Source organism: Panthera leo, chromosome D1 (genome assembly GCF_018350215.1).
Source record: "Panthera leo isolate Ple1 chromosome D1, P.leo_Ple1_pat1.1, whole genome shotgun sequence".
Taxonomy (NCBI): domain Eukaryota; kingdom Metazoa; phylum Chordata; class Mammalia; order Carnivora; family Felidae; genus Panthera; species Panthera leo.
In genome coordinates, this window is record NC_056688.1 from 107,994,660 (window position 1) to 108,114,078 (window position 119,419).

The 119,419-nt window shown below is 51.5% G+C and overlaps 10 protein-coding genes and 2 long non-coding RNA genes across 25 annotated transcripts; 7 read left to right on the forward strand and 5 right to left on the reverse strand.

Annotated features, from left to right (window-relative positions):
* Window positions 1-4,313: 4,313 nt before the first annotated feature.
* CDCA5 (cell division cycle associated 5) lies at window positions 4,314-16,291 on the reverse strand. Of its 3 annotated transcripts, XM_042904588.1 has the most exons (10): window positions 16,134-16,289; window positions 15,825-15,919; window positions 15,681-15,746; window positions 15,566-15,601; window positions 11,781-12,215; window positions 6,389-6,502; window positions 6,082-6,179; window positions 5,782-5,880; window positions 4,884-4,950; window positions 4,314-4,734 (listed from the first exon to the last, which is right to left on the reverse strand). In XM_042904588.1, the coding sequence occupies exons 1-10, from the start codon at window positions 16,177-16,179 to the stop codon at window positions 4,555-4,557; spliced, it is 1,236 nt and encodes a 411-aa protein (XP_042760522.1). In that variant the 5' UTR covers window positions 16,180-16,289; the 3' UTR covers window positions 4,314-4,554. The 3 variants fall into 3 exon arrangements, with proteins under 3 accessions (XP_042760522.1, XP_042760523.1, XP_042760524.1); XM_042904589.1 differs by lacking the exon at window positions 11,781-12,215; XM_042904590.1 differs by lacking the exons at window positions 4,314-4,734; window positions 4,884-4,950; window positions 5,782-5,880; window positions 6,082-6,179; window positions 6,389-6,502 and adding an exon at window positions 10,002-11,589 and having other exon boundaries at window positions 16,134-16,291.
* A 113-nt stretch (window positions 16,292-16,404) lies between these two features.
* Window positions 16,405-20,723, forward strand: ZFPL1 (zinc finger protein like 1). 4 transcript variants are annotated; one of them, XM_042904592.1, is made up of 8 exons: window positions 16,405-16,566; window positions 16,883-16,992; window positions 17,285-17,396; window positions 18,786-18,979; window positions 19,088-19,160; window positions 19,234-19,380; window positions 19,638-19,761; window positions 20,269-20,723. In XM_042904592.1, exons 2-8 carry the CDS (start codon window positions 16,891-16,893, stop codon window positions 20,453-20,455), a joined length of 939 nt encoding a protein of 312 aa, XP_042760526.1. In that variant the 5' UTR covers window positions 16,405-16,566; window positions 16,883-16,890; the 3' UTR covers window positions 20,456-20,723. The 4 variants fall into 4 exon arrangements, with proteins under 4 accessions (XP_042760526.1, XP_042760527.1, XP_042760525.1 ...); XM_042904593.1 differs by having other exon boundaries at window positions 16,405-16,549; XM_042904591.1 differs by lacking the exon at window positions 16,405-16,566 and adding an exon at window positions 16,632-16,699.
* On the reverse strand, window positions 20,694-21,590 carry TMEM262 (transmembrane protein 262). 2 transcript variants are annotated; one of them, XM_042904596.1, is made up of 3 exons: window positions 21,173-21,590; window positions 20,954-21,053; window positions 20,694-20,846 (listed from the first exon to the last, which is right to left on the reverse strand). In XM_042904596.1, the coding sequence occupies exons 1-3, from the start codon at window positions 21,332-21,334 to the stop codon at window positions 20,770-20,772; spliced, it is 339 nt and encodes a 112-aa protein (XP_042760530.1). In that variant the 5' UTR covers window positions 21,335-21,590; the 3' UTR covers window positions 20,694-20,769. The 2 variants fall into 2 exon arrangements, with proteins under 2 accessions (XP_042760530.1, XP_042760529.1); XM_042904595.1 differs by having other exon boundaries at window positions 21,161-21,585.
* Window positions 21,591-25,487: 3,897 nt separating this feature from the next.
* On the forward strand, window positions 25,488-46,138 carry VPS51 (VPS51 subunit of GARP complex). 3 transcript variants are annotated; one of them, XM_042904584.1, is made up of 11 exons: window positions 25,488-25,531; window positions 25,822-26,140; window positions 26,604-26,733; window positions 41,638-41,784; window positions 41,865-42,084; window positions 42,217-42,934; window positions 43,331-43,546; window positions 43,736-43,954; window positions 44,624-44,745; window positions 44,835-44,922; window positions 45,754-46,138. In XM_042904584.1, the coding sequence occupies exons 1-11, from the start codon at window positions 25,503-25,505 to the stop codon at window positions 46,012-46,014; spliced, it is 2,469 nt and encodes an 822-aa protein (XP_042760518.1). In that variant the 5' UTR covers window positions 25,488-25,502; the 3' UTR covers window positions 46,015-46,138. The 3 variants fall into 3 exon arrangements, with proteins under 3 accessions (XP_042760518.1, XP_042760519.1, XP_042760520.1); XM_042904585.1 differs by lacking the exons at window positions 25,488-25,531; window positions 25,822-26,140 and adding an exon at window positions 36,661-36,790 and having other exon boundaries at window positions 26,645-26,733; XM_042904586.1 differs by lacking the exons at window positions 25,488-25,531; window positions 25,822-26,140; window positions 26,604-26,733 and adding exons at window positions 34,217-34,335; window positions 36,661-36,790.
* Window positions 46,139-46,289: 151 nt separating this feature from the next.
* TM7SF2 (transmembrane 7 superfamily member 2) lies at window positions 46,290-51,003 on the forward strand. Its single transcript, XM_042904857.1, has 10 exons — window positions 46,290-46,512; window positions 46,913-47,109; window positions 47,192-47,246; window positions 47,617-47,811; window positions 47,894-47,997; window positions 49,403-49,522; window positions 49,610-49,778; window positions 49,979-50,059; window positions 50,155-50,277; window positions 50,596-51,003. The coding sequence occupies exons 1-10, from the start codon at window positions 46,461-46,463 to the stop codon at window positions 50,754-50,756; spliced, it is 1,257 nt and encodes a 418-aa protein (XP_042760791.1). The 5' UTR covers window positions 46,290-46,460; the 3' UTR covers window positions 50,757-51,003.
* Window positions 51,004-51,119: 116 nt separating this feature from the next.
* Window positions 51,120-52,494, reverse strand: ZNHIT2 (zinc finger HIT-type containing 2). The gene has a single exon (XM_042905211.1). The coding sequence runs from the start codon at window positions 52,373-52,375 to the stop codon at window positions 51,179-51,181; it is 1,197 nt and encodes a 398-aa protein (XP_042761145.1). The 5' UTR covers window positions 52,376-52,494; the 3' UTR covers window positions 51,120-51,178.
* Window positions 52,495-54,834: 2,340 nt separating this feature from the next.
* Window positions 54,835-56,181, reverse strand: FAU (FAU ubiquitin like and ribosomal protein S30 fusion). The gene is made up of 5 exons (XM_042904855.1): window positions 56,084-56,181; window positions 55,743-55,825; window positions 55,493-55,637; window positions 55,172-55,227; window positions 54,835-55,006 (listed from the first exon to the last, which is right to left on the reverse strand). Exons 2-5 carry the CDS (start codon window positions 55,815-55,817, stop codon window positions 54,881-54,883), a joined length of 402 nt encoding a protein of 133 aa, XP_042760789.1. The 5' UTR covers window positions 55,818-55,825; window positions 56,084-56,181; the 3' UTR covers window positions 54,835-54,880.
* A 72-nt stretch (window positions 56,182-56,253) lies between these two features.
* MRPL49 (mitochondrial ribosomal protein L49) lies at window positions 56,254-59,920 on the forward strand. Its single transcript, XM_042904854.1, has 4 exons — window positions 56,254-56,431; window positions 57,615-57,765; window positions 58,571-58,695; window positions 58,808-59,920. Exons 1-4 carry the CDS (start codon window positions 56,354-56,356, stop codon window positions 58,952-58,954), a joined length of 501 nt encoding a protein of 166 aa, XP_042760788.1. The 5' UTR covers window positions 56,254-56,353; the 3' UTR covers window positions 58,955-59,920.
* An 85-nt stretch (window positions 59,921-60,005) lies between these two features.
* Window positions 60,006-67,529, reverse strand: SYVN1 (synoviolin 1). Of its 2 annotated transcripts, XM_042904852.1 has the most exons (17): window positions 67,213-67,529; window positions 67,018-67,102; window positions 66,210-66,358; window positions 65,889-65,981; window positions 65,645-65,797; window positions 65,454-65,502; window positions 64,940-65,043; window positions 64,193-64,319; window positions 63,993-64,092; window positions 63,838-63,903; window positions 63,626-63,742; window positions 63,368-63,531; window positions 62,961-63,089; window positions 62,707-62,865; window positions 62,434-62,620; window positions 61,278-61,426; window positions 60,006-61,198 (listed from the first exon to the last, which is right to left on the reverse strand). In XM_042904852.1, exons 3-17 carry the CDS (start codon window positions 66,339-66,341, stop codon window positions 61,092-61,094), a joined length of 1,836 nt encoding a protein of 611 aa, XP_042760786.1. In that variant the 5' UTR covers window positions 66,342-66,358; window positions 67,018-67,102; window positions 67,213-67,529; the 3' UTR covers window positions 60,006-61,091. The 2 variants fall into 2 exon arrangements, with proteins under 2 accessions (XP_042760786.1, XP_042760787.1); XM_042904853.1 differs by lacking the exon at window positions 67,018-67,102.
* A 19,509-nt stretch (window positions 67,530-87,038) lies between these two features.
* Window positions 87,039-91,644, forward strand: LOC122200848. Its single transcript, XR_006193952.1, has 3 exons — window positions 87,039-88,507; window positions 90,816-90,925; window positions 91,013-91,644. It is a non-coding gene; the product is annotated as an uncharacterized LOC122200848 (long non-coding RNA).
* Window positions 91,645-100,402: 8,758 nt separating this feature from the next.
* On the forward strand, window positions 100,403-105,694 carry LOC122199967. Its single transcript, XR_006193680.1, has 3 exons — window positions 100,403-100,508; window positions 103,893-104,015; window positions 105,654-105,694. It is a non-coding gene; the product is annotated as an uncharacterized LOC122199967 (long non-coding RNA).
* Window positions 105,695-109,884: 4,190 nt separating this feature from the next.
* Window positions 109,885-116,924, forward strand: SPDYC (speedy/RINGO cell cycle regulator family member C). 5 transcript variants are annotated; one of them, XM_042906742.1, is made up of 7 exons: window positions 109,885-110,542; window positions 111,393-111,578; window positions 111,837-111,895; window positions 112,361-112,446; window positions 112,548-112,719; window positions 112,802-113,144; window positions 116,454-116,924. In XM_042906742.1, exons 2-7 carry the CDS (start codon window positions 111,437-111,439, stop codon window positions 116,459-116,461), a joined length of 810 nt encoding a protein of 269 aa, XP_042762676.1. In that variant the 5' UTR covers window positions 109,885-110,542; window positions 111,393-111,436; the 3' UTR covers window positions 116,462-116,924. The 5 variants fall into 5 exon arrangements, with proteins under 5 accessions (XP_042762676.1, XP_042762679.1, XP_042762680.1 ...); XM_042906745.1 differs by lacking the exon at window positions 116,454-116,924 and adding an exon at window positions 113,313-113,573 and having other exon boundaries at window positions 113,049-113,144; XM_042906746.1 differs by lacking the exon at window positions 116,454-116,924 and adding an exon at window positions 113,337-113,573 and having other exon boundaries at window positions 113,049-113,144.
* Window positions 116,925-119,419: the final 2,495 nt, after the last annotated feature.

Consider the following 119,419-nt stretch of genomic DNA (forward strand, 5'->3'; position numbering starts at 1 on the left):
CCCCGCACCGTCCTGTGTCCATCCCCCCTGGTGCTGCTGGTCAGGAGGACAGCATGGGAGGGCCATGGGTGGGGTTTAGTGTGATCAGTGGTTCAGGGAGGCACACCAGGAAGCCACAGTTTTTGCAAGGTGGTTATCAGCACGCCAGATATGACCTTGGATCTTATCAGAAGCCTGTTAGTGTGGGGAGCGTACACATTCCTGAGGACCAGGAGGACTGTCACCACCTGGCAGGCAGTGGGAGGGACATCAAGATCGGCTGATAACTTGAGGAACAGACACGGTGATGACGGCATGAGGAACAGCCCCACGGTCCCACACCACCCCCTCCTGGAGGGATTAGCCGCTTGAACCTGTGAAATTACAGATGCGACACGTGGACAAGGGCGTGTGACATCTCTGTGTGCCATCTGAGAACCCCAGCTCAGGCTGTTGGAGTCAGCTGGTGTCTATGCTGCACTCTGCACCGGATGTAAACCTGGCCAATTTTCCTTTCCCCATCTTGGCTCGGTGGCTGGTGTGGCCCCTCTCTGAACATTTTGGATTGTGGTGTTAATGGAACCATTTAAGGTAGCTACCGGGTTCTCTTTTATTTTCCCTCCTCACTTGTTGATCCTGCTGCCTGCAGGAGTTCTCCTGTCCCTCCAGGACCCCTGATCCATTGGTGCCAAATCTTCCCACTTTCCCTCTCCTCCCTCCTGGCCTCGCCCAGCCCCTTACAAAGCCTCTCCACCGGCCTCCTCTTCTGCTTCCGTCACATTCGCTGGGGGAAAAAACCTGGCTCTCTGCCCACTCTGCACCTGTACCCTTGACCCTGAATGGGCCTGCAGAATCACGTGACCTGACTGGTCTTGCTTTACCTTTATGAGCCCAAACCTCAGGCAGGCTGTCAGCACTGCCCAGCGGTCCCGTTGTCTTTCCCTGGTCCTGGCCTGCTCACCCTTCCCCGCTCCCGGATGGAAGCTTCGCCCTCACTGAATCTCACTGAATCACCCTCGCTGAATCTCCGGAGCCCAGAACAGAGCCTGGTACGTAGGAGGCACTCAGCACATGCCTATCGAATGGATGGAAAGCCGCCTTGGACCAGCGCACCTCCTCAGCGTCGGGCATTCATGGCCCAGCTATCTGGGATTTAAGGAGCAGAACGCAGGGGGCCCGGGGCAACCCCAAGGGATACAAAAGGTGGGCTCAGAACCCCTGGGAAACAGACCCCATCTGAATGAGCCCCAGTGGGATCGCTGAGGTGGCCACGGGTGGGGGCCTGCATGACACAAGTGCCCTCGTGAGACGGGGATGTGGAATCTAACAGTCCTCCAGGGCGGGATGTTTCCAGAGGGTGCTGCTGCTGGGCCGCGGGATCGAGCCACCCTCACAGGCACGAATAGCAGCCCCTTCAGGTGGGGTGGGAGTTGGGAGCCTGCTGGGGTACCCCACTCCACCCTATTCCACGGGGCCCCCGAAGCCACGTCGGAGGCGTGGGTAGATGCACCGGAAGTAGGCTACTTGCCAACCCTCGCTGGATGCTAACAACTCCCCGAGCCCGCACTGGGTCACCAGTCCTCGCGGGGGCCTCTGAAGTGGGCATGTTGCAGATAACATGCAGTTAACTGCATGTTGCAGGTAAAGAAGCACGTGTGGTTACTCGGTCGAGGCCACACGGGCTGGCACGTGGCGGAGCTGAGATTAGAACCCGGGAGCAGGACCTCTTCTCTCCAAAGCTACACCACCTCTCAGGCTCCAGGCGGAGAGGGGCATCCCATTCTGCTCCTCACAAGGCGGAATCACGGGGACACAGGAGGCTGGTTTGCCAACCCAGTCTCAGTGCCTTGGACAGAGAGGCCTGGACGATCGGGGGGCACAGCTTGTGAATGGCACAGTAGTGTGTGTGTGTGTGTGTGTGTGTGTGTGTGTATTAAAAGACCTGGGAATGTCCCCGGGCCCACATGGCTGTGCTGTGGGACCCCCTCCTTGGGAAGGCCTCCCTGCCTTGCTGTGTCAACAGGAGCGGCTGTAGGGACGTAGCTCAGGGCAGGACAATGCTGGGGCCTCCGGGGCACCTGTCAGCTCTTCTGTGGTTCGGAGACAAATGGGCAGAGAGGGCTCTGTGACCGACTCCATTTCCTGCAGTGTTCACGTAGCCGCATACCTTTGCTTTCCCAGGCTGAAATGCTGGAGGCTTTCGGGGGAAGCAGGCTCAAAGGGGACCATGCTTCCGGTCCAACAGCCGTCTGAGCATCAGATGATTCCCTTCAGGAAAATGGCAGGATTGCTGTTTTGTAACAGCTGGGCCGCCTTCAAGAACTGGTCAGGAAGTTGGGGGGGGGGGGCGGGGGGGCGCCTCAGACTCCTAGAACCATCCAGGCCCTGAGGGTGGAGTCCTGGGGGAGGTGGCTGCTAGGTCAGAGCTCAGCTCAGCTCTGCCTGCAGCTGTGATCAAATCAAACCTTCACTAATCAAATCTGTCGGGAGTTACTGGCCTGGGTGTGATCCCGCCGGGGCTGGTGTAAGTCAAACTAGGTCTGAAGAGGGGCCGTAAACCTGAATTTCCATCCTCTTGGTTAGTGTTCCCTGCAGTGGGTATGAGGCAGAAAGACGGCCCCAGTCCTTTCGTGTCATACTAGAGAATTTCTGCCCAGTATATTTTATCACCCTTAGGGGTCATGGGGCTTTGAAAAACATTGCTCTTTTTTTTTTTTAATATTTATTTTTGGGAGAGAGAGACACACACAGAATCAGAAGCAGGCTCCAGGCTGTCGGCACAGAGGCCGACACGGGGCTCGAACTCACAAACTGTGAGATCATGACCTGAACCGAAGTCAGACGCCTAACTGACTGAACCCCCCTGGGTGCCCCCTGAAAAACACTGTTCTATAGGATATTGACCAATATTGATCTAATTTAGCAATAGCAGTCTTATTTCAGGATTCCTCCTGTTTCCCCCATTGACCACACACACACACACACACACACACACACACACACGTCGATTTCTTGTATCCTCCTTTAAACTGGTTTCGTCATCTTGATCAGGGAGTACGAGGCAAGCTGACAGGCCGCAAACACCCCCCTCCCCCCTCCAAGGTGGGACTTGTGTGACATTCCTTGGGCACTCCTGGCTGCCCGAGAACAAAGGAAAGGGGAAAAACAGATGGTTAACTGATAGAGTTCATAGTCCCGAAGGACCTAAAAGTCTCCATCACCCCTCCATAGTGAGGTGGGGAACAAAGGCAGAAAGAAATGGCAGCTAGAACTCAATTTCCTTCTAACCAGCAGCCCATCGACAAATACATACTTGAGGCAGGCAGAGTAAAACGTTTCTCCAGAAACTCCTTACAGTCTTAATGCTAATGCTTTGCTGGAGAGAAAACCACCTTAGCTTGACAATAGCTAGGCCTCCGGTATTCTTTGAGTCTTTAGCATATGAAAACCTCACTGGAAACTTCCCCTGGACTTGAACCAGTCTCTCTTCAGGGTTCCGGGGCAGCTCTTCCTGCCCGCGGGTCCTGTCTTTCTTGGTCGTCGGCTCCGGACCCCACGAGCCCCACAGTCACCCCAGAAACCTCATCAATCTTGCTGGCTCTGTCCTCTTCCTCCTTAAGGAGTTTTTTTTCTCTTTTTTAAAAATAAGTTTATTTATTTTTGAGAGAGACAGACAGCACGCAGGAGGGGCAGAGAGAGGGAGAGAGCATCCCAGGCAGGCTCGGCACTGCCAGCGCAGAGCCCGACTTCCGGGCTCGATCCCAGGAACTTGAGCTGAAATCAACCGACTGAGCCACCCAGGCGCCCCTCGTTAAGGAGTCTGAACACCAAACCAAACTGAACCATGCTCCTGTCACACAGGAAGGCAGCCAGCCGCAGCCAGGGCAGGAAGAGTCCCATGGGTGTAGGGCAAGAGGTCTCACGAGTGTCAGGTGTTGGACCCCTGTGGAGCTCCCACTACCAGCCCCCACCCCTGCCCATGATTGGACTTCTAAAGGAGAAGAGACTTATCCGAGGTCGCAAGGTGGGTAGTGGCTCTTCCAGCCCTTCCCTAGTCTCTTTCTGCCCTTTGGAGTTAGACCTGTGGCCTCCATCCTTGGGGGGGCGGGGGGGGGCTTCTAGTCCCACCCCAGTGCTTATCACGGGGACATTGCCCTTGAGGCTGACACCACCAGGCCTGGAACCTCTTCCGGGGTGATGGGAGTTCAGGGCCAGGGAACCAAGGCGGGGGGGCGGTGTCTCAGAGGCGGCCCAGGGACCAAGCTCATTTTGGAGCTGGTGACCTCCCACCCTACCTGATTCCCAGGGCCCACAAACACGCTGGGAGTGGCTGCTCAACTTCGGAGAAGTTTATTGCTGGGACCTGCAGAGGAGCTGCTGGAACGTCTTCCCGAGGAGACGACCAGTTTCCAGCCTCGGGCCCGGCCAGGGCTGACGCTGGTGTCTGTGGGTGGCGGGAGCACCAGGCCGCAGGACGAGTGCTGTCTCCTGGGAGCTGGGTTGCTACCGGCAAGGGGAGCTGAGTGAGCGGCTGGGAAGGCCTGCCCTTGCTCCCCACGTGCCACAGGGGGGCCGTCAGGGCAGCGGGGACAGCGCCACCCCCTGGACGGCCCGGGCATCCTCCGGGACAGCCTGGGCCTCCTCCGGATCGGCCTGGGCTCCCTCCTGGATGGCCTGGGCTCCCTCGTGGACGGCCTTCACCTCCTCCTGGAGGGCCTCTGCTTCCTCCTGGAGGCTCTTATATGACAAGTTCAGCTGGAACAAAAGGTTGCAGGGCCCAGAGGTGGGTACTGACCCCGGACAGGACTGTCTGAGGCCCGCTATGAGGCCCTCTAGCTGGGCCGGGAGGCAGGGAGGAGGGGGAGGCACAACGAAGAAAGGGGGTCCCGGGCTGAGGGGCTCACCAGCCTTTGCAGCTTCTCCCCCAGGGCCAGGTTGTCTGCTTGGATGGTGCTCAGTGACTCCCGAAGTCTAGAATGGAAAGAGACCCGCTTCAGCCCCCAGGCTCTTATCCTAAGCAGCTTCCCCACAGCGCCCAACACGCGTCTCCTGCCTGGGCTGTGTGACCTGGAAAGGCCACCTGGGAACGGGCTTTCACCAAGGGTCCAGTCTTGTCCTGGCAAAGCCATAGGTGGGGGCGGGGACCATGACAGAATTCTGCGTGGTTCCAGGCCAGCAAGAGGGTCGGCCCCGGAAGTAGCCCGGCTCGAGTGCTCTGGGTATGAATCAACGTGCCCACCCCTCCGATCTCTGCTACGGGAGCCCACGAGCAGCCCGGAGGGAATGTGTCCCCCTGCCCCACCCCCCAAACCTCTGTCTCCAGGCAGAGGTCTGACCCTGGCATCACCACGGGGGGCCAAGTGGCCGCGGAATTACACAGACTCCAGAGCCTGGCACCCAGAGAACAGAGCCCCACCCCCATTGCTCCACAGACCAAACTGCTCCCTCAAGTTCTTGGACAGTTAAAGGTGGGGGTCCCCTTGCAGGCAGCCTTGCTGACCAGGCATGCGGGCACCCAGTTGCCCGATGGGAAAGAGCGGTCGCCTCCTGCATCTGTGGGGCAGGTTCCGCTCACACAGAAGGAGGGCACCGATGCTGGGGAGGGAGGGGACCTGCTGGCCAGTGAGGAGGTCATCCAGTGCAGAACGGTGAGCAGGCAGAAGAGGGGAAGGAGGAGGGGCACGCGAGGGTGCAAACCCACCGCTGTCAAGCCCCAGGCCCTGAGCTCAGTGGGGCGGCGGGGGGGGGGGGGGGGGAAGCCCTGTCCCCCCACCCGCCCCCACCTGCCCCGGCCCAGCTCACCTCATGCAATCATTGTGCAAATAGCTGATTTCCTGTGAGGTCCGCCGGGCCCCCCAGTCTTCCTTGTCCAGGAACTGGTCCTCCTGGATCTCTGCGTCCCTGGGAAGAGTGCGCAGCAAGGGTTGGACCAGAGGGTCTAGAGGCTGGGGGAGGGTCTGGGGAGGGGGGCAGACCCAGGCCCAGGTCCTGGATGGGTCTCCCCTCTGCGCATCCCGGGGCCGAGTCCTGGCCCAGGTCTGAATGTTAACAGAGAGAAGCACCCTCTGCCTCCCTCCCCTGCACACACTCACTCAGCCTTACGCCTCAGGGTCTTTGGGCTCCGCTGTGCTCAGGAGTGTAAACAGGAATGTGACGGTAGGTTCTGGCCGCCAGTTCCGCGGTTGCTCTGAAGAAGACGGCTTTGGCAGAGAAGGTGCCATGGTGACTGAAGGGCAGAAGGCCGGCGGCCAGGGAGACTGGGTCCCCTCGCACCGTAGAGCAAGACAGCGGGGCTGGTGGCCGGCGGTCCAGAGCTCCTCTCCGGCGGGGGAAGAATTTCTCCAGCCACCTGCCACCCTTCCTGCCACCCCTGCCGTCTGCCTTGGGAGGCCCTGGTGCTTCCTGTCACCTCTAAGACTGGCTCCCCGGAGACCTGAGGGTCTTCTGGCTCCTGCTTCTCAACCGGCTGCACCTCTGGCTTCACCACGGGTGTAGAGCGGGCTCTTCGTCTGCCCCTGAGAGACTGAAGGAGACAGAAGCCCGGTTGGTGAGGCACATCCACCATCCTGCTGGTTTCCCCCTTTCCAGCCTTGTCTGATTTCCTTTTTTTAATTTGTTTATATATTTGTGAGAGAGACAGACAGGGGGCTGGGGAGGGACAGAGAGAGAGGGAGGCACAGAATCCGAAAGCAGGCTCCAGGCCCCGAGTTGTCAGCCCAGAGCCTGACGCGGGGCTCGAACCCACGAACCGCAAGCTCATGACCTGAGCCTAAATCGGACGCTTAACCGACGGAGCCACCCAGGCGCCCCTTGTCTGGTTTTCTTGACGCAGCCTCCGGTCTGGAGAGCCTCCACCACCAGTTCTGTCTAGCAAACCAGACCCCTCAAAGTTAGGATTCCCGCATTTAGCAAATAAAGCGCAAGGAAGGGTACCAGTGAAATTTGAATCTCAGATGAAACCGAATACTTTTAAAAGCGTAAGTATGGCCCACGCAGTGTTTGGGAAATACTTAGACTAAAAAATGATTCGTTGTTTATCTGAAATTCAAATTTTACTAGGTGACCCGCATTTTATCTGGCAACATGCTACATGCTGGTAATATTTTATAAACCGAACCCTTGCAAATGCAAGGTATAGGGGGTGGGGGCGTGACGGGCACCCTGTTGAAAGGAATCCTGTAGAAGCTTGTAAAAAAGTGGAGAATCCCTCCCATTTTGGGCATAGAAATCATCTATCAATGAGACACCGAGAAACAAATAGTGTGGCATTCAAGACCCTCTCTTATGTACTCCCCTGTTTCCAACCCCCTTAATACGCCACTGTCCCTGAACAGGTCTCTGCTCAGACCGGCCAGGAGCCTCACTTCCCAACACCAGCCTGAGCTGCCCCCACCGCCACTCTTGCCCGCGCTGTTCACCCCTCTCCTGTTCCCTCCCTGCTCTGTAATCTGAGCTGAACCCCACTCTTTTCTCTGCTGAGCAGATGTACCTCCCCGGGACCCCCGTGGGCGGGTTCACATCCCTGAGCCTAAATATGCATCTGTCTCTACGAAGTGATGTTACCAGCAGCTTCTCCCCAAGTGACAGGAAGTCTTTAAATATATATTTTTCAGTGTTTACTTTTGAGAGAGAGAGAGAGAGAATGCGATCGGGGGAGCACAGAGAGAGGGAGACGGGCTCTGTGCTGACAGCAGAGAGCCCGATGCGGGGCTCGAACTCACGAACCCTAAGATCATGATCTGAGCCGAAGTCGGATGCTCAACTGAATCACCCAGGCGGCCCCCGCCCCCAGGTGACAGAAAGTCTTCAGTCAATAGATGGAATTGTCGCCATTTTTCACTTTCAGATTTTCCAGAATCTTGCACATCGGCTGGCCTAGTGATAGAGGACAATCCAATGAGAAGGCAAATAGTGACCTCCCGTGTGTCCTTCATACCGAGCTCCGTCTGGGCTTTTGACAGGCCCATGGGTCGTGGCAGGGATCCTATGTGAAGTCCTCTCTGCAGTACATTGAGCCTTTCCGGGTGGCCTAAAATATTATAATTCCTGTCCACATGATGTAAACAGAAACTTCGTGGCTGGCAATATCCTGCAGGAGTTCCTGTAACTCTCCAAAGTAACACCAGCGCTCCCAAGCGGGTAGCTCTGTCACTGGGTTTGATTTGTGTCCTGGGGGAAGTTGGCAGCGTATAACAAGATCTACAAAACTAGCCGGGACCTTTGCCCCTGGTAAGGTTGCTTTGGTAATGAGGCTTCAAGACACGACTCCCATGGAAATAAAAAATAATTTACACCAAAGAGCAAAACTGGAAGCAGCCTCAAGGGCCCAAGTATAAGAAAAGGTCAGTAATCAGTGGCATGAACATGACGGAACGCAGCTCACTCTGCAGTTAGTGGTCCCCAGTAAACGTTGACCGGCTGCTTCCTGTGGGACAGGTCTCAGCAGGGTCCCGAGAGCACACAGATAGGTGATCGTGATCCGGTTCTGCCCAGGAGAAGCCCCCGGGGCTAGGGAAGGTCCCAGGTTCCCAGGTGAGCGCAGCACAGGGAGATGTGCCGTAACAGAAGCCTGTAGACAGCCCTGGCCACGAAAGAAGGGAGCCACACATTTGGTTCAAAGCTCCAGCTAGATTCCGCCGTGAATGTGATGCTTGATTGTCCATAGGAAATGGGGTGTCTTGGCACGGGGAGAGCAACCCAAAAGAGGGAGCAGCTTGGGCAGGCCGGTGCTGAAGGGCACTCCCACCAGGGCACAGTGTGAGCTGGCCTGGGCTGTGGCCCCCAGGTGACAAGGAGGCATGGAGAGACCTTTGTGTGTCTGTGGGTCGTCTGGGCCGTAAGTAGGAGTGTGGGGGGGGGGGCGCGAGGAGACATGGGGGGGGTGGCGGAAGCCAAGGGCCTTGGGAGTGGAGAGGCAGGCGCAACTGATCCCCCTGCCAAGTGTCTACACTGTGTGGATACCGGGGAACAAGTGCAGGAGACGCTGTGACACCACAAAAGCCAGCCTCTCAATGGTCTGTACGAATGATTATCTTTTATCCCTTCGAGACCCTACTTTCCATTCTTTTGGGTGTTACACTCAGAAGTGGAATTGTGTAAAGGGCTTTAAGCAAGGGAGAGACGGGCTATTTTTGTCTTCTAGGAAACTGAGTCTGGCCCCAGTGTGGAGTTTGGAAGTGAGAGGTTAAAAGGAACTAGACCTGCTAGGCCAGTGCTGTCCAATGGCCTTGGGACAGAGGGAGGCTGAGGTTAGGGCTGATGGGATGGGGCGAGGGCGAGCACAGAGTTGCAGATGACCCCCCGGGCCCCTTGACAGCAAAGAGCCCGACACGGGGCTTGAACTCACAGTGAGATCATGACCTGAGTTGAAGTCGGAGGCTTAACCAACTGAGCCACCCAGGCACCCTGAATTTAAGGAGTTAAAGCCCTTAATTTGTTCTAAGGGCCAGGAGGCAAGGACAAGTGTAAAGAGGAGCTGGGAGGGAGACTAGTTCGCGCCACAGGCCATCAAGCGGCACACGCGTCCCTGGGCGTCCTTGAGCCGGATGGGCGAACTGAACCTGTATCTTTGACTAGCCCCCAGGAGGCTCTGCCCCTACTGTCGTAGGGCACGGCGGCTGGGCCAATGTGAGAAGCTGGCTCCTTCGCAGGAGCCTCACAGGGGAACAGAGGCCGGCTTCTGTGAGGAGCGGGTCCCCAGGCACCGGGTGAAGCTCTTAGCAGCCCCACCTCTCTCCTCCTGGGACTGGAGGGGCTGGGGCTCCCTGGAGGCCCCCTTTCCAGGCAGTCCTGCCTTGAAGAAGCAAGTCCTGCCTTGAAGGGCCTGTTCTTGACTGGACAGAAAAAAACAAATGTGAGAGCAGAGCAGTGATCACGGGGCCACCAGAGGCCAGGCTGGCAGTCCCCTGCACAAGGGGACAACCCTGGTGACACAGGTCAAAGAAGGCTTGGCTTCCTGGGCCTCCCACCCTCGCCTCTGCCTCTATAAAAACAGCAGTCTACGAATGAGCAGAAACTTTGTAATCAAAAAAAAACTTTTTTATTAAAACGACAACACAATTTCCCCTTCAACTCTAGTCTTAGTTTTTCAGGGACAGCGAGAATTTGCAATGATGCCATCAGCACAGCACCTGGCTACTCTCGACTCTAAGACACTTCCCAAGTGTCCCACCCCACCAGCCAGTGAGGACAAGAATTCTTTAGCTGTCCAGCTCTGGAGCGTCCGGGCCCGTCCGAGCAAGGGGGCTTGCTTGCAGGGTCTGACGAAGCACAAAGTGTTGAGCAGGAAGCCCGGGATTCCCAGGCCTTTTGAGGGCTTTCACTGGTGCCCACTGGGCCCGCGCCGGATCATCAAGTACCCTAACCCAGCATGCGTGCATCTCCCCTCTACCTCCACGGCCCCGTAAACGTCAGAAGACGTATGGCAGAAATCGTGGGAGGGCAGCCTCTGAGAGCATGCTCTTTACCAGCACTGATCCAAGAGAAGCAGGGGAGCAGGGCTCCCCAGAAACAACGAGACAACACACTCACGCTCGCGCACCCCATCTGCTCCTAACATCTCGTCAGGCAGTATTCTCGTGTGAGCAGACACTAAGGAAACTAAAAGTTAAAACTGCCTCTGACCCCTGTCCCTTTCTGGCAGGTGAAAAGGCACCTCCTAGAACTTTATGGGTGTAGCTGCAAAACGCTAGCGGGACTAGGATTCGGATTGTTTGACCCTGTTTTCCCTCTACAGTGGAGTAGACTCTGCACTTTATTTTGTAAGAAATAGGCTAAGCGACGATAAGGGCACCTCCCACCACAGTCCCCTTCCCGGGCCTGTGCAGGCGTCCCCCAGAGGCCCGGGCCTCAGTTCCTGTGGCACCTAATGGCCACACCGAAAAACGCACCCTCCTGGCCCCCAGCAGCCTGGCATTTAACTGAACGATCTCAGCAGCAGAGCAGACCTACAGAACAGCTTTCATAGTAAGAGCTATGGTCTCAGACCCAACCAAGGCTTCCCTCCGTCCTTCACGATGTAAAACTCTACAGTGTCCAGCTTCTTCCTCAGAATTCTCTCCTGGACCATCTACAGAATCTGAGAGGGAGCCCAAGCTTCTTGACGCAGATGGGCTTGTGGCCAGGAACCAAGCCCCCAGGAGAAGATGATGCAGGGTGGGGGGGATGCCTGAGGCTCGGTGCGGCTGATGCAGAGCAGCCTCAATCCCCCACAGCGGCCCAGGTCCTCTCACCTGTAACCCCAGCCTTTCACCTCCTCTGGCTGTGCCAGCAATCCCTACTCCCTGGTGTGGAAACTGGCTGGACTCCCCTGGGAGGGAAGGAGAGGCCGGTGGGTCAGAACAGACATGGGACAGCAGTACGTTTCCTGAGATGCTGTCGCCACTGTACAAGCTTTCAGAGGAGGACAGGCTTTGTGTGGTGACGGCACATGCACAGGTAACAAGACCAGGGGAGGGGACCCCAAGTGTCTTCTCTGCAGGGAGGAGGAGCTATGTACAAGGGAGGGGAGAATAGGGCCCCCACAACATCTCATTCAACCAGGAGATCAAACTGCTCAGCAGCTTCGAACTCGGCATTCATGGCTGCAGCCCATTCATCCAGCTCTGATTTCTAGAGGAAGAGAAATGGGGCGGGGGGGGGGGGGGGGAGGGAGGGGACAGGTGAGTGAGGAAAGGGGCACGTTGGCCAGGGCATTTCTACCCATACCCTGCAGGTGCTGAGCCCCAGGCCAGCCTGAGTCCCGGCATGTCTCCCAGTGTGTCCCGTGTGCCAGCAGAGGAAATGCCCTGCCCCTCACTCACCAGGATCTCCGGAACCTTCTTTTTCTTTCGTTTCTCTTTCACAGCAGGTGGAGAGATTCCGGGCAGAGTGGTATCTGGGGCCCAGGGCTTCACAGGGACCCTGGGGACTTCGGTTAATTTTGAACACCTCACAGGTGAGACTCTGGCCAAGTCTTCTGACCCCAGCAGGCCCTCGAAGCCAAAGCAAGACCGGCGGCCTGGGGTGGAGGTGGAGGCAGAGCCGAGGGTCTCCAGCCGGCTGTAGGATCGCCTGACTTTCTTAGACATTTCCAAGTCTCTGGCGTCCAGGTCTTCCCTGGAGTTGGACTCGACATTCAGGGGGCACAGCACAGGAGTGGGGGTGGGGGTGATGGGGACACTGCTTGTCTTGAAGGGCTCCTCCCTAGCAGGCTCCTTGCTAGAAGGGTTGTTTTCCTTCTCCAAGAAAAAAGCAATCTGTACCAGGGCAGAAGAGAGAACAACTCCTCGTTACTTAGCTGTTATTACTTACTTCCAGAAAGGTCCGAGGAGATTCAGTGTGGAAAGACGCACAGAACACTTATAAAGGAAAAGACAGGACGAGCAACAAATCAGACCTTGAGACAAATTTGGGAAGGGGAAGAACAATCTGCCATCACTTCTGAGTCCACTTCTGTAACACAAGAGGACTTATCACCACTTGGCGTTGTCGGCTCTGTCTCCAAACAACACGTGACCAGAAGCTGGCCAACCTCTACTATGCAGGCGTCCATCACGGGTCGTCCTGACCAGTGCAGTAACCTCTTGACCTCTCTTCCTGCTTCTGCCTGTGCCCTCTGTGGTCCATATGTCACACAGCTGCCAAGAGTTTTCCTAAAATGTGCACCCAGTCAGTAAGTACCTATTGGTCACGGGCCCCGTTCCAGGCATCGGGAGAACAGGGAGTAGAACAGAGAAAACCTGGTCTCCATGGGGCTTCCGTTCCCGTGGGAGTAAGACAGAGCTAACGAACAGGGAAAAATCATGTAGCACGTCAGAGGCACTCAACGCTTTGGAAAAAAAAAACAGGACAAGATAGGACTGGGGGTGGGTTGGAATTTTAAGTAGGTGGAGCCTGCTTGGAATTCTCTCTCTGCCCCTCTCCTGCTTCAAAATAAAGAAATAAACTGAAAACAATCAAGAGAGAAAAAAAAGAGAGGTCCACACGTTGGCTCCTTAAAAATTCTATTCTCAGCTCAAATGCGGCTTCCTCAGAGAAGGTATTTCTTACCATAAAGCAGAGACCAGCCCCTCCTACCACTGCTATTTACTGCTGCGACCCTGACCTATCTCGTCCGGCAGCCACCACTCTCGGATTTTGGCTTGTTCACTGGTCAACCATCACCCCAACTGGAATATGAGGTTCTTGACAGCAAGGGGTCTTCATCCGTCTGGGTGACCCTGCCTACGTCCAGCACCTTCCGCAAAGCCCTGCGTGCAGCAGGCATTCCATAAATGCTCACTGAACAAATGTACACAAAATTCCACACTGAGCTTTCTGGCAGCCAACACAAGGTAGGAAACAGGACAAATTCCGTCACTCTTGTGGTCTAACAGAAGTATGTTGGTTATCAAGAGAGACACTTCCTGGCTACAAGCACTAGAAATCTGCCCCAGGAGTCTTAGTAAAGGAGATGCTGAATATGGGTGCCTGGGTGGCTCAGTCAGTTAAGCACTCGACTCTTATTTAATGTTTATCATTGAGAGAGAGAGAGAAAGAGAGAGAGAATGCATGAGCACACGAGTGGAGCCGAAGCAGGCTCCAGGCTGTCAGCACAGAGCCCAACGCTGGGCTTGAACCCACAAGCCATGAGATCATGACCTAAGGTGAAGTCAGACGCTCAACAGACTGGGCCACTCAGGCGCCCCGCATCCGACTCTTGATTTCGGCTCAGGTCATGATCTCATGGTTGGTGAGATCAAGCCCTGCTTTGGGCTCCACACTGTCAGCACAGAGCGTGCTTGAGATTCTTGTGCGTGTGTGCTCTCCCCCCTTCTCTCTCTGCCTCTCCCCCACTTGCATCGTCTCTCAAATGAACTGAAAAAAAAGGGGGGATGCCGAACAAAATGGGGGTCACCCTAGACTACTTCCTCCTCATCCCCTACAGCCAAACAGTCGTCCAAATCCTTGCAGTTTTGATCAGTATATCATCAACCTATCATTCAACCAACAAGAATGAGGGATTACCGCGGGGAGGCAGAAGTCCCCGCCCTCAAGACCACACGCAAATATTCTCAGGTATCTGTAAGGCCTAACGAGAACTACGAAGAGAAACACAACAGCGACAGGGTGCAAGTGGTCAGGGAAGGCTTCCAGGAGGGGTCCTTTAAGCCGAGTCCTGTGTGATGTGATGGTCACGTGGTGAGCCGAGGGGCAGAGCATCACTTTGCCCTTCCCTTCCTTCAGGCCCCCACCATGTCACTTCAGTCAAGTCCTCCTACCTGGCCTCGGGTCCCCAGCAGCAGGCTTTGTCCAACCCGGTCTCCACCCAGACCCAAGAGGGATTTTTCTGAAACACGCCAGCATGCCTCGGGGACTACCGACTCCCCAAAGGCTCCTGCGGTGCCAAGGATGGAGCCCAAGCTCCCGAGTGTGGCTTTCATGCTTCAGGAGCTGCTCTGTCTTAGCCTGTTCCATCCCCTAACAAGATGGCCAAAGGCACCCTGAGCGAGCTGCCCTTCTGCACGCCTCGGGATTTTGTGAATTAGAGGTCCCGGCAAACACAGCTTCCTGTGCCCAAACACTCCTGTCTTTAAAGACTCAGTTGAAACCTTCCTTCTTCTGTGACACAATCGCAGGGCCAGCTAGTCTGGGTTAGGTGCCTTCCTGACTTCTAGTACTTTTCTTAGTGCAGTTCTCAGCACACTAGGCTACTATTGCTTGTTCATCGGTCTTTCTCCCCACTTGACTGGGAGTTCCATGTGCTCCTAAAAGGCAGCTAGCGTTTTCCATTTATTGTATCCCCAGGCACAGGTTTTCTGTTAACGAAACACCCTTAGTAACTCCTGCTAAACCAGTACAAGTGCTGTACGTTTCTCTTACAACAACCAGTACTCACGAACAGAGCAGACAGACTGGAAAGGAGGAGGAAGAGTTGGGACACAGCTCAGTTCTTCAAGGAAAACAATATAGACTATTAGAATGCCACAAGACCACAATGTATTATTAAGTCCACACGGAGTGCGCAAAACGGGCGATGTATGTAGGTTTCCAAAGGCAACCTGTTTCCAAATACAGATGGTTCCCAACTTACTGATGGTCGGACTCAAAATTCTTCAACCTTATTACTGCGCAAAACTGATATACATTCAGCAGAGATCACATTTCAAATTTTGATCTTTTCCCAGGCTAGTGATATGTGGTAAGATACTCTCTCGTCAGGCAGTTCCCGATACGCGATCACGGAGGGTAAACAATGGATAGAACGTACAACCGTCCCGTTGTTCACTTTCATACAGAACTCCAGAAATTAAATGGTATCCAACTCTTTGTTATAAATAGGCTCTGTGTTAGATGGTTTACCCAAGGGCGCGCTAACGTAAGCGTTCTGAGCCCGTTTAAGGCAAGCTTCGCTAAACTATGATGTTCAAAGGATTACGTGTATGAAATGCATTTCTGGCTTAGGGTATTTTCGACTTACGATAGGTTTATTAGGATGTAATCCCGTCCTAACGGGAGGAAGATCTGTACCTCAAAACAGTTACCTGGGCAGATGGGAGCAGCCAGTATGCCCTGCCCCATTTCTAGAGTGCTCCCCACTCAACTAAGCAGATGAAAATGAACTCACCCTTGGGCTCCTTCGAGGCGTGTGCACAGATGGGGTCTGTGGAGACAGTAATAACTGATCACTTAGCCACCCCCAATTTTGGCTCCCAACCCACAACCCTTCTGTTAGCCCTCACCTTTACGGTATGGGCTACGATCTTCTTCAAAACGATGGGCTTTCTGACAGGAGCCGCATGGGATGCCTGGAAAAGAGGAGTGAACATGAACTACACATTACTCCACCGGCCTCCGAGGCAGAAACTGAGGAATCCCGGGCTCACCTTGGGCCAGATTTCAGGGAGGGTGCTGGGGAGATCAGGGCCTGATTTCCGCTGGGACCTCCGCGGAGACTGAGTAGAAGACGGGGTCCTGGGCCCTGGGAAGAGAAAAAAGTTAGGAGGTAGGGGAGGACTCTAAACCTCAGAGTCTAGAGAGCAAGTTCAGGAGAGAGCGAGAGAAAGTTCCCAAACAAGCCCTTTGGGGCTTTTTCCCGGGAAGGAGCCTCCTAGAGCGGTGGGGGGAGGGCCTTCCTCACGGGGCTCCGTCCCTCAAACGGCTCGGCCCCAGGCTCCCGCGCGCCTTCCGCTCACCGGAGCGTTGGGCGGCCCCTCCGGACCGCGTTCGCCTCTCGGACATATTAGCCTCGGTCTCGATCTCCGCCACGGTCTCCGCCGCCAGGGCTCGCGCCAACCCGGAGGGCCGACGGAGACAGAAACGTTCGAATTACCCGCCTGGCTGGGAGGAAGCGGAAGTGACGCAAGGGGGGGGAGGGCCGCCGTGCTCAGGTTTCACCTCTTCAGCCGTCTACACGTCCAGCGTCACAGGGGCGGGGCCAGTGGCACGCTAGCGTCATCAGAGCGCGCCGCACCCGGAAGAGACGTGGCAGCGGAGGGATAATCAGAGCGGTCCGGGGTAGAGAGCGCAGAGCTCGGCTGAGCGCGGTGTCTGTCCTTCCGCGCCTCGGGCCAGCTCTCGCGCCTGTCGGGACCGGTGTGGCGGTCGTTCGGTAACCCGAAGAGCGGGGTCTGTATTGAACGTGGGGGCGGGGCTTGGAGGGGGTGGGGCTCAGGCGGAGCCCCTGGGGGCGGGGCTGCTGGTATCGGAGAGACGCTGATGGAGGGACGTGGCGGGGGGCGGGATCCAGGAGGAATGGGGGGTCAGTAGAGGCGGGATTTGTTCAGGGGGCGTGGCCAGGGATGTAGGGGGGCAGTGGGCAGGAATTGGGGGTTGGGGCGATAATGAGAGGTGTCTAGAGGAGTTCAGAGTGGAAACCATCTGGGCTTGTGAGTTCGTAGTGGCGGACAACAGAATTCTCTGTTAACTCAGACTCCTTTCTCAGGGTCGAATATGGGACTTTGCAAGTGCCCCAAGAGGAAGGTGACCAATCTGTTCTGCTTCGAACACCGGGTCAACGTCTGCGAGCACTGCCTGGTAGCCAATCACGCCAAGGTGCGTCCTTCATGGGAGCGGCTGAGCAGGGCACTGGGTGGGCAGGCAGTATTGGTTTTCTCCAAATCTCTGAAGGGCCTGGGCTGGAATGGAAGCTCCAGGAGGGGAGGAACTTGGTTTATTTTGTTCTCGGCTCTATCCCCAGCCCTTAAGACAGACTCTAGCACACTGTGGGCTCAATAAATGTTTATTGATTGGACAAAAGAAAGGATGATTCTCCTTTGTGATGAGAGACCAGCAGCTGGGCCTTGAGAAGATGGGCCCCAGTTGTGACCTCTTTCTCCCTCTGCAGTGCATCGTCCAGTCCTATCTGCAGTGGCTCCAAGATAGCGACTACAATCCAAATTGCCGACTGTGCAACATACCCTTGGCCAACCGGGAGACCACCCGCCTCGTCTGTTATGGTGAGGCCTGAGCACCTTGGGAGGGATCAGGACAGGCCCAGCTTGGTGACCAGTTTCCAGGGCCTCTCTAAGCAGCAGGGCAATGGAAACCACCCCCTCCCAAGCTTGGGAGGCTGGAGCCCAAAATTCTAGCCCTGCTACATTATTTACCTGCTATGCGAGCTCAGACAAGTCATTTTCCCTTTGTAGACCTCAGTGTTTTGCCCTAAAAATTAAAGCTCCTAGGTTTTTTTTTTTGTTTCTCGTTTTTTAAGTTTATTCATTCTGAGAGAGAGAGCGCGCGCGAGAGTGGGGAAGCGACAGAGAGGGAGAGGAGAATCCCAGGCGGGCTTCACACTGATGTCCCCCAATTCGGGGCTCGAACTCACGAACCCGTGAGGTCATGATCTGAGCCAGGGTCAAGAGCTGGACGCTTAACCGACTGAGCCACCCAGGCGCCCCTAAAGCTCTTAGTTGCTTACCTGCCCGTTTTGAGGATTGAAGGAGAGTCGGTCAAACTTGTGGTTATCATCATGACTGTGGGCAGTAGCTGACTGGACCAACAGTGAGCTGAAGGGAGAGAGGAAGGGAGTTTCCCACAGTAAATCAGCAAAAAGAAGTCAGCAGTCACATGTGTCGTGACCTTGACCTGACTGCGGTGTAGGAGTCTTAGTTCCACTTTTTTGAAGGAGCGAGTGCAAGAGAGCTCCGTGTATGAATTTCTCGTTGTGTGTATCTGTGTATCTATATCCATGAATTTAACGTGGGTTATGTTTTTACATGTGTTAACGGGTTCCTTAGTACTTGGGGACGAGTAAACGGGTAAATCGTGTGAACATACGAACACAGGTGCGTTGTGGGGTGGCAGGAATATGTGTGGGTGACAGTGCTTGAATTTTAGCAAACGTGAATGTATAGATGTGTACGTGTGCGAGTTAGTGTGCCCACGAGTACAGATACAGGGGACAGTACTTGTGTTTGACTGTAGGTGTACAAGCGCGCGTACATTTGTGTCCGTGGGTGTGTACATGCATCCCTGTGCCTGTGTGTGTGTAGGAACTTTTTCTGAAACTGTTCTTGATTAGCTGTTAGCCCGAGGATCTTGTGTTCAGTGCAGGTTCAGAGAGGACTCACTTTAAGGGTCGCTGGCATCTTCCCACCCTGGTGGGCTTCTCCCTCCTAGTGGGCTGGGGATCTTGGTAGCATCTACCTTGACTGGGTCAGTGGTGACCAAGAAGGCTCAAGTCTTAGGGAACACTGCTGAAATGGACCTAAGTGAGGACAGGAAGGCTGCAGGCTTAGGTGTATGTGCGCCTATGTCCCTAGAGCAGGCTGGGGGCTGTTGCTGGGCTAGGGGTCCTAAGTGTCTTCTTCCTCTTGCCTCTCCTCCCCTATCTCATGGGCCCTAAGACCTCTTCCACTGGGCTTGCCTCAACGAACGTGCCGCCCAGCTACCCCGAAACACAGCGCCTGCTGGCTACCAGTGCCCCAGCTGCAGTGGCCCCATCTTCCCCCCGACCAACCTGGCTGGCCCTGTGGCTTCTGCACTGAGAGAGAAGCTGGCCACGGTCAACTGGGCCCGAGCAGGACTGGGCCTTCCTCTGGTGAGAATCTGTCTGTCTGTCTGACCATCTGCCCTGGGTGCCACCTGGGCCAGATGGGTGGGGAGGGACATAATTAGGCAGGCCGATGACACACGCTCCTTCCTCCAGATCGATGAAGTGGTGAGCCCGGAACCCGAGCCCGTCAACACCTCTGACTTCTCCGACTGGTCTAGTTTTAATGGTAAGCGGTGGCCTGCACTGCCTTTGGGGGCCCTCGCCTCCCCGCTCTGCTGACAGCTCTCTTCTTGCCATAGCCAGTGGTGCCCCTGAACGAGAGGAGATTGCCAGTGCTTCCGCCGCCCCAGCCTTCTACAGCCAAGTCCCCCGGCCCCCCGCTTCCCCGAGCCGGCCCGAGCAGCACACGGTGATCCACATGGGCAGCCCTGAGCCCTTGACTCACGGTGAGCCGGGGCACTGTCCAGTCTAGAGGAGGATAGAAAGGGAGTGGGCTGGTTTGTAAGGAGCTCAGGGTTCCAGGGTCCCCCCCCCCCCCCCGGGGGGGCCCTCCCCTCTCACTCTTACATGGCCATCAACTCCCCACGATTCTGAGACGTTCTGTCAGGCTGAGAGGGCAAGGAGCTCCTGCCCTCCCCACCCCCCACCCTGCTGCAGGCCAGTTTCTCTGAGCCTGTGGATACCGGTGGCTCTGCCCCTGCAGCCTCAGCCCCGAGGAAGGTGTATGACACGCGGGACGATGACCGCTCACCAGGCTTCCACGGGGATTGTGATGATGACAAGTACCGTCGCCGGCCTGCCCTGGGCTGGCTGGCCCAGCTGCTCAGGTACACAGGGTCAGGTGGGGCAGCATGGCAGGAAGGGGGAGGGGAGGAAGTGAGAGCCAGAGGCCCTGGGCGTGATGGTTTCATGACAAAAGGGGCCTGTTCTGGGCAGTGACCCCTCGTGTTGGGCTGTGCTGGGAGGCCGCAGCTTGGCAGTAGGAGTCTTGGGTCTGCTGTACTCGTGGGCTGTTTCCTTGCCCGTTAGGTATCTGGGGCTTGAACTTGGGCTCTTTGAGGCCCCTTCCTGCTCTGGCACCACCTGACCTTAGTGACTCTACCATGCCTGACACATTCCAGTTTCCAGAACAAGTTGTTGCCTCAGCTGGTTTGTGCTGCACAGTCACCTGTGTAATGGGCAGGTGCAGGGTTGACCCTGCACACGTGAAGAAACAAAGCTCAGGAATGGTGGCCCTAGGGCCAGAAGACGAGTGTCGTGACTGGGGTTCCTCTCCGGGCTGAGGGGCCGTCAGGGATTGGGAACCTGACCTGACTTTCCCCTCGTCCCCCTAGGAGCCGGGCTGGGTCTCGTAAGCGGCCGCTGACCCTGCTCCAGCGGGCAGGGCTGCTGCTGCTCCTGGGGCTTCTGGGCTTCCTGGCTCTCCTTGCCCTCATGTCTCGCCTGGGCCGAGCTGCAGCTGACAGCGATCCCAACTTGGACCCGCTCATGAACCCTCACATCCGTGTGGGACCCTCCTGAGCCCTTGCTTGGAGCTGGGCCAGCCTAGGACCTGGGGGCCTGAGGTGGGGAGGTCTGGGGGCTTTTTTTCCTCCGCTCCTCTCCTTCAAGCTTGAGACACTAAGATCCCAGGCCCGGCCAAGTCCACTAGAGTGGCTGCTGGCTGGGCTTGGGGCCCCTGCAGTTCAAACGTTTGTCTTGACCTGCTTACCCTGGGTCTCCAGCCTCCCACCCTCCTCCCCACGAAGGAGATGACAGGTGGAAATAAATGACAGACTTTATTAAAACACCGAAGCCTCCTTTTCCTTCCCCCTTCTCGGCCCGGTCCTCTGGCCTCAGTGACTCTCCTCCCGGTATTGGATGGCCAGAAACTCCAGAGACAGGCGGTTGAAGAACATGGCTCCATTTAGCACTGGGCAGAGGAGAGAGCCCCCATCAGCATTCTCTGCCTGCTCTTTGCCAGGTCTCGGGGATCCAAAGCGCCCCCTCCCCCTTAGCCCAGCCCCCACCCCCACTCACTCAGGATGGTCAGGGAAAAGCACCGAAGAAACTTGTTATCGGTCATCTCAGCGTAGAGTGACCCCATGGCGGCCCAGCAGATGCCGATCACCTGGGAGAACTGTAGGCCCCATCCGGTGGGAGAGTGGCCCCCTGAGACAACAGCGGGGTTTCCATCAGCCCCTGGACCTCCCCCAACCACGCCCTTGAGCCCCGGCCCCGGTCTACCATCAGGACAACCGTGTAGTGGAAGCTCATGCGGTCGTAGTGGTGGGTGACACAGAAGTTGTGCACGTCGCTGGCAAAGACGCTCAGGTGTATGAGGAAGAGCATCAGTGAGGCCACAGTGAGCATCATGCCTTCTGGAAAGAAGAGCACAGCCAGCCGGTCCCGCCACCGCATCCTGGCGGCAGCGGAGACTCCAGTCAGACGCGGAGTTGAGCAAGCCGACGCTGTCCAGGAGAAGCAGCTGGCCCTTCTCGTTCTAGAGTGCACGGTTTGGAATAGCGGTGGGGTTCCAGGGCCACAAGGACATTGGAGGGGACAAGATTCTAGAATCCAGGCTGGTTCCAGCCGATAGAGGAGTGGTTCATGAGGGGCCAGGGGAGCTCCCAAGTTAAGGGAGGTTGGAGGGTGACAGGTGCAGGCCAGCAGGAGCCTGTTGGCTTCATCGGGTTGATGAAGGGACAGCGTCCCGTATCCTCTTGCCCGCACACCGCGTACGCTTCCGCGTACCTTCTCGCTGAGTCCCCTCGACAGTGCCACGGAGGAGGCAGTGTGGGTACTTGTACAGAGCCGGGGCTCGGAACGGCAGAAGGGCATGTCGCAGGTCCACGGCAAGTCTTCGGCCAACAAGAGAGTAGGCCCCAGAAGGGTAGCTGGAGGGCATTGCAAGGTGAGGAGGCCTGGGCTGAATTGCAAGCCCCAAGTATCTGCTCCATCCCCTAATGGGGAGGAACGAAGGGAAGGGAAGAGGTGAAAGAGTGTCCGTAACTGTTCTGGCACCTTCCCCGGGCCTTCCGTAGGTCCAGAGAGCACCCGGCTCTTCCATCCTCTTCTTCAGGGGCCTGATGCTGACCAGCTTGTCCTTCTCTGCCACCTTCAAGCACGCGGCACTTTCACCCCCATCATCTCTGTCCTTTCCCGGAGTCCCAGGTGAGACTCGTGGCATAAATCCTGTTTTGTGCACAAGTTCGAGGCAGAGAGAGGGAGTGCCGGCTCAAGTGCTCACGGCCATGAGTGAAGGAGTCAGTACTGAGACTAAGATCCAGTACTGAGACTAAGTGGGCAGGGACACTTCCACGCAAGAAGAAAACATTTTCTCCATACGTGTAAGAGGTGAAAACTCCAGGACTCTCAACCACAGAATCCAGAAAAACGGGCAGAAATGGTGTGGAGGGACACGAACACTCCCAAGAACTAAAGTAGAAGGACAACATGAACTTGGCCACCCTCATGCCTCCTTCTCTGCCCCAGAAGTAAGGTTCAGGGTCTGGCCAAGACCCAAAGTCTCCTGCCACACCATACTTGCTGCCCAGTGTCCTTAATCACAACCGTCCCTGAGACCCCCGTTCTGACACATCACAGGGGGGACACCCAGGGCCCAGCCATGGGCCCACTGCTGAAACAATAGTTTGCATCTCGGTTCTCTGGTGAATACACATGAGCTTTTATGCATTAGGGTTTCTGGCTCCGTGTCATTAAAAAATTTTTTTAATGTTTATTTTAGAGAGAGAGAGCACGTACTAGTAGGGGAGGGGCAGGGTGGGGAGAGGATCTGAAGCAGGCTTTTCACTGACAGCAGCAAACCCGATGTGGGGCTTGAACTCATGAACCATGAGATCGTGACCTGGGCCGAAGCCAGCTGCTCAACTGACTGAGCCACCCAGGCGTCCCTGGCTCAGTGCCATTGAAGGAAGTATCCAAGTAGTGTGTGAACTTGTTCTTGTAAAAGATTTGCATGATGGGTGCCTGGGTGGCTCAGTCAGTTAAGCGTCTGACTCTTGGTTTCAGCTCAAGTCATGATCTCATGGTTCGTGAGTTTGAGCCCTGCTTCCAGTAAAAACAAACCCCACTTCAGATGAGCCCCACTTTCTCTCTCTCTCTCTCTCCTCTCTGCCCCTCGCTCACTTGCACCCTCTCTCTCTCTCTCTCAAAAAAAAAAAACAAAAAAAAAACACAGATTTGCATGATACACAAGCATACAGAGGAAAAGGCAAGAGCCTTCCACCTCCTACGTACCTAACAGGTAACCCCCTCGATAGTTTGGTGAGTGGGTATCTTTTGGGTCCCTTCTTCAAAAAAATTTTTTTTTCATGTTTATTTATTTTTGAGAGGGAGAAAAGACAGAGTGCGAGTAGCGGAGGGGCAGAGAGAGAGACTGCACAGAATACGAAGCAGGCTCCAGGCTCCGAGCTGTCCGCACAGAGCCCGATGCGGGGCTTGAACTCACAAACCGTGAGATCATGACCTGAGCTGAAGTCAGACGCGTAGCCACCTGAGCCACCCAGGCGCCCCTTTTGGGTCCCTTCTTGATGTAACTACATGTGCATACATGTGCATATACATGCATAATTTAAAAAATATGTAGAGAATCACAGCATATGTATTGTCAGAGTATAATCTTCAAAATGTTAAAAGTCCGATGCTAGATCTGGAATGAACATGTAACCAAGCTGTATTAACCCATCAGTGAGGGGTTCCCCCTCAGTAAGGTGGTAATACGTCTTGGGGAGCTGGATATTGATAGGCATTTAAAGAGGAGTGTTAGGGGCGCCTGGGTGGCTCAGTCGGTTGGGCGGCCGACTTTGGCTCGGGTCATGATCTCGCGGTCCGTGAGTTCGAGCCCCGCGTCGGGCTCTGTGCTGACAGTTCAGAGCCTGGAGCCTATTTCAGATTCTGTGTCTCCCTCTCTCTGACCCTCCCCTGTTCATGCTCTGTCTCTCTCTGTCTCAAAAATAAATAAACGTTAAAAAAATTAAAAAAAATAAAAAATAAAATAAATAAATAAAGAGGAGTGTTAGAGTATGATTCTAGGTTAGACACAAAACTAGTTCATGCCCTATAGGGCGATAAGAAATACAACTTTGGAAGTTTTTTTTCTACTGGATATAAATGTTCTGTATCTGCACAATATCTACTTGTAATATCTGCCTCTGAACACTTAGTGGTAAATAGCAAAATCAAATGTTCATCCCTATGGGTATTTAAATAGTCCTTGGATGGCTATGGCACTGGGAGGACATGTTGCATTTTGGGTCTTATTTCCAAATTTTGGGTAATTTTTCTCATCAGTGTTCTGCAACCTATTTTTTTTAAGTTTATAGACTTCTTGGAGTAGATCTAAATCTTTATACTCTTTTCTTCATTTTCTTAAGATTATAGCTTCATAGGCCGACACTGTATTTTTTAAAATATTTTTTAAATGTTTGTTTATTTTTGAGAGAGAGAGGGAAGGAGAGCGGGGGAGGAACAGAGAGAGAGGGAGACACAGAATCCGAAGCAGGCTCCAGGCTCTAAGCTCGGCACAGAGCCCCACGCGGGGCTCGAACTCACAGACCACGAGATCATGACCTGAGCCAAAGTCAGACGCTTAACCGACTGAGCCACCCAGGTGCCCCTGACACTGTGTTTTTTTAAACAGCCTCTGAACATCCTTCTGAATATAGATTTCAGGGGTCAGCAAACTTCCTTGAAAGGACCAGATGGTAAACGTTTTAGGTTTTGCCAGCCATATAGCCTCTGATGCAACTACTCAACTCTGCTGTTGTCGTGCAAAAGTGGGCATAAATAAAATGTAAACAAGTGGTCATGGCTGGTGTTGAAATAAAACTACAGACACTAGATGGGGCACCTGGGTGGCTCAGTTGGTTGAGTGACATCAGCTCAGGTCACCATCTTCCAGTTCTGAGTTTGAGCCCCACCCACATCAGGCTCTCTGCTCTTGGCCTGTCAGTGCAGAACCCACTTCGGATCCTCTGTCCCCCTCTCTTGCCCTCCCCCGCTTGTACTCTCCCCCAAATAAATGGATATTTAAAAAAAACTATAGACACTGGAATATTTCACATAACTTCATTAGTTTCGAGCGTACAACATAATGATTCGCTCTTTGTGTATATTTTCAAACGGATCACAGTGAAGTCTAGTTAACACCCGTCACATAGCGACACATTTTTTCTCATGACGAGAACTTTTAAGATCTAGTCTGATTATATGAACTTAAATAATTTTCACGTATCATCAACCATCAGTCTTAATTTTTTAAAACCAATGAAAACAAAAAACAACACTCTGAGCTCGCCGGCCATAGGAAAACACATGGTAGGATGCGTCGGGCCCGCAAGACCCCTGCAAGGTGACTTCCCTTCCAACACTTCCCCTGCCCTCTCCTCCCCGCCGCGAGCCCACCACAGCCCATCATAAGTAATGTTCCAAGGACCACGACGCGAAGTCGTTTTCTCCGTTAAAGCTCATCGTGATCTCAGTTTGAACTTCAAGTCATTACCTGTCCTCTTGTGCGGGCATTTAATACTCGCAACCCCACTGTGAAGTCTGTCCCCCAAGTTTAGGAATGGGGGAAACGGAGCCGCCGCCGCCCAGGTAAGGAGCCAGTGCCAGGACGTCCGGCACACGCTCTCTGGCTCCGCGGCGGGAGCTCCGTCCCCATATTCCGGGGGTCCTTGCCCGCAAGGGTGCGCGGGGTTGGGAGCCAGGACCCGCCTTCCATCCGGGAGGGAAGCAACCGGACCAGTTCCACTCACTCCTTCCCTCCACCCGAGAAGCTGGGGGAGCCCAGGCTTCTCCCGGAACCTCTTCGCTCGGGGAGGAAAGGTGCGGGGGAACTCTAGTCTCGAAGGACCCAGGGCTGCGGGGGGACGTTTCACCTGCAGGACTGCCTCGTTTCAACAAGAACTTTATGGCTCCCGGAAGTGCCTCCTCCCGGTCCTCTTCCCAGCCTCACGCCCGTGGGCTGCAGTTGGAGCGATGGCGGCGGCAGCCGCTGGGCCTGGCCCGGGGTCTGGACCCGGGGACTCTCCGGAGGGGCCCGAGGCAGAGGCTCCGGAGCGTCGGCGGAAGGCGCACGGGATGCTAAAGCTTTACTATGGCCTCTCGGAGGGGGAGGCGGCGGGGCGCCCCTCGGGGTCGGACCCCCTGGACCCGACGGATCTCAACGGGGCGCACTTCGACCCGGAAGTGTATCTGGACAAGGTGTGTGTTTGTGTGGTGGGGGGAACCAGGCTCCCGATACATTGCACCCCCAGATCGTGCCTTCGACTTTGTTGCGGGGTGAGGGAAGCAGGGGTTCATAAAAAGACGACGGTCGGGCAGGAAGCAGGGGCAGAGCTGGAGTCTAGGGGGGCATGGGCAGATCCGGACTGGCCTCAAGTGATGCGGAGTCGGAGGTGTCCGGGGCTGACGTTCTGACGGGCCCCGGGTAGGGGGCGTGGCCCAGGCGCTGACAGGCACAAGGACTGGGCCTTGGCCGGGTCTGAGCGTTTGAAACGCTGACAAATCCCAAACAGGACCGAACCTAGTAACTCCCGACCCGTGCCACTTATAGGCTCTATGTCTAGGATTCCGGACAGGGGTGGGATGCGGGTTTTCGTGCTCTGAAAGCCTGAGGGACCTAAGTACCCCCTGACCTGAACACTAACAACCCCATTTACTCCAGCTGCGTAGAGAGTGCCCCCTGGCCCAGCTGATGGACAGTGAAACAGACATGGTGCGGCAGATCCGGGCTCTAGACAGCGACATGCAGACCCTGGTCTATGAGAACTACAACAAGTTCATCTCGGCCACAGGTGATTTGCACCGGGACCTTACCCTTCGCAGTCCCGCTGACCTGTTCCTCCTGTGTTGGGGAAACCGGCAGGGGATTCCGGGGGAGAAGACCCAGATTCTAGTCCTTCCCTGACCTTAATCTACGCTCACCTCCCGCTCAGAACCTTTGTGGTCAAACGACTATAGGCTTAATAGCTGCTCTCAGAGGGTCGTTCTGAGGGTCAAAGGAGAGAAAACTCAAAGACATTTTTAAACTGAAATGGATTTATCTTAACCACTTAGAATCCGTGACACTAAGGATGTCTCAGTAAGGATTAGTTTCTGTCATTAGTGGTAGCTTTCTTCTCTTGTCCAGGTCCTTCTTGAGCGTGGGCTTGTCTCTGTCTCTCCCTCTCTCTCTCCCTCCCTTCCTCTCTCCACCCCTCCCCCCTTTTAAATGAAGCAAAGAGAAAATTTATGACATTAAGGGACACAAAGTTCATGTAAAGGTTTTCTTTTCTTTTCTTTTCTTTTCTTTTCTTTTCTTTTCTTTTCTTTTCTTTTCTTTTCTTTTCTTTTTCCTCCTGCCCCCTTTATTCTCTGTCCAGGACAGTGCCACACAATGTTTAGCTATCATCCACACTAACTTCTGTCTTATGTTGGTGAGATGCACTACTCAGAGTTTTGTCATAATTTTGGACCCGTGTGTACTTAGTCCTAGAGGCAGATCCTGAGGGGCCTACCTGTGGTCCATGAGGATGTTGCGTGAACCTCTGTGAGGTTCACGGTGACATCTCTTACTGTACTAAGTGTCACAATGCCAGGTGTAGTAACACATAGTTATTGTTCTTTTATCTGATTGGACACAGGTTCAATGAATAGGCACCTCTGTGTTCGCTAACGCCAATGTCAACCAGCAAGAAATCACAATTCCTGTGCTAAGAAATTTCTCACAGGAACTTTGCAAGCATTACATTTTCCATTTCTTAGAATTTGTATAGTTTTGACATTTAGCTCTTGCTTAAATAAGGATGGTTTGCTGTTTTATCTTTTTCCTACGAAGGGGAGAGAGTTATAAACTGAGCATTGGAATCAGGGGTTCTAAATCTATAAATACTGTCAAGTTTTTGTATCCATTCAAGAAGTTTTCATTGAATGCCCCTTCCTGCCTGCCTTCCTTCCTTCCTGGCTGGCTTTTTTTTTTTTTTTTTTTTTTTTTTTTTTGCCAAGAGCTGTTCTGCATATTGGAGATACAGCAATGAACCAGCTAGATCAGGCTCCTTCCTGGAGCCCACATTCTAGTTGGGGAGACAGACAATAAGTGAATTTACAAATAAAGGTGGTAGTAAGTACTAGAAGGAGGACATCGAGTAGGGAGAAAAGAGTAATATATCTTGGGGTCTGCCTTTAGCTAGGGTAAGTATGAGAAGGCCTCTTTGAGGTGGTGACATTTGAGCAGGGCTTTGATGAGAAAGAACCAGCTACTGTGGGGGAGGAAACAGCGGGGGCAAAGGCTCTGAAGAGAGGGGCATGTTGGGTATATTCAGAGTGCAGCAGGGAGTTTAGGGGGAGGCAAGGGAGAAGAGTGGTAGGTGACTAGGGTAGATAGTTAGTGGGAACCAGATTTTAGGGACTTATAAGTGGTTATGGGGATCCTGCACTTTACTCTGAGTGAGATGAAATGACAAGAATGGGGTGACCTGACCGTGGTTTTAAAAGGACGCTCACTGTCCAGTGAATGAACTCTAGGGAGGCAGGGGTGGCAGAGACATGCATGAGGAGGCTATTGGAGTGGTCCAGGCAAGATGCTGGTGGCAGGGACCAGGAAGCATGTCAGCAGTGGAAAAGCAGAATGATTCAAGATTTTTTTTTTTTTTTTTTAATTGATTAGGTGAAGGGTCTGGGGTTCAGAGAAGTCTGGACCTCGAGGTCCCCTGGAATAAGATGAGATCTCCTAGGGAGGAAGTATACAGAGAGAAGAGAAGAGGTCTAAGGACTGAGCCCTGCAGCAGCCTGACGTTCGGAAAGTCATGAAGAGAAGGGAGATCTCACAAAGGAAGCAAGCATTTGGGGAGGTTTGAGGACAATCAGGAGCATGGGTGTCTTCGAAGCCAAATGAAGAAAGCATTCCAGGAAGTAGAATTGATAAGCATGGGCTAAATGTTAGTGTGGGGAGTGCTTATCCGTGGTGCAAGAGCCAGGGAGAACCGCAGGAGCCAAGCCCTCAGGGAAGGGAGAGGGGACGAGAGCGGGCCAACTACTGTAGAAGGGGAAGCAGAGTGTGGGCGGAGCCAGTCAGGTGGTCAGACATGGTAGAGTGTAACCTTCTAGAGCGTATTAAGGAATCTTGCCTTTATCCCTCCTAAGCGCTAAGCCACACAAAGGTGATTAGATACAGGAGTCATGTGGCAGATTTGTGTTTTGAGAAGATCCCTCCAGCTGCACTGGGAGGAATGGGTTGGAGAGGTGGCTGGAGAGAGGTCTTTTCACTAGTCCAAGCCAGAGATTTGGGGAGTTTACCCCAGGATGGGAGTGGTGGAGAAGGACCGTGCTGGGCCAGCCGAGAAGTATTTGCAGCAACTTGACGGGACACGGTGTTGAAGAGCTTTGGCCATAAAGGATGACCCCGAGGTTTCAGCGTGACCCCTGGATGGTGGATCTGGTGCTCAAGAAACTACAAGAAGATCAGGTGTGGGAACAGGGACAAAGTGAGCTAGGTCGGTGTTTTTGTTTGTGGTTTTTACTTTCTGAAAGGGAGCCAGACATGAAGCAAACCTAGAGGATCCTGTGGCCCTTGTATCACGAAGGCTCTTGTAGATCATGAGAAGGATTTTGGTCTTCGTCATAACTCTGGGGATCCATGTCAGATGACAGCAGTGTCTCAGGTTAGAAGGAGCCTTGACAGATCTAGTCCGGTCCATCTCTTCTGTCCTCTGAGTACCTCTAAGGAGTGGCCTCCTGACTCACGCTGGAGGTGGGGAGCCTTTATCGAGGGCTGGGATCTCAGAACTCGGAGGCTAAGGGAGTTAGGTTTCGAGGTGCTAGGAGCTGACGAGACAGCAGATACATGTGTGGGTCTGGAGCTCAGAGGGGAGAGCGAGGCTGGAGGGATAAGCCTGGGAGTCTGCTGTGAAGAGGAGGAGGTTTTAAAGGGAAGTGTGGGTGGGACTGCCCAAGGACAGGATAGAGCCTGAGAAGAGGAGAGAGCCCAGAACAGGCCTCTGAGGAGTGCCTGTTTGATGGCCGTACAGAAGAGGGTGAGCCTGTAGCAGAGAGAGGAGCGGTCACAGAGGGAAGGTGGTATCAGCATGAATGTACATCCATTCGGCTGACTCATTCGTTCGTTCACTTACTTGCCAAGTATTGGATTGCCTGTGCGCCGGGCACTATGCTAGGCCCAAGGACATAGCTGCAAACGAGACAATTTCTCAGCCATCACAGAACATACATTCTAGAGAAAGAGACAGAAGATAGGATCGTTTTACCTGTCAGGAGCTCTGGAGAAAATGAAACAGGATAGTATAGAGAGAGTGGGCGGTTGGGAGTGGTTTCGAATGGGGTGGCAGAGAAAGGGTTTTGTGAGGAGGGGACAATGAAGGTGAATGTTGAAGAGCTGACCGTGGGAGGATTTGGAGGCAGAGTGGCTCAGGCTGAGGAAGCTACCTGTACAGAGGCCCTGAAAACTCTATTACCAGAGTAAGAGTGATGGGATGAAGGGAATAGGACCCGACTGCATAGGTTGTACATGACGGGGGGGCAGGCATTTTCTGGGTGGAGTAAATATTTTAGGCTTTGTGGGCCACCTGGTTTCTGTACTCACCTCTGCTATTGTAGCCTGAAAGCAGCTATAGACGCTGGGTAAGCGTACACATGGTTGTATTCCGGTGAAACTCCTTTCCACCAACAGCTGTGACATCCGGAATATCAGCGAAAACAGTGGAGCAAGTGTATTTGGAAATCTCCCTTCCATAAAAGGAACCAAAACACTGGCCCAAACGGTCAGAGTCAACTTTTTCAGACTTCTAGAAATTAGCCAAATGTTTGTAGCAATCTTACGAGCCTTTATTCAAGAAAAACAGCTGAATCTTGGTCAAAGTAGTGAATTCTTTGTAGTAGTGATGTTTTGACTTGGCCCACCGTTTCCTCTCCAGCTCAGCAGTAGTCTTGGAAAATAGCCTCCATTTCTAGTTCTGGAGGGACCAGAACAGGACTGGACCTGTTTCAAAGCCTCATGCTGAGAGAATTGTCATTATGTAACCTGTCTGGTGCTTTCCTGAAAGATTCTACTCCCTAGATTTGTCTTTATTTGTCCTGACCCTGAGGTCACCCAGTACTAAAAGCCTTTCACCAGGGGGTGTTTGTCAGAAACAATTACAGACAGGTATTGTGTCTGCCTGAAGTGATGGATAATATTTGGGGCAAAAAATAGACTTAAAAAAGCTTAAAAAGAAAAAGCTTAAAAGAAAAGCTAAGAAATGAGACATCCATATTGGGAATCTTGAAGGTCACATATATATAAGACATGCTTTTTTTTTTTTTTTAAGTTTATTTATTTATTCTGAGAGAGAGGGGGAGAGAGAGTCCCAAGCAGACTCTGCACTGTCAGTGGAGAGCCTGACATGGGACTCGAACTCATGAACTGCAAGATCACGACCTGAGCTGAAACCAAGAGTCAGATGCCTAACTGACTGAGTTACCCAGATGCCCAGTACACATGCTTTTAAGAAAGACCTCAGGATGCCCTAAGCTCTCACCTCTGGCTCATCTTCGAGCTCTGCACATGTAGTAAGTGAAGGCTGAGGCAGAGTTGTAAGCTGCCTGGTTGAGTGTTTTAAGGTATACCCCAACACAAACACACACACACACACACACACACACACACACACACACACACACCCCAAAAGGGAACTAAAATGGTACACTAGAAAATATCTATTTAATGCAAAAGAAGGTAGGAATAGAGAAACTGGGGAACAAAAAAGAACATAAGACAGAAAATGAGTAACAAAAAGACAAATGTACGTCTCACATTATGAGTAGTTACAATAAATGTAAAAGGATTAAACTCTCCAATTAAAGCAGAGATAAGCAGAATAGATTTGAAAAGCTCACATGATTCAAGAGTGTCTCCAAGAGACACTCTTTCTTTTTTTTTTTTTCTTTTTTTTAAGTTTATTTATTTTTGAGACAGAGAGAGACAGATCATGAACAGGGGACGGGCAGAGAGAGAGGGAGACACAGAATCGGAAGCAGGCTCCAGGCTCTGAGCCATCAGCCCAGAGCCCAATGCGGGGCTCGAACTCACGGACCGCGAGACCGTGACCTGAGCTGAAGTCGGACGCTCAACCGACTGAGCCACCCAGGCGCCCCAAGAGACATTCTTTCAATTCAAATACATAAATAGCTTGAAAGAAAAAGGGCTGATAAAGATATTCTATGCAAACAATAACCAGAAGAGAATTGGAATTGTGGTACCAATGTCTGACAAAATAGCATTTAAGGCAAATATTGTTACTAGAGACAAAGAAGGGCATTTTATAATGATGACAGGGTCAGTCCATGAGGAAGATTTAACAAATGTAAACATTTGTACACTTAGCAACAGAGTCCCAAAATACACAAAGCAAAAATAGACAGAATTAAAGGGAGAAAAAGAAATTCAACAATAATAGAAGCACCAATATCCCACTTTTAAAAATGAATAGAACAATTAGATAGAAAAACAAGTAAACAGAAGACTTAAAAGATCACTTGAACCAAATAGACCTAACAGACTCCACCAAGCAACGATAGAAGCGACCTTATTCTCAAGCATAAATGGAGCATTCTCTAGGATAGACCATACGTCAGGTCATAAACAAAGCCTCAATGAATTTAAAAGGATTGAAATCACATGAAGTATGTTCTCTGATCATGGTGGAATTAAATTAGAAATCAGTAACAAAGGAGTCTGAGAAGTTCACAAATATGTGAAAATTAAATAGCATGCTCTAAAATGACCAATGGGTTACAGAAGAAATTGCAAGGAAATTAGAACATACTTTGAGATGAGTGAACCTGAAAACACAGCATTCCAGACCTTATGAGATGTAATAAAAGCAGCGCTCAGAGGGAAATTTATAGCTATAAATGCCTGCATTAAAAAAGAGAGAGAGGTGGGGCACCTGGGTGGCTCAGTTGGTTAAGCATCCAACTTTGGCTCAGGTCATGATCTGGTTTGTGAGCTCGAGCCCTGTGTCGGGCTCTGTGCTGACAGCTCAGAGCCTGGAGCCTGCTTCAGATTCTGTGTCTTCCCCTCTCTCTACCCCTCCCCTGCTCACGCTCTGTGTCTCTGTCCTTCAAAAATAAATAAACATGAAAAAATTTAAAAAGAGAGAGCAAGAGGGAGGGGCACCTGGCTGTGGCTTAGTTGGATGAGCATGGGACTCTTAATCTCAGAGGTGGGTGTAGAAATTATATACATACAGACGCAAGTAAAGAAAGAAAGAAAGAAAAGATCTCAAATAAATAACATACTACCTAAAAAACTGGGGGGGGGGGGAGTACAAACAGAACCCAAAGTGTGTCAAAAGGAGGGAGTAATAAAGATCAGAACAAAATAAATAATGTAGAAAATCAATAGAGAAAATAAATGAAGCCAAAAATTGGTTCTTTGAAGAGTTCAGCAAGATTGACAAAACTTTAGCTAGACTGGCCAAGAAAAAAATGAGAGAACATTCAAATTACTAAAATGGAATGAGAAAGAAGATGTTACTACCAATTTTGCAAAAATACAAAGGATTATAAGAGCACACTGTGAGGAGTTGTATGCTCACATCTTAGAAAATGAGGTGAAATGTACAAATTCCTGGAGAAATACAAACTTCCAAAACTTTCTCAAGAAGTCATAAAATACCTTGGAAGATGTATAACAATGAGAGACATCAATATTGAAAAAAACTTTCCACAAAGAAAAGCCTGGGACTGAATGGCTGCACTACTGAATTCTACCAAACATTTAAATAGTGCACAAACTCTTCCAACAATTTGAGGAGGCTAACTAATTCTATGAGGCTAGTATTAGTCGAATGCCAAAACCAGGGAAAGACAACATAAGAAAACTACAGACCAATATCCGTTATGAATATGGATGCCAAGCCCTCAACAAAATACTAGCAAACTAAACCCAGCAACATAGAAAAAGGATTACATACAATGACCAAGTGGGATTTATTCCAGGAATGCAAAGTTGGTTCAACATGCAAATCAATCAGTGGAATGCACCATATTTGCAAGGCATCTTTTGTAATATTTAGTTTTGTTCCCATTTCCTGAAATAACCCCAGATCAATAAAGGCAACATAGATGTCTTTTGTTACTCATATAACAGACCCCTTTCAACCACACCTAAGTTTATGTTAATGAAATGATTTTTGGAAAGCCCCTTGATAACCAGAGGTTAGGGGCAGGTTGCTAGGGGAACCAACCATGTGACTGATTAGAGATTTGGAACTTTCAGCTCTGCCCCCCAGACCTCCCGGATGTGGAAGTGGAGAGGGGCTGGTGACTGAGTTCAGTGACCAATAGCTATCGCTTTGATCAGTCGTGCCTCATCGGTGACGCCTCCACTGAACTCCAAAAGGAGAGAGTTTGAGAGCTTCCAGGTTGGTGAACATGCGGAAGTTGGGAGAGTGGCATGCCCAGAGAGGTCATGGCAGCTCTGTGCCCCTCCCACATATGCTGTCCTATGCCTCTCTGCCATCTGGCGGTTTCTGAGTTGTATCCTTTTGTAATAAAGCGGTAAGCTAGTAAGTAAACTGTTTTCCTGAATTCTGTGAGCTGCTGTAGCAAATTAATTGAACCTGCAGAGGGATCGTGGGTGGGAACCCTCCAATTTACAGCCAGTTGGTCAAAAGTACCAGTGACAACCTCAACTTTGGACTGACGTTTGAGGTGGGGGTAGAGTAGTCTCGGGTGACCGAGCCCTGAGCTTGTGAGATCTGACACTAACTCCAGGCAGATAGTGTCACAATGAAGTTAGATCGTGGGACACCCAGCTGGTGTTGCAGAATTGCTTGATGTGTGGAAACCCCACACACGTGGTGTCAGATACGAAGTTGCGTTGGAGTATCGAGAGTGGAGGAGAGGCACCGGAGTGTCTTTTCCCCTTACAGACACCAAAAGCACACGTAACTAAAGGAAAACAAAAATAGGTAAATTGGACTTCATCAGAATTAAAGTTTTGTGTTTTAAAGGATACTGCCGGGAAAGTTAAAGGACAACTCACAGAATGGGAGAAAGTATTTGTAAGGCATATATCTAAAAAGGGTCTAAGTCCAGAATATATAAAGAACTTTTGCAACTCGGCACTAAAACGACAACCCTATTTAAAAATGGACAAAGGATTCAAATCGACATTTCTCCAAAGAAGATACACGAATGACCAACGAGCACATGTAAAGATGCTCAGCATCATTAGTTATTGGGGAAACGCAAATCCAAACCACAGTGAGATACCACTGCACCCCCACTGGGATTTCCAGCAAATGGGATATAACAAATGTTGGAGATGTGGAGGACTTGGAACTCTCATACGTTGCTGGCAGGAATACAGAATGGTGCTCCTGAAAATAGTCTGGCCGTTCCTCAAAGAGCTAAGCACAGAGTTCGCCTGTGTTCCAGCAGTTCCACTCACAGGAATATACTGAAGAGAAAATGTTTGCACAAAAGCATGTACATGAATGTTCATAGCAACATTATTCATAATAGTCAAAAGAAGCCAAATGGCTACCAACTGGTGGATAGAACAACAAACGTGGACCCGTACAGTGTAAGATTACTCAGCCATAAAAAATATAACATACCGATGTCATAGACTCTGGGTCTGAAGTTCTGTCTTGTCCAGCAAGAGAGCAGACGCAGGATTAAAGTGAGAGAGAGGCTAATGTCCGGGAGGAGACAAGCCCCGAGTAAGGGTCCTTGCTGTGTTTTTATTAGGATCAGGAAAGCTTACGAGCCTGAAGGATGTGCGCAAAGAGACAATGAAACTGTGAACGTTAACTCATGGGTGTGAGGGAAAGGGGGTTTTGAAGATAGATGTGCAGTGTTAGGGGTTTGGGTCAATACAAAACAAAATCCTGGCCAGGGGGGGATGGTTGTTTAAGGCAGGCATGAGGCGCCACCTCTGTTTATCTTAACTTGACTCAGGGACAAGACAGCTGGCTGCCTCGGGGTCAACAAGGCACCTGCTTTCTTTTGCTAATTGGCCCCACTGTCCTGCTGTGGTCTATAGCCCAGTTTACCTGTTTACCTATTTTGGCCCTTCCTTCCAGTGAAAGCAGCTTTCTGCTATTGTACTAAATTGGGGGGAGGGGGGGTTCTGCCCTGAATACCTAATCTTGCCTACCTAATCTTGGATGCTTTTATCCTGGGGCTTCCTATTCCTGTATGCCTTGTTAACCCATGAGTGCAAGCTCAGGGAATTCCTAAGCTTACTCCCCACATACGGATACATGCTAAAATGCAGAGAACCTTGAGATCATGCTAACTAAAAGAAGCCAAGCTCAAAAGGTCACATATTGTATGATTCCATTTATGTTAAATGTACACGATGGGCAAATTCATACAAGCAGAAGACAGATTTGTGGTTGGCAGGGACTGAGGCATGGGGAGAACAGGAAGTGACTGCTGAGGGTCTTTTTGGGGTGATGAATGTTCTGGAAATAGATTGTGATATCGGTTGCACAATCTTGTGAATATACCAAAAATACTAAAACCTACATGAATTTTATGGTATGTTGATTATATCCCAGTTAAAAACCAACCAAACAAACAAAAAAAAAAACCTAACCAGGGATCAAGTCAGGTTTGGCCTGCCAGCATCTGGCCTCAACCTTGAGTTTATGTAATAATGCGTTTATCTGTTTCAAAGTTGAAAAGATCTCTCAAAGGTTGTGCAATGAAAAGCCTCTTCCCATTCCTTTCTCCAGGCAAAGACAAAGCAGTCTTTGATGGTAAACTTGACTGAAGATCCACAGACATACAGAAAAGCGCACAGGTCATAAGTGGACAGCTCCATGAATTTCACAAACAGAACAGGTCTATGCAGTCAGCACCCAGGTCAGTAAGCTGCAGGCTAGCAAGGCGCCCTCCAGTCTCCTACCAGTAACCAGTTACCCCCCACTCCTCCCCCAGGCTGGTATATTGGTGTCCAAACAGCTAACCATTTGCCCTAGCCCAAGCTGGTTCAGGTAACAAGCTTGAAATGGTTCAAAGATACACAGTGTAGTATTTATTACTTGGTGATATGAAGTTGTTTTTGTTTTTGTCTTGTTGTTTTTGACATGGTAGAACTTTAATTTCTAATTTTGTGGCTCTGGGCCTGTGAAATCAGCAACAATGACACACTAGCGGTAGGTTTTCTTTTACTCTGTTTTTTTTTTTTTTTTTAATGTGTATTCATTTTTGAGAGAGGGAGAGAGAGCGTAAGTGAGGGAGGGGAGGAGAGAGGGGGAGGCAGAGGATCTGAAGCGTGCTCTGCGATGAAAGCAGGAGCCCAATGTGGGGCTCGAACCTGCGAACTGTGAGATCGTGATCTGAGCTGAAGCCGGACGCGCAACCGACTGTCACCCAGGTGCCCCTCTTTTACTGTGATAACTTAGTTTGGGGATTTTTCCCCCCTTTGGAAGTCAGATTCAAGTTTCCTTTTTGAGGTAGCACCTAAGTATCATGGGCCTAAACACCTAATGCAAAAAAGAATCTGCTCTTTTGATGGTATGATTTGACAGACCTGGGAGGAGGTTGTGTCACAGGTTAAACTGTTAACAAGCAAGAACAAGAACTGGGGGGGGGGGAGGATGAAAATGCCTCATGACCTTCCAAGGACCCCCATGACCACTGGCCCTGCATTCTCTCCCCAAGTTGGCAAGTTGGGTTGCTACTCCAGTCCTGCTCCGAGAATATTCCCCTGGCCCAGGAGCCACACACAAACCAGCGGTGGGTGTGTGAAGGCTCACAGATGACCGCAGTTAGACGTTGCCAGGTTCCTTTCCGTACATATTGGTCAGTTTGTGCAACCACCAGCAACGAAGAGAAGAGCTCTTTCTATACACCCTGGCCAACGTTGCTGCCAAAAGTTTTCATCTTTGGCCATCCGATAGGTGAAAAGTGGTATCTCTGTAGTTTCAATGTCTCTTGTGAGGTTGAAAGTCTTTTGCCTGTTTAAGAGCTGTTTGGTATCCTTGTCTGTGGACTGCCTGTTCATGTCCTTTTCCTATTTTTCTATAGACTTGTTCTTTTTCATAATGATTTATTTCATTTTTTTCATGTTTATCTATTAATTTTGAGAGAGAGAGAGCGCGCGCAGGTGGGAAAGGGACAGGGGGAGAGAAAATCCGCGCTGTGAGCTCTGAGCCTGATGCCACTGGGCTCGATCCCGAGAACTGTGAGATCCTGACCTGAGCCAAAATCAAGAGTTGGACGCTCAACTGAATAAGCCACCCAGGCACCCCAATGATTTATTTATTTATTTAAAAATTTTCAATGTTTATTTATTTTTGAGAGAGAGAGAGAGAGACAGAGTGTGAGCAGGGGAGGGGCAGAGTGAGAGGGAGACACAGAATCTGAAGGAGGCTCCAGGCTCTGAGCTGTCAGCACAGAGCCTGACATGGGGCTCGAACTCCACGAATTGGGAGGTCATGATCTGAGCCAAAATCAAGAGTCAGATGCTTAACCAACTGAGCCACCCAGGTGCCCCATGATTACATTTTAAATCACATTTAAACTTTGATCTGTCTTGTGTGTGTGTGTGTGTGTGTGTGTGCACGTGTGTGTGAGAGCGTGTGGTCTGAATCCAACTATATTTTGTTTCTTTGTATTAACTCCATACTTAATCACCTTACTAAATTCTCTTATTGTTTGTTGTAATGTTTTCGGTGATTCTTTAGGGTTTGCTATTTATACAAGTCTATCATCTGCAAATATTGATAATTTCACCTCCTTTCCAATTTGTGTATCTCTATAATATATTTCTTGAGTCCAATCGAATTGGCCAGTATCTTCAGAACAACGTTAGGAAGTAGTGGTGATCATGGTTATCCTTGTTATCTTTCTGATTTTAAGAGGAATGCTTCTAGCATTGCTTCATTAACATGATGCTGGGTTTGGGGGGTTAGAGAAATACTCAGCTGTTCATATTTTTTAATTTTCATTTTTTAACGTTTATTTATTACTGAGAGACAGAGAGACACAGAGCGTGAGCAGGGGAGGGGTAGAGAAAGGGAGAGACACAGAGACTGAAGTAGGTAGGCTCCAGGCTCCGAGCTGGCAGCACAGAGCCTGATGCGGGGCTCGAGCTCATAGACTGCAAGATCATGACCTGAGTCGAAGTCAGTCGCCTAACCAACTGAGCCACCCAGGCACCCCTGTTCATATTTTATTGAGAGACTTTGTTTCAAATTCAAGAATAGATGTTGAATTGGCCCTCTTTCACCTTTTATATGGGTGAATTATTATTGAAAGTTCTTTTTTAAAAAAATTTTCTTTAATGTTTATTTATATTTGAGAGAGAGAGAGAGAGAGAGAATGGGCAGGGGAGGGGCTTCTAATGTTGAGCTGTCTTTACATTTATGAAATAAAAAACATTTGGACATATTTTATCAATTATTCTCTTAATCCACTGCTGGCTTCCGCTTGCTAATTTACCTACACATCTCCATTTATTAATTTGTGCGTCCTATTCATAAGAGACATGAATGTACCATTTTCATCTTGGAACTTTTTATTAACATTCTCATGTCAGTGTTAGGTTTGTTCCGCAAATTAACGTGAAAGCTTTTCTAATGTTTTCTGTTTGAGCATTGCTTACACAGAGCATTGGAACGAACTGCCCTTCTGAGCTCTGGTAGCCGCCCCACGACATCCCCTGGGCCTGGTGCCTTTGTGTGGAGGGGAGGGAGAATCTTTGATTGACAACATTCTCCCTTCCCTCCGTTTGTGTTTTCTGTTCTTCTGGAATCCACTTAGGTAAATTCTGTTTTTGTAGCAAATTATTCATTCAGGTTTTCAATTCTTTTACGGGGAATCGAGCAAACTTGTATCTTGTGATTATTATAATTTGTGTATTTATGATTATTTCACCCCTTATTTCTTATTTTGTTTTTTTCCCCTTTAAAAAGATTAGGTTAGCTAACATTTTATAAATTTTATTTTTTATCCTTTTATTCTCAGTGATCCTGATCTTTTTTTATTTATATTGCGATAAACTTACCCACTGTCAGCGAGTAACCTGATGCAGGGCTCGATCTCATGAACCGGGAGATCATGACCTGAGCCGAAGTTGGATGCGTAACCAACTGAGCCACCCAGGCACCCCATTTAAAAAGTGTATTAATTTCTGCTTTTAGCTTTACTAATTTCTTTCTGCTTTTTTTTGTAGTACTTTTTCTTCTAACTTCTTGAGTTGAATGTTTATTCTAATTTATTAATATAGGGATTTAAAACTGATTTCCTCTGAACATTGCTCTAGAGAGCTATAGCCTATAGGTTCTGATTTATAGTGTTCTCGTTGTTATATGCTGCAGTTTATTTTGATTTCCCTTTTGACCCACTAGCCGATTAAGAATGAAGTTTTCTTTTTTTCTCCAAATGATGGGATCTCTTTGCTTTCTAAGTTTTGTTATTAATTTCCAATTTTATTGCATTGTGATTCTGTGTCTCCCTCTCTCTCCACCCCTTCCTCCCTCTCTCTCTCTCTCTCTCAAGTAAATATTAAAAAAAAATAAAGGGAGGCAGTTGGCATGATCTTGTGGCGCGGTTTTAGCTGTTCCGATGCATGGGATAGATGGCTAGTTGGGCTTAACCTGCGGTAGAGTTTCACTAGCGAGTAATGGAGGGAGTGGACAAGAGAGGCAAGGGGGCTTGTAAACATGTGATGACACTGGTGGTGGGTCAGAGTTCCTGGGGAATGAGTAGGGAATTGCAGCCGTGAGAAGTGTGATGAGTAGTGACCCTGTGCTAGGGGCAGGGGTCCAGAGTTCCTGAAAAGGCAAAGGATTGTTAGAGTGGGTAGACAGGGTGAATGATCAGAATTACAGAAGGTGCGAGGCTTGAAGCTGAGATTGACAGGTCTTGCCGAGGACCAGGAGAGGTGGCACAGATGAGGCAGAGGCAAGGGTGGGTGGGACTGAGGAGATTGTGAACGGAGAGTCGGGAATGTCTGAAGCCTCATTCACGTGGATGGTCATGTCCACAAGGAGGTGACAGTGACCAGGCACTGAGAGGTGAGGCAAAGAGGACGGGAGGGACAGCAGCAAGAGGGATGCCGTTTGACGGCACAGTCTTCGAAGAAGCTGGGGTCTTTAAAAGGGAAGAAGAGTAGAAACTTCTAGAAGTGTCAAGGGGCCAGGCCCTGAGGCACCGGTTGTGAAAAGAAAAACCCTTAGGCAGGTTTCCCCTGAGACAAAAGAGCTAAAGGACCCTTCAGAGAAGAGAGGACATGTTCCAGAAAGTGGAGTGAAATGGTTTGGGAAGTCTGCGAAGGAGATAAGGGCGAACAGACATTTATTGTCTCCTCTGTGCCACATAGTGCGCTGGGCGCGGAGGATGCCCCTGGGAAGGAGCAGACAGGCTCCTGCCAAGTGCTCTGTGCCCCCTTTTGCCATCTTCTGAGCGCAGGGACTGTGGCTCCACGGGCTGTCTCCGCACCAGGGCACTTGTGCTCAGAAGATGCGGCCTTCCCTCCCATTTACTGTGACCAAGCACCATTGCTTTTTGCACTGAATCATCAACGTGACCCTTAAGGAGCTGGTTCAGGGACATTTGGGAAGGAGGGTTGTGCGCGTGCACGCGTGCATGTGTGTGCGTGTGTGTGTGTGTGTGTGTGTGTGTGTGGTAGGGGGAGCAGTCGGACCCTGTCGCAAGCTGACAAGTCTCCTCCTTTCCCCTCCCCCGCGCCCTTGCCCCGCCAGACACCATCCGGAAGATGAAGAACGACTTCCGGAAGATGGAGGACGAGATGGACCGGCTGGCCACCAACATGGCGGTGATCACCGACTTCAGTGCGCGCATCAGCGCCACCCTGCAGGACCGCCACGAGCGCATCACCAAGCTAGCAGGTGGGCCCTGCCCCCGAGCGGGTGCTGGAGCGGCCTACCCCGAGGCTCTGGGGCTGACACCACCTGTCCCCGGCCCCCAGGGGTCCACGCGCTGCTGCGGAAGCTGCAGTTCCTCTTCGAGCTGCCCTCGCGCCTCACCAAGTGCGTGGAGCTGGGCGCCTACGGGCAGGCGGTGCGCTACCAGGGCCGCGCGCGGGCCGTCCTGCAGCAGTACCAGCACCTGCCCTCGTTCCGCGCCATCCAGGATGACTGCCAGGTCATCACGGCTCGCCTGGCCCAGCAGCTGCGGCAGCGCTTCAGGTGTGGCCCCGGGACCCTCTCCCACCCCCAGCCGGGGCCCTGGGCCTGCCGGTTGCGGTCCAAACTCGTCCCCCTCCTCCCTCCCGCCGAATTCCATCAGCCTGCCCTTGACCGCCGCCTCCCACTTTGCAGGGAGGGCGGCTCCGGCGCCCCCGAGCAGGCAGAGTGCGTGGAGCTGCTGCTGGCCCTGGGCGAGCCGGCGGAGGAGCTGTGTGAGGAGTTCCTGGCGCACGCCCGCGGGCGGCTGGAGGCCGAGCTGCGGAGCCTGGAGGCAGAGCTGGGGCCTTCCCCTCCGGCTCCCGACGTCTTAGAGTTCACGGATCGCGGAGGAAGTGGCTTTGTGGGTGGCCTCTGCCAGGTGGCCTCGGCCTACCAGGAGCTCTTCGCGGCCCAGGGCCCGGCGGGCGCCGAGAAGCTGGCAGCCTTCGCCCGGGAGCTGGGTGGCCGCTACTTTGCGCTAGTGGAGCGGCGGCTGGCGCAGGAGCAGGGTGGCGGTGACAACTCCCTGCTGGTGCGGGCGCTGGACCGCTTCCATCGGCGCCTGCGGGCTCCTGGGGCCCTGCTGGCCGCTGCCGGGCTGGCCGAGGCGGCCACGGAGATCGTGGAGCGAGTGGCCCGCGAGCGCCTGGGCCACCACCTGCAGGGCCTGCGGTCGGCCTTCCTGGGTTGCCTGACCGATGTGCGGCAGGCTTTGGCTGCCCCTCGCCTGGCCGGAAAGGAAGGCCCGGGCCTGGCCGAGTTGCTGGCCAACGTGGCCAGCTCCATCCTGAGCCACATCAAGGCCTCGCTGGCAGCCGTGCACCTCTTCACCGCCAAGGAGGTGTCTTTCTCCAACAAGCCCTACTTCCGGGTATGGCCTACCTTCCGGCTTTTATCTCCCCACCCCACCCCCCATTCTGGCATTGTTTCATTCATCCCGTAGATTGGCAGCTGTCGGGGCACACAGTCCTTGCCCCAGGCCCTCTGGATGTGCTTTGAGGGAGTCACGAGGAAGGCTGGCACTACCCGGAGGGGGGGGTGAAGGCTCCGAGGGCATCTGCAAGCAGGGTCCCCAGTGCTGGCTTTGTCCCCTTTGCGCTCCCGCGGCCCCCTCCCCCTGGGGGGAGCTGCTCTTGGGGACCGGAATGCGGGACCAAGCTGTCCCTTGGAGAGGGGCTAGGGCATGTAGGGTCCCAGTAGAGGCTCGCTGTTGGCCCCCGCCCGGAAGAGGGGACCTGCTGTGTATCTGCGGCCCTCCTCCTCACAGGGCGAGTTCTGCAGCCAGGGTGTTCGCGAGGGCCTCATCGTGGGCTTCATCCGCTCCATGTGCCAGACGGCTCAGAGCTTCTGTGACAGCCCTGGGGAGAAGGGGGGTGCCACGCCACCTGCTCTGCTCCTGCTGCTCTCCCGCCTCTGCTTGGACTATGAGACAGCCACCATCTCCTACATCCTCACCCTCACCGATGAACAGTTTCTCGTGCAGGTGAACCGCTCACTCATAGCAGGGAAGGGGACGGTGGTCCCGGTAATCCAGGAGGCTGGGCAGTGCCCTCGCGGTCAGACCCGGGCCAGCTGCCCGTGCCCAGCCCGTGCCCCGCTCCTGCTTGGCGGTGGCCCCCGAGCTGCCCACCCGGTGCTCACTGCCCCTCTGTCCTCTACGTCCCCGGCTCAGGACCAGTCTCCAGTGACCCCCGTGAGCACACTGTGCGCAGAGGCCAGGGAGACGGCGCGGCGGTTACTGACCCACTATGTGAAGGTGCAGGGCCTCGTCATATCACAGATGCTGCGTAAGAGTGTAGAGACACGGGACTGGCTGAGTACCCTGGAGCCCCGGAACGTGCGTGCTGTCATGAAGCGGGTGGTGGAGGACACGACGGCTATCGACGTGCAGGTGCTGGCCCTGGGCTGGCCAGGAGGGGTCCTGATGCGGGCTCGGGGGGTTGGAAGATAGCCGCCCTCAGAGGATCAAGACGGCAGGGCCGAGCAGTGCCTGCGTCTGTGGCCTCGTTCCTCCTCAGCCCTGGGTTGTGGCATCGTTGCCCGCACGTCACCTATGAGGGGGCTGAGCTCTGGAGTCACCCAGGGGATCAGGACAGGGTTAGCACTGAAGACTGAGCCTCAGCCCCAAGTCTGATGTCCTACCCTTGCCCCGGTCCACCAGTTCTATAAAGAGCGACCGGGTACCAACCAGATACCAGGTCCCCACTACCCTGTGGTGCTTCTAACAGATGAGTTTGTAATTTATTTTTATTCTTCTTTTGTTTAATGCTTATTTATTTTTGAGAGAGACGGAGCGTGAGTGGGGGAGGGGCAGAGAGCGGGAGACAGAGGACCAGAAGGGGGTTCCGTGTCAACAGCAGAGCGTCTGATGTGGGGACCGAACCCACAAACTGTGGGATCACGACCCGAACCCCAAGTCAGAAGCTTAATCCGCTGAGCCACCCAGGCTCCCCAGAGTTTGTAATTTAGAGTGTCCTTGGCCCTCACCCTGGGCACCTGGTGGGCTAGAGGGTCCCCTTGCTCTGGCCTCCTTACAGTGAGTGCCTCCTTCCACCACCAGGTGGGTCTTCTGTACGAAGAGGGTGTCCGCAAGGCCCAGAGCAGTGACTCCAGCAAAAGGACCTTCTCCGTGTACAGCAGCTCTCGACAGCAGGGCCGCTACGCCCCCAGCTACACGCCCAGGTCTGGCCGGCCAGGGTAACCCCAGGGGAATGGACAAAGGAGGATGTGGGTGCAGGGTGGGCTCTGACTGCTTGTCTCCCCCCATCCAGTGCCCCAATGGACACCAATCTCTTGAGCAACATCCAGAAGCTGTTCTCTGAACGCATCGACGTGTTCAGCCCTGTGGAGTTCAACAAGGTCTGAAGTCCCCTGTGACCCCACCTTCTAGGGGCCCTTGGGAAGGTTGGCTCAAGCATCTGACTCAAGGAGTCTAGGACTCCTCTGCTCCCCTGCCCCCTGCCACCAGGCTCTGTCTCTGGGCTGTTTCTAGGAGTGAATGGTCATCTACAGCCCCGCCATTGCCATATCCCATGGCCCTCTGCCCCGACCTTGGTGCCCCCAGCCTGGGTCTCGATGCTGATCTGGAATGCCTCTTTTACCCTTGTCCTGTTGCCACAGGAGTTCTGGGTCCTCATCAGGGATTCCTATCCACACGATAGGCCCTGCCCCAACCCAGCCCACACTCGGGGACCTGGTGTTCTTCTGCCTCTAACTCAGCAAGCCTTCCCGCTCCTGGTGTCAGTGCTGACTCCCATCTCTGCTTGCCTTTTTTTTTTTTTTTTTTGAGAGCGAGAGTGAATGGGGGAGGGGGCAGAGAGGGGGAGAGAGAGAGAATCCCAAGGAAACTCTGCACTGTCAGCACCGAGCCCTATGCGGGGCTCGAACTCACGAACCAGGAGATCATGACCTGAGCTGAAACCAGGAGTTGGACACCCAACCGACCAGGCGCTTCTCCCATCTCTGCTTCTGACTGTTGGGTTTTCCCTGTCTGTTCCCCCTCCGGGTGGTGGTGCTAACCTCGTATCCATCCCTCCCTCTCAGATGGGTCCTGGGACTTTTACACCCCGTCACAGCTACCGGCCTCTTACTGTCTCTCTGGCCCCTGCCCAGAACGTGGGTGCCCTCCGGGATCCAGTGCCCCTACCCAACACCTGCTGTCCCAGAGCAGCCTCCTGTCCTTGCCTGCAGGTATCGGTGCTGACCGGCATCATCAAGATCAGCCTGAAGACGCTGCTGGAGTGTGTGCGGCTGCGCACCTTTGGGCGCTTCGGCTTGCAGCAGGTGCAGGTGGACTGTCACTTCCTGCAGCTCTACCTGTGGCGCTTCGTGGCCGACGAGGAGCTTGTGCACCTACTGTTGGATGAAGTGGTGGCCTCAGCCGCCCTGCGCTGCCCGGACCCAGTGCCCATGGAACCCAGTGTCGTCGAGGTCATCTGCGAGCGCGGCTAGGCCGGGCCGCTGCCAGGCACCGGCTCGCCCACTTGCCCCAACCCGCCCATCTCCTGGTCTCCCGCCCGGGCGGCCCTTCCCCTCCAGCCTCAAAACCTGCCAAATAAAGACGCGCTGCCTCCTCCTCCTCCTCCTTGTCGCTTGCGGGGGCGGGGCTTGCCCGGGGTGGAGTTGTGAGGCTACCGAGGTGGCTTTCGAGGCCCTCGCGTCAGGCCCGCTCCCGAGAGCCGATTGGCTGGATTGCTGGGCCTGGAATGGGCCGGGGGCGGGTCCATTTAAAGACCTCGGCGCTCGGGCGCTTGTAGTCCGAGCTCGGGGACCAAGCAGGTGCTTGCGTGAAGCGGGCCGATCCTCTGCGTCACCAAGCTCATCTCCTGGGGGATGGGGTGGACGGTGTTCCTTTGACGGACGCTTGCGTGCCCCCGGCCCCGGGTGGAGTGGAGACCATGGCCTATCCTCGGGGCTCCCGGGCTCCGCTGGAATTCGGGGGACCCCTGGGTAATGGGGCAGGCGGGGCTGGGACCAGAGGCTCGGCGGGTACGGGGTGAACTGAGAGATGGGGGAGGGTGCAGGGTCTGAGAATGGAAGGCTTGGAAGGGTATCCCGAGGCAGAGGGGTCTGGTGGGGGGCGGGGGGAGTGTCCGGGGAGACGGCTGCAGGGTGCGGCATCTAAGGAGTGGAGGATTGGACGGAGGATGGGGAGCAGGGGGAGGATCCTTGGGCGAGCGGGGCGGGGGCGGGGACCAAGGTGGAAGCCAGGGAAGGGGCTGAGGGCTGAGGACGGGATATGGAAGAAGGCAGTGGGAATGCTGAGGGGGCCCTGGAGGCAACAGGGCGCCTGCGGGTGCCGTGGGCGAGTTGCGGAGCGGACCCCCGACGCGACCGCCCCCTTCCCCAGGCGCCGCGGCGCTGATGGTGCTGCTCCCCGCCACCATGTTCCACCTGCTCCTGGTGGCCCGCTCGGGCCCGGCGCGCCTGCTGGGCCCACCCCCCTACCTGCCGGGTCCCGACGTGCTGTGGAGCCCGCGGGTGCTGCTGCTGTGGCTCGCCTGGCTCGGCCTTCAGGCGGCTCTCTACCTACTGCCGGCGCGCAAGGTGCGGACTCGGCGGGCGGAGGGAGGGGCGCCCCCAGAGAGAAGGCACACTCCCCCCTTACAGAGTCCCTTTGTGCCTGCAGGTGGCCGAGGGGCTGGAATTGAAGGACAAGAGTCGCCTGCGCTACCCCATTAACGGTGCCTGGGGGATCCTTGCGCCGGATTTGTGCCCGGTGGGGGTGGAGATCCAGGCCCAGTGGCGATTAGCCCCCAACCCCAAGCTCCGATAGATGCCCATTTCATGCCATGTGCCCAGGCCGACGTGGGGGATCTCACTGTCCCTCTGCACGTCCCATGTTCCTCCACCCCTACCCGCAGCATTTGCTGCTACTCTGTGCACCAGAGTAGTGGTCGGAGTGACCCACTGAAAGCCAAGGGCAAGGTCCCTGACCTTCCTGGGCTTCGGACTGTGTGTGTGTGTGTTGGGGTGGGGGTGGGGGTGGCATGAAGGGGGAGAGCAGGGGTGTAGGGGCGCAGCCCCCAGGACTCATTGTGGACTGCGGTTCAGGCTTCCAGGCCCTGGTGCTGACGGCCCTGTTGGTGGGCTTGGCAGTGTCCGCGGGGCTGCCTCTGGGGGCGCTTCCGGAAATGCTCGTGCCCTTGGCGTTTGCGGCCACCCTCACCGCCTTCATCTTCAGCTTCCTTCTCTACCTGAAGGCTCTGGGAATCCCTCCCTCCGCCCTGGCACCTGGGGGGACCTCAGGTGAGAGGGGGCCCGGTAGGGAGCGGATGGGGGCCGGTGGGGGTGCTTTCGCTCGCGCCTTCATCCCTCGGCTGTTCTCCAGGCAACCCCATCTACGACTTTTTCCTGGGACGGGAGCTCAACCCGCGCATCTGTTCCTTTGACTTCAAATATTTCTGTGAACTGCGGCCTGGCCTCATCGGCTGGGTATGCTGGGCCCGGCTAAGGGGAGGGGTGGGATGGATGAGCTTGCTGAGGCAGGCAGGGCCAATGCTGTGCAGATGTAAACCATTAATCATCCATTCCACAAATATTTGTTGAGTCCACTGTGTGCCCTGGGCACTGCTCTAGGTCCAAGGAGACAAAGGAGAAAAAGTTACAGGAAAGCAAGGAAAAAAAAAAAATCTCTGTCCCCATGGAGCCTACCCTCTATTGGGGAAGGCAGACAAAACAGAAGTAAAAAATATATAGCATGGCTCGGGAGAAAAGGCACGGAGGGAGTTACGTGAGCAGGTGCAACTTTCAATAAAGCAGTCAAGTTCAAGATCTATTTTGAGGACAGGACAGGGTGATGCTATGCTGCCTGCCGGTCCAAGCGGTGCCCAACTTAAGACTGGTCACTGGGTGCGGCAACCTGGTCATCACCAGTGGCCTTGATGACATGCCAACTGTGGTTTTCGGTTGTAATCCCCCATGCTGGACTGTGGTCAAGATTTCCCAAAGGGTCTCTCGGGCAAGGTCTCTCTGGCCTCTGAGGCCATTTCCTCATGTGTGAAATGGAATAAAGTCAGAGAGCTTCCTGCTGAGGTTCTTGTGGGGATTAGAAGCGGGGACGTTAACGGCGACACCAAAGCCACCGCTACCAGAATGGGGCGCTCGGCACAGGCTGGCTGCCAGCCAGCTGTTACTGAGTGTTTCCTGGGTGCCAGACTCATCGTGCTTCGTGCTGTCCATGCGTCAGGTCCACTGGTCCTCAGCTCCATAAGGCGGGTCCACGATCATTTCCCACATGGGGTGGGGGAAAGGAGGCTTTGAAGAGGGTCAGCAGCTTGCCCAAGTAGCAAAGCTGAGATTCAAAAGTAGGTCTGTTTTAAAGATTGTGTGTGTGTGTGTGTGTGTGTGTGTGTGTGTGTGTGTGTGTGTGTTTTAATGTTTATTTATTTTTGAGAGAGAGTGAGCAGGGGAGGGGCAGAGAGAGAGAGAGGCAGAGAGAGAATCCCAAGCAGGCCCCGCCCTGTCAGCGCAGAGCCTGACGTGGGGCTCGAACTCACAAACTGTGAGATCGTGACCTGAGCCCAAATCAAGAGTTGGACGCTTAACCGACGGAGCCACCCAGGCGCCCCCAAACCACGTCTGTTCTAATCCTTGTCTGTTGCTCTCCCAAAAGGAATATTATAGGATGAGGCAAGAGTCAGCCAACAGGCAGGGAGCACTTCCAGAAGCATCTATTGCAGTCTCTCCCCTGGGTACAGGGCCTGGATCCATTCAACAAAGGCCTGAGGACTGAGAGCTGTAAGGGGAAAGGCTGGCTCCTCTCCCACGTAGGTGCTGCCACCTCCGTAGAGACGGGCTGGGGACACACTGCCCTGTTCTCCTTCCCCCACGACCGCAGGTCCTCATCAACCTGGCCCTGCTGATGCAGGAAGCGGAACTTCGGGGGAGTCCCTCACTGGCCATGTGGCTGGTCAACGGCTTCCAGCTACTCTATGTGGGTGATGCTCTCTGGCATGAGGTGAGGCCCGACTGGGCGGAGAGGCGGGGAGGGCGTTTGAGGACCTCGTGGGGACTGAGCCAGTGTGTCTGGGTCCCGTCCCTGCAGGAGGCTGTTCTCACCACCATGGACATCACGCACGACGGGTTTGGCTTCATGCTGGCCTTTGGGGACCTGGCCTGGGTACCCTTCACTTACAGCCTGCAGGCCCAATTTTTGCTGCACCACCCGCAGCCCCTGGGGTTGCCCATGGCCTCCGCCATCTGTCTCATCAACGGTCAGTCTGGAAGGGGTTCCTCCCCCTGTCGTTCGTTCATGTCACGTTTATTCAGCACCTGGTAGGTGCTAAGCCTCAGGCGCGTCTCTAAAGCCGGGGCTTGGGGAGGCCTGGGTCCGAGGTCTCCGGGGCTGTGCGGGGAGGGTCAGGGTCAGGTAGGCTCTAACCCTCAGCCCTGACCACTCCGTGCTTTCCCCTAGCTCTTGGTTACTACATCTTCCGAAGAGCCAATTCCCAGAAGAACACCTTCCGGAAGAATCCTTCTGACCCCAGAGTGGCTGGTGAGCTGGGTTCCCCGGGCTGCCATGAGTGAAGTGTCAAGGACAGCTGGGCTCCCAGCAGTCCCCCCGCCCCCTCATGCCCTGTCTCTCCCCAGGCCTCGAGACCATCCCCACGGCCACGGGGCGGCAGCTGCTGGTGTCCGGGTGGTGGGGTATGGTCCGCCACCCCAACTACCTCGGGGACCTCATCATGGCTCTGGCGTGGTCCTTGCCCTGCGGTGAGCGGCTCGGGTGGGCACAGGGCGGGCACCACGCGTGCGAGGGGCAGAGATGGTGAACACAGGAGGCCCAGTCTGGGTGTGGAATGCAGAGCAGGGGTGCGCCCGGTGGAGGGAGCCGTCAGGGAGCTGGGGATGGACTGAGTGGCCGGGGCTGACCTCCATCCGACCTAAGCTGTGCCAACGCCTTGCTGCAAACCGGGACCTTTCACCATAGAGCCCCGGGATCCCCGAGAGCCAGTGGGTGTGGAAACCTCTGTGAACTGGGGCGGGGAGGAGGGGCGCTGCTGAGGGATCACAGCCTCCCCTCCCCCACAGGGGTGTCTCACCTGCTGCCCTATTTCTACTTCCTCTACTTCACGGCGCTCCTGGTGCACCGGGAGGCCCGGGATGAACAGCAGTGCCTACAGAAGTACGGCCTGGCCTGGCAGGAGTACTGCCGGCGCGTGCCTTACCGAATCCTGCCCTACGTCTACTGAAGCCAGCTCCACCCACCCCGGGCGGGGGCCCGTGCCCACCCGCCTGTCAGCGCACCCAGCACCAGGAGCCTGGACCCCTCCCCTGCTCTGAGCTCCCACAGGCAGGGGTGAACAGCCTCAGGGAGGTGCTCCGGAGAGAGGAGAAATGAAGCCAGTGCTTCAATGGGGGTGGAGGGGCTGCTCGTCCTCCTCGGATAAACATCTGGAACCCTTGGTACCACTTCTCTCCCTTTCTGGGGTTAGGGTGTTTAAAAACCGGCTGGGTCAGCTCTGATCTGGGAGAAGCTGAGAGGTGGTTTGTGGGCCCCAGGGTTGGGGGTGGGGGAGGGGAGAGGGGGCGGGACAACAGCTGTTACTCAGAAATGGGCACCGCTGCCAGGGCAGACCAGTCGCGGCTTTATTGATGACATAGAGATCCCTGTTCAGCCAGGGAGTTCCTCAATGAGAATTCTTGGAGCAGGTGGCAGGGGGCCTCCCCAAAGCCGCTCCAACTCCCCAGTGAGGGCTGCCACCTCCTCGGCGGCCACAGCGTGGGCTCGGTGGGCCCTGGCACAGTCTAGAGCCAGGGGCGTGAGGGCCACCTCATTTTCATTGGTCCAAGCCAGCAGGAACTGGCACTTCTTCCGCGCCCGGTAGAGGCGATCTCGCTCTTCGGTAGCCACAGCTTGCCTCCGGGCCTGGCCCAGGGTCCGCGCCAGGTGCCCCAGTGCCGCCAGCGTGTAGCCTTTCTGGTTGGCCGGGCCCTCGCCCATCAGGATGAGGGCGGCCTCGCGCATGGCGCCCCGTGTGCCCAGGGGCCCGGGAGGATGCTCGCCGGCTTCGAGCACCCGGGCTGCGGCCTGCAGGGCTTCCTCGGCCGAGGCGAAGACCTGCTGCGCACCCAGGGCGCCGGAAACGCCGAGCAGCGTGGCACAGAAGTCGGAGAGCAGGGCGTCGTCGCCGCCGCCGTGATACAAGGCAAGAGCGTGTGCGTAGGCGAACAGCACGTTGGGCAGCTGGAAGCGCACGAGCGGCGAGGCCGGGCCACGGCTCAGGCTGGCCAGCGTGGGGATCCGGGTGGGCACGGTGGGCGCGCAGGCCTCGGGGGCGTCTCCGAGAAATGGCTCGGCATCGGCCTCCTTCACGGGTTCCGGTGGCGCCCTCGCGGGGGTGGGCTCCAGCCCCACGGGGTCACCGCCCGCAGCATCGCCCACCTCCTCCAGGAGCCGCGGCCCGGCCCCGCGTCCCCACCACCACGGCCGCCATGGGGGCAGCAGCCGCCCGGCCTCGCCCCGGCTCAGCAGCCGCTCGAAGGCCGCCTTCTCGGCCGGGGCCAGGAGCTCCCAGAGCCCCGAGAGGCCGCCGGGCGCCGGGCCAGGCCTGAGGCCTGCGTCCTCCGGGTCGTCCTCGGTCTCGCGTTGCTCACGCAGCCGCCGCAGGGCGCTGGCCAGGCGGCTGGGCGAGGCGCTGCGGCCGCGGAGCTCCCCCAGCACCTGGTCCCGGTAGAAGTCTTCGGCGCAGGTGCCATGCGCCCGGTAGCAGCGCAGCGAGCAGTAGGGCACATTACAGCGAGGGCAGGTGTAGCGCGCTGGTTGGGCCTCCCCCGCCGGGCAAAAACCGCACGGCCCGGCCGGCTCCATGGCAACCGGCGCCCCGTGCCGCCTCGCGAACACGCGAGGCGGCGCGGGGCGACTTCCGGCGCTAAGCGGTTGCTTCCGCCTCCGAGGGAGGCCAACGGGGCGTAGCCAAAGCTGCCGAGGACTCTCGGCAACTTCCGCCCACACTCGGGAGCCAAACCCCACCTCTCGGTCAAGTAGGGCTCGGGCAAGCGCAGGAGCGGGTCCTGACGCACAAGCCCCGCCCCGAGCGGTGAGCAGAGAGCGCAAGCGCGCTAGGCGGGAGCTCCGCTGGTACCAGCTCGCCCCCTAGTGGCTCCCTCTTTGGCACCAGAAAGCGCGGTGGCGGAAATTCATCCTCGGCGAGGCACCTACTCTAGGCGGCTAATTGCCCCAGGCCCTCGGGGGATGAGGTGCGTCCCTGCGCTGGGAGGGTAGCCATTCTAACTAGGGGACACAGACAAAGCGGAGTAGAAAAAGGATGTAGACTACTTGGCCTACAATGTGTGTGTGTGTGTGTGTGTGTGTGTGTGTATGTGTGTGTGTGTGTTGGAGGCGTTTCCCCTCTGGAGAAGAAAGCAATTTTTAAGACTGAACTTGTTTGATTCCCCCTCCTAATCTGTGGTTTATCCAACTTTTAAGGGCAGAATCCACAGTAGGTTCCAGAATCACATTGAGGGGCAGAGATGTGGTCCCTGTCCTAAAGGAGCTTATTTGTGGTCGAGTGGGCGTGATAACCCACACAAACCGTGGCAAGCGTCCTGAAGACGAGCCATGGCACCCATCAAAGTGAGCTCTGGTTCTTTAGCCCCTCACCTCACATCTAGTCCCAGCCTCAGCAAGTTGTATTTATCTCAATATGGATCACTTCCTTCCCTATCAAGATCTGGATGGATTTGAGGACCTTCAAGTCTGCTCTTTTCTCTCCATCCTCACAACCACTGGTCTAAGCTACTGGTCCCTTAACTGGTTTCTGTTCTTGCCAGCTGTCCGGAAAAATCAGGCAGAGAAAGTACTGGATCACAAGTCAGATCACATCACGCACTTGCTTAAAACCTTTCCCTGTACTCGGGCGACGTTCCATTGGCACTTGGACTCAAACCCAAACTCCTCTCCACGTTAACAATATCACACAGCTTTGCACACAGTTCTCCTGGCTGGAACTCTGGTCATCTCGCTTGACAGGTTGCTTCAGGTGTCACACATCCCATCTTCAGAGCCCTTCCCTATGATGTTATGTCTGCCCACCACCCACTGCCCCTTTCATGACAACACCCTGCTGACTTTGAGGCTCTAGCACTTGAAACTAGCTAGCTTCTGCACTTAGCCCACGAGAATCCAAACTCCTAGAAGGGAGGGGACGTCTTTTTTCCAGAAAGATTACTAGAGATAAAAATAGCCAATATACTTGCACACTTTCTATGTGGCAAGTACTGATCTCAGTCTTTCACATCCTTTATTAGGATAAATAATAAAATATTAGGATATAATAAAATATTTATTAGGATAAATAATAAAAATAATTCACATCCACAGCAACTCTGATGATGACAGAGATCAAATAAGTAGTTTGTCAGTCAGAAAATAAATGCAGCGAGGATTAAAACTCAAGGCAGTCCAAGTCTAGATCCCGAGGTCTTTACCTCGTTATACTGTATTCCAAGAACAAGCAGATTGAAAAACCTTGTCACAACAAGTGGGTACCCACATAGCTAAGGGACGTTGAAATGAATCCCAGAGAATTCCGCTTCTGGGAACACAGAAACAACCCACCTGACCTGTGATTAGGGGAGCAAAGTTACACAGTGCCAAAGTAATCAGGCAATGCTTTCTGTACAAGCCGCTTTTGGGCAACAAACAGGCCCATCAGATGACCCAGCTCAAAATATCCATACGTCTTGGCTGACCAATGGGCTACTTGCAACCAGGCACAGGTACCAAAAAAAGAAAATTCCATACATTCCGCTACCTCCTCACCTTATCCCAGTCCTCCCTCCCTTGCACTGTGTTCAATAAACTTCTATCTCCTTTGTTCTGCCTGGGGTGAATTCTTTACACTGCTTTGCCCAAGTCACTGGCCTCCACCCAATCGGGTCACCCCACCTTTCTAAAGTGGGGACAGGCCAGACCCTTGCCAAGGACTCCACTAAGGCCATACATAGCTGGTCCCAACTCCAAGGGAAGGTCAGAATGGCCTTCCTGATAGATCTACTATTCAAACCCCTCTCCTTTACCACGGCCTCCATAATCCTCCCATGATTCTTGCCACCTTCTGTTTAAAGAACAAAAAAGGACTCGGGAGAATTACCGAATTATTTTCACGGCAAGCCTTTTCTTGTAGTTTGTCACTTTTTGCCCATGCCAGCCCAAGGGTCCCTGCCTCTTCCAACTAGACGGTGCCAAGAAACTAATGAACACACCACCGACCCTGGGAGCCACATATCCTCCCGAAGCCCTGCAAGTGAAGGTCAAACTATGAGATGTCTGGACTAAGTGGCTTTATTGGGGAATGCCAGGATCACGACAGACTTAAGAGTTGGCATTGGGGCCCTTCTTCTTCCCAAAGGTGGGCACAACGTTGACAAAGCGCCGGTTGTACTGCATCCGCCGCTTGGCACGACCTGTCTTCTTCTTCTTCTTCTCCTGCTTGGCCACCTGGGCAAAGGAAGGAACGATCAGACCCTGGTTGACCTCTTCCATGCTTTCCCTCAGCCTAACTCCAGGAAGAAGGCAGACAAGAGGAAAGACCAAAGGTCTTGGCTTAACTTTGATAGAAGCAAAACAAAACAAAACGAATTCCGAACCAATACTCTCACCTACCTTAGGAGTCTGCCCTCTTACTTTCCCAGCACGGGCCAGGGAACCATGGACTTTACCTGCGATGGTAAAGGACAGCCAACAGTTAGGGGAGCAACAAGGCCCCACCCAGCAGAATCCTCTCTCTCTCAATTCAAGCCTTTATAGGGTCTAATAAATGACTGAAAAGAGAACTAGGCTCTGGCTCAGTCTCCCACGGACCTCTCAGGAGTTCCTTCTGAGGGAGGTAAACAAGAACCACCCTGGATTGAGGACCATGAACTCAACAGCCCACACTCGTTATGAGCTTACAAACAGTTCAAAGGACAATCCTCCCCAACTCACCTCCAAGCATGCGGCCGGCTACTTCCAGGGTGGTCAGAGCCTCCACTCCACACTGACCCAGGGTAGCCTCATCTTCTAGGGGCGTGCCCGCCAGGAGCACGACTTGATCTTCTGGAGCGATGCCCTCCAGAGAGGCTACATGAACCTACCGGGAAAAAGAAGATTCATCAGCGTTCTCGCGGGAGGGGAGATTGGAAAAAAAAAAAAAAAAAAAAGAGGATGAAGACCAGGAAGCACCAAGCAGCCTTACCTTGATCTGGGCGACCGTCTCCTGGCCGGTCACCTCGAGGGTGTGTAGCTCCTGGGCGCGGACAAAGAGCTGCATGTCGGCGACTGAAGAAAGAAAGGCTTGTATGAGAAACAATGCTCTAGAGGGGTCGGGGGATGGGTGGCGGGCCGGGGCCGATCGCTCTGGGATTTAGGTGGTCGCGGGATCTCACGTGGGTAAGGCCGGGCCTTTCAGGGAGGTCGGGTGGGGAACAGAACTTGGCCCTCAGAACAGCCCCTCTGCCTCTACTTTTCCCGTGCCCTCTGATCTCGCGGCCAACCTACTGTTAAGCTCTCCAGATCCAGCGGGGACCCAAATCTTACCTGAACTACGGCCACCGCAGCCGTAACCACGAAGATGGAGTCGAGAAAGAGGAAGGAGGAAGGGCTCGCACGTCCTCACCGCCTGCTGCGTGCTACGTCACTGCTGAGCGACCGCGAAGGTCTCTGGCTTTTGTACGGCCCACCGCAGTCCTAGCTCCGCCTCTTTACGCTTTGCGCAGGCGTTCTTTCGGTCCGGGGCGGTGCGCCCCCGAAGGGGCGGAACCAGGCCGGTTGCGCGCGCAGAAGGCCAGTGTACGGGAGCGGTGCAAGATGGCAGCGTCCTTGTTCCGAGCTTCGCTGAGGGGCTGGAGAACCGGCGTCCAGCCGGGCTGCGGGCTACGGTGGCTGGTGAGGGCGCTGAGCCTGGAGGTGGGGGAAGAGGGCTGCGTGTGAGTCTGGTTGTTACTCCTGTAACCCTGGGGCTCACATACAAGGTTGAGAGGCAAGGTTGAGGTGCAGGGCTGACAACGCGCCCCTGTGTGTGGGGCTTGGATCCTGATTGGTGGACAGCTCGGGTTGGTCAGAACTGGGAGAGGCTACACATCATCGCTTGCTGCCTAATTTTAAAAAGGGATACCCGTTTCACAGGGTAGGGGTCGGCCCCAGATCTTTGGCGACACTTAGGGAACCTGGGGTTCATGATATACAGGCCACTTCATTCTGCTTGTAACCCCGGGGCCCATAAGGACTCCAGGATTATCTGTTGGAGGATGGAGAGACAGCGGAGAGTTACCTTAGGTAGACTGCTTATTAATGTCTTAATTTTTCCTAGATGGAAAAAGGTAATAAAATACCTTACTGTGTCATTGGAGGAATTAACTCAAAACAATACCTATAATACATTTAGTCCAATGCCTGATGGTGTTTATATGAGGCCAAAACGTTCCAGGTAAGCGAGGGTCACGTCAGATGATTGTGAGTGGCATTATCAAGATTGCTGAAAGTGCCTCATCCAGAACTAGAATATTTCAGCAGGATGTTTAGAGGAAACTTTATTATTTTTTTTTTAATTTTTTTTTAATGTTTATTTATTTTTGAGACAGAGAGAGACAAAGCATGAACGGGGGAGGGTCAGAGAGAGAGGGAGACACAGAATCTGAAACAGGCTCCAGGCTCTGAGCCGTCAGCACAGAGCCCGACGCGGGGCTCGAACTCACGGACCGTGAGATCATGACCTGAGCCGAAGTCGGAGGCTTAACCGACTGAGCCACCCAGGCGCCCCTAGAGGAAACTTTAAAATACTGAAAAATGCTGTACTGGTCAGACTGACAGTGATTTGGCTTTGGGTTTTGAGTCCCACAGAAATCCCAAGAGAGGCAGATGCTTCAGAGTGCCTGAACTTCTTTTCCAGTCCTACCTCTACCCTGGCAAACTGAAGTCTGATGCTTTCCTACCTCCAGTCTTTTATTTATCCCAGTCTCTGCACCTGTAGTGTTTCTACCTACTGAAGTTCTGCCTCTCCTGTGGTGGGTGGGTGTATGTTGGCTGGGCCAGCAGAGCAACGGTTGTTTGCTTTTGATTTTGGCCGCAGAGCCAGACCCAGGGGCCTCCTGATTACCCCAGCTTTGTGGAGTCTGTGGATGAATACCAGTTTGTGGAGCGCCTGTTACCCCCTACCCGCATCCCGAAGCCCCCAAAGCATGAACATTATCCCACTCCTAGTGGCTGGCAGCCACCCAGAGGTGAGCTGGGTGATGGGGATGGCTTGGAAGCTACAGGGAACCCCCCCCCCCCCCCGCCATGGTGTACCTCCCCAGCTGAGGCTCTGGATTCCCCAGTGGGTTCAGGACTTGTGTTGAGGGCACTCAGGGCTTAGCACCTATCTCATGTTCAAGGAGGGGCCTGGGAATGCAGCCCTGTTTTACTAGTACCCATCCATCAACGCTGTTGGGATGAGGTCTTCCCATTCAGGAACAGTGAAGCAAAGAGAGAAGACCCAAGAGCTGGGACCTCCATGCCCCGACTCCAGTAGGCCTCGTACCATAATTGAGAACATAGCTTGGGAGTTGGGCAGTGCTGGGTTCGAATTTGGCTCTGTTATTCATTGCCAGCGTGATCATTAGTCACTCGGTTTCTCAAAATGGAGATAATCTGCTCAGTCCATAAAGCACTTAGCACAGAGCCCAGCATGCGGTAGGTAGGTGTTCAGTGCTTGTAAATCCCCATTTCTTTGTGCCAGAGATTCTTTGTGCCAGGGGAGAAGTGCAAGGATTGGCCCCAGATGAGGATCCAGGGAGGCATGGCCCTAACTTCATTTCTTCTTGAGCATCTTCTGGTGCCAGGCCCTGTGTTGGGCCTGCGAGATTACCAGGGTGAACAATCTGGTCCTGGCTCTAAACTTAGGGAAAGAGCGGGTCTTCCGATCTGAAATCTAGAGGTGGCTTTGCCATTGGGTGCACTGACTCTGTGTAGACTGTGAGGGGAAGGGTGTTGGCTAAGGTGGCATAAGGCCTGGGGAGATTTGACTTCTCACTGTTCCTGTCACAGACCCCCCACCTAACCTGCCCTACTTTGTGAGGCGCTCTCGTATGCACAATATCCCTGTCTACAAGGACATCACACATGGCAACCGCCAGATGACTGTGATCCGAAAGGTGGAGGGGGACATCTGGGTAAGCGAGGGGATGGGTTAGGGCCCGATTCTGACCTTTTCAGGGCTGAAGGATGGGGAGTCTACTAGAGGGGACGGTCTGACCGGGCTTGATTTGTCCTCTCCCCACCCAGGCCCTGCAGAAGGATGTGGAAGATTTTCTGAGTCCACTGCTCGGGAAGACACCGGTCACCCAGATCAATGAGGTGACAGGTACCCTGCGGGTCAAGGGCTACTTTGACCAGCAGCTCAAAGCCTGGCTCCTGGAAAAGGGCTTCTGAGGCCCACCTGAGCAGCCTGCCTGACAGCGTTCCCCACAACTAGAGTCTGGGGTGGGGGCGGGCGTGGGGGTGCCTCAGGAGGGAGATGGCTGTAGGACCAACCAGGACAGCAGGTATAAATGGCAGGGCTGAGAGCGTAGACGGGTTAAATGAGGGCTGAGGGCTTCAGAGCAGGCCTTGCTCACATTAAGGGGGAACGGGACCCTCTACACAGGGGCCAGCACTGGGGGCGGGCTGACATTGGACCCTGCCTTCATTGGAGCTCACTGGGCTCAGCTCTTCAAATTCTGGAGGTTGCTGACTGCCCCTCTGGGGGAATAGCCCAATCCAGTTCAGGGCAGGGTGGCACAGGGCAAACGCACTGAGCACCTGCCTTCCTTGGCCCTCAGACCCTCACTACCACAAATATCCTTAAGCCCTTGCTCCAGGCCAGACGTGGCTTGGTGGAGGCTGCGGAGGACACAGGGAACTCAGGCGTGGGCCCTAGAGGTCTTCAGTTCCCAGCGCGGTCCTGGGTATAGGCATAAAGCACCCATGTCAGCCCCTTGGCTCGTTCTTTTCACCCTTGGAGAAGGCGGCCCAGTGGCCTTTGCTCCATTCTAGGCCAGAGTTGGGCGTGACTAGGTTTCTAGCTCCAGGAAGCTAAGTGATTAGCTTTAGCTGGTCTGTCCACGAGGGGGTGCTTGGGAGATTCTAGCGGTCCAGCGCGGAGCAGGCCATCCTTGCCAGCTTCCTGACCTGGTGTCGGGGTGGTCAGGGCCTTTGCGGGAAGAAAGATGCTGGCCTTCTGCCCCTGTCATCATTCCCATCCCACTCTGGGCCCGTGGGCCTTCACACTTGCCCCGTCCTTGGGAGTTCTAAAAGCTTAACTCTCTGGGGCTTGGTGTCTTCATCTGGAAAATGGAGATACTGTTGTAATGGTTTAATGTCTAAAGAAACCGTCACCCCCCCCCCCCCCCCCCCCCCCCCCCCGCCCCGGGGATTCTCCAGTCTACAGCCTGAGCAAGACGACCACTCCCGGCACACTGTCCCCATGACACTAGCTCCACCGGTCATTAATGCAAGTCTTTATTTGGCGGTATATACAATTTAAGCTATTAAAATGTGTACAATATTTACAAATTAAATAATCATCTGAAACGCTCTCCAGCAACTCTTGTAACACAAAACCAAGGGAGAAAGAGACAAGGGCAGGCAGGCCTCGGCTCCTGTGGTCCCTACCTGGCCCAGTGCCTTTTCTAAACTGGAAAGACCAGGAGTCTGACACTCCTGCTCCTCTTTCCTAGGGTCAAGCATTCAAGTTCAAAGACAAAATTTAAGCCAAGAGACAACGGCAAGGAAGTAATTCCAATTCTTCTCAACTCAAGTTCTGTAAGTTGAGAAGTGGCCTTCCACAGATTCTGGGGCTTGCAGTGGTTCAGGGGCAGACACACGAGCCCTCGGCCTGGAGTGAGGCTGGGCAGTGGTTGCTGGGTGAGACCAGGAAGTCTCACTTTAGACAAACTGCAGGGAGAGGGGCACGGACACCTCAATGCTGCCCACCTGCTCGGCACGCCTTTCCCAGAGCTGTGCGGTTGCCACTAAGACGCGGAAACACCACAGGGCGTAAGTGACACAGCCACCGTCACAAAGAGCTTCTAGGGAGTTTAGGGTAAGAAAAGGGAAATCAGTACCAATCTTGGTGGGTGGCCCAGGAAGCAAGTTCCTGGCCTGCCTCCAGCTCCTAAAGTTCACACGTGGGATCGGGGAGCTAATACTGTTCAGCACTGAAGCGACTTCACACACACACACGCACACAAGTGGGCTTAGAAGGGCTGCCCCTTCTCCCAGAGGGGGGTAGAGGGCTTCTCAGAGACTGCCTTTCTGCCTTCACGGCCCCAGCAGAAAAGGGTGACGGGTTGGAAAGAAAGGCTGGGACTGACCCGAGATCCCCGTGGCTGCCGGGGACTGAAAGGGCTGGAGTCAACTGGGGCCTCAGGCTCCTTTCCACTCGGCCTAGGGGACGCCACCTCCTTTGTCTCAGAGCTGGGGGTTCTTACTCCCTGGTGCACACAGAGGGAGCTGGCACTTGGTGGCAGGACACGTTACAGCGAGGGCTGCTCAAGAGAGTGGAGGCAGGAGTAGGACTGGGGTCGTGTCAGTGGGCAACAGGGGACTCCAACTTCTGCAGGCGGCGGCGGCGGAGCTCTGCGGCGTCGGGCTCCCCGTCCTCAGGCAGCTCCTCCGTGCCCACGGACTCGGGAGCTGGGGACAGAGTTCGGAAGTGGAACCCAGAGAACTTCCCTCCCAACCCCCACCCGCTCCCCACGCTCGCCGAGACTACCTGGAGGCTTGTCAGGTTCAGGGGCCGGTGGGGAGTCTCCTGGGGATGGGGTGGTGGCCTCCGAGCTGGGGACGCTGGTGGGGGTGGCAGCAGTGACGACTCCAGGGGTCTCCTCAGTGGGGCTGACTGAGGCGGCAGGCCGGGGGGGCCTAGGAGAGAAAAACGAGGGAGGGGAGGCCTGGACATGCTGGCACGATTGAGAAGATTCTGCGCTTGGTGAGCCTTGCGGGGGGGAGCCCGCAAGGGCTCAGTCCGCAGCAGACGCGAGCGAGCGTGTGTGAGTTCTCGGGATTCCATACTACAGACTAGACTACGTGCGGGCAAGAATCGCTGGCCTGTTCACTGGTAAACGGCGGTCTCTAGCGGGGCGCCAGGCTCCTCACAGAGTTCCCACCCAAGATTTTCCACTGAAGAAAACCGTATTCAGGTAGCTCAGACTCAAACTCCCCTCCGAGCCTGTGCTCTGTGTGCCAGACACTCTGTGTGTGTGACCCGTGAATAGGAGCTAGGACCCTTCTATTCGATTAAAGTGACAGTGGTCACGAAGCAAATGAGTGGTGGGCACCATAACTTACACTTAGGCCAGGCTGGTTCTGGGTGACTTTTTGGGGGCGGGGGAGGGGAAGAGCAGACGGAGGGCGAACGGGATTTGAAGCGGCCTCGGTGCTGACCGCAGCAAGCCCAATGCCGGGCTGGAACTCACGAACTGTGAGATCGTGACTTGAGCTGAAGTCGGACGTCTGACTGAGGCACCCAGGTGCCCTTGGGTGACTTACGTGCGGTCTCAGATCAGGGGCAGTGTTTCCCGGGCACAGACCACATGTGAGAAAGGTGTATGTGATAAGCTAAAGCGCTGACGATTATGAATGGTCTGACTACAGAAAAATATAAAGGAGCAGGATTCAAAGTCAACTCTCTGCTAATAATAAACACCAGCCCTCCTGAGACCCAGGCAGGCCCCCTGGAGCGAGAGAACAGAGGCATCAAGAAACCCAGAGATCCTGCTGCGCCTACACACGGGTGACGCGAACCAACAGGCATCACAGGGTGGCCGAAGAGAAAGGCCCGGGACCAGGGCTGGGGGCCTCGCTGGCAGCTCCAGGCTGCTGGCAGCTCCAGGCTGCCGCCACGCACGCCGGCCCCCGTGCAGACGTACCCCAGGGAGGCCAGCACGGTGAGGTACTGGTTGATCTGCAGCATGGCGGCGTCCAGCAGGGTGTGGATGTTGCGCAGGCTCTGCAGCCGAGCCTCCAGGTGTTGCCGCTCGTGGCCCTCCAGAGCCCGCAGCTCCTCCGGAGTCAGCCCGGCAAAGCCCGCGGGGGGCACGGGCATCGGGGGGAAGGCTGGAGGGAGGCAGAGGCTGAGCCGGGGCGGCCCGGGCCCGACGCCCAAATCCCTCCAGATCGACCCCGAGGGCGGCTCGGTTTACCAAAGGGTGGAGGCAGTGGCACGCCCATCCAGGGTGGAGGGAAGGGGAAGCCCGGAGCGGGGCCGGCCTCGGGGGCGGGGGCAGAGCCAGGTGCCGAGGCAGAGGCGGAGGCGGCGGCGGCAGCTGTGGTCGTGGCTGCTCCGCTGGGCCGAGAAAGGGCTGGTACGGAGTGAGAACAGGAAGTCGGTGAGAGCTGAGGCCTCCGCTCTCCATTCCTCCCGCCCCCTGGCTGTGGCAGTAGCCAAAAGACTCACCTGCACTAGTGGGTGGAGGGGCCACAGCCTCTCCTGAGCTGGGGGGAGGCGGGACGGGTGGAAAGGGGCCCATGGGGGGCCACAGCGGGAACATGCCTGGAGGAAAGGGAGGCAGGAGGCCCTGGGGGACTGCAGAGAGAGGACGAGGCAGTGAAGAAAGGTCCGGAGTGAGGTAGCTCCGAATCACGCGTGAGAGACTGGTCGTTAGGAACTCTGTCCCTGCTCCCACGGGCCTCTCTGAGCTCAGCACTGATGACACGTGACTTCAGTCCACGGAGGTCTCTTTCTATGACCCCCTCCCCTACCCAGACTGAGCTTCTGGAGGATTCACCCCCCGTGTTTCCCCTACCCAGCTCCGGGCAAGTACTCATCAGTGTGTTGGACGGCCAAATGAGGGGGCCACTCACAGTTAGGGGGCTGGGGCAGGAGTGGTGGGGGATGAGGGGCAGGTGGTGGCCCCTGATCCGCAGGTTCAGGGGGCGGTGGTGACTGGGTCGGCAGTGATGCCCGAAGGACGTCCATACGGCAGGTAGGGCAGGTCTGCTGCCGCTGGAACCAGGAGCGCAGGCAGCTGGGGGTCGAGAACAGGCGACGGTCGGCAAGTCCCCAGGAGCCTGCCTTCCAGAGCCCATCCCCTGCAGTCAGGCTCCCCGGGCCCCTCCCACCTGGTATGGAAAATGTGGTTGCAGGGCAGTCTCTTGGCGCCGGTCACCATCTCTTCTCGGCAGATGATGCAGACGTTGTCCGTTGCCTGGAGCTCCTCCGGGGTGGCATCTGGATACCTAGTGAGGACGGGCCAAGGGTATGTCCAGACCAGAAGTGGAGACAGAGGAACCTGCGGCGGAGCTAGGGAGAGCAGCTGGACCGACCCACTTACAGCGTGTTCATGTTGCGGATGGCTCGGCGAGACATGATGGCGTCTGTCACGGCCTTCTTGAACTGCCTGAAAGGAGAGTTGCAGTGAAAGTTGGGTGAGGGAGAAGAATCAGGTGTGGGGCAGGGGCAGGACGGGCTGGGCTGAGCTGGGCTTACCTCATGGCCAGGTACATAGGCCGGATGGCAAAGAGAGGGAAGGTGTGCACCTTGATCATGATAGTCATGAAAGCCATGTACAGCAAAACCTTGATGAAGCCTGGGGGGCAAGGGGAGGTGCAGAGAGCAGCAGTCACGGGGCCTGGGAGGCAGGGCTGGGGACGCTGGTCCAGGTCAGGGGAGGCCCAGGCTCTTCTCACCTGTAAACAGCTCCGTGTAGAGCATGTACACGGCCTTATTGTCCCAGGGGTTCTCGCTCTGGAGGTCCACGGAGTGCAGTACGTACTTGATGAAGATGGTCAGCACCATAGTCATCAGGATGGCATACTGGAGGGAGGAGGGGGCGCGGGGGCCTAAGCACACGACACCTCCTTGCTCCGGTCACCCTTTGCCACACCCAGGCCGCTACAGCAGAGTGCAAAGACACAAGCGTGGTACTGGACACAGCTGGGGTCTTCCGAGCGCCTGCACTCACTAGCTGGTTTGACGTCTGGCAGCTCACCAGACCTCTCGGAACGTCAGACAGTTTGCCTGTCTGCCAAGTGACGGCATTAAACGTTCCTTAGTGACTACGTTGCTTTGCTGATTAAAAGACGCAGCCGGTGCTCAGCACGGGGTCTAGCGTTCGGTGAGCTGCTATCGCTGAACACCCCTCCCCAGCTGTCCATCGAGCTAAGTGCTTCCGTCCCAACGAGGCGTCGCCCTCCAGGAGGCCTTCCCTGAGCGTCGGGTCAGGGCTCCCCCGACGCACACGCCTCTTTCTGTGCCTCCCCCGCTCTCCTAGGCGTGAGAGCGCACGAGGCGGGAGCGGAGACTGACGGCTGCTCCTTGGTGGCCCGCGCGGGCCTGGCCACAGAACAGGCGCCCGGGGAGGGGCTGTTGGGTTATCCGAGGCACGCTCAGGGCCACCTCAGGCTCGTCCCCCCCGCCTCCCGAGCCAGTTTTACCTCAAAGCCAAACACCAGCTGCACAGAGGCCCCACGGGTCAGGATGCTGTGATAGGCATGGCTGACGAAGAGGAAGTCCAGGATACCCAGGAGGAACATAAGGGCTGTGGGGACCCCCCAAATAGGGGGTTGGTGGGGTCAGCCCAGGGACTGACAGCCACTTCCCGCTTTAAGACACCTCCCACCCTCAAGCCCTAGCCATCTAGTCAGGTGGCTTGACCCCGGCCCCCTGGGAGCTCCAGTTTTGCCTAGGAGGGTTTTAGAGCAGCCCGAGCTCCAGGTGAGGAGGCGAAGAGCTGAGGGGCTGGACAGTTGAAAAGCCCTGGGGTGGAACAGGGCAGAGAGGATGCAAATTAACTTCCCAAATTATCTTTCCTGTACAGCTGCGGGTCGAGGGGGAAGCCTGCGCTCTACGGCACGGGTCCGCAGTTCGTGACTTATCACGTTCCAATCCTCCACAGCGCCTCTTACTCCCTCCAGCTCCCTCCTCTCCCTTCCCGCGGATCTCACTCACAGACGATGCGGCAGTGAAAGAGCCAGGAGATATTGGGGCTGCGTTCCATCTGAGGCAGAGCAGAAAGGGGGCCTGTCGGGAAGGCTGGGGCTCACCCCCCACCCCCCCCACCCAGCCTTCACTTCACAAGCCCACCTACCGAGCCACTCCCTGGCTCCCATCTGCTTTGAGAACCCCCTGACCCAACTCACAAAGTCCACACGGTCCTCAGCCAGCCAGTGGAAACACTTGAGGAAGAGAAGGAGAGTGAAGAGTGCGACAAAGCGGGGGCTGAAGTCGTCCCGAAAGACCGTGAAGGCCAGACAAGTCTCAGTGACGGCATACCAGGAACGTTCCAGAAGGTGCTGGGGATTGGGCAGAGAAGGACAAGGAATTCAAGACATTCTGCTTGCCCAGCTCCCTGGCCCTCACTTTTGGGAGTCGTGAACATCTTACCTCCATCTCTGCTGCCCTCAGCTGTCCAAAGAACACCTTGCCCATCACTTTGCCCAAGAGAAAGACAAGGACAAAGGCCTGGATGTAGAGGACCTAGGAGTGAGAAGAGGCTATGGTTTGAGGTCACTTTCTGCTCTGCTATGTCTGGGGCTCATGATTCCGGAACCTCCCTATGTCCCCCGTCCCAATTCGTTCAAAGTTAGGCGGCTGGTGGCAGCTTCACGCCTCTCACGCTTACCTGACCCCTAGCTCCGCCCCCGTCTCAAGCAGACTCCTCCTTCCCTCCCAGGGAGCTCCTCCCACCCTGAGCCCTGAACTCACTGCCATGCTGGGGCTGGACTTGGTCAGGTACACCACGGTGGGGTAGAACTGGTGCTTGAGGTAGTAGGCATGAGCCACGACGGCCCCGGTCAGCGCCAGGCTGGCCGCCATCATCACTGCGGTGCGGAACATCGCTCCGGCCTGGAGACCTGCGTGGGGACAGGGAAAGAATAACCTGCGTGTTGCGCACACTGCGCAAACCCTGAACAGTGCCCAGCGCGCGATGTCACTAAACACCAGGGAGAGACCCCCCCCCCTCCACCTCACCTCTCCCACACAATCATGACGTCAAATATAGCAAACGCCCCCCGCCCCCTCATTTTACGAACAAGAAAATGGAGACTCAAAAGGGTTAAGCGATCAGACTGACGCAAGGCCTGGAGCCTGGAGCCTGGGTCAGTTTTGTTTCAAATCTAGGGCTCTTTCCACGCCGCCTGCCAAGCCACCGCCTCCAGGGAGGAACGGGGAAAGGCAAACGTGTTGCAGGAAGGAGAACTGCTACCACGGGCTCTACCGTGAAGGTGATGGAGAGGATGCAAACGCAGAAATCTCCAGAAGCGGTTACGTGCCGCCTGGACTCGGAGAAGCCAGGCGCTGGGGGGCGCAGCCGGGCAGGCGACAGCGCCGGTGACAGCTCGGCCGGGGTGCGCAACCCCGCCGCGCGCCCCGCGGGAGCGGGCGGGATACGTCAGCCTGGAACCCTGGCGTCCCCCACCCGCCGGGGCAATGTCCACTCGGGGCACCGGAGAAACGGCCGACCGGAGGGATGCAGCGGCGGCACGGAGAGGGACCCGGGTCGCCCCCGCACCTGTAAGCTCCGGGAGCTGCGAACGTCGCAGGTGGGGCCCAGCCTCCGGAGAGCGGCCGCACGGGAGCCTGAGGTCTACCGCCAGCTGACAAGCCGCAAGCGGGGCTGAGGGGGCGCGCCGACCCCGGAGACCGCAAGGGGAGGGCCCAGGTCCCGACTCCAACCACAACCCGGGCCCCACCCCGGCCGACTCACCAGGAGCCCAGCGCCGCGAGCCCGCTCAATCCCCGCGACTGCGGAGGCGGCCCCGGTTAACAACACTCCCCACCCCCTGCGAGCCGGAACTTCGGGGGAGAGACACCTCACTTCCGGCGGGGCGCGGCGTGGATCGTACCAAGTGCACCCGTCCTTTGGCCGCCCCGCGCGCCGTCCGTGGTGCCGGGAGCGGTAGTCCCGCCACTGTATCTAGGCTTCGTGCCCACGGCCGGAGCGAAAGACGCGAGAGGTGGTCGGAGCGGAATAGGACAACCCGGGAGATAGTTGGAGTCCCCCCATCTATCAGTCAAAGATGGTATCGCCTCCGCCGCCTAGTGTACTCAACCTAGCGGAGGGCTCAGGCTCTCAAAGAGGCTGGAAGGTGGAGCTTCGTGTGGGCCGTACCACTTGGAAGGGGGAGTGTGCAAGGGACAAGCATTACGGGCTTAAGAGAAATAAAATGTTTTAGAGTCTCATTCCAGAAGATTTCGCAACAACTTCACAAATAAGAGGCTTCCTTGGAGAACTGGGTTCAGAAAAGAAAAATTTGCTTCTCCGCGATCACCCCCGATTTGTGTGGGAGTGAGTTGGGTCCCCGTGGCTGCTACTAATTGGCCTAGATAGAGTTACGCGGACCAATAAGAAAAGGAAGGACATTTGCTGGCCTGTGGAAAGAGAAAAGCAGGTGAGCGGTTGCTAGGGACGGAAGGCAGCGTTGCCTAGGTCTAGGTCCAACCCCAGTGGGCGGACAGCTGGCAGGGTTGGGGGGTAGGGGGGGCGCAGTCCGTGGGCGGGTGATCTGTGTCTGCCCAGCGGGAACATTTGCTGCGCCACAAAAGGAGGGGCAGCCTGATGTGTCTGGGATTAAGAAGGCAGACCTTTAATTCCGGCTAATGTTGGGATGGTGTTCAATGCAAAGGGATTGACTTCAGCTTCCCGGCGCCTACAGCTTTGCTCTCCTTGTGTTCAGCCCCGGGCCGTAATCGCAGCTACTACTGATCTTGGGCTGCGTAGTATTTGTTTGTGTCGCAGTCGCAGCCAACCCAGTCAGCTCGTCGACAGAATGAAGCCGATACACCCAATTTGTGCCTTGCGTTGTCCTCCGTCGCATTTAACATCCAAGCACTACAGTTTATGAGCTAGAAGGTGCTATACTCATTTTGGACTTGGGACTGTTGATGTTCAGAGATTTGACAAGACCTGTCCTGGGATTGGCATCGGGTGTGTCTGATTCTAGATTCCCGTGCTGTTGGTTGGCCTCATCACCTTCACCACCTCCCCAACTGGCCTGACCAATTTAGCTGTCACAGAGTTGGCTCCCCCGCGAGGCCATCTATTACTTTCTAGTGACTAAAACCAATGGTCAGCTTTCGGTTCTCGCCCGACTCGATCTCTTTCCTCTTGTAAAAAGTCTCCTCCTTCAACTTCTGTGATCCCACAGGCCTCTGCTTTTCTCTCTGGCTGTACATCTGCCCCTTTCCTCCCTCTGTCCTTTTATTTAAATGTCGGTGTCCACGTTGGCCCCTTCTGTTTGTTTTGTGTACATAATGTCCTCTGCTCCTGTGGATTCCATTTCCCCACCCAAGTGCTGATGACTCCCACCTCTGGTCTTTACTAGAATATCTCCTGTTTTTAAAACACTTCAGTGTCCCTAGTCATCGCCTCTTACCCGGCTCCGGAAACGTGGGCATCTTGTTCCCCTGTCCCTCTCCATCTGTCTCCACATCCCCACTGGTAAATAAGTCATTTATTCAGTTGTCTGCGAATATGTGTCAGATGCAGCCTGTTCTAGGAACTTAGGATGTCCGTGAACAAAACACAGATCTCTGCCTTTTTGACGTTTTATTCTAGTAAATGTGCTGGACGATAGACAATACGCATGATGTAAGTGAATTCTCTACTACGTTGGGAGGCAACGAATAATAAGTGCTCTAGGCAAAAAAAAAAAAAAAGAAAAAAGAGCAGAACAAAAGGGGGTCAGGAGTGTGGTAGGGTGCTTGAAGCAGGTTGCCATATCAGTGAGAAGCTGGACAAAGACTTGAAGGAGGTAGAGGCGTGAGCCAAGTGGATATCTGGGTAAAGAGTTGCAGCTAGGTAAGAGTCGACCTGTCCTGGTTTGTTGGAGGACGTGGGTGTGGCCAGAGTGGAAATAGCAAAAGGGTAAGGAGGAGGAGGAGGCAGAACCAGATGGCATTAGCCATTACCAGGACCTTGGCTTTTACTCTGAGTGACATGAGGAGCCATGAGCAGAGATGTTGTAAAAGGCTCTACTTAGGTAAGAGGGTCACTCTAGCACCTGTGCTATTGAATGGTGTGGGGTTGCGGGCAAAGGTGAGAGCGCGGGGAAAACAGGAGGCTCTTACAGTAAATTACTCAAGAGATGAAGTCCTGGGGGGTGGGGGGCACCTGGCTGGCTCAGTCGGTTAAGCCGCCGACTTCGGCTCAGGTCATGATCTCGAGGGTTCAGGTCATGATCTTGCGGTCCGTGAGTTTGAGCCCTATGTCGGGCTCTGTGCTGACAGCTCAGAGCCTGGAGCCTGCTTCCGATTCTGTGTCTCCCTCTCTCTGCCCCTCCCCTGCTCAGGCTCTGTCTCTCTCGCTCGCAAAAATAAATAAACATTAAAAAGAGAGAGAGAGAGAGAGAGAGAGAGAAAGATGAAGTCCTATTGAGTCTGCCTCCGAAGTGTTTCCATCGCCATCTCCTGGTCTTCTTGGTCCAGGCTGTCACCATCTTATGCCTGGTCCAGTTTAACAGCCACCCGACTGGTCTCCTTTCCTATTCTCTGCTCTCCACTTATGGCCCCTACAATGGCCAGAAAGATCTTCTGACACCCCCGTTCACGTCTTGTCTCCTCTCCCCACGCTCTGCCTGTCAGGCATATGCCCTATTTGTGGGGACCCCAGATGTGTCATGCGTATGACTTGCCCTGTTCCTGATCCAATAAGCGAATTTAGTAAGGTTACAGGATAGAAAATCAATGTATAGAAACCCACTGCATTTCTATACACCAATAATGAAGCAACAGAAAGAAATTAAGGCAACAATCCCATTTATAATTGCACCAAAAATAATAAAATATCTAGGAATAAACTTAACCAAGGAAGCAAAAGACTTGTACTCTGGAAACTACGAAACGTTGATGAAAGAAATCGAAGATGATACAAGTGGAAAGATATTTCATGCTCAGGGATTGGAAGAACAAATATTGTTAAAATGTCCATAGTACCCAAAGCAATCTACAGACTTAATGCAATCCCTATCAAAATACCAATAGCATTACTCACAGAACTAGAACAAATAATCCTAAAATTTGTATGGAACCACAAAAGACCCCAAATAGCGAAAACAATCTTAGTAAAGAAAAACAAAGCTGGAGGCATCACATTTCCAGATTTTAAGTTATACTACAGGCTGTAGTAATGAAAACAGTGTGGTACTGACACAAAGATAGACACATAGAGGGATCCCTGGGTGGCGCAGTCAGTTAACCGTCTGACTTTGGCTCCAGTCCTCAGATCATGATCTCACCATTTGTGAGTTTGAGCCCCGCATCAGGCTCTCTGTCAGCACAGAGCCTGCTTTGGATCTTCTCTCTCTCTCAAAAATAAACATTAAATAAATGGAAAGATATCTGATATCTATGGGTTATAGGACTTAATATTGTTAGACGGCATGGTCCCTAAAATTGATCTAAAAATTCAACAGTCCCTGTCAAAATCCCTGCTGCCTTCATCGCAGAAATTGATGAGATCTTCAAATTCATGTGGAAATGTGTGAGACCCCAATAGAGAAAACATTCTTAAAAAGGAAGAAGAAAGTTGGAGTACTCATACTTCCTGATTTTAAAAACTTACTACAAAGCTACAATAAGCAAGATTATGTAGTAATAGCAAAAGGATAGACAAAGAAGGGGAGTAGAATTAAAAGTCCAGAAATAAGCATATACATTTGTAGTCAGTTGATTATCAACAACACGATGCAGCGGGGGAAAAGTAGTCTTGTCAACAAATGGTTCTGGGAACCTTACCTCACACCATACACAAAACATTAGCTCACAATGGATCAAAGGCCTAAATGTAAGACCTGAAACTATAACAGTCTTAGGGAAAACACAGGCATAAGTCTACATGACCTTGGGTTAGATAATGGTTTCCTGGATATGACATCAAAAGCATCGCAATGAAAGAAAAACTAGCTACATTGGACTTCATCAAAACTTAAAACTTTTGTGCTTCAAAAGACAGCATCAAGAAATTGAAGAGACAACCCGCAGAATAACAGACAAGATTTGCAGACCATATATCTGATGAAAGACTTGTATCTAGAATATAAAAAGAATCTTTCCAACTCAATAATAAAAAGGCAGATAACCCACTTCAAAAATGGCAAAGGAGTTGAACAGAAATTTCTTTCAAAGAAGAAATGGCCAATAGGCACATGAAGGAAACGCAAACCAAAACCACAATGAGATCACTTCACGCCCAGATGGTTATAATAAAAAAGACACACACAAAAAGCCCCATAATAACAAGTATTAGCAAGGATGTAGAGACATTGGCGCCTTCACGCATTTCTAGCAGGGGAAAATAGTACAGGTCCTTTGGAAAACAGTTTGGCGTTTCCTCAAGAAAATGAACGGAGCGTTACCCTATGATCCCGCAGTGCCACTCCTGGTTACATCCCCAGGAGAAGTGAAAATGTCTGTTCACATAAACACTTGTACATGAGTGTTCGTAGCAGCATTATTCAACCTAGCTGAAAAGTAGAAACCCAAAGGTCCGTGAACGGAGAAACAAAATGTAACGTATCTATCCAATGGAGTATTATTCAGCTATAAAAAGGAACGAAGGGCTGATTCATGCTATAACACTGATGAACCTTGAAAACATTATGCTCCGTGAAAGAAGCTAGACATATCGTATCATTCCATTTCTGTTAAATATCTGGAAGAGTAAAGTCCACATAGACAGAAATTTAGTGGATGCCAGGGGCTGGATTGGGAAATGGGGAGTGATGGCTAATGGATGTGGGGTTGCCTTTGGGGGTGATAGAAATGTTCTGGAATACATACTAGTAATGGTTGCCCGACTTGGTAACTATACTTAAAATCGCTGAATTGTACACTTTCAAATGGTGAATATTATGGTATGTGAATTTTACCAATGAAAAAGTCAAGGAAACAACAAAGTAGAAATTAATAAAATAAGTAAAGCTGAACTAGAGATTAACAAAGGTGAAAGCTGGTACTTTGAATTCGCTAATAATAAGATCTGTAGAGGCTGCTTTTAGGCAACAGGCTTGAGCAGTGGGAACCTGAGAAAGGTAGAAGGGGCCCACCGTGACCACCTATCAGGTGCCACACCTCAAAATACCCATAAGCCCTCGCTGACCAAGGGGCTACTTACAACCAGTCATAGGCACCGAAAAGAAAATTCCATACGAACCTCCCCTACCTCCTGACCTCCTCCCCTTAACTACAGCCCCCCACCCCCGCTTCCAGGCAGACAATCTCTTTGCTGTCCTGCCCTCCTTCCCTTGCAGTGTATTCCACGAACTTCTAACTCCTTTGTTCTGCCTTGGGTGAATTCTTTCACCTCTGAGACACCAGCCTCCACCTGATCGGTCACCCCCCCAAGATAGACTGCTGTCAAGACTGATCAAAAAAGGGGGCACCTGGGTGGCTCAGTCAGTTAAGTGTCAGACTTCGGCTCGGGTGGTGGTCTCGCGATCTGTGAGTTCGAGCCCCGCGTCGGACTCTGTGCTGACAGCTCAGAGCCTGGAGCCTACTTCCGATTCTGTCTCCCTCTCTCCCTGAACTTACCCTGCTTACGCCCTCTCACTTTCTCAAAAATAAATAAAACAGTTTTTAAAAAATTTTAAAAAAGACTGATAAAAAAAAAGAGTTGAGGTCCAAATAATATAAAGAATGGAAATCAGAAATAACCACAGACACAGCAGAGGTTTTAAAATAATATAAATAGAGTAGGTGGAATTTTATGGCAATACATTGGAAAACAGGTGAAATGGACAACTTCTGGAAAATAAAAGATGTGCTAAAACTGAGAACAAAAATAGACCAATAAATATTTTTAAGATGAGTCAGTAGTTAACTATCTCCATTCCTCCTCCTGAGATACAGACAACACAAGACTTTATTAGGCCCAGAGGGTTAACAAGCTCAGGACTGTAAAACTCTCAATTCTTCTCCAAATGGACCTAAAATTTCAATCTAGATCAAAAAGGTTTTTTGGTGGAATTGAAGGGTTTCTTTTAAAATGTATGTATACAATCTGGGTGCCGGGGTGGCTCAGTCGGTTAAGCGTCCGACTGCGGCTTGGGTCATGATCTCACGGTTCATGGGTTCGAGCCCTGCGTCGGGCTTTGTGCTGACAGCTCAGAGCCTGCTTCGGATTCTGTGTCTCCCCCTCTCTGCCCCTCCCCTGCTCATGCTCTGTCTCTCAATAATAAATAAACATTAAAAAAAAAAAGGATAAATTGAGTTCAGTGTCACTGCCATGAAAAGTTGTCCACCCTATGTTATTATGGAAAAAAGAGATTGTATAATGGTTATACAGTAAGATTTCAGTTTTGTGAACCGAGGGGGAAAAAATCCCTTAAAATATCCGCAGGAATATTCACCAACTAGTCCTGGTGGTGATGTGGGTGGAAGGTAGCGATAGGATTGTGTCTGTGTTTATGGGTCAGACATTTCTGTAAGGTTTGAATTTTTCACCAAGAAAGGGGATTCCTTTCATACACAGAAAAATAAATAAAGGTTTAAAAACAAAGGCAGTAGCAATTCCAGGTCGCTGGGAGCTGGGTGGCCAGGTGAGCCTGAAGCTTCGTGGAGAAGGGCACCATTGACAATCTGGAGGACAATCAGAGACTCGAGTCGCCTGCCCACAGGCACATCCGACCCTGGGTCGAGTTTTGTTTGACCTGCGCAGCACTGACAATTATTATAAATTAGTCGTCGTTGCTTAAAATACATGATTTCACACAAGAAGTAAGGATTCCTGGCTTCTCCAGGAGCCTCACGGGGCCCACCTCCCCAGTGAGAGCTGCTTCTCGTCCCCAGGGCCAAGTTCACTCTTGCTCATTACCTGTCCCAGCTCCTTGGACATTGGCTTCCTTCCCTGGGGCAGGCGTCGAAAAGGAGACAATTCTCGGCACTCCTTGACGAGCGATGCCCACTCCTCAACTCAGCTGGGTATCGGCTCCAGGGGGCACACGTCAGAAATTCCTCCCATCATTTATCTGACACGCATTTATTCAATTCTGTTTCTTCTATGGAGCCCCTGCCCGTGTCAAAAGGAATGAAAGGAAACCTCATTAGAAGGGAGCCAGGAGGCCAGCAGGGGGAGCTCTCACGCCCAACATTAGCTGTCAACCGCGGAGCCAACGGGGAGGGAAGGAACCCGCGAGCGATAGTTCCTACTTTTACTGACCATCCCAGCGGGAGGAAGGCACATTTCTTCTTCCTCCAGCCACAGCCCAGCCAAGGACAGACAGTCGCAGCTCAGCCACTGAGAAGCCACCATACGTCAAGCTCCCCGTTTATGACTCCCGACGCCCCACTTGCCTCTATCAAAGAATGGCCCTCTCCTTTGTTCGGGGACTTGCCTGCGGTTTTACCGCGGCAGCTTGCTCGTCCCAGATTGTAAATTCTCAGCGATTCCCGAGCAAGCCCATCCTTTGCTGGGAAAACGGCTGGCTGTGCCGGATGATGCCACATGGGGGAGAAAAGAGTTGTGCGCTTCACTCAGCCTTGCCCAAACTGCAAAACTGTAAGGAATGAAACGGCGGTTGTTGGTGCAAACCTTTAGGTTTTAGGGTGGTTTGTTTCACAGCGATAGACGGCCCAAACAGTGGGCATCATACCCGTTTTGTCTCCCCGTTCCCAGCCCCAGGTCCAGGGCCTGGTACAAAACAAGAGCTCAGTGAATATTGAAGGAGGAAATAAACAGACGTTTGGGTAGATGAATAGATGGGTGGATACGTGCATTGTCTTGGGCCTGATGGCCCTGAAGTGGTCGGTTCTGGCCGAATCAGGGACACAGAGGGCAGCAGCTTCGTGGAGAAGCGAGGGGACAGTCCCTGTTGCGATTGTTTGAAATCATTTCCTCCTGCACAGGGTTCCAGTCAGAGCCACTTGAGGTGGCATACCACAGGCAGTGGGGACCCGGCTGTTCCAGTGAGATGACACTGCCATCCAGGGGCCTGGAAGGCTCCGCGGTGCCACGGTTTGGGAAGCACAGGGACAGAAGGAATACCTGGGGGGGAGGGGGGGGCAGGGGCGGGGCTCTATTTCACTGGGTTCCAGAGTTAAGTCTCCCATGGTTGCCACGGAACAGCTGAAGCATATGTGGGTTTTTTTTTTGTTGTTGTTTTGCTCTGTTTGGCTTCGTTTTATCATTCCAACCTCTGCAGTCCAAGAAGGCAGCTGGAAGGAGCCTGGGACAGCTGCCACGTGAGCCAGATGGCTACACCCGCTTCCACTCCCTGCTCTGACAAAGGCCTTCCCAACCGGACATTGGGATTCCCGCGTGGTCGGCTTCAGCCCGCCTCCCCCCCCCACCCTTCCTCATCCCCTTTGTGTTGTCGTCAAGCCCACTTTGTCCTCGTGCCACCCCACTCTGCTGGTCTCTTTGGCAAAGGTCTCTTCTCTATGCTTTTCTTCTCCCGTTTGCCCGGAAAATCCCTAGGGCTCGTCTGAGACACTGCCAGGCATCGGCTGTAAACCCAAATGAATCTCTCCCTCCTCTTGGCGCCTGTGAACACAATCTCATATGACCCCATATTGTAATGGTTCCCGCGTCTGTGGCCTCCGTCGGCACAGGGTTTGGAATAGTGAAAACTGCTCCCCTGTGGATGCTGCAAATCGTAAGGATTATCACACAGCCCGTGTGTGCTGAGCTCTGACTGGATGCCGGGCGTGGTTTTAATTCTTACAACGGTCCCACGAGCCAGGTTCTGTGATCACGCGTGGTTCGTGGACGAGGAGACCGAGGTACAGAAAGACTGAGCAACTCGCCCGAGCTTTGCAGAGCTGCTAGGGAAAGACAGTCAGCCCCAAAACCCAGGCAGGGTGGCCCCATAGCCCTGTTCTCACCCCTCTTACTTTGTACCTTGTCCATTTTCTCAATCCCCGTCCTGTGACAAGCTGCCGTCGTTTTTTGTTTGTTTGATTTTATTTTTTTAATTTAATTTTTTTTTTTTAATTTTTTTTAACATTTATTTATTTTTGAGACAGAGAGAGACAGAGCATGAACGGGGGAGGGGCAGAGAGAGAGGGAGACACAGAATCCGAAGCAGGCTCCAGGCTCCGAGCCATCAGCCCAGAGCCCGACGCGGGGCTCGAACTCACGGACCGCGAGATCGTGACCTGAGCTGAAGTCGGACGCTTAACCGACTGAGCCACCCAGGCGCCCTATTTGTTTGTTTCTTTAAAGTAAACTCTAAGCTGAACGTGGGGTTTGAACTCATGACCCCAAGATCAAGAGTCGCATGCTCTACTGACTGAGCCAGCCAGGCACCCCGAGGTGCCATTTTATGTATTTATTTATTCATTTTTTTATCAAATTATTTTTCAGTTTTTATTTATTTATTTTGAGAAAGAGAGAGAAGGAGAGAACAAGTGGGGGAGGGGCAGAAAGAGGGGGACAGAGGATCTGAAGCAGGCTCTGTGCTGACAGCAGAGAGCCTGACGCGGGGCTTGAACTCACCAACTGGGAGATCGTGACCTGAGCCAAAGTTGGATGCTTAATTGACTGAGCTGCCCAGGCGCCCTGCAAGTTGCCATTTTATTGCTGAGAAAGTAAAAGCTCAGAGAGGCTAGGGAACTTAGCCAGAGTCACCCTGCTGGGTGTCTCTGAGTCCTGGCCGAGCCGGGACTCTGTCTGGTTCCCCAATACAACTTAGCACTTCTTGTGAGCCAACAGGCCCCACTGTCCGGACCCAGGTCCCCCGGGGCCTGTGGTGAATTACGCCCCTAACCCAAGCAGTGTCTGGGCTAAGCCTTTCCCCACAGTCTCTGGGAAAAGCCAGGGAACAGTCACCACCAGGCTAGACAGCCTGAGTGTCATCGGAGGGCAGAGCAGAGACCGGGAGCCACGTCGTAACTCTGAACGCAGGCCCTGAGGGCAACTGTAAAGGGACGTAGAATACAGGGGTGGGCTAAGGACAGGTCCAGGGACAGCACCTCTTACACAAATGTACCAAAAAAGGTATTAGGGGTGGGGCACCTAGGCAGCTCAGTCAGTTAGGCATCCAGCTCAGGTCATGAACTCATGGTTTGTGGGTTCGAGCCCTGAATCAGGCTCTGTGCTGACAGTATGGAGCCTGCTTGGGATTCTCTCTCTCCCTCTCTCTCTGCCCCTCCCCTGTTTGTGCTCTCTCTCTCTCTCTCTCTCTCTCTCTCTCAAAAATAAATAAATAGGGGTGCCTGGGTGGCTCAGTCGGTTGAGCGTCGGACTTCGGCTCAGGTCATGATCTCGCAGTTTGTGGGTTCGAGCCCCGCATCGGGCTCTGTGCTCACAGCTCAGAGCCTGGATCCTGCTTCAGATTCTGTGTCTCCTTCTCTCTCTGCCCCTCCGCCATCTGGGCTCTGTCTTTCTCTTTCTCTCTCAAAAATAAATAAACATTAAAAAAAAATAAACTTTAAAAAAAAAAAGGAAGGTATTGGGGGCAATAAGGTGATGGCTTGGGCAATGAGCGAGCGCTCAGCCGATCAGCACACGTTTATAGGGCCTGTTATGTGCCAGGCACAGGGCTCTGTGCTGGGGGCTTGGTAGAGAACCAAAAGACACTTCCTGCCCTCATGAGCCTTCTCGCCTGGTGCAGGGAATTTGGGACACACACTTTTCCTTCTGCCGCTCTCCCATCAGAATGGACGGGGTTTCCCTCCTGCCGTTCATTCAGTCGTTTCTTTATCCAACAAGTATGTACTGAGTGCCCACCATGAGCCAGGCCTTGTTCTAAGTGTGGAGAACGCATTAGTGAGCAAAACAGATAAAGGTCCCACCTCGTGGAGCTTCCGGTCGATAGGCAACAAAGAAACAAGGAAACACATAGAGAAGTGTTGACTTTGGGAAATGAGGAGGGGAGGGGAGGGGGAGCAGATGAGGAGGACCCAGAGGGTCCGAAAGGAGGAGAGACAGTCCTTCTATCCCCGCAGAGGGTGTACGCAGAGATGTGGGCTCGGGAGATCCAGGAGGACAAGGGAATGAGCGTGGGAGGTTGGAGGCTCGAGAAGTCACGACCAGTTATCTCAGAAAGAGGGACAGCGGGGGTGGGGGGCACCTGGGTGGCTCAGTCGGTTAAGCTTCCGACTTTGGCTCCGGTCGTGATCTCGTGGTCTGTGGGTTCAAGCCCCATGTCAGGCTCTGTGCTGACAGCTCAGAGCCTGAAGCCTGCTTTGGATTCTGTGTCTCCCTCTCTCTCTCTGACCCTCCCCCACTCTCTCTCTCTCTCTCTTTCTCTCCCTCTCTCTCTCTCAAAAATAAATAAACATTAAAAAAAAAAAAAAAAAAAGAGGGATGGGATCCACACAGACAAACACAGGAGAATGTAAGGAGGTGTGTGCCCAGAGACTCCCGTGGCCCAAGTTCACAGTCAAGCAGCCTTCCGCTTATCATATTTGCTTCTCAGGTGCAGGTACCTCGTAGGCGGGTGAATGGGTTCAGCCAGGGCGTGGTGCTCCTGGGAGGTGTCCATGCGTTCTGGACACTCGTCTAGGCAAGAGGCGGCCCCTAATTCTCCTCCCCTTGAGTGGGCGCTGGGCTGGGTCATTCACTTCGAATGAGTAAATGGTGGCTGAAAAGTGTGACATCCAGTCACAAGAGGCACTTTGGCTTCCTGCTTGCCCTCTGTCTTGGGTCACTCACTCTGGGGGAAGCCACTTGCCATGGCGTGCAGACACGCAGGCAGGACCACAGGGTCGGAGCTGAGGCCCTGCAGCCCACAGCCATGAGAGTGAGCCCCCAGGGAAGGGGACCCTCCAAGCAAGTCTTCAGATGATGGCAACTCAGGCCGACATCTTTTTGATTGATTGATTGATTGATTGATTGGCATCTCTCTCTTTTTTTAAATTTAATTTATTATTTTTTTTTTAATTTTTTTTTCAACGTTTTTTATTTATTTTTGGGACAGAGAGAGACAGAGCATGAACGGGGGAGGGGCAGAGAGAGAGGGAGACACAGAATCGGAAACAGGCTCCAGGCTCCGAGCCATCAGCCCAGAGCCTGACGCGGGGCTCGAACTCACGGACCGTGAGATCGTGACCTGGCTGAAGTCGGACGCTTAACCGACTGCGCCACCCAGGCGCCCTTTAAATTTATTTTTAAAATCTCCATCCAAGTTAGTTAGCATATAGGGCAACGATTTCAGGAGTAGATTCCTTAGTGCCCCTGACCCATTTAGCCCATCCCCCCTCCCACAACCCCTCCCGTAACCCTCAGTTTGGTCTCCGTATTGAAGAGTCTCTTTTGTTTTGTCCCCCTCCCTGTTTTTATATTATTTTTGCTTCCCTTCCCTGATGTTCATCTGTTTTATCTCTTAAAGTCCTCATATGAGTGAAGTCATGGGATTTTTGTCTTTCTCTGACTAATTTCGCTTAGCATAATACCCTCCAGTTCCATCCACGTGGTTGCAAATGGCAAGATGTCATTCTTTTTGATTGCCGAGTAATACTCCATTGTATCTATATACCGCATCTTCTTTATCCATTCATCCATCGGTGGACATTTGGGCTCTTTCCATACTTTGGCTGTTGTCGATCGTGCTGCTATGAACATGGGGGTGCATGTGTCCCTTCGAAACGGCACACCTGTAGCCCTTGGATAAATGCCTAGTAGTGCCATTGCTGGGTCATAGGGTAGTTCTATTTTTAGTTTTTTGAGGAACCTCCACACTGTTTTCCAGAGTGGCCGCACCAGTTTGCATTCCCACCAGCAGTGCAAAAGAGATCCTCTTTCTCCGCATCCTCGACAAATCTGTGGTTGCCTGAGTTGTTAATGATAGCCATTCTGACTGGCGTGAGGTGGTATCTCAGTGTGGTTTTGATTTGTATTTCCCTGATGAGGAGCGACGTTGAGCATCTTTTCATGTGCCTGTTGGCCATCTGGATGTCTTCTTTGGAGAAGTGTCTATTCATGTCTTTTGCCCATTTCTTCACTGGGTTGTTTATTTTTTGGGTGTTGAGTTTGATAAGTTCTTTATAGATTTTGGATACTAACCCTTTATCTGATATGTCACTTGCAAATATCTTCTCCAGTTCTGTCGGTTGCCTTTTAGTTTTGCTGAGTGTTTCCTTTGCTGTGCAGAAGTTTTTATTTTGATGAGGTCCCAATAGATCATTTTTGCTTTTGTTTCCCTTGCCTCCGGAGATGTTTCGAGTAAGAAGTTGCTGCGGCCAAGGTCAAAGAAGTTTTTGCCTGCTTTCTCCTCGAGGATTTTGATGGCTTCCTGTCTTATGTTTAGATCTTTCATCCATTTTGAGTTTTTTGTGTGTGTCTGGTGTAAGAAAGGGGTCCAGGTTCATTTTTCTGCATGTCGCTGTCCAGTTTTCCTAATACCACTTGCTGAAGAGACTGTCTTTATTCCATTGGATATTCTTTCCTTCTTTTCAAAGATTAGTTGGCCATATGTTTGTGGGTCCATTTCTGGGTTCTCTATTCTGTTCTATTGATCTGAGTGTCTGTTTTGTGCCAAGCTCCGGCTGACATCTTGATTGCAAACCTCACGAGAGATGGCGAGTCAGGACTTTTAGCTCTGTTGCTCCTGAAGTCCTAACCCATGGAACAGAGAGGGAGTAAATTGCTTTTTGATCGAAACCACAAAGCTCTGGGATAATTTTTCTACAACAACAGGTAACTAATACACCAAGTGTCTTTGACAGAGGGGCCATCGGAGGGCAGGCTCCCATCTGTTTGTGTAAGAACCCAGGCTCCTTCCACTTTGTGGCTCTGCCATCCCCTGGGGGCCCACGGAGTGCCCTGGAGACCCTCTGCATTTGGCCGGAAGTCAGGGATATAGAAAGTGAGGGAGATTGTTAGGGAGCTATTTAAATGCCACACCTGGTAGTGAATAATAAAATACAACGAAACATGGGATGAGGAAGTGACATTTAAAATGGAAGCGAAAGAGGGGCGCCCGGGTGGCTCAGTCAGTTAAGCCTCCGACTTGGGCTCAGGTCACGATCTCACAGTTTGTGAGTTCAAGCCCCGCGTCAGGCTCTGTCCTGACAGTGCGGAGCCTGGAGCCCAGAGCCGGCTTTGAGTTCTGTGTCTCCCTCTCTCTCTGCCTCTCCCCCCGCTCAAGCTCCGTCTCTGTCTCTTTCTCAAAAATAAATCAACATTAAAAAAATTAAAATTGTGAACTACTTGATATGTACAAAATAGTTGTCCAATGTACATAAACCATGGAGTGAAATAATAGACACCAAATTTGAAAAACAAAACATTGGCAACATGTCTGTTTCTCCATTGCCTCCTCCCAACACATCTCCCTGACTTCCACACCCCTACTTTTTATGATTGTATTTTTTATTTTTTTATTATTTATTATTTAAAAAAAAATTTTTTAATGTTTATTTATTTTTGAGAGAGAGAGACCGAGAGACAGAGGGTGGGCAGGGGAGGGAGAAGGGCGGAGAGAGAGGGAGACACAGAGCTCGCAGAGGGCTCCAGGCTCCGCACTGTCAGCACAGAGCCTGACGTGGGGCTTGAACTCACGAACGTGAGATCATGACCCGAGCCAAAGTTGGACGCTTAACCCACTGAGCCCCCCAGGTGCCCCATATTATTTTATTTTTTAAAGTTTATTTCTTTGAGAGAGACAGAGAGAAAGAGCGCACACACGTGGCGGGGGGGGTGCAGAAAGAGAGAGGGAGAGAGAATTCCAAGCAGGCTCTGAGCTGTCAGCGCGGAGCCCAACGTAGGGCTCGATCCCACCAACTGTGAGATCATTACCTGAGCAGAAAACAAGAGGGGGAGGCTCAACCGACTGAGCCACCCAAGCGCCCCTCCATGTCCCATTTTCAGTGACACATTGAGCAGATTCCACATTTTTTAGTGCCTAGCATGGGACTTGATAAATGATACTTATTTATAATAAATGGTAACTGTCTCTGACCTTCCTTTGCTTGGACGCATTCTCTCTCTCTCTCTGTCAAAATAAAAAATAAATATTTTTTAAAAAAATAATAAAAAGGGGGCGCCTGGGTGGCGCAGTCGGTTAAGCGTCCGACTTCAGCCAGGTCACGATCTCGCGGTCCGTGAGTTCGAGCCCCGCGTCAGGCTCCGGGCTGATGGCTCGGAGCCTGGAGGCTGTTTCCGATTCTGTGTCTCCCTCTCTCTCTGCCCCTCCCCCGTTCATGCTCTGTCTCTCTCTGTCCCAAAAATAAATAAAAAACGTTGAAAAAAAAAAATTAAAAAAAAAAAAATAATAAAAAATAATTATTCTGAATCAATCTTGCCAGAGGTTTGTCGATTTTCTTGGTATTTGTCGATTTTCTTGGTATTATCAAAGAACCCAATTTTGACTTCAAAATTCCTTTTCTATTTTATTCATTTCTACTCTTATATTTGTTAAGTTTATTCCTTCTACTTTCGTTAGGAATGTTTGTCTCTTCTTTTTTTAAAGCTATTTATTTTGAAATAATTTTAGGCTTGCAAGAAATTGCAAAAACGGTGCAAAGAGTTCCTGTATACCCTTCACCAAACTTTTCTTAACGCTAACATCTCACACAACCACAGGACTGTTCTTGAAACCAGGAAATTAACAGTGCCATAATACTATTAGCTAAACTATAGACCTTGTTTTATTTGTGCCAATGGTCCCACAAATGTCTTTTTCCTGGTCCAGGAATTCCAGGATTCCAGGATTCCAAATTACGTATCACTGCTGTATTATTTATTGTTATGTGACAATTACCCTAACACTTAGTAGCTTAAAACAACAAATATATATATATATATATATATATATATATATATATATATATATATATACACATACATACATATATATATAAATATATATAATATAAATATAAATATATTTATATTATATATATTTATATATATATTTATATTTATCTATATATAAATAAACAGATGACTGTGGTCATCTGACGTCTTGATTAGGACTGGGGGATCTGCTTTCAAGGCGGCCTATTCACGTAACTGCAGGAGGCTCTAGTTCACGACCACGTGGGGCTCTCCAGGGTGCTGCTGGAGTGGCCTCTGGCTTCACCCAGAGAAAGGACAGCTGGAGTCGCAAAGTCCTTGATGACCTAGCTTCAGAAATCACGCTGTGTGGTTTTCACAATATCCTGTTGGTACACAGGTCAGCCGTGTTCCATGAATAGCAGCCTCTCTCAGGCCGTTTTGGAGGCTGGTTACCACCCTCGTCAGGCCTCCCTGGTCTCCTCCAATCTGGAACAATGTCTCAGCTTTATCTTTCTTCCATGAACCTGACACTCTTTTTGTTTTTTTTAAAGCGTACTGGCCAGCTGTTTTCTAGAATATCCCTCAATTTGCATTTCTCTGATGTTTTGTGATGCGTACTTTGAGATGATTCGCTTTGGGTAAGAATACTCCAGAAGTGAAGTCCTCTTGTAAGTCCTGCATCTTAGATGGTCCATGGTGTTGGTACGTCTTATAACTGGACACGTACACTTTGACCACTTGGTTAAGGTGGTGCCTTCCAGGTTTTTCTCTTTGTGATTAGCAAACATCTCTGGGGAGATACTTTGGATTGATGTAAATATCTTGTTTCTCATCATACTTTACTTACTAATTTTAACATCCATGAGTGATTCATGCAACAATTATTACTGTGGGGTTTGCCTAATGATGATTTTCTACTTCTTTTCATTTTTTAAATGTTTATTTATTTGGAGACACAGAGAGAGAGAGAGAGCTCGCGCATGTACAAAAGAACAGGGGAAGGGCAGAAAGAGAGGGAGAGAGTCCCAAGCCTGTTCCTGGCTGGCAGCGCAGAACCTGACGCGGGGCTCAAACTCACAAACCATGAGATGCTGACCCGAACCGAAATCAAGAATCAGACGCTTAACCGACTAGGCCACCCAGGTGCCTCCTGATTTTCTGTTTCTATCATTCCTTCCCCATTTATTTATTAGAATCCTACTTAAAGAAGAGCTGTTTCTTCGACCCCATTTATTTATATGAGCATAGGCTCATGCATATTTATTTTATTTTTAAGTAATAATCGATTACTATCTGCGATGGTTCATTTTACGTGTCGGCTTGACTGGATCACGAAGTGTCCAGATATTTGGCTAAGTATTTTGGGGTGTGTCTGGAGTGTGTTCCAGGATGGAATGAACGTATGAATCAGTGAATTCAGGGAAGCAGTTAGTCCTTCCCAAAGGGGGTGGGCATCATCCAGCCCAGTGAGGGCCCGAAGAGAACAAAAGGTGGGGGAAGGAAGCATTTGCCCCTTGCCGGACTGCTTGAGCTGGACATCATCGTCTGCTGTCGCTTCTTCTTTTTTTAAAAATTTTTAAATGTTTATTTATTTCTGAGAAAGACAGAGTGCAAGTAGGGAAGGGGCAGAGAGAGAGGGAAACACAGAATGCAAAGCAGGCTCCAGGCTCTGAGCTTGATCAGCACAGAGCCCGACCTGGGGCTCAAACTCACGAACTGCGAGGTCATGACCTGAGCCGAAGTCGGACGCCCAACCGACTGAGCCAGCCAGGCGCCCCGATGATAAGTTTATATTTAAAAAAATTTTTTTAAATGTTTTTATTTATTTTTGAAGGAGAGAGAGAGAGAGAGAGACAGAGCATGAGCAGGGGAGGAGCAGAGAGAGAGGGAGACACGAAATTCGAAGCAGGCTCCAGGCCCTAAGCTGTCAGCACAGAGCCTGACGTGGGGCTTGAACTTATGAACGGTGAGATCATGACCTGAGCCGAAGTCGGACGCTTAACCGACTGAGCCACACAGGCGCCCCCATAAGTTTATATTTAATGTCTTTGATTCCAATCCAACACTACCCTTTTCCTTATTTGTAACTTCTTATTTCAACAGTGACAAATCTGTTTCTCTTCATCCACAATGTATTACTTACCTGCTCAATACAAGTATATACATATTAGATAGTTTCAGAATTTCTAACCCAGACCGCTCTGGAAAACAAATATTGTAATTGAAGTGCAACCTTTGTCTTTTGCTTTACTGTATGTAATCAAAATACTGCCAGGCGACCTTCAGTATGGTTATGTTACTCGTTTTTAATGCAGCTAAGTTCATGCCTTACTGTTTATTTTCCTTATTAGGTACCCCCCCCCACCACATTCTGGTTGACTTTATTTATTTCTTGTTTTGGGGAGCAGGTGGACCTAAGAGTCAGCACTATACAAAAATTGTACTCAGATTCTTCCCTTACCCCTTCTATGCCAGTTTCATTCCTGAATTCTTTCTTTCTTTCTTTTTTTTAATGTTTATTTATTTTGAGAGAGAGAGAGAGAGAGAGAGAGGCAGAGAGGGAGAGGGAGAGAGAGAATCCCAAGCAGGCTCTGCACTGCCAGCACAGAGCCCGACGTGGGGCTCGAACCCACGAACCGTGAGATCATGACCTGAGCTGAAATCAAGGGTCGGAGGCTCAACCAACGGAGCCACCCAGGCGCCCCCTGGATTCTTTCTAACCCGTTTCCCACCTACTCCATAAAAGTAATAAATGTCATTCGTTCTGGCTTATCTTTCTTGTCTTTCTTTTTGCACAAATGAACAGATGTATGTCTATTTTCTTAAAATCTCTTTCCCCGTACGGGTAGCACCCTATCTGCTGCTGGAAATTACTCCCTCGTGGTTCATAGAGATTTTTCTCATTTTTTTTTTTTTATAGCTGCATTGTCTATATGTACCAAATCTATTCACCCACCTCCCACATGTGGTATAGTGTGCAAAGTTTGTTTCAATTATTTGCAATGACAGACAAAGCTGCAGTAAATAATCTGCATGTATGCTTTCGTATTGTTGGAGATGTATTCTCAGGGGAATTTCCTAGAAGTGGCATTGCTGGGCCAAAAAGTAAGTCCATATGTAGCTTTGCTGGAAGTTGCCAAATTTCCCTGGGGAAGGGTTGTTATACCAGTTCCCGTTTCCCCTGGCGACATATGAGGTCTGTCTCCCCACAGCCTCACCAACAAAATATGTTGGTATTGTTTACTTTTTTACCAATCTGATGGTTGTTTCGGTGTTGATTTAATTTGATTTACTTAAGTGAGTTTGAACATGTTCTCGCGCGTTTGAAAAAGATTCTTACTTTTTGTTTTCAAATTTATTTTTATTTTAGAGAGAGAGAGCAATGTTGAAGAATAAAACATAGTTAACATCCCAGCGTCCAAGAATAAACTATATGTGAACCTAAGAGGACCTTAGGACCTGGGATACCGAGCCAATGTTTACTTTGGGCTTTCACAGAAATAAGATATCGTCGCTAAAATGCTGCGTTCCTATTCCCTGAATATTAGTTCTGCTTAAATCCACATTGCTGAGTTACTGAAAATTAAAGCTTCCTCTTAACGGCTTGCTTGGCTTCCGTAAACTGCTTGGCGTAATCATACTTCCCCGTACTCGGTCACCCCATCCTGCTCTAACTAGATTAAAAACTAACATTACGAACAACATGATTCAGCATTCAACTAGCTGGAGTCAGCAAGTTATGTTTCAAATAACTCTAAGGCAATGTGACTGGGGCCCGCCTATTTCAACTACCACCTTTCGTAACCTGATTGGTTTGTGCAGCCTTTATAAGAAATCTTTAAACCTAGTTCGGGGCCAGACTTTTGGGAACTGTTACCCCCCCGTCTGGCCCGGCCGTCATAAACTTGGTTTTGTGCGATTGCTCTTGCTGTTTTGGAGTTCGTACGCGACCATAACCTATAACATTTGGAGGTTCCACCGAGATCGTTTTATTTCGCGGACTCCAAAATGTTTCGTCAGCATCTGAACGGAATCCCTAGGGGGGAGCTCCCGAGAGACGGTCCTCGGCCCCGGCTTTCCTTGGCTACAGGTAGGCTAGGAACCACACTTGGCTTCTCCTTTAGGTTGCTGTTTCTGGCCAGATCTGTTGCTGGAGAGGAAGGCTGGACGCAGCTCAAGTTCCCCCAGCGGGTGCTTAGAGGAGACGTCCCTAAGACGCCGCCGGGACTCACTAATCGTCATCTGATTCTTAATTTGTTTTGACGATTCTTGGGTCACCTGCACCTGGTTCTGGTTCTTGGTGGGGCTGATCACCCCTACACCACTGTCCATCTCTTAGTCGTCTTTAGAGTGTCGTTTATCTGTTGTGACCCACTGTTTAACCTCATTATAGGTCTATCTTCCTCTTCCGAGCCTCGATCCCCCCTCCAATGTACGTTAAATAACTTTTCTGGTTTCAGGAAAAGAGGAAAAAACTATGGCTTTAACCTAAAGCCATCCTGGGTGCGGACATATTGCCACCTGGACTGGCCGACATTCTCTGGGGTTGACTGGAGCCCCCAGAGGGCTCCTGTAATCTCAACCTTGCTTATGCCGTCCGCAGGATCTGTCGTGATGTTCATCCCAACCGGGAGCCATATGCCATCACCTGGGTAGATCTTCTAGAAGACCCCCCCGTCCTGGTTAAAATATTGTAAAGGCCAAGGGAAACACCCCGCTGGTCCTCCTTCTGCCCCTGCGCCCCCGACATCCTCTGAAGCCCTTCTACCTGTTACCCAACCATCAAAGAGGCTCTACCCTGTATTGCAGGAAAACCCAGAGGGAGGGGATTTCACTTCTGGAGAGCAACGGCCGCCCCCTTACCCCTCAGCTCCCCCCTCCGCTGTTAATGCTCAAGATAAGATGGCTAGCCCGCCCCATACCAGGGCAGGGACATCCTTATGGGACTAGACCCCAATCCCCCGAACTCCCAGCCCCCATTCTCCCCCTTCGGCAGACTGCCCCAATTCCTGGCCCAGACGGGCCTCAACCTAGGTCTACTCTAGTTTATACCCCTTTCTCTACCACTGACCTTTACAACTGGAAGGCCCCAAATCCCCCTTTGTCTGAAAACCCCCGGGGCCTGATTGACCTCTTGAGCTCCATTTTCACCACTCACTTACCTACTTGGGAAGATTGTCACCAACTCTTGCAGGTTTTACTGACTTCAAGGAAAGGGCCCGAGCGCTCCGGGAAGCCACGAGAGCAGTCCTCGGCCCAGATGGAATGCCTACCACAGACCTTCACAGAATTGAGCACGTTTTCCATTCCGCGCCGCCCCATTGGGACCCTGACGCGGATAATGGTAGGGAGCGTCTACTCCAGTATCGCCAGATTCTGTTACAGGGGCTTCGCGCAGCGGCGCGAAAGCCCACCGATCTGACAAAAATTCAATGACACGGTCCAGGGACCGAATGAATGTCCTAGAAAGGCTTTACCAGGCTTACCGCTTATGCTCTCCTGTTGACCCCGAGGCAACAGAGAACCGGAAAACCATTAACATGGCTTTCGTGTCTCAGTCGGCCCCAGACATCCGTAAAAAGCTCCAAGAATTAGAGGGATTCGAAGGAAAGGTGATCTCTAAGCTGGTAGAGATAGCTCAACGAGTTTTCCAGAGTGGAGATAGTCCAGCCGTTATACAAGGAAAGGAAATAGCAAAGGTGCTTGTGGCCGCATGGGGAAGGCCTCCCAACCACAATAAGGGGATGGGGAAACCTCAACCCCAGCAGAAGAGACCCCGCTCGACTTTAGGGAAAAATCAATGTTTGCATATTGCGAAAAAGAGGGACACTGGAAAGATGAGTGCCCCAAGAAAAAGCCAAAACCTCCCAGCCCGCCTACCGTTTTGGTCGCCCAGGAACAATGACGTCCCCACAGCTCCCCTCTTTCCCTGAGTCCCCAGGAGCCTGTGGTTACCCTCAACATAGAAGGGAAAGAAACCAGATTCCTGGTTGACACTGGGGCTACGTATTCTGCTCTTAAGGAACCCTTGGGACCCGTGACTAAAGAAAAGGTATATATTCAGGGAGCCACAGGACGAACACAAGGCTACCCGCGGACTCATGTCCGAATTACTGACCTAGCTCAAGGGACTATTACTCATTGCTTTGTGCTCGTACCTGATTGCCCATATTCCCTTCCGGGGAGAGATCTATTGCACAAGCTTAAGGCCCAAATTTCCTTTACTGGAAATCCTATAGACTTAAGCCTACCGCCACCTGCCATTCTAGTCACCTGTCCTATATCAGAAGAACATCTGCTCCTAGAACAACCAGAGCCGAAGCCCTCTCCATTAATAGAAAAATGGAAGGAGATAATTCCTACAGTTTGGGCTGAAACTAATCCCCCTGGACTAGCCATTCAACAAGCGCCTCTAGTGATCCAGCTAGCTGCCACAGCCACCCCCATCCGGGTGAGACAATATCCCACCAGCCGGCAAGCGAGGGAGGGACTTGCCAAACACATCAATCGCTTACGAGAAGCTGGGATCCTAATGCCCTGTCATTCCCCCTGGAATACTCCCTTGCGTCCTGTCCCCAAACCTGGGACCTCAGAATATAGGCCAGTACGTGACCTCAGAGACGTTAACAAAAGGGTGGAGACAATTCATCCTACAGTCCCCAACCCTTATACCCTCCTAAGTGAACTCTCACCTAATCACTGTCTATATTCAGCCTTGGACTTAAAAGATGCATTCTTTGCTGTACTGATAGTCAAAGTTAGCCAGCCCATTTTTGCCTTGGAATGGACTAACCCAGATGGAACTTTCAATGGGCAATTAACCTGGACTCCACTGCCCCAGGGATTTAAAAACTCCCCCACTCTTTTTGATGAGGCTCTCCGAAGGGATTTGGTCCCCTACCGGGAGAGCCACCCAGATGTTACACTGTTACAATACGTAGATGACTTGCTCCTGGCCGCTGACTCCTTAGAAAATTGTACAAAGGCTACAGAGGACCTGCTAAGGGAATTAGATGTCCTGGGATATAAAGTTTCCGCAAAGAAGGCGCAAATTTGCCTGGACTCTGTCATGTACTTGGGCTACCAACTGCATGCAGGCAAGCGATCGCTGGGGCCGGAAAGAATCCAAGCTATCCTCAACATTCCTAAACCCACGACTAAAAGGGAGATCAGGGAGTTCCTAGGGGCCGCCGGGTATTGCCGCCTCTGGATAGCGGGTTTCGCTGAAATGGCAAAACCCCTGTACTCTGCCACTGGGGGTGAAGGAACTGAGATGGTCCGGGGAGAACAAGAAGATAGGGCTTTTTAGCAAATCAAAAGCACTCTTACCCAGGCTCCAGCCCTAGCCTTACCGGACCTTACCAAGCCTTTCCAACTGTTTGTACACGAGGCCCCGGGGAATTGCGAAGGGAGTCCTCACCCAGACTTTGGGCCTCTGAAAACAACCCGTAGCCTGTTTATCTAAGTGGCTAGATTCAGTCGCCGCTGGATGGCCCAGCTGCCTTAGAGCGGTTGCTGCGACCGCCATAGTGGTTAAAGAGGCCTCCAAATTGACACTTGGGCAAGACCTCCAGATTATAGGACCTCATGCAGCGGCTGCCTTGTTACACTCCCCGCCGGACGGGTGGATTTCCAACGCGCGAATCGTCCAGTATCAGGTGCTGCTCCACAAGTCACCTTCCCGAAGACGGAGGCCTTAAACCCAGCTACGTCGTTGCCTGATAGCGAAGCGGGGACCCTGCTCCGTGATCGCCTGGAAGCAGTGAGTACCCTTACGGGACTGAGGGCAGACTTAAAGGATCTGGTTAGCAGATGTAAAGCTCGTGCTGAAACTAATCCTTCTCCTAAGTTTGATTTGGCAGGACAGAGACTCCGCGGACAGATGCCTGGAGAAATATGGGAACTTGACTTCACTGAGATGAAACATGGACTCTATGGCTGTCATTATCGCCTTGTACTTGTAGACACTTTCTCTGGGTGGGTGGAGGTTTTCCCCACTAGAACAGAGTCAACCCAGGTAGCGGCTGAGAAATTACTCGATGAATTGGTTCCCCGATTTGGCATCCCTATTGGTCTGGGGTCGGGTAATGGCCCGGCTTTCATCGCCCAGATATCTAAGATGTTGGCCAAAAGCTGACAAATAAATTGGAAATTGCATTGTGCTTACCACCCCCAGAGTTCAGGGCCGGTAGAAAGAATGAATAGAACTCTAAAAGAAACCTTGACTAAATTAATTACAGAAACTGGCGAAAACTGGGTAGGCCTCCTTCCTTTTGCTCTACTCAGAGTATACGTTGCACTTATGTCAAGGGTATCACCCCTTTTGAGATTCTGTTCGGGAGACCGCCTCCTTTACTCCCCACATCAGGAGACGAACACTGGGCTGAAATTTCCGACCACCATCTCCTTAAGGCTTTACAGGCCCTGCAAATTATGCTGCCAGCCATCCATAACCTGATCAAGGAGAGCCGGAAGGAACCCCTCCCCACCCCCCCCCCCCAAACTGAACCATTAGCTATCAGATTGGTTGCTGTCACACCCACGGATTGGACAACCTCTGAAAAAGGGCTATTCGTGTTCGCTTTTTTATCAGGGATAGAATGTTTTATAAGTATTGGATGCTTTTTGTAATTTCTATAACTAGACAGGCACTCTGTAAACACGCCCCAATCCGATGTCAACGGATTGGTCTTAGCCAACTCCACTTCCTATGCCTCCCCTTCGCTCATTTTTTACCTTTGTAGCCATTTCCTAAGTTGGACAAACCCTGTTCTTTTCAAACAAGGAGGAAAGCCCATACTATCACCCACTGGAGCCAAAATGGGTTTCATTGGAGCCAGCCCCCATCCCAAGGGACCAGAATGTCAACACCTTAAAAAGGTGCAGCTTTATGCTTGCCCCTCGGATGGGCCTCCAGATTGTCAAGGCCATGGGCAATTCCACTGTGCCTCTTGGGGCTGTGAGACAGTTGCAGACCAGACTCATAAAGACCCATTTCTATCCTCTATAACTACATTTTCTAATTCTAAGACCCAACACCTGATATCCCTAAAAATTAAAGATGGATGAGACCCCCGATGGAACTCAGGAAAAACTTGGGGACTCAGACTGTATGTGACTGGAAGTGATCCAGGTGTTAAAATCACCATACAGAGATTCAAGGTCCGGGTTACCCCAAGGGCCCCCGTCGGACCAAACCCCATTATTAACCCTCTACCCGATCCTGAAAGATCACCCACCTTGGCTGCCACGAAGGCAATCTTGCTGACAAACACTTCCCCGACAAAGAGACACATAGTGAGGAGACAGACATCTTTAAGGCCTTATGTTATACTTTTAAGTTTTTAAACTCTACTAACCCTAACATCACCCGAGACTGTTGGCTATGCCTGGATCCTAGAACCCCCCCCCCCCCCCCCCCCCCGCCTATTATATTGGAATAGGAACACCAATACCCCTGGGAACAGGAGATAATCATATCCAGAATATGAGCCACAATCAATTACAAAATAAGGGCCAACGGGGACAACACCCCAGTCTTACCTTAGGTGATCTAAAAGGTCAGGGAACCTGTTTCTATGCAGGAAATTATCAAGTTAATCCCGATATTTAAGCTATTGTAATAGCACCATTCCCATTCCTAAGACCCCTCACCTTGGAGACACCCTCTGCTTCTCAGTACCCCCCACTGGGACTTGGTTTGCATATTCCTCAGGATTAACCCCATGTTTAAACTTATATCACATGAAAAAACGCTCTGATTTTTGTATCCTAGTTCATCTACTTCCCCAGGTTTTTTATTCCTCGGGGGAAGGTGGCCGGGAACACTCAGGCTTCATTCCACAGTCTAGGTGGGTAAGAAAACCCATCTCTATCATTCTGGTGTCCTTATTGTAGGATTAGGAGTTGCAGGGTCCCTAGGGGTGAGCACTGCTCCTTTCATTACAGGGGACCAAAATTTCAAACTGCTTAGCAAACAAATTAACCAAGACCTTTCGGATTTAAAAAATATATATATGGACAAATGAACAAAATCTATAGACTCACTAGCAGAGGTAATAGTTCAAAATCGCAGAGGCCTGGACCTCCTGTTTTTACAACAAGGAGGGCTCTGTTTAGCCTTAGGGGAACAGTGTCGCTTCTCTGTGACCAACTCAGGTCTTATTAAACAAAGCCTGGCCCACATCAGGCAGAGATTAGAAAAAAGGGAAAAACAAAGGCAAGCTAATCAAAATTGGTATGAGTCTCTCTTCTCTTGGTCTCCCTGGTTAACTACCTTACTTTAGTGCCTTGGCCGGGCCACTAATCTTGGTTGTTCTTATTCTCCTTATTGGGCCCTGCCCCGTAAAAGTACTCCTACAATTCATAAATCAAAGACTCGGATCCATTAAACTCATGGTACTCCGAGGGCATTATGTACCCTTGACGCCCCAGGACAGTAACTGATACCCAAGGAATCGGGTATAAACCAAAAGAAGTGGGGAATGTTGAAGAATAAAACATAGTTAACATCCCAGCGTCCAAGAATAAACTATATGTGAACCTAAGAGGACCTTAGGACCTGGGATACCGAGCCAATGTTTACGTTGGGCTTTCACAGAAATAAGATATCGTCGCTAAAATGCTGCGTTCCTATTCCCCGGATATTAGTTCTGCTTAAATCCACATTGCTGAGTTACTGAAAATTAAAGCTTCCTCTTAACGGCTTGCTTGGCTTCCGTAAACTGCTTGGCGTAATCATACTTCCCCATACTCGGTCACCCCATCCTGCTCTAACTAGATTAAAAACTAACATTATGGGGGCGCGTGGGTGGCTCAGTCGGTTAAGCGTCCGACTTCAGCTCGGGTCACGATCTTGCAGTCCGTGAGTTCGAGCCCCACGTCGGGCTCTGGGCTGATGGCTCAGAGCCTGGAGCCTGCTTCTGATTCTGTGTCTCCCTCTTTCTCTGTCCCTCCCCCGTTCATGCTCTGTCTCTCTCTGTCTCAAAAATAAATAAACATTAAAAAAAAAAATTAAAAAAAAACAAACTAACATTACGAACAACATGATTCAGCATTCAACTAGCTGGAGTCAGCAAGTTATGTTTCAAATAACTCTAAGGCAATGTGATTGGGGCCCGCCTATTTCTTTTTATTTAAAAAAAAAAATTTTTTTTTAACGTTTATTCATTTTTGAGACAGAGAGAGACAGAGCATGAACAGGGGAGGAGCAGAGAGGGAGACACAGAATCTGAAACAGGCTCCAGGTTCTGACCTGTCAGCACAGAGCCCGACGCGGGGCTCGAACTCACGGACCGTGAGATCATGACCTGAGCCGAAGTCGGACGCTTAACCGACCGAGCCACCCAGGCGCCCCGGGGCCCGCCTATTTCAACTACCACCTTTCGTAACCTGATTGGTTTGTGCAGCCTTTGTAAGAAATCTTCAAACCTAGTTCGGGGCCAGACTTTTGGGAACTGTTACTCCCCGTCTGGCCCGGCCGTCATAAACTTGGTTTTGTGCGATCGCTCTTGCTGTTTTGGAGTTCGTATGCGACCATAACCTGTAACAGCAAGAATGGGGGAGAGGGGCAGGGGGAGAGAGAGAGAGAGAGAGAGAGAGAGAGAGAGAATCTCAAGCAGGCTCCACGCTCAGCACAGAGGCCAGGGCTTGATCCCACCACCCTGGGGTCATGACCTGAGCCAACATCAAGAGTGAGACACTCAACCGACTGAGTCACCCAGGTGCCCCTGAAAAGGATTTTTATGTCTTTTATTCTGTGAATTTTCCGTTCAGATCTTTTTTCCTTTTTAAAAATCAGGGTTAAAAAAAAAATTTTTTATAAAAAAATAAAATCAGGGTTTTGGTCTTTTTGTCTCTCAAGTTGTAATAGTTCTTTCTATATTAAGGATATAGGTCAACAAATTTTCTCTTCATTTGTCAGGTGTCTTTGGAAACTGTGAGAGGCTTTTGTTTTCTATTTTATATACAATGTTTCTATGGCTGGAATGTTTTATGGGGATCAAGTGTTAACACGAGATAATTTCAACAGCAAGTAAAAGGCTCCTCTTTAAAGGCTTTAAAATAAAGGACATTTATTATTTCTTATAACAAGAAGTCCGAGTAGGTGGTAAATTCCTCTGATAATTAAGTGGCTCGATGATGTCATCAGAGATCTAGCATTTTCTTATGTTTCTATTCTGACATCCTCAGCGTAATGATTTTTGTCTCCCGATGTGTCCTCGGGTGGTCCTACGATGGCGGTCACAGCTTGTTTATGGCATTTTTAATAATGTTTCATTTATTTTTTAGAGAGAAAGAGCAAGACCGTGCAAGCGGGGGAGGGGCGGAGAGCAAGGGAGACAGAGGATCTGACGTGGGCTCTGCGCTGACAGCCCAGAGCCCGAGTCGGGGCTCAAACTCACGAACTGTGAGATCATGACCTGAGCTGAAGTCGGAAGCTTAACCGACTGAGCCACCCAGGTGCCCCTTGTTTATGGCATTTTTGCTGTGCAAAGATCTTCGTGTGAGGTAGTCAAATTTACTAATCTTCTCTTTTATTGTCTCTGGATTTTGAATCAGAATTAGAAAGCCCTTTTCTACTCAGAGGTTAAAGAGAAATGCACCCATATTTTCTTCTAGTGCTTTTGTGGTTTTGTATTTTACGTTTAGATTCCTGAGCCAACGACTCATGTATAGGGTAAGGAATGGGTCTATTTTTTGTCTTTGTCCATACGGTTAGTCAGTTGCCCCACACCATTTATTATAAAGGCCATCTTTTCTCTAGTGAGTTGAGATGCCTTTGTGCCTCCTTTCCTATACCAAATTGCCACAGTACTCTGTCCCATTGGTTTGTCTATCCATCCAGCACTACTATGCTGTGTTAATTACAGAGGCTTTATAGTATGTTTTAGAGCCTGTTAGTCCTCTGTATAGCGATCTGTCGTGTGATAGCTTTCGATCTACTGTGTTTTAGCAGCTTCTGGGTGTGCCAGGAATCTGGGAACAGTGTAGGGTTGAGGACTCTGGCCAATCTAGCTGTTAGGCAAGTCCACAGTCAACTCAAGGCTCCACGGAGGCTGAAGCCTGAAGAGTCACCTTCTAAGCTCACCCATGTGGTTGTGGGTTGGCCTCAGTTCCTCCCTATCTGGAGACCTCAGTTCCTTCCGGCATGAGCCTCTCCATGGGACTGCTCACGGCATGGTTTCCCTCAGAATAACTGATCCAAGAGGGAGAAAGGAAGAGAGGCCCAATATGGAAACCTCGGTTTTTTATAGCCTAGTCTCAGAACTGACATATTATCACCTCTGTTGCATTTTATTGGTTCAACCCAGGAACAGTGTAGGAAGGGATTACAAAAGGAAGTGACGTCACTGGGGGACACCTTGGAGGACGGCTCCCAAATCTTTCTTCCTAGTTGTTGTTGTTCCCAGTATTTTCCTGACTATTTTTTCAGCATGAGCTTTAGCACCAAGTTGTCTAAGTTGCTGGCTATTTCTATTGGGGTTGCATTAAAATAATCAATTAACTTGGGGTGCCTGGGTGGCTTAGTCAGTGGAGCGTCTGACTCTTGGTTGTGGCTCAGGTCGAGATCCTGGAGTTGTGGGACCGAGCCCCAAGTTGTACTCTGCGCTGAGTGTGGAGCCTGCTTGGGATTCTCTCTTCCTCTGCCCCTCTCCCCCACTCGCATTTTCTCTCTCTCAAATAAAAAAAAAAAAATTAACTTAAGAATAACTGACATCTTTATAAAGTTGATGGAACCCCCATTCCAAGAACAAAGATGTTTTCCCATTTGTTCACACCTACTGTTGTGTCTTTCAGCAATATTTTACTTTTATTTTTATTTTTTTTGCAATATTTTAAAGTTTTCCTCATTTAGGCTTTACAGATTTCTTGTTAAGTTTCTTCCTAGGGAATCAATCTTCTTTGTTGCTGTTGTAAATAAATTTCTCTGCCATTACATCTTCTCATTATTGTTTAGTGTATATAAAGACTATTGCTTTCTGTGTGTTAATTTTCTATCCAGTCAACTTATTAGAAATATTTTATAGTCTGAGTTAGTTTTATCATCGATTTCCTTGGGTTTTATAGGTATACTGTCATTATCTCCAAATAGGCACACTTTTATGTCCTTCTTTATCATTTTTTATGCTTCTAAATTATTTTTCTTGTCTCCCACAAATGGCTAATACCTGTAGTAAAATGTTGAGTAGCAGAGAAAGTGGGCATTCCTGTCTTTGTTCCTGAACTTCGTGAAATGTTTCTAGTGTTTTCACTTTTAGTTAGATACTGGCATCAGAATTAAGATATATAATATTAGTGGAGTGCCCGGATGGCTCAGTTAGTTAAGCATCTAACTCTTGATTTTGGCTTGGGTCATTGAGGTTCGTGAGATCGAGCCTCACCTGGACTCCACACTGACAGCAAGAAGCCTGCTTGGGATTCTCTCCCTCCCTCTCTCTCTGCCCCTACCCTGTTCACACACATGCTCTGTCTCTCTCTGTCTCTCTGTCTCTCTCTCTCAAAATAAATAAATAAATAAATAAATAAGGCATGTAATATTAATATATCATATTTTAAGATTATACAATTGCTGTTATACTTAATAATATGTGGCATTATGTACATATCATACATCTATACATCCATGTATTAATGTATATACATATATACTGTATATATGCATATATAAAATATCTCTCAATTTCTATGTTCTCCAATGTTTTTGTGAAAACAGGGTGTTGAATTTTGTGGAAGGTTTTTTTCATCATTAAGAATAAAATCATACGGGGCGTCTGGGTGGCTCAGTCAGTTGGGCGTCCGACTCTGGCTCTCACAGTTGGTGAGTTCGAGCCCCGCGTCGGGCTCTGTGCTGCCAGCTCAGAGCCTGGAGCCTGCTTTGGATTCTGTTTCTCCCTCGCTCTCTGCCCCTCCCCCACTCACACTCTGTCTCTCTCTCTCAAAAATAAATAAACATTAACATTTTTTTTTAAAGAATATAATCATACAAATTTCCCCTTAAATCTATTAATATGCTGTGTAATATTAATGGGCCTCTTAACATTGAGCCCATCTTGAATTTCTGGAACAAAGCCCACTTGGTCGTGTGTTGGAGGAGGTCATCCAGAGGACGTGACTGCCAGTCGCCCCGCCAGCTGGACCCAGGCAACTGGGGGCTCCTCACCCTCTCCCCCATCCTCGGAATGTGTGTTCTGCTTGCCTTCCCAGCCCGAGAAGCTGTCCAGGAACACAGCCTGATGATAGTAATGTCATTTTAAATCGGTTTGTTTTCTTATTGTTGAGTTTTAAGGGTTCTTTGTATATTTTGGACAACAGTCCCCTACCCGATGTGTCTTGTGTAAATACTTTCTCCCTGTCTGTGGCTTGTCTTCTCATTCTCTTGACATTATCTTTTTTTTTTTCCTTGACATTATCTTTTGCAGAACAGAAGTTTTTCATTTTAAGGAAGTCCAGCTTATCATTTCTTTCTCTCGTGAATCATGCCTTTGGTGTCGTATCTTAAAAGTCATGATCTTACACCTTCAATGTCGTGTTCTATGTCAATTATACCTCAAAAGGACTGGGGGCAGGGGAGTCATGGCCAGACCCAACGTCGGCTAGATTTTCTCCAATGTTATATTCTAGGAGTTTTATAGTTTTATATTTCATATTGAGGCGTATGATCCATGTTGAGTGAATTCTTGTGAAGGGTGTAATGTCTGTGTCTAGATTCGTTTTTTTGCATGTACATATCCAGTTGTTCCAGACCAATGTTGAAAAGACTGTATTTTCTCCACTGTATTGCCTTTGTTCCTTTGTCGAAGATCAGTTGTTTATATTTATGTGGCTCTATTTCTGGGCTCTCTATTCTGTTCCGTCGATCTATATGTCTACTCCCCCCCTCCCCCGCCCCCCACACCACACTGTCTTGATAACTGTAACTTTTCAGTAAGTCTTGAAATCAGGTAGTGTAGTCCTTCTGCCCTTCGATATTGAGTTGGCTCTTCCGGTCTTCTGCCTCTCCAGGTAAACTTTAGAATCCGTTTGTTGATATCCACAAAATTACTCGCTGGAATTTTTGTTAGGATTGCACTGGATCCATACATCAAGTTGGGAAGAATCGATATCTTGGCAATGTTGAGCCTTCCTAGCTATGAATATGGAATATCGTTCCATTTATTTAGACTTTCTTTGATCTCTTTCATCCGAGTTTTGCAGTTTTCCTCATATAGATTTTGTATACGTTGTAGATTTATACCTCAGTATTTCATTTTCGGGGGATGCTAATGGAAATGGTTTTGTGTTTTTAATTTCAAATTCGACTTGTCCGTTGCTTGTGTATAGGGAAGAGATGGACTTTTTTTTATTTTTAAGATTTTATTTTTAAGTAATCTCTACACCTAACGTGGGGCTCGAACTCACAACCCTGAGATCAACAGTCACATGCTCCAATTGAGCCAGCCAGGCACCCCAGAAAGAAATGGACTTTTGTATATTAGCCTTGTATTCTGTAAACTGGCTATAATCACTTATTCGTTCTAGGAATTTATTGTTGATCCTTTCAGATTTTCTACATCGATGATCATACCATCTACAAACAAGAATCAGGTTTATTTCTTCCTTCCCAATCTGTACCCCTTTTATTTCCTTTTCTTGTCTGATTGCATTAGCTAATACTTCCAGTGCAATGTTGAAAAACAGTGATGACAGGGCACATCCTTGCCTTGTTCCAGATCTTATTTGCACAGCTTTGAGTTTCTCACCATTAAGTGTGATGTTATCTGTGGGGTTTTTGTAGATACTCTTTATGAAATTAGGGAAGTTTCTCACTACGCCTAGTTTACTGAGAGTTTTTATCGCGAATGGGTGTTGGATGTCGTTGAATGCTTTTTCTGTATCTACATGTGATTTTATTTTATTATTTTTTTTAATTTTTAATGTTTATTTTCTTTTTTGAGGGAGAGGGAGAGAGAGAGACAGAGTGGGAGGAGGGGAGGGGCAGGGAGAGGGAGAGGCAGAATCCGAAGCAGGCTCCAGGCTCCGAGCTGTCAGCACAGAGCCCGACGAGGGGCTCGAACCCATGAACCGTGAGATCGTGACCTGAGCTGAAGTCAGACGCTGAACCGACTTAGTCACTCAGGCGCCCCCTATTTTATTTTTTATTTTAGAGAGAGAAATAGCAAATGGAGGAGAGGCACAGAGAGAGAGAGAGAAAGAGAGAGAATCTTAAGCGGTCTCCACACTCAGCACAGAGCCCCACCCAGGGCTCAATCCCACGACCTTGAGCTGAAATCAAGAGTCTGAAGCTCACCCAACTGAGCCACCCATGCACCCCTGGAGCTCTTCACCCTCACGGCGTGATTAGGGTTTGTTTGTTGTTGTTTTGAATATTTTGTTTCTTTGGATTCATGGTTGTTTTTTCTTGGGGGGGGGGAGTTTCCTCAGTTGATGTGTTTCATTTTCTGATTTGGGGTTCTTTTAATTAATGAATTAAAAAGTTTATTTATTTTGAGAGAGAGAGAGTGTGTGAATGAGCGGGGGAGGGGCAGAGAGAGAGGGAGGTGGGTATGGAGGATCAGAAGCAGGCTCTGCGATGACAGCAGCGAGCCCGATGTGGGGCTTGAACTCATGAACAGTGAGATCATGACTTAGCAGAAGTCCACCGCTTAACCAACTGAGCTACCTAGGTGCCCCTATTTAAGTAGGCTCTGCACCCAATGTGGGGCTTGAACTCGTGACCCTGAGATCAAGAGTCCTGTGCTCTCCTGAGTCGGCCAGGTGCCCCCCACCTTGTTTTGGTTTTTAATAATAGCTCCATACAGATCTGTTAATGATCTTCCTTTTCGTTTTTGTGGTATTGAGTGTTTTACAAGATTCCTAGTTCAACAGCACTCTCTCCTGTCAATATAGCAAAGTCCACAGTTGAGTGGATTTTCATTTGTTTGATGGGGGGAGGGGCTTGTGGCCTCCAACTTCTCCCTTTTTGCATTGTAAGACCCTGAATTTTCCCCTTTTGTTTTTTACCCCCTCCACCACCCAGTTGCTCAAGGACACCCCTTGCTCATTTTTGCCTTTTTTTCCTTCTCCCAGAACCTATTTTATTTTATTTTATTTTATTTATTTTTGAGAGAGAGACAGACAGAGCGTGAGTGGGGGTGGGGCAGGGAAAGAGGGAGACACAGAATCCGAAGCAGGCTCCAGGCTCCGAGGTGTCGGTGCAGAGCCGTCGTGGGGCCCGAACTCCCCAACGGGGAGATCATGACCTGAGCTGAAGTGGGAGGCTTACCCGACTGAGCCAGCCAGACGCCCCCTTTTTTATTTTTTTAAGTAAGTTTTATGCTCAACGTGGCGCTTGAGCTGATGACCCACAGATAGGGTCCGGTTCCATCAACTGAGCCAGTGGGGTGCCCCAGAACCTATGCGTTTTAAAGACTGAGCCCCCCCCCCCCAAAATCCCACCCACTTTTAAATTCCTTCCCCGTAGTGTAAGCTCTGACCTCCCAGGATATTCTCCCAGCATTTTCAGACTGTGGCAGAACAGTCTTAGCGGCGGAGTTTCTGGATCAACTTTGGGCCCTGTTGCCAACCCCTTGTCCCTGGTTTCTCTGCGCGCGAAGCCTGGTGGCTGGACGGGGTGGGGTCCGCGCTGTGATTGGGCAGGCTTTCTTATTATTTACAGTTATTTTCAAGTTTGGACACTCTCTACTTTCAAGTTATGCTGAGGCTGTGGTTTCAGCAGAGTTTTAATCCCCACTCTTGTTATTCTGATTTGTGTGGGGAGGAAACACCAAGAAATGGGGATCCAGGCAGCTGCTGTGGTCCTCAGCTACCCCGAATTTCCCCCCGTTTTGTTTTGTGACTTTTTAAGACAGAGTTTTGTTCATTAGCTTTCACCCTTTCTTATGTTCCAATATCTGCGTTTGAGGTCATAACTTCCTCTCTTAGAATTATTAGCTGTGTCACCCAACTTTGATACGTGATCTTTTCATTATGATTGCAGTCTAAAACAACACAAATCTTGGGGCGCCTGGGTGGCGCAGTCGGTTAAGCGTCCGACTTCAGCCAGGTCACGATCTCGCGGTCTGTGAGTTCGAGCCCCGCGTCGGGCTCTGGGCTGATGGCTCGGAGCCTGGAGCCTGTTTCCGATTCTGTGTCTCCCTCTCTCTCTACCCCTCCCCCGTTCATGCTCTGTCTCTCTCTGTCCCAAAAATAAATAAAATAAATAAAAAAACGTTGAAAAAATAAAACAACACAAATCTATTACCTATTTTCTAACTTTTGTTGTGTGTGTGTGTTTTTCCCTTAGCCCGGAAATGTCATAAAACGTTTCTTAGTGTCCAATTTTTTTTTTTTCTATTTATCTGTTTATTGGTGATGTTTAACTTAATGGCACTGTGGCCAAAAACCACAATGATTTGAGTACTTTGAAATTAGTTGAGGTGCCTTCTGGTCTAGAATTCAATCAATTAATTTATTGGAAAATGTTCTGCGCATGCTTTTCTGCATTTAGGTGCACTGCTCCCTATTTGTCCACTAGGTCAAGTTCATTAACCACTTTCTTCATATCTTTTATAGCTTTGCTAAATTTTTTGCCTGCACACGCCATCAAATCTACAACTGTGATTTGTCTGTTTTTCCTTGTGGTTCTATCCATTGATATATGTATGTTATGTGTATATGTTATATATATAAATTTACATACTTTTATTGCTTTATTGCTATTTGTTTTCCCTTGTGGTTCTATCTACTATGTATATACTTACATATCTTTATGGCTTGTGGACTTTATTTTTAAGAGTAAATAAACTTAAAATTGCTACATATTTTGAAAATCATGATGCAAGCACCCTCTTTCTGTCAAGTAATGCTTTTAACCTGAAATTTATTTTTTTCTGATACTAATGTAGCTATTCTAGCTTTCTTTTAGCATTTGCTTGATTTTTCCCCTATCCTTGTGCTTCCAAACCCTTTATATTCTTCTGTTTTATGTGTATCTTGTATAAATAGCATGCAGTGCTGATATACTATTTTAGAAATAGTAGATTAGTTAGCATAGTGTAAATTACGCTGTGATAAGCGCAGTAGGCAGAATAATGCCCTCTCAAAGATGTCCACATCCCAATTCCTGGCAACTGTGACCATTTTCCTTTCGTGACAAAAGGTACTTTGCAGGGGCGCCTGGGTGGTGAAGCGTCTGACTTTGGCTCAGGTCATGATCTCACAGTTTGAGTTTGAAGCCCAGAGTCAGGCTCTGTGCTAACAGCATGCAGAGCCTGCTTGGGGTTCTCTCTCCCTCTCTCTCTGCTCCTCCCCTACTTTCTCTCTCTCTACAAATAAATAAAAATTTTATTACTTCTTAACATTTTTAAAAATTTTTATTTTTGAGAGAGAGAGAGAGCGTGTGCAAGCTGGGGAGGGGCAGAGAGAGAGAGAGAGAGAGAGAGGTGGTAGGTCCGAAGCAGGCTCTGTGCTGACAGCAGACAGCTCGATGCAGGGCTTGAACTCACGAACCGCAAGATCATGACCTCAGCCAAAGTCAGATGCTTAACGCACGGAGCCACCCCGGCGCCCCATAAATAAAAACTTAGGAAAAAAAAAAAAGGTACTTTGCAGATGGGATTAAGTCTGGGATCTTGAGCTGGAAGAGACTATTCTGGATTAACCAGGTGGGCCCGATGTAATCATAAGGGTCCTTAAAAGTGGAAGTGGAGTCAGAGTTAGAGACGTTCTCTCTGCTGCTGTCTTCGAAGGTGGAAGAGGGAGGCTGAGCATCAAGGAACGCCGGCCACCTGCACAAGGCATGGGACCTTCCTGACACCTTGACTTTAGCACAGCGAGACGCACTTTGGGCTTCTGACCTCCAGAACCGTAAGGTAATAGATTTGTATTGCTTTAAGCCGCTAAGTTTGTGGCAGTTCGTCACAGCCGCAAAGAGAGATCCAATGCAACTCCGAAAATCTCGGTGGCTTTCAAAAACAAAAGTTTATCTCTTGCGTAAATTGCATGCCCTTTGTGCGTTTGACTTTGGATCCATTTCGTGTCGTCTTCATTCCCGACTCCGGGCTGGAGAGGCTGCCCAGTAAGAGAGCAAGGGCAGACTCATCCTGGGGCTCTTACAGCTTCCGCTCAGATGTGGCACAAGCCATCTCTGTTCAAATCCCATTAGTTGAAGCAAGCAACCTGGGTAAGTATCAGATGGGGTAGGGAGTAGAATTGTCCCAGAGGAAGGACGCCTGTCTTATTGGGAGGGACTAGCATGTACAAAGGCCCTGGGGCAAGCAGTGGAGGGACAGGGTTGACCGGAGAATTGACAGAAGCTGGTCTCCCTGGAGGGCGCTTGGAGGGGCAGGGCCCGGGATTGGTTGGAGAGAGGAGCAAGGCCAGACGTGCAGGGTGGCAGGGCCTGGTAAGCCATCTATGCATCCAGTGAATATGAACAGAGTGCTTACACCGTAGGCTCTGAGTCAGAGCTGGAAGTCCGGGGACAGACGAGGCCGACAGGGTCCCTGATCTGAAGGCACTGACCCAGTGAGAAGTAACAAGGAAGCGAGATGATTGCAGACAGTGATCCTATAAGTACCACAGTTAAGGAGTTTGTATTTTGTTAAAACGACTATTTTCTTTTCAATTTTTTAAATGTTTATTTTTGAGAGAGAGAGAGAGACAGACAGACAGACAGACAGAATGTGAGAGGGGGAGGGGCAGAGAGAGAGGGAGACACAGAATCCCAGGCTCCGAGCCGTCAGCACAGAGCCCAGTGCGGGGCTCAAACCACAAACCGTGAGATCATGACCTGAGCTGAAGTCAGACGCCTGACTGACTGAGCCATCCCACGCAGGCGCCCCAAAAGGACTATTTTTAAAAGATCATTGCAGCTGTAGAGAGGGTCCAAAGCACAGGACGTCAGAGACTGTCCAGCGGACCACTGGCGTAGTCATGCCGGAGCTGGTGCCCAGGGAGGCAGTGGGGAGGAGAGGTGGGCGTGAATTAGGGAGAGATTTTTGAGCTAGAATCCATAAGATACAGTGATGAAGTGGATATTGGGGGTGAGAAAGAAAGTAGAAGTCCTTCTAAATTCTCACCCGAGAGAACACTGCCCAGCAAGGGGAATGAAGAAGCAGCTTGGGGGGGGGGGGTCCTTACCCCAAAGTAGACCTACTGTGTGCTTCCCATTTACATAAAGTTAAAAGCAGGTGAGACTAAAAACTAACCTATGAGGATAGACTCCAGAATGGTGATTCGTCCTGGGGGAAACAGAGAGGGAGGGGACACCAGAGACCGAGCAGGGCACGTGGGGCCGCTGGCTACACCGGCGTGTTCTGAAAATTCATCCAGCTACTCATTTCTGTTCTGTGCACTTTTCTATGCGGCTGCTGTGCTGCGATAAAATATTACATAAATAAATAGAAAGAATAAAGAAAGCATAAGAAAATGAAAAGCAATGACCTCCAGTTTTTTGTTGTTGCTCTGTTAATTGAATTTAATTTTAAAGTTTATTTATTTATTTTGAGGGAGAGGGAGAGAGAGAGCACGCACAAGCGAGGGAGGGGCGGAGAGAAGGAGAGACAGAATCCCAAGCAGGCTCCGCACCATCGGGGCTGAGCCCAGTGTGGGGCTTGAATTCACAAAGTGTGAAATCACGACGCGAGTGGACAGCAAGAGTCAGATGCTTTGCCAACGGAGCCACCCCAACGCCCCTGTTGCTGTGTTAATTTTAAACAACTACTGGTAAGTAGATGGGGAAACGGAGGAAGGGACAGGTTCATGGGGGCAGATGAGGAGAAAACAAGCAGAGATGTCCGACAGGCAGCCAGGGGTACAAGTGTGGATTTGGAGGAGTGTCAGGGCTGGGAAGAATCTTTGGAGCCTCTGGAAGGATTTACAGCTGGTGGAATAAATAAAGCAATTCAGGGAGCAAATCGGGAAGCAGGTGCCAAGGCAAGGGGCCCAGAACCAGGCCTGGAAGTTTGGCTGTCCTCTGCCTCTTGGATCCACGGTAACCCTCTGGGCATGCGCACTCGGGGCTCATGTCCAGCTCCCCCCTCCTCCTATCCCTGCCCGCCCCTGCCCCCCAGGCCTGTGTCTCCATCCAAGCCAGCCCCCTACAGGTCTACCCAGGGCAGCTTCAGCCCCCAGCCTCTGGCTCTTTCTTCTCCAGGGGTCTACCCTTGGCTGCCTCTCCTCTTTGGCTTTTTTTTTTTTTTGTCTCTCTCTGGGGCTTCTTGAGGCCCTTGAATGGGAGAATCCCTATCTTTGAAATCCCACAATCTATTTTTTAAAAATTGATAATTGAACATCATCACAATGAAAAATTTCCTCTGTGAAAGATAATGCCCAGAGAGGGGAAAAGATGAGCTATAATTTGGGAGAGAATATTTCCAAATCATATATCTGACCAAAGCTTGGATCTAGAATATGTAAAGAACTCTCTAAACTCGACAGTAAGAGGGGCGCCTGGGCGGCTCAGTTGGTTAAGCGTCCAGCTCTTGACTTTGGCTCAGGTCACGATCTCATGGGTTCATGAGTTCAAGCCCCGTGTTGGGATCTACGTGACAGCGTGGATCTTGTTTGAGATTCTCTCTCTCCTTCCCTCCCTGCCTTTCCCATACTCGTGCACCCCGCCCCCCAATCAATAAATAAACATTAAATAAAAATAAACTCGACAGTAAGAAAACAAACCATCCAATTAACAAACAGGCAACAGACTGGAACAGACACTTCGCCCGAGAAGACGCATGGATGCAAAAGTGTCCCGGGGCTGCCGTGTAACAAAGTACAACAACCCGGGGGGCTTCGAAGATACATCTCATCTCTCCCAGTGCTGGAGGCTAGAAGCCCAAAGTCAAGGTGTTGAGGGGCCATGCTGCCTCTCTGGTGGGTGCAGGCCATCTCTGGTGTTCTCTGGCCTGCCACCACAACAATCTCTGCCCCTGTTGTGACCTGGCTGTCTGCCCTCTGAGTGTCGGTCTTCACCTGATGTGCTCCTCTGTGTGCCCGTCTGTGTCTCTTTCTCTTCTTCCAAGGACACCAGTCATACTGGACTAGGACATACCCTAATCACCTATGACCTCATCTTAACTTGATTACATCTGCAGAGACCCTATTTCCAAATTACATCCTATTCACAGGAAACGGTGGTGGCGGGGAGGGGGGTGACCTCAACACATCTTTTGGGGTCAGCAATTCAGTCCACGACAGAAAATAAGCGCATGAGAAGATGTTCAATATCATCAGCCATCAGGGAAATGCGAATCACAACCACGCAACTAAGGAAACCGAGTAAGAAAGACGCAGAAGTATGTAACACATTATACAAAGAGTTCCAGTGAAGATTGTTTAATTAAAATTTGTCGCCTCGAAACCCAGCGATCAAAAGTTTATATGTGGATGACGTCCGAGTACTAAAAAAATGGTGAAGAAGGTGCATGTTCATTTACAGGTGGAAATAACTAGAAGGGTAGAAGGGGTGCCAAAAACAACAACAACAACAACAACAACAACAACAACAACAACAACAACATAGGACTAAAAAAGAAGATTGGTAATTCCAAAACTCTCTGAAAAACGGCCACTCTGAAAAACAGCTTGGCAGTCTCTCATAAAGTTAAACATACATTTAGCACAGGACTCCTCCTAGGTGTTTACCCTACAGAAATAAAAACCTGTGTCCGTGTAAAATCCCGTACATAAATCCCTATCGATGTTCATAGCAGCTTCATTTGTAATGGCCCATACTGGAGATCACCCATTCCATACAGTGGAATACTAGATGGTAATAGAAACATTTGGGAATAAAAAGGAAGGAACCGTTGATACATGCAACAACCTGGATGGGTCTCAAGCACCAAAAAAAAAAATAAAATAAAAAAAAAATAAAAAAGTGAGCGTTTGTAAAAACTGATGAAATCCGAATGATATGTAGAGTTTTGTTGTGCCAACGTCAGTTTCCTGGTTCTAACTGCTCTCTGGTTATGCAAGATGTTGTTACCCTTGGGGGAAGCTGGGTGAAGGGGGCACAAAAACGAATGAAAGAGGAGAGATCACAACCAACACAGCAGAAATAAAAACAATAATAAGAGAACATTAGGAGCAATGATGTGCCAATAAAATGGGAAATCTGGAAGAAATGGACAAATGCCTAGAAACATATAAACTACCAAAACTGAAACAGGAAGAAATAGGAAAATTGAACAGACCCATAACCAGTAAAGAAATTGAACCAGTAATCAAAAGTCTCCCAACAGGGGCACCTGGGTGGCTCAGTCGGTTGAGCGTCCAACTTCGGCTCAGGTCAGGATCTCACAGTTTGTGAGTTCAAGCCCCGTGTCGGGCTGTGTGCTGACAGCTCAGAGCCTGGAGCCTGTTTCAGATTCTGTGTCTCCCTCTCTCTGCTCCTTCCCCACTCATGCTCTGTCTCTCAAAAATGAATAAACGTTAAAAAAATTAAAAAAAAAAAGTCTCCCAAGAAACAAGAGTCCAGGACCGGATGGCCTTCCAGGGGAAACCTACCAAACATTTGAAGAAGAGTTAACACCCATTCTTTTGAAGCTCTTCCAAAAAATAGAAATGGAAGGAAAACTTCCAAACTCATTCTCTGAGGCCAGCATTACCTTGATTCCAAAACCAGACAAAGACGCCACTTTCCTTACCTCTTAAGCAACATCTGTGCGAGTCTAAATTCTTTCAACATAAAAAGTGAAAAAAAAAAATTCTCCCCAGTGTGGAGTGTCAGATGCCCAAGGCTGTCACCGAAGGGATGGGCCTGAAGCACACCCGCAAGCTTTTTTCTACCAACCTACTGAGGGGGAGGGGTCAAAACTACAGCTGGCCTGGGGGAGTCATTCATTCATTCATTCATTCCTCCATGTCAGGCTCTAGACCAGACAGCCAGGCTCCCTGCCTTATGCTTCAACGTGGGGCCTGAGGCCAAGAGACCCCAAAACATCCAGATACCCAGAAACTCGGAGAGATTGAGAGACAGCAGAGAGATCAAGAGATTAAGCGACTCAGAAACCAACAGAGCCTGGGGGAAACAGAGCGGGAGGGGCAGTCCCTAGGAATGAAAATTTATTTTTTATTCTATTTTTTTTTAGGTTTATTTGTTTATTTTGAGAGGGGGAGAAGCAGAGGAGGGGCAGAAAGAGAGGGAGAGAGAGAATCCCAAGTAGGCTACGTGCTGTCAGCACAGAGCTTGAGGCGGGCCTTGATCCATCGATGGATAAAGGGATGAGCACACTGTGGTCTATACACAGAATGGAATATTATTCAGCCGTAAAAAGGAAGGACATCCTGACACATGGTAGGGCGTGGATGAACCTTGCAGACATGCTAAGTGAAGTAAGGGCATCACAAAAAAAGCCAACCCCTGTGTGATTCCACCTACATGAGGTCCCTAGAGTAGTTGACTTCACAGACGCAGAAGTAAAATGGTGGTTGCCACGGACCATGGAAGGGAAACAGGGAGTTACTGTTTAACAGGTAAAGGCGTCCAGTTTTGCAAATGGATGGTGGTGATGGTTGCACGCTATGAATGTACTTAAAACTACTGAACTTAAGGGGCGCTGGGGCGGCTCAGTCGGTTGAGCGTCCGACTTCCGCTCAGGTCATGATCTCGCAGTTGGTGAGTTTGAGCCCCGCGTCGGGCTCTGTGCTGACGGCTCGGAGCCTGGAGCCTGCTTCGGATTCTGTGTCTCCCTCTCTCTCTGTTCCTCCCCCGCTTGCACTCTGTCTCTCCCTCTCTCTCAAAAATAAATAAAGATTAAAAAAAATTTTTTTTAACTACTGAACTTAAACATGGCTAAGGAGGCAATTTTACATTATGTATATTTTACCACAATAAAAAAAAAAAAAAATTGGAAACAAAGCGTCACCCGTCAAATGTGGAAAGTAATGCAGGTGCTGACTGTCCCATAGGGTTGAAGAGGGAGTAAATGAAGCGGTGAAGACGAAAATCTTAAGGGCAGCTAGGGGGGAGGAGAGGGCTTGACTGTCTTTGGCAAAGGCCTCCTCTCCAGGCTTGGAGCCACAGGCCCGGCTCCCCCAGCCGCTAAAGGATCTTGGGAAGGGGATGTGGACTCCGGGAATTCTCATGCCAGGACACTCTCTTCTCTAGCTCCGAGGTTTTTGAGATTCCTGGATCTGAAACAAACACAGACACAGCCAGCGACCCTGCCCCAGCAAGGCGCAATCAGTGAACGGGGCCCAGGCCTCATTTCCGGGCCCTGCACCTTGGCTCCACCTTTATAAAGAGGTGGGGAGGGGGCCGTGTCGCCATGCAGGCCCTGGGGTCCCGCCGGCCTGCCTTTACCCCTCTTGAAGGTGGTGCAGCTTTGGAGAAGCCCTTACCCGGGGAGCCGCAGCTGGGAGGCGAATGTGGAGACCGAGCTGACTCCAGGCAGAGGTGAGCGGTGATGGCCCGAAGCCCCGCCCCCTCCCCAGGAAGGGGCCTGATTGGCGGAGGGCTGCGAGGGCGGGGCAGCGCCGGGGCTCTATAAATACAGCCGCTCTGCACCGGGAGTTATGCTGTAGGTAATGCCCTAGCTCAGGTAAGGCTTTTTGGAGGAGGCTGGGCTGCTTGTGGGAGACTAGGTGGAGGCCCCCGGGTTGGGCACGGGGTGCCGGGCCGCACCTTCTGAACCCCGTAGTTGGCGTCTCTCCCCGTAGCTTGAAACGTTTGAGGTGCCCCCCGCTCAACTTGCTCTGAAGGCACCCCGCCCCCCCACCCCCCCACTCCCGAGCCTCAGTTTCCTCTCCACGAAGAAAGGGGTTGGTGGTCCTTCCAGGTATGCCACTTTGGTGTGGGGTGAAGGGGTAGTTGGGAGTTGGGGAGCAATTAAACTCTTAGGCTTTGGGGGGGTCAGACAGGCCCCACAGTTAAGTAGCCGCGAGTCTTGCCCGCTTCGGCTCCTGTGTTTGCAAAAGGGGTATTGGGGTGTACCCATCTTCTGGGGTTTAGCGCTCAGCGGCACCAGAGGTGCCTGTCGCTCCCATTCTTGCTCTCCGGCCTGGCCTGGGGGGGGGGGGGGGGGGGGGGGCTAGGACGCGGTGCGAGAGCTGCAGCAAGTCGGCTGCGTTTCTGGCCTCCCCAGCCCACGCGTACCCCAGTTTCTGCCTCCGAGCGCCGCCCCCACCCCCATCTCCACGCCCGACTCTCCATCTTCTGGAGGCCCCCTGTCTGGCCACCCTCGACCCTCTCGACGGGTGGGGGGCAAGGGCGTCGGGGCCGAGTCCCGAGGCTACTTTCTCCACAGGCCATCCTGCCCCACCGCGCCCTACCCGCCCCCACCCCCATGAAATGAGCGACACTCAAGACTTTGCCACTTTCCCCGTGGTTGCCACCCAGGTGAAGCTGGGGGGCTGGAGCCGTCAGGGTGGGGGCAGCGTGTCTCTCTGCCCGCGCCCGCATCAGGAGCTCCAGGCCTTCCTCAGCCTTCTGGGTGAGTTCCCCGGGGGTGGGAGTGCCCAGGGGGGGAGGGGGAGTGCTGGGGGACTTGGGGGGACCCAGTGTGAGAGGTGGGACCTGCCCAGGGCAGGCATCTGAAATCTCTGTCCCTTCCCTTCCCAGGTGACCCCAGGGAGAAGGGGGGGGGCATGTCAGCAAGTGGGTTGGGTGGAGGCTTGGGCTCTGGGGTGCCACTCTTGGCTTGTGTGGGGGGGTGGTAACCCCAGTCCATCATGTCTCTTCTCTACACCAGAGCATAGTTTCCTGCAGGAATTCCTTTCCAGAGATCCCTGTTTCCAGATTTCAGATAAGGTGAGGTGACACGGAGTAGAAGCCCAGTCACAAGAGGCTTGAATGCTGCTATTTCACTGAGTTTCCCGGTCTGATGGAGGGAGCACCTCCCTTTTAAATCCTTGTTTTGTTTTTTAAAATTATTTTTAAGTCTATTTATTTTTGAGAGAGACAGAGACAGCGTGAGCAGGGGAGGGGCAGAGAGAGAGAGGGAGAGAGAGAATCCCAAGCAGGCTCCGCACTGTCAGCCCAGAGCCTGACGCGGGGCTTGAACCCAGGAGACCGTGAGATCGTGCCCTGAGCTGAAATCAAGAGTCAGATGCTTAACCGGCGGAGCCCCCCGGGCGCCCCTAAATCCTTGTTTTCACCCCACTACTTCCCCTGGGTTCTCTAACCTGCACCACGGCTTCCTTGGGTGCAAATGGCCCCTCACGGCCCCCTCTCCCGGTGCCTAACTGTCACCTCTGCCCCCCTCTGTGTCTGCAGTATCTCCTGGCCATGGTGCTGGTCTACTTCCGGCGTGCCAACCTGAAGCTCAGCGAGTACACCCACAGCAACTTGTTCTTGGCGCTGTGAGTGCCCAGGGCAGGAGCGGGGGACCCTTGCTAGGAGTTGTGGGAGGGGCCGGGGCAGATGCTTACTTCTGCTTTCCGCCCCCTGCCTCCGAGGCCAGGTTTCTTGCAAATGACATGGAGGAGGATCTGGAGGACCCTAAATGTGTGATTTTTCTGTGGGCCCTGGGGAAAGATTGGCGTCGTCAGGTGGCAGACTTCCTGCACCAGAGGGATAAGCTGTGGGCCCGGATGGGCTTCCGGGCCATGGTGAGCCGCCAGTGCTGTGAGGAGGTGAGGCCCCGCCGCCATCCTGGGGTCGGGGAACAAGGCCGGACCTCCCACCCCCATTGACTACCCGCTCTCCTCATGCCAGGTCATGGCCAAGGAGCCGTCCCATTGGGCCTGGACTCGAGAGCGGCGTCCCCACCACGGTGGAGCTCAGAGGGGCTGCCCAAAGGCCCGGGTGCCCCTGCCTGGAGGCCCCGGCCTCTCGCCTCCTCACTGTTCCCTCTGTGGCTTGCTCCCTGCCCACGGCCTCTGCAGCCACCAGCCCCGCCCCTTGCCTGTCTTATCCGAGTGCCCTTCCCCAAACCCTGAGTGCCATTGCCCTCCCTCCCAAGCTTGTCTCTCAGTGGCCGAAGACCCCTTGGTGGGGGGCTTCCTCATCATCCTGCCCCCCCAACTGCAGCTGGAGCCGGGCACGTACACTCTCCACAGTGAGTTGGGGACAGGAGCGGGGGGTGGGCTTGGGAGCTTGGGAGGCAGATGTGGGGCCCAACAGAATGGGAAGTAGGGGCACAGGGCCTGGGGTCCAGCAGGCCTGGGCGCACGTCCCAGCTCTGCCACCTCCTAACCGTGGGCGCTTGGTGGGTTTCCTCTCTCAGCCTCTCCCTGACCTTTCTCCCCAGTCCTCCCGAAGCCTCCACCGTGCCCTAGGCGCTGATATTTGCAGGGTGAAGAGCAGCCCGCCTGCTTGTCTGCTGACCCAAGCCCTACCGGCTGTGGGCCCCCCCGCCCCGCCCCGGCCTTCTGTCTTATTGGCCACAGGCTGGCAGTGCTGCCCAGGCCCCCCAGTCCCCTCCTCCCAACTGTACCCACTCTGACCCTGGCCCCTCTAATAAACTCGTGTCTACAGGACACCGACTGTGCTTAGGCCCTGGCTTGGCTCCTTGACGCAGGGTAGGGGTAGGGAGGGAATTGGAGGAGGGGGGGGGTCTGCCAGCTCTAGGTATCAGTGATTGAGACTCACGAGCAGAGGCTCTGTAATAACAGTTTTCCTTTCCATTGATGACCGGTCATCCTGAGCCTCAGTTTCCCCTCTGTAACATCACCTATGCATGATGAACCGTACACACAGTGTAGCTGGGGTTGAATGAGATGAAAATACACGCAGTCCTTACAAGGCCCCAGAACCTATAGGACAAAAGAAAGCTTAAATGGGGAAGTACTCTGTGGTTAGCTCAGACAGGGCTGCAGGGCCTGGTCTGTTTAGGAATGACACTTGGTGACTGCCCTGGGCTGCAGTCACATATAAGGTAATTCTTATAATACATCTACCCCCCCATCCCCAAAAGTCAACTTGTTAATGAGAGAGCAGAGAAGGCTTTCCAGAGAAGGTGGCGTTTGAACTGGGCCTTGAACAATGTCAAGTTTGCCCATGAAGGGACAGAGATTGGGAGGTAGGATATTCTTGGATAGTCTAGAGTCGAGACGAGCACTTGGTCTCTGATGTCAGACAGCTTAAATCCAAATCCCAGGTTCCTGTGTGACCTTGGCATGTTACTTAATTTCCATTGCCTCCTCCGCAAAATGGGTATTACTCTAGGATGGGTGTTGTGTGAGGTTTGAACTGCATCAATCCCAGAGGGTTTCAAGCTGTCTCGGGAACAGAGCCCAGGGGCGCCTGGGTGCCTCAGTCCGTTAAGCGGCCAGACTCCATCTTGGCTCAGGTCTCGATCCCAGAGTCTCTCAGGATTGTGAGTTCAAGCCTGAGTTGGGCTTCATGCTGGGCCGGAAGCCTACTCAAAAAAAAAAAAAAAAAAAAAAGAGGAACAGAGCTCAGATGGAAGCCCCAGGTGTTACTAGTGGAGGGACCGCCTAGGGAAAGTCTGGAGGGGAGGGTGTGTTTGGGGAATGGCTGGAGGTGAAGCTGGAAAAGTCCACATGGTCAAACAGGGGAGTCTGGACACCATTACCTTGCGTGCTCTACGAGTGGCTCCCGAAAAGTGTAGAAGTAAGAAAGCCTGGAGACTGAGCCCATTAGAAGCCAAGACGAGGGCTACAAAGTATTTTTAATTTGTTTTTCTTTTTTTTTTTTTCTTTTTTTTTTTTTAATTTTTTTTTCAACCTTTTTTATTTATTTTTGGGACAGAGAGAGACAGAGCATGAACGGGGGAGGGGCAGAGAGAGAGGGAGACACAGAATCGGAAACAGGCTCCAGGCTCCGAGCCGTCAGCCCAGAGCCTAACACGGGGCTCGAACTCACCGACCGCGAGATCGTGACCTGGCTGAAGTCAGACGCTTAACCGACGGCGCCACCCAGGCGCCCCTGTTTATTCATTTTTGAGAGAGAGAGAGAGAGAGAGACAGAGCATGAGTGGGGGAGGGGCAGAGAGAGAGGAAGACAGAATCGGAAGCAGGCTCCAGGCTCTGAGCCGTCAGCCCAGAGCCTGACGCGGGGCTCGAACTCACGGACCACGAGATCGTGACCTGAGCCGAAGTCGGACGCTTAACCGACGGCGCCACCCAGGCGCCCCTAATTTGTTTTTCAAATAAGTAATATATTCACCTGTACCTTTTAAATTCTTAACCAAGAGTCACCTCCTACCCCTGGCTCCTCTCCCTGGAAGCTATAAAACTTGTCGTTTGTGTCCTTCCACAGAAAGAATATAAACATCCATAACCAAATGTGGTGTAATAAAAAAATATGTATATATATTTGGTCTTAGTCCCTGGTTCCCGGTACAGAGTTACTAAAACCCTTACAATGTTCTGAGTCATAGGAGTGACTTCTGTTATTCACGGTGAGCCCCTTTGGGCCACACCTGAATTTGTGTTAATGAGGCAACTCAGGGTGGGGCCCCCACCTAACTTCAGAGTGGGGGCTGGTCATCCGAAAGACCGGTCAAGAGTGGGAAGTGGAGGAGAGGAGAGGACTGCAAATTGGAACATTTCTGGGTTGATGAACAGAGACTGTTCCCCGGGGGGTTGGGGGTGGGGCGGGGGGGTGTGTGTGGCCCGCCTAGAAAGGCCAAGGAAGCTCTTTCCCCCTCTCCACCATACCTTGCCCTACACACCTCTTCTATCTGGCTGCTTCAGGGTTGTATCCTTTATTTTTTCTTAATTTTCTAATGTTTATTTTAGTTTTGAGAGAGACAGACAGACACAGCGTGAGCGGGGGAGGGGCAGAGAAAGAGGGAGACAGAATCCGAAGCAGGTTTCCAGGCTCTGAGTTGTCAGCACAGAGCCTGATGCGGGGCTCGAACCCACAAGCTGTGAGATCATGACCTGAGCTGAAGCCGGATGCTTAACTGACTGAGCCACCCAGGCACCCCTAGAGTTGTATCCTTTAAACAACTCATACACAAAGCACTTTGTTGAGGTCTGTGAGTGTTCTACCAAATCAGCAAAGCTGAGGAGGGGGTGGTGGGCACCCCAGATTTGTAGTAAGCCAGACAGGTGTGTGGGTCACCTGGGCATCCCATTTGTGGCTGGCATCTTGTGGGACTGAGCCCTTAACCTACAGGGTCTGTACTAACTGGGAATTTATGTCAGAACTGAACTGTAAGCACCTAGTTGGCATTGGGGAGTTGGAGAATTGGTGTGGAAAAGTCACATGTATTTGGTATCTGGGAAGAAACACATTTGATGTGAAAAGCGGTGTCAGAAGAAAGACACCACACCAAATTTTATATATATATGCCCCCCTCCCTTTTAAAAACTCAAAGGGAAGAATTCCATGCATCCTGGCGTGTGCTTATCCACATATTTTGAAGACGGTTCCTTATCCGTGTTCCTTTTGACAGCTCTATAGTATTCCTCTTCATGGATGGACCAAAATGTAACTTGTTCCTTACTGATTGACATTGAAGTTGTTTCCAGAGTTCTGCTATTCCCAACAGTACTACAGAGTCACTAAGACTGGGTAAGGATATCATTATTCAAAAGGGAAAAGATATCTGTACTCTGGATTCCTAGAACTGCCCGAAGGCTACATCAAAAGAGTCGTTACAATTTTTGCCAGAGGTCCCTCTATAGAGGCTGTACCCATATCGACCCCCGCTTCCAGCAGTACGCGTGAACGCTCTTTTCCAGAATATTCACGGGTCAGTAACCTACCAGATCTTTTTCTCTTTGGGAAATGATCCCTTGGTGAAGTTCAAATTTGCATTTATTTTTCTTTTGAGTGAATTCAGAGTCATCCCTTTAAGAACTGTTTATCTCCTGGGGCGCCTGGGTGGCTCAGTCGGTTAAGCGGCTGACTTCAGCTCGGGTCATGATCTCACAGTTCGTGAGTTCAAGCCCCGTGTCGGGCTCTGTGCTGATGTCTTGGAGCCTGGAGCCTGCTTCGGATTCTGTGTCTCCCTCTCTCTCTGCCCTCACCCACCCCTGCCCTGCTTGTGCTCTGCCTGTCTCTTTCTCAAAAATAAACATTAAAAAAATGTTTTTAATTAAAAAATAAAAATTTAAAAATCTTAAAAAAAAGAGCGATTTGTCTTTTTTTCTGTGAACTACCCTGTTCTTTGCCCATTTCTCCTGTTTTCGATTTCTGATTGACATAAAAGGCTTTGCGGGAAAAATAGCCCTTCAAGATGTAAATTGTAAGTATTTTCTTCAGTTCATTACTGACTTTGCTGTGCAGATTTTTTAATGTAGTAAAATAAGTTTTTGGGGGCTTTTGGGGCTTGTGTCATAGTTGAAAAGACCTTTTCCACACTGACATGACTAAAGAATCTTCTCCCTTAGCTCTTGGCTACATTTTTGTTTTCATTTTTTCCTTTTAAATCTTGGGTTCATCTGGAATTTATCATATACAAAATTCCTTCCTATATTCCTAATGCCTTTTATTAAAAAACTCAACTTTTCTCAACAGATTTGAAATGTTACTTTTATTATATACTAAATTCCTGTGTGCATTTGGATCTATTTCTAGATTTTTCTATCTTCCAATGATCTATGCGTGTCAATACCCGTCTTTAATTACATTAAATTATCATGGATTTGTTGTGTTTTAATATCTGGTAGAGTTAGTCTCCCCTGATTTTTCTTTGTTTTCGGAAATCTCCTGGTTATTCTTATTTCATTTCCCTATGAACTTTATTTTTTTAAGGTTTTTAAATTTATTTTTGAGGCAGAGAGAGAGGGAGAGAGAGAATCCCAAGCAGGCTCTGTGCCAGCAGCGCAAAGCCCAACACAGGGCTCGAACCCGTGAACTAGGAGATCATGACCTGAGCCGAAATCAAGAGTCTGAGGCTTAACCAGCTGAGCCACCTAGGTGCCCCTCCCTGTGACCTTCAAATCAGCTTTTCTAACCACCTCCCAATCAGAATATTAATTGTGATAAATCTGTAGATGACTTTAAGGAGAACTGACAACTTTGTGAAGTATCTTAGTATCCAGAAAAAAGCGTCTGTCCCCTGACTTCTGCTTCTTTCAGATGGCACCAGTGGCCAGTGGCTCCCCAATTTGTACTTCTGAGAGCTGTTCCCTCCTCAAGCATCTCTGCTTGGAGGGATTGTTCCCAAAGGTCTTCCGCTGTCTCCCCAGCTTGGTGAGTCCCCCTGCCTCATTAATCCACTTAAGTGGTCAAGCCACATCAAGGGTTCAGTGTTATCTTTGATCCCTCCCGGTGTTCCAAGAGCCAGATCTAATCAGTAATTAGGTCCTATTGGTGTGTGTGTGTTTTTTTAAGACTAATTTTTAAGATTTTTATTTTCTGAGTAATCTCTACACCCAACGTGGGGTTCAAACTTACAACCCCAAGGTCAAGAGTCACATCCTCTACCAACTGAGCCAGCCAGACACTCCAAGTCCTGGTGGTGTTTTTAACAGCTTATTGAGGTCTAGTTGACATACAATAAACCACGTATACTTAAAATGTACATTTTGTTTTGACATGTATACACCCATATCACCATAATCGAGATAGTGAACACAACCATCACCCCAAAAAGTTTCCTCGAACCCCTTGTCCATCCTTCCCTCGCACCCTTTCCTACCTGCCGGCCCCCACTCTCGCCTCCAGGTAACCACTGATCTGCTTTCTGGCACTCAATTGGCATCCTTTCTCTGGAATTTTCATATAAGTGGAATTACACAGGATGAACTCCTGCCTGGCTTCTTACATTGGTTGTAATTGTGAGATTCACCTCTTGTTCGTCTTTACTGCTGGGTACTGTCCTGTTGTACAAGCATACCACAATTTGCTTATGCATTCACAATGCATGGATGAACATTTGATTGGTTCTAGTTTGGGCTGCCACAATTAAAATTTCTATGAATAGCTTTCAGCTCTCTTGCTCTGAGGAGGCCCCAGTGCAACTTTCGTCGCTAGTCCCGAAATCATCCGGCACTAGCCACCTCCACCACGCCGCTTACATTCGAGCCCCAGGAGATCAAAACGGTATACCTAAAGTGCACTGGCAGGGAGGCCGCTGCCGTGTCTGCCTGGGCCCCCAAGATGGGCCCCTTAGGGTCTGTCCCTCAAGAAGATTGGTAACGACATTGCCAAAAGAAACTGGTGATCGCAAGGGCTGGGGATGACAGTGAACAGATAGGACGCCATACGGGCGGTGCCTTCTGCCTCTCCCCTGATCATCAAACCCCTCAAGAAACCACCCAGAGACAGAAGCAGGAAAACATGAAGCACGGTGGGAACGTCACTTTGGATAATATTGTCAAGTTACTGGACAGATACCGCACCCACCTTTAACTAGAGCACTTGGAACCCACTAAAGAGATCATGGGGATTGCCCCGTCTGTGGGCTGCAGT

Excerpts from the sequence above, each read along its gene's own strand:
- TMEM262 (XM_042904595.1), bottom strand. The coding sequence starts at position 21,334 with ATGCGGTGGCGGGACCGGCTGGCTGTGCTCTTCTTTCCAGAAGGCATG. Across the intron at positions 21,054-21,160 it reads ACTACACGGTTGTCCTGATG|TTCTCCCAGGTGATCGGCAT; the intron begins GTAGACCGGGGC and ends TGGGGCCTACAG. Across the intron at positions 20,847-20,953 it reads CTTTTCCCTGACCATCCTGA|TGCTAAATGGAGCCATGTTC; the intron begins GTGAGTGGGGGT and ends TCCTCTGCCCAG.
- SYVN1 (XM_042904853.1), bottom strand. The coding sequence starts at position 66,341 with ATGTTCCGCACCGCAGTGATGATGGCGGCCAGCCTGGCGCTGACCGGG. Across the intron at positions 65,798-65,888 it reads TGAGGGCAGCAGAGATGGAG|CACCTTCTGGAACGTTCCTG; the intron begins GTAAGATGTTCA and ends CCCAATCCCCAG. Across the intron at positions 63,090-63,367 it reads CCTGCCCCAGCCCCCTAACT|TCCCCCAGGGCCTCCTGCCT; the intron begins GTGAGTGGCCCC and ends CTCTCTCTGCAG.
- VPS51 (XM_042904584.1), top strand. The coding sequence starts at position 25,503 with ATGGGGGAAACGGAGCCGCCGCCGCCCAG. Across the intron at positions 26,734-41,637 it reads CAAGTTCATCTCGGCCACAG|ACACCATCCGGAAGATGAAG; the intron begins GTGATTTGCACC and ends TTGCCCCGCCAG. Across the intron at positions 42,085-42,216 it reads CAGCTGCGGCAGCGCTTCAG|GGAGGGCGGCTCCGGCGCCC; the intron begins GTGTGGCCCCGG and ends CCCACTTTGCAG.
- FAU (XM_042904855.1), bottom strand. The coding sequence starts at position 55,817 with ATGCAGCTCTTTGTCCGCGCCCAGGAGCTACACACCCTCGAGGTGACC. Across the intron at positions 55,228-55,492 it reads AGCCGGCCGCATGCTTGGAG|GTAAAGTCCATGGTTCCCTG; the intron begins GTGAGTTGGGGA and ends TTACCATCGCAG. Across the intron at positions 55,007-55,171 it reads TAAGAGGGCAGACTCCTAAG|GTGGCCAAGCAGGAGAAGAA; the intron begins GTAGGTGAGAGT and ends TCCTTTGCCCAG.
- SPDYC (XM_042906740.1), top strand. The coding sequence starts at position 111,437 with ATGAGCGACACTCAAGACTTTGCCACTTTCCCCGTGGTTGCCACCCAG. Across the intron at positions 112,447-112,547 it reads AGCAACTTGTTCTTGGCGCT|GTTTCTTGCAAATGACATGG; the intron begins GTGAGTGCCCAG and ends CTCCGAGGCCAG. Across the intron at positions 113,145-113,336 it reads GGGCACGTACACTCTCCACA|TCCTCCCGAAGCCTCCACCG; the intron begins GTGAGTTGGGGA and ends CTTTCTCCCCAG.
- TM7SF2 (XM_042904857.1), top strand. The coding sequence starts at position 46,461 with ATGGCCTATCCTCGGGGCTCCCGGGCTCCGCTGGAATTCGGGGGACCC. Across the intron at positions 47,110-47,191 it reads ACCTACTGCCGGCGCGCAAG|GTGGCCGAGGGGCTGGAATT; the intron begins GTGCGGACTCGG and ends TTGTGCCTGCAG. Across the intron at positions 47,247-47,616 it reads CCTGCGCTACCCCATTAACG|GCTTCCAGGCCCTGGTGCTG; the intron begins GTGCCTGGGGGA and ends ACTGCGGTTCAG.
- ZNHIT2 (XM_042905211.1), bottom strand. The coding sequence starts at position 52,375 with ATGGAGCCGGCCGGGCCGTGCGGTTTTTGCCCGGCGGGGGAGGCCCAA.
- CDCA5 (XM_042904588.1), bottom strand. The coding sequence starts at position 16,179 with ATGTCCGAGAGGCGAACGCGGTCCGGAGGGGCCGCCCAACGCTCCG. Across the intron at positions 12,216-15,565 it reads CGCCTCGAAGGAGCCCAAGG|ATTGCTTTTTTCTTGGAGAA; the intron begins GTGAGTTCATTT and ends GCCCTGGTACAG. Across the intron at positions 6,180-6,388 it reads CCGGGGAGCCAGTCTTAGAG|CCGTCTTCTTCAGAGCAACC; the intron begins GTGACAGGAAGC and ends TCTCTGCCAAAG.
- MRPL49 (XM_042904854.1), top strand. The coding sequence starts at position 56,354 with ATGGCAGCGTCCTTGTTCCGAGCTTCGCTGAGGGGCTGGAGAACCGGC. Across the intron at positions 56,432-57,614 it reads GCTGCGGGCTACGGTGGCTG|AGCCAGACCCAGGGGCCTCC; the intron begins GTGAGGGCGCTG and ends TTTTGGCCGCAG. Across the intron at positions 57,766-58,570 it reads TGGCTGGCAGCCACCCAGAG|ACCCCCCACCTAACCTGCCC; the intron begins GTGAGCTGGGTG and ends TTCCTGTCACAG.
- ZFPL1 (XM_042904591.1), top strand. The coding sequence starts at position 16,657 with ATGGAGGGACGTGGCGGGGGGCGGGATCCAGGAGGAATGGGGG. Across the intron at positions 19,161-19,233 it reads CGACTGGTCTAGTTTTAATG|CCAGTGGTGCCCCTGAACGA; the intron begins GTAAGCGGTGGC and ends TTCTTGCCATAG. Across the intron at positions 19,762-20,268 it reads TGGCTGGCCCAGCTGCTCAG|GAGCCGGGCTGGGTCTCGTA; the intron begins GTACACAGGGTC and ends TCGTCCCCCTAG.